The 144,179-nt window shown below is 40.2% G+C and overlaps 4 protein-coding genes and 3 long non-coding RNA genes across 10 annotated transcripts; 5 read left to right on the forward strand and 2 right to left on the reverse strand.

Annotated features, from left to right (window-relative positions):
• The first annotated feature begins 31,402 nt into the window (after positions 1–31,402).
• Positions 31,403–36,653, forward strand: LOC121975456 (caffeoylshikimate esterase-like). 2 transcript variants are annotated; one of them, XM_042527117.1, is made up of 8 exons: positions 31,404–31,751; positions 31,922–31,951; positions 32,480–32,609; positions 32,689–32,835; positions 32,911–33,041; positions 34,811–34,948; positions 35,677–35,775; positions 36,254–36,653. In XM_042527117.1, the coding sequence occupies exons 1-8, from the start codon at positions 31,482–31,484 to the stop codon at positions 36,470–36,472; spliced, it is 1,164 nt and encodes a 387-aa protein (XP_042383051.1). In that variant the 5' UTR covers positions 31,404–31,481; the 3' UTR covers positions 36,473–36,653. The 2 variants fall into 2 exon arrangements, with proteins under 2 accessions (XP_042383054.1, XP_042383051.1); XM_042527120.1 differs by lacking the exon at positions 31,922–31,951 and having other exon boundaries at positions 31,403–31,751.
• Positions 36,654–36,988: 335 nt separating this feature from the next.
• Positions 36,989–41,392, reverse strand: LOC121975457 (IST1-like protein). 2 transcript variants are annotated; one of them, XM_042527121.1, is made up of 6 exons: positions 41,195–41,392; positions 40,363–40,495; positions 40,163–40,266; positions 39,011–39,182; positions 38,797–38,937; positions 36,989–37,557 (listed from the first exon to the last, which is right to left on the reverse strand). In XM_042527121.1, exons 1-6 carry the CDS (start codon positions 41,242–41,244, stop codon positions 37,189–37,191), a joined length of 969 nt encoding a protein of 322 aa, XP_042383055.1. In that variant the 5' UTR covers positions 41,245–41,392; the 3' UTR covers positions 36,989–37,188. The 2 variants fall into 2 exon arrangements, with proteins under 2 accessions (XP_042383055.1, XP_042383056.1); XM_042527122.1 differs by having other exon boundaries at positions 40,363–40,534; positions 41,195–41,353.
• Positions 41,393–63,111: 21,719 nt separating this feature from the next.
• On the forward strand, positions 63,112–70,917 carry LOC121977712. The gene is made up of 3 exons (XR_006111011.1): positions 63,112–63,146; positions 63,219–63,319; positions 70,858–70,917. It is a non-coding gene; the product is annotated as an uncharacterized LOC121977712 (long non-coding RNA).
• A 5,566-nt stretch (positions 70,918–76,483) lies between these two features.
• Positions 76,484–78,334, forward strand: LOC121975458 (protein WHAT'S THIS FACTOR 9, mitochondrial-like). Of its 2 annotated transcripts, XR_006110326.1 has the most exons (2): positions 76,484–78,075; positions 78,172–78,334. XR_006110326.1 is itself a non-coding variant. In XM_042527123.1 (1 exon), the coding sequence occupies exon 1, from the start codon at positions 76,616–76,618 to the stop codon at positions 77,960–77,962; it is 1,347 nt and encodes a 448-aa protein (XP_042383057.1). In that variant the 5' UTR covers positions 76,485–76,615; the 3' UTR covers positions 77,963–78,090. The 2 variants fall into 2 exon arrangements, 1 of the variants encoding a protein (XP_042383057.1); XM_042527123.1 differs by lacking the exon at positions 78,172–78,334 and having other exon boundaries at positions 76,485–78,090.
• Positions 78,323–81,885, reverse strand: LOC121975459 (eukaryotic translation initiation factor NCBP-like). The gene is made up of 6 exons (XM_042527124.1): positions 81,583–81,885; positions 80,960–81,055; positions 80,758–80,862; positions 80,536–80,613; positions 78,697–78,816; positions 78,323–78,615 (listed from the first exon to the last, which is right to left on the reverse strand). Exons 1-6 carry the CDS (start codon positions 81,730–81,732, stop codon positions 78,484–78,486), a joined length of 681 nt encoding a protein of 226 aa, XP_042383058.1. The 5' UTR covers positions 81,733–81,885; the 3' UTR covers positions 78,323–78,483.
• Positions 79,356–80,312, forward strand: LOC121975460. Its single transcript, XR_006110327.1, has 3 exons — positions 79,356–79,487; positions 80,020–80,098; positions 80,182–80,312. It is a non-coding gene; the product is annotated as an uncharacterized LOC121975460 (long non-coding RNA).
• Positions 81,886–121,674: 39,789 nt separating the features above from the next.
• LOC121975461 lies at positions 121,675–123,463 on the forward strand. Its single transcript, XR_006110328.1, has 4 exons — positions 121,675–122,132; positions 122,215–122,306; positions 122,475–122,546; positions 122,976–123,463. It is a non-coding gene; the product is annotated as an uncharacterized LOC121975461 (long non-coding RNA).
• The last annotated feature ends 20,716 nt before the right edge of the window (positions 123,464–144,179 follow it).

Raw genomic sequence — 144,179 nt, forward strand, 5'->3', positions numbered from 1 at the left:
TGATCCTCCTTCATCATCGGACTCGGAGGAGGATGAGGATGTAGGGATTTCTTTCTCCTTCTTCTTTTCTTTCTTCCTCCTTCCATCTTTGCTCTTTTCTCCTGCAACTAAAGCAATACCTTTCTCTTTTTGACCCTTGTTAGCAAGCTCATAAAGTTCCATTTCACAAAAGAATTCATCTAACTTAACAATTGAGAGGTCCTTGGAGACCTTGTAGGCATCTACCATAGATGACCACAAGGCATTCCTTGGAAAAGCTTTGAGAGCGTACCTTACGAGATCGTGATTTTCTACGCGTTCATCCACGGAATGAAGACCATTGATGATCTCCTTGAACCTTCCGTGTAGTTCACTTACCGTTTCGCTCTCCTTCATGGTGAGATTTTGTAGTTGGTTTAGGAACAAGTCTCTCTTGGCGATCCGAGAGTCTCGAGTTCCTTCTTGGAGCTCAATGAGCTTGTTCCACAAATCCTTTGCACTCACGAATGGACCTACCTTGACAAGCTGATCTTTGGCTATTCCACATTGTAGTGTGACCACCGCCTTGGCATCGGCTTGTCCTTTGCGAGTTTGCTCGGCGGACCACCTCGACGATTCTAGTTCCTTACCTTCTTCGTCCTTCGGAGGTGTGAATCCTTCCTTGACCGAGAACCACATGGAGATATCGGTCTTGAGATAATACTCCATACGGCTCTTCCAATATTGGAAGTCCGCTCCGTCGAAGTAGGGTGGGCGATTGGTACTAAAACCTTCCTTCATAGCCATCTTCTTGCTCTTTAGGGTGTTAATCCGGATGAAGAGCGCCTTGCTCTGATACCACTTGTTAGGATCTTCGGATGGCTAGAGAGGGGGGGTGTGAATAGCCTCCACTAAAAACTCAATCAATTCCTCACAAAAGCTTGTTAGCACAGCGGAAATAAACAAGAATAAAACTGATGCAAGGAAAGAAGCACAACTCACAGCTTACACAAGTATGTATGAGGTTCGGGGATAACTTGCCCCTACTCCTCGGCGTGTCCGTAAGGTGAACGATCCCTTGATCGTTCGGTAGATCACACCCCGGACAAATTCCGGCTAAATGTTTCTCCTTCTCGGTGGAGGAACCTCTCCACAAAGATCACAAAATAGATTTGAAAGTGAAGCACAATTACTTACAGAGTTCAGTGGCTAAAGGATTGAACAGATGAACTTACAGCCACGAAGCAAAAATGCAAAGACAGAAGGAATCAGCCAAGAGCTCAACAACACACACAGCCTCTTGATCGACAGAGATTTTTTCCAGAACCTTGGCAAACCTCTCTTCTTCCTTCTTCTTATCCTGCTTTCTCACTGTCCCGAATCACTGTCACCTGTGTCGAATCGCTGCAACCAACTCAGGCGTCGCCAATCACTCTTCCTTCTCATCTGGTTCTCTGAACTCACACCAATACCATCCATGGTCTTCACTGGTGTCTCTGAGCTCGAACCAATGAGAAAGAGTCCAACTGATCGCGGCCAGTGAACGTTGAAGCCCGAATTGCATCACTTGCAGTGAAATACAGCATAAAGGGTGCTCGTTCTTATTCTTCTGATGGAGCTTCATTTGAAATTAACCAATGGCACGATACCTGCAACCTGCAACTTAAAAATCTCACAGCAAATGATTTGATCAGGTGAATCAGAAGTGAATCAGAAATATCAGAGAAGCAGCAGACACAAACGACATGTTGTGGATCGGTTAACAGACCGATCCATAGCTCTCTGGACCAATCAGGAGGAGTCCTGATCGGTCCGGGAAGAGTCTGATCGGTCTGTGGACCGATCAGCCTATGGGTGGATCGGTCCACAGACCGATCCCCCCTAGCGTTTTGAGTCCCAGCGCATCCCAGCGCTTCTTTCTGATCGGTCTGTAGACTGATCAAATAACCCACAGAATGCTTCTGTGTGGTTACTGATCGGTCCACAAACCGATCAGATAACCCACAGAAACTTTCTGTGTGGTTCCTGATCGGTCACGAGACCGATCAGGTGACTTAAGTATCACTGGATCGGTCTATGGACCGATCCAGACAACCAGAGTTTCACTGGATCGGTCAACAGACCGATCCATAGCTCTCTGTGTTAGTTTTAGAGCCTCCCAGCCCTAAACCCTAACATCTTCCTGGTCCAGAGAACGAGCTACCAAGCCCTCTCTGACCTAGTCCTGAGAACGAGCTGCCGAACCCTCTCCGACTTGTCCGGTCCAGAGAACGGCTACTGAGCGGTCACCAGACCGATCAGTCAACCAGCGTCTCACTGGATCGGTCACCAGGCCGATCCAGGTTTAGAGCTCCCAGCCCTAAACCCTACCTGGTCCAGAGAACGAGCTACCGAGCCCTCTCTGACCTAGTCCGGAGAACGAGCTGCCGAGCCCTCTCCGACTTCGTCTGGTCCAGAGAACGAGCTACCGAGCCCTCTCTGACCTAGTCCGGAGAACGAGCTGCCGAGCCCTCTCCGACTTCGTCTGGTCCAGAGAACGAGCTACCGAGCCCTCTCTGACCTTGCGTGCCAAGTATTCGTACTTGGACTTTTCCTCTCCTCATGATCAACCTTGATCATCAATCAGTCTGAGTTTAATTAATGTCTGATACAAACTTAAATCAGTGTCAACATCAAAACAACAGCCAGGTCAGACTGTATCAACAACTAGAGCCCCCGATCATATGATTTAGAGTATCCCCTCTACGAGGTAAACAAATCAATAAAATCATTCAATCATACATGAGATTTAAGCACAACACACCATTCACACATAAGATCAAATGAATACTGTAGGACCGTTAGATTCGATAGAGGGGGGTGAATATCGATTCGAAAATATCGAGTATAAGCGCAGCGGAAAAGTAAAGTAGACACAGGGTTTTTTTACTTCGTTCGGAGCCTGTGACGACTCCTACTCGAAGGCCCGTACTCCTTGAGTACTTTCGTTGGGCAATTCACTAGCAATTCGGATAATTACAATTTAAGTACAAAAAGATGCTAATGACAAGAAAAACAAAGCTGTACCGACAGACAAGGAATTTAAAAGAGCGGGAACGTGTCGTCGGAGCTTTGTGAGCGTCGTTGGAGCGCAGAGCAGCAGAGCGAGTAATCTCAGAGTTCTCAGATGTGAAAGTTGATTTTGAAGCTCCTGCCTGGGGCTTCTTTTATATGTTGTTCCGGGCACCTAGATTCCTTCCGGGCGCCTGGAATGTGACGTAGCTGCTCAAACCGAGATGCTCCACGTGGCGACGACTTGGCATGGATATAATTTGCTTTCCGAGCGCCCGGATCCCTTCCGAGCGCCCGGACCACCTTGTTCCAGAAAACTCCCTTTTCCTGCAAAACAAAGTTAGTCCGAGGCAATATATATCCTGCAAAACAGATTGTTAGCACATTTTATAATAGTATGAATTAGTACAAATAGTATGACTTAGATTCCGTCTTTCTGAGACCGGAATCTAGTCACGATCTCGACTTAGACATCCGAAATGGATCTAAGCCGGATCGACGCCTAATGTTCCCTTCCCGGGAACGCGTCCTCGCAGTCACTCCCCTCCAGTGACTTACCTCACTTACCTGCCAGACGTCCGGTCAGCCCTTCGACCCGTCTGGACTTCTTGCCAGCTATCCGGTCAGCCCGTCGACCTAGCTGGACTTCTTGCCAAGCGTCCGGTCAGCCCGTCGACCCGCTTGGACTTCTCGCCAGCTATCCGGTCAGCCCCGTCGACCTAGCTGGACTTCATGCTAGACATCCGATCAGCCCGTCGACCTGTCTGGACTTCTCCTGAACACTCGATCAAAGTGTCAGATAACAACAAAACTAACTTAACCTATTTGTCATTCATCAAAACCTAGGTTAGACCGTTAGTGCTACCCACACCAACAAATACAAGGCATAAGCAATGTCATATGGAAAGGAAATTGGCAAATCCAAAGAGTATACATCAATTTCACATCACAACTACTCCCTTAATTTTAGAACAATGAGATCTACTCCATGACAGGAAGAAATGAATTTAAATACATTGAAATTAAAAGCTTAAAACACAATCTAAAGAGAGAAGAGAGAAAAGCTTATCCTAGTCGTCGAGGTATTCGGATCTAATCCTAAGCTTTTGGAGTCAAAGGAGATGATAGAAACAGCTTCAGATCCTCGATTGGAGCACAAAGAGGACGTAGATTGTTAGAGTGTATACTAAAAGCCTAGCTTTTGGTATAAACATTTATCTAGAAATAAGAATCACATTGGTCAAATGTCTACATTTATGATAAATGTAGTTGTTTAATTAATTTATATTGTAGATAACATGGTGTGTGGTGTCACACACATAGGATCATGTTATCAGTACCTTATAAATTATAAACAGTAACTCACGGCCATAATGGAAAGGAACAAACCATTGGAAGGTCGTAGTGTAATTAGGTATTAGTTTATCTTAACTATATAATTACACTAGTACACTTAGAGTGTATTGAGTAGGACCATTAGAGGTCGTTTCTTTTATACTGACTTTATAAAGAAACAAATACCTCAGTTATTATGGAAGTGTGTGCTCTTAATCCTAATATAATAACAAGCACATATATTTGATATTTATTTCTTTAATTTATCAATGGGTGAGATTTAGTTCGATGAATCAATAAGCCCGATAAGTTGGGAAATGATATCACTTATAGTGTGTATTGTTGATTATAGAAGGAAACTGTGTCCTAGTGATCTAGGTTGAGAGTGTCCTCAAGAGGAGCTCATAAGGATTGTCATGTTAAACCCTGTAGGTGGACTTAGTCCGACATGACGATAAGGTTGAGTGGTACTACTCTTGGACTAAGATATTAATTAAATGAGTTGTCAGTAACTCGCTTAATTAGTGGACATTTGACATCTTAAACACAGGGAGACTAACACACTCATAATAAGAAGGAGCCCAAAATGTAATTTGGGATTGGTGCGGTAGTTCAATAATAGTTCTTTAGTGGAATGAATTATTATTGATGGAATTAAGTTGTGTGTTCGGGGCGAACACGGGAAGCTTAATTTCATCGGGAGACCAAAACCAATTCCTCCTCTCGGTCCCTATCGTAGCCTCTTGTATATAGAGATTTATACCCACCACATACCCACCTTCTTACCCAACCAATAGGGGTCGGCCAAGCTAAGCTTGAAGCTCAAGCTTAGGGTCGGCCAAGCCTAAAGGTTGGCCTTAAGGTGGCCGGCCAATAGCTTGGAGCCCAAGTTTAGGTGGCCGGCCACATCATATAAGGATTTTTTATTAAAATTATTTCTTATGTGGATATCATAGTTTTAAAAGAGAGTTTAAAAATTAAATCTTTCCTTTTAAAGCTTTCTACAAAAGATTAAGAAAAGATTTGAAATCTTTCCTTATTTGTAGATTGAAAGGAGATTTTATTTTTAAGAAAAACTTTCCTTTTTAACCATGATAATAATTTAAAAGAGAAGTTTAAAAATTAAATATTCTCTTTTATTAGTTTCTACAAAAGATTAAGAAAAGATTTGATATCTTTCCTTATTTGTAGATTGAAAAGAGATTTTAATTTTAAAGATAACTTTCCTTTTGGAAATTATCCACATGTTTAGAAGAAGAATTTTAATTTATAAAATTTCCTTTTTATTAACCAATCATGAAGGGATAAAATTATTGGAGAAATTTTATAAATTTCTAGAAACAAATTAGGAAGTTTTAATTCTTGTGTGAATTAAATTTTCCTTGTTTTGGGGAATTAGAAGTGGCGGCCATTATTATTAAAAGAAAATTGTTTTTTAATTAAAATAATTTTTCTTTTTTATGACAAAAGAATTAAGGAATTTTTTATTAAAATTTCCTTATTTGTCAAGACCAAGGATTATAAAAGAGGGGGTAGAGGTGCCTTCACGGGTGATCAACTCTATTATTCTTCTCCTCTCTTTTCCTCCTTGGTGGCCGGCCCTAGCTTCTTCCTCTTCTCTTCTTCTTATGGCCGGTGGCAACCTCTCTTGGAGCTCTTGATGGTGGCCGGTTCTAGCTAGGAGAAGAAGGAGAGAAAGGTGGTTTTGTTTCTTGCATCCCTTGGAGCTTGGTGGTGGTGGTCGGACCTCTACTTCTCTTGGAGAATTGTGGTGGCCGAAACTTGCAAGGAAGAAGAAGGTGCTTGGTGGTTCTCATCTCGGAAGATCGTTGCCCACACAATGTCCGAGGTTAGAAGAGGAATACGGTAGAAGATCAAGAGGTCTTTCTAAAAGGTATAACTAGTAATTTTTCTTTCCGCATCATGCTAGTTATTTATGGAAATAATACCAAATACAAGAGGCTTATGATTCTAGTATTTCGAATATATTTTTCGAAGTTGTGTTCTTTTGTTTTATTTTTCCTTGTGATTTGATTGTTCTTTTCGGTTAACCTAAAGTTATTTTAGGAAATTAAATATTAGATTTCTATAAAAGGTTTTGTCTAGTCGGTGGTGGTTGCTCCCATATCCAAGAAGGTCATGTGCCTCGCCACGTCAGTACTGGGAACCAATTATGGACATTAATATTTAATGGAATTAATAACTTAAGGTGATTTGGGTCGAACGTGTTAAGTTCCGCAGGAGATCCAAGTCAAAACCTAAAAGAACAAATAGATTAAGTTTTGGATCAAACGTGTTAAGTTCCGCAGGCGATCCAAAATTTAATTTAAAAGAACACATGGTAGCTAGGAAAAGGTTCAGACCTTTGTACAAAATTTTTGTACAGTGGAACCTCTAGGCTTTCCGAGTAGCAACCAACAATTGGTATCAGAGCTAGGGTTTTGCCTCTGTGTATTTGGTATTAGTTTAATTATGCACATGTCATACATAATTTAGGCAGGATAATAGTAGGATGTGCTAACTTTGTGGATGCAGGATCCAACTATTATGGCTTATAGTTATTATGTGTGTGATTGGACCCTTGGACATGTCAAGGGCATTTTATTGTATGTACATGATTGTATTATAAAATACAGCAGGAGCTGTATTTAGTTTTATTAGGATTTTATTTTTGATCTAGATACATGTACATTCCTTTTATGGAATATAGGATCAAAATGTAAAATTCTATTTATGTCGCAGATCGAATCTTGTAAAGCGTGGAACCTTCTGAGGACCAGAGGCGCAGCGGAACTAGGAGCAAGATGGATGCGACAGCTAGACCCGGTGGCGGTGGCCAAATATGGCAGCAGCTTGGGATGACAACACACGGAGGACAACTAGAGAAAAAAGTCATAATAGTTGAAAATTAGATTTTCTATTTATTGCTTTTATATTGTGTTGTGTGTGCATGTTAGTTTACATATTTAGTAGGCTAGCATAGTTAAAATTCCTCATTTATAAATAACTAAGTGAGAGAGGGATTTTTAAGTAAATCCCATGGTCTCCATTACTGGTTTGTAAGTGATGCAAACAAGCTTGCGCGTTGGCTCTGAGTGCCTTCCTCCATAACGGATGAGCTTGTTTGTGGATCACTAGAACAAACTTCCATTTTTGGATGACTATAGGAAGTTAATTAAGAGCGTCTGATCTTCCCCAACGGAAGGGGCATAATCTTATTAATGGACTTAGTGTCAAGTAATGGTATACACTAAGACACATTTAATAGTATCCTCCCCATCGGAGTCACTGTTATTATTTGTGTGACCAAATGATACCAACTATTAATTTTATTTGTCAAAAAGTTAGGTTGACAAGATAATAAAATTAATGGGTTAAAACCCTCCTTTTACAAATGTTGAATTTGTATACGTCCACACTAACGTGGCATGCAAAATTCACTGTGTTTGAGGTGTTGGTGAATTTAAATAATATTGTTTGAGGAATCAATATTTTTTAAAAATTCAAAAGTTTTTGACCAAATATTTGATCAAAGACAGATCAACTATTAATTTTATTCATCATAAAGTAAAGTTGACAAGATAATAAAATTAATGGATAAAATCTCCTCTTTAATTTTGTATACGTCCACACTAACGTGTCATACAAAATTCATGGGGATTTTTAAGGAGTTGATCTTGACCAAATATTTTTTGTGATTCTTAGGATTTAAATATTTGTCAATTCCCTAGTAGTCATACTATAGAAAAGACTTAGTAGTCCCAATTGTAATGATTGGAAATAGGACTTGGACATTAAGGTAGACTGTCTTCTAAGAACTAAGAACAATTTAGGTGTATTTAATTCATTAGTTGAAACATGTCTAGTGGTGTTATCTACAAGAACCTGGAGTGTAGATACAAGATTCCATTAATCATGTCTGCAATACATTGCAGGGTTCCAGGAAACCAGACAACTAAATAAAAGGTAAATCACCGTCCACATTGGCAGTACTGTAAAAGTGGTAGCTGTTGCAGTGGGAGATGTTTATCCTTTGATAAGAATAAAATATAGATTTTAAGTAATTGTCTTTACGTACCAAGTTTAGAAAGAACCTGATTTCAGTTTCTAAACTATTATAGATATTGTGTCTATTTTGATAACAAAGTTGTTATCAAGAAAAATAGGGAAGTTATCTATTCTGGTATGATGGTTGACAATTTATAATCCAATAACTCCCACGATGCAACAAATGGAAATTAGTAACACATCTTCTAATTTTAAGAGAAAGCAACCTTCGGAAATGAACCAATTATATCTTTGGCATCTAAAGCTAGGTTATACTTGAGTAGGATTCATTGGTAGCTGATGAACTTTTGGGTTCATTGGTAGTGGGAATCTTTCCAACCTAAGAGTCTTACTTGGAAGGAAAATAACCAAGAAGCTTTTAAGTCCAAGGGGTATGGAGTCAAAGATATGTTGAAAACGGTTCATTCTGATTTGTGTGATCCTATGACTATCCAGACAAGAGGTAGTATTGAATATTTTGTCTATTTTATAGACAACTATTCAAGATACAAATAAATTTACTTAATGTACCGCAAGACTAAGTACTTTGATTAGTTCAAAGAGTACAAGGTTGATGCGGAGAAATGTTAAAGTAAAAAGTCACTATGGAAGATCGTAGTGGCAAGTACCTCTTGAGAGATTTTAGGAGTCACTTATCAGAAGTTGGATTTCAATCCCAACTAACTGCATCTGGTACACCCCAACAGAATGGTGTAGTAGAAAGAAGGTAAAGGACTCTTATGGAATAATTAGATAGATGATGAGTTATTCAGAAAATTACCAAATTAGTTTTAAGGATAAACTCTGAAAACGAAAGTGAACATAGTACCTTCCAAGTTAGAACTCTCTACTCATATAGAATTGCTGAATAGGTGAAAACATATTTTGAAGCATATTCGGATTCGGGTAATCCAGCACATATGTTAAAGAGAGACAATGATAAGTTGGATAGAAGTTCACTTGTTTGTAAGTTATCCTAGATAAACAAAAATAGGTTTATAGTCTTAAAAATCATAAGTTCATTATTAGCATCAATGACTGATTTTTTAGAAAAGGACTATATAATGAACCACGTGCTCATAACTAAATTTGTTCTTAAGGAAATAATAAAGGACATGTCTAACCTAGTACCAACTGTACAAGATGAGATACCACAAGAAAACTGCAACACGTATCACAAATGATACACAATTGCAGTAAGTGCCTTGTCGTAGTGGGAGGGTTGTTAGGCAACCTAAAAAGATTCATGTTTTGGGAGAGTTTTTGGACTCGATCCCTGGGGGACATGAACCTGATCTCCGGTCATATGATGAAGCACTCCAAGATAAAGATGCAGCATCTTGGCAAAGAGTAATGAATAATAGAATTAGAATATATGTATTCTAATAAAATCTGGAAGCTTGTAGAATCACCAAATGTTGTAAAAGTCGTTGGGTGTAAAAAGGTCTATAATAGGAAAAGAGGGATAGACAGGAAGGTAGTAACTTTCAAAGCAAGACTTAATGAAAAAGGAAACTTTTTCACTGGTAGTCATGCTTAAGTCTATTCGGATTCTTTTATCTATTTGGCAAGTGGATGTCAAGACAGCATTCCTTAATGGAAGTCTTGAAAAAGCATCCATATAAAGTAACCAGAAGGGTTCATTACAAAGGGCTAAGAGCATCTTGTGTGCAAGCTCAATCAGTCTATGGACTGAGGCAAAGCTTCAAGGTCTTGGAACATCTGGTTTATCAAAGTAATCCAGATCTATGGATTTAGTAACCGGATAAGTCTTGTGTATACAAAAGGTGTGATGGAAGCGTGGTGGTATTTCTTGTACTATACGTAGATAACATTTTTGGTAGTTGGAAACAATATCAAAATGTTGTCAGAAGTAAGGGTATGGTTGTTCAAACAATTCGATATAAAGGACTTGGGAGAATGTATATATTCTTAAGATCAAAGTAATAAGTGATCGCAAGAAAAGAATATTTTACTTATCCCAAGCTTCATATATCAAAAAAATCCTTGCTCGTTTTAAGCATGCAAAACTCCAAGAAAAGTTTCTTACCTTTTCAGGATGGAGTAACTTTATCTAAAGAAATGTCTCTGTAGACATCAAAGGAGATAAAGGAAATAAAGGCAGTTCTTTATGCTTCGGCTGTCGGAAGCCTAATGTATGCTATGCACGAGATCAAGAATCTGTTTTGCCAAGGGCATAGTTAGCAGATATCAAAGTAACCCTGGACAAGGACAGTGGATTGCAGTAAAGCATATATTGAAGTACCTTAGAGGCACTAGAGAATATATGCTAGCTTACAAGGCAGTTAATTTGGTCCCTGTGGGTTGCATGGATTTTGACTTCCAATCGGATAGGGACAATAATAAGTCAACCTCGGGGTTTTGTGTTTACTTTAGGAGGTAAAGTCATAACTATGGAAGAGTGATAAGCATAGGTGTTTTTCTGGACTCCACCATAGAAGCTTAGTATATGGCAAGCCTCTGAGGAAACCATAAAAGCTGAATGACTTAATTACCTCAAGATAGACTTAGATATGATTTCTAGTTTGTCCAAAGATTATTACAATTTATTGTAATAATAATGGTGCAGTAACAAACTCGAAGAAACCATGAGTCTATAAGGCGCAAGTACTACCCAATACGAGAAATCGTATAAACGAGGAGAAGTTGTTGCCGCCTAGAATGCATCAGATGATGACCTATAGATCTTTTCACTAAGGTCCTTAAGGCGAGAGCTTTTGATGGACATGTTGAAGGGTTGAGAATCAGATGTATGGCAGCAGATATGGCAGCTTAGTCTTTTAGTATAAGTCGGAGATTGTTAGAGTGTATACTAAAAGCCTAGCTTTTGGTATAAACATTTATCTAGAAATAAGAATCACATTGGTCAAATGTCTACATTTACGATAACATGGTGTGTGGTGTCACACACAGAGGATCATGTTATCAGTACCTTATAAATTATAAACAGTAACTCACGACCATAATGGAAAGGAACAAACCATTGGAAGGTCGTAGTGTAATTAGGTATTAGTTTATCTTAACTATATAATTACACTAGTACACTTAGAGTGTATTGAGTAGGACCATTAGAGGTCGTTTCTTTTATACTGACTTTATAAAGAAACAAATACCTCAGTTATTATGGAAGTGTGTGCTCTTAATCCTAATATAATAACAAGCACATATATTTGATATTTATTTCTTTAATTTATCAATGGGTGAGATTTAGTTCGATGAATCAATAAGCCCGATAAGTTGGGAAATGATATCACTTATAGTGTGTGTTGTTGATTATAGAAGGAAACTGTGTCCTAGTGATCTAGGTTGAGAATGTCCCCAAGAGGAGCTCATAAGGATTGTCATGTTAAACCCTGCAGGTGGACTTAGTCCGACATGACGATAAGGTTGAGTGGTACTACTCTTGGACTAAGATATTAATTAAATGAGTTGTCAGTAACTCGCTTAATTAGTGGATATTTGACATCTTAAACACAGGGAGACTAACACACTCATAATAAGAAGGAGCCCAAAATGTAATTTGGGATTGGTGCGGTAGTTCAATAATAGTTCTTTAGTGGAATGAATTATTATTGATGGAATTAAGTTGTGTGTTCGGGGCGAACACGGGAAGCTTAATTTCATCGGGAGACCAAAACCAATTCCTCCTCTCGGTCCCTATCGTAGCCTCTTGTATATAGAGATTTATACCCACCACATACCCACCTTCTTACCCAACCAATAGGGGTCGGCCAAGCTAAGCTTGAAGCTCAAGCTTAGGGCCGGCCAAGCCTAAAGGTTGGCCTTAAGGTGGCCGGCCACATCATATTAAAAAGGATTTTTTATTAAAATTATTTCTTATGTGGATATCATAGTTTTAAAAGAGAGTTTAAAAATTAAATCTTTCCTTTTAAAGCTTTCTACAAAAGATTAAGAAAAGATTTGAAATCTTTCCTTATTTGTAGATTGAAAGGAGATTTTATTTTTAAGAAAAACTTTCCTTTTCGACCATAATAATAATTTAAAAGAGAAGTTTAAAAATTAAATATTCTCTTTTATTAGTTTCTACAAAAGATTAAGAAAAGATTTGATATCTTTCCTTATTTGTAGATTGAAAAGAGATTTTAATTTTTAGAGATAACTTTCCTTTTGGAAATTATCCACATGTTTAGAAGAAGAATTTTAATTTATAAAATTTCCTTTTTATTAACCAATCATGAAGGGATAAAAATTATTGGAGAAATTTTTATAAATTTCTAGAAACAAATTAGGAAGTTTTAATTCTTGTGTGAATTAAATTTTCCTTGTTTTGGGGAATTAGAAGTGGCCGGCCATTATTATTAAAAGAAGAAAATTGTTTTTTAAAATAATTTTTCTTTTTTATGACAAAAGAATTAAGGAATTTTTTATTAAAATTTCCTTATTTGTCAAGACCAAGGATTATAAAAGAGGGGGTAGAGGTGCCTTCACGGGTGATCAACTCTATTATTCTTCTCCTCTCTTTTCCTCCTTGGTGGCCGGCCCTAGCTTCTTCCTCTTCTCTTCTTCTTATGGCCGGCGGCAACCTCTCTTGGAGCTCTTGATGGTGGCCGGTTCTAGCTAGGAGAAGAAGGAGAGAAAGGTGGTTTTGTTTCTTGCATCCCTTGGAGCTTGGTGGTGGTGGCCGGACCTCTACTTCTCTTGGAGAATTGTGGTGGCCGAAACTTGCAAGGAAGAAGAAGGTGCTTGGTGGTTCTCATCTCGGAAGATCGTTGCCCACACAACGTCCGAAGTTAGAAGAGGAATACGGTAGAAGATCAAGAGGTCTTTCTAAAAGGTATAACTAGTAATTTTTCTTTCCGCATCATGCTAGTTATTTATGGAAATAATACCAAATACAAGAGGCTTACGATTCTAGTATTTCGAATAAGTTTTTCGAAGTTGTGTTCTTTTGTTTTATTTTTCCTTGTGATTTGATTGTTCTTTTCGGTTAACCTAAAGTTATTTTAGGAAATTAAATATTAGATTTCTATAAAAGGTTTTGTCTAGTCGGTGGTGGTTGCTCCCATATCCAAGAAGGTCATGTGCCTCGCCACGTCAGTACTGGGAACCAATTATGGACATTAATATTTAATGGAATTAATAACTTAAGGTGATTTGGGTCGAACGTGTTAAGTTCCGCAGGAGATCCAAGTCAAAACCTAAAAGAACAAATAGATTAAGTTTTGGATCAAACGTGTTAAGTTCCGCAGGCGATCCAAAATTTAATTTAAAAGAACACATGGTAGCTAGGAAAAGGTTCAGACCTTTGTACAAAATTTCTGTACAGTGGAACCTCTAGGCTTTCCGAGTAGCAACCAACAATTGGTATCAGAGCTAGGGTTTTGCCTCTGTGTATTTGGTATTAGTTTAATTATGCACATGTCATACATAATTTAGGCAGGATAATAGTAGGATGTGCTAACTTTGTGGATGCAGGATCCAACTATTATGGCTTATAGTTATTATGTGTGTGATTGGACCCTTGGACATGTCAAGGGCATTTTATTGTATGTACATGATTGTATTATAAAATACAGCAGGAGTTGTATTTAGTTTTATTAGGATTTTATTTTTGATCTAGATACATGTACATTCCTTTTATGGAATATAGGATCAAAATGTAAAATTCTATTTATGTCGCGGATCGAATCTTGCAAAGCGTGGAACCTTCTGAGGACCAGAGGCGCAGCGGAACTAGGAGCAAGATGGATGCGACAGCTAGACCCGGTGGCAGTGGCCAAATATGGCAGCAGCTTGGGATGACAACACACGGAGGACAACTAGAGATAAAAGTCATAATAGTTGAAAATTAGATTTTCTATTTATTGCTTTTATATTGTGTTGTGTGTGCATGTTAGTTTACATATTTAGTAGGCTAGCATAGTTAAAATTCCTCATTTATAAATAACTAAGTGAGAGAGGGATTTTTAAGTAAATCCCATGGTCTCCATTACTGGTTTGTAAGTGATGCAAACAAGCTTGCGCGTTGGCTCTGAGTGCCTTCCTCCATAACGGATGAGCTTGTTTGTGGATCACTAGAACAAACTTCCATTTTTGGATGACTATAGGAAGTTAATTAAGAGCGATGATCACGGAAAGGGCATAATCTTATTAATGGACTTAGTGTCAAGTAATGGTATACACTTAGACACATTTAATAGTATCCTCCCCATCGGAGTCACTGCTATTATTTGTGTGACCAAATGATACCAACTATTAATTTTATTTGTCAAAAAGTTAGGTTGACAAGATAATAAAATTAATGGGTTAAAACCCTCCTTTTACAAATGTTGAATTTGTATACGTCCACACTAACGTGGCATGCAAAATTCACTGTGTTTGAGGTGTTGGTGAATTTAAATAATATTGTTTGAGGAATCAATATTTTTTAAAAATTCAAAAGTTTTTGATCAAATATTTGATCAAAGACAGATCAACTATTAATTTTATTCGTCATAAAGTAAAGTTGACAAGATAATAAAATTAATGGATAAAATCTCCTCTTTGATTTTGTATACGTCCACACTAACGTGGCATAAAAAATTCATGGGGATTTTTAAGGAGTTGATCTTGACCAAATATTTTTTGTGATTCTTAGGATTTAAATATTTGTCAATTCCCTAGTAGTCATACTATAGAAAAGACTTAGTAGTCCCAATTGTAATGATTGGAAATAGGACTTGGACATTAAGGTAGACTGTCTTCTAAGAACTAAGAACAATTTAGGTGTATTTAATTCATTAGTTGAAACATGTCTAGTGGTGTTATCTACCAGAACCTGGAGTGTAGATACAAGATTCCATTAATCATGTCTGCAATACATTGCAGGGTTCCAGGAAACCCGACAACTAAATGAAAGGTAAATCACCGTCCACATGGGCACTACTGTAAAAGTGGTAGCTATTGCAGTGGGAGATGTTTATCCTTTGATAAGAATAAAATATAAATTTTAAGTAATTGTCTTTACGTTCCAAGTTTAGAAAGAACCTGATTTCAGTTTCTAAACTATTATAGATATTGTGTCTATTTTGATAACAAAGTTGTTATCAAGAAAAATAGGGAAGTTATCTATTCTGGTATGATGGTTGACAATTTATAATCCAATAACTCCCACGATGCAACAAATGGAAATTAGTAACACATCTTCTAATTTTAAGAGAAAGCAACCTTCGGAAATGAACCAATTATATCTTTGGCATCTAAAGCTAGGTTATACTTGAGTAGGATTCATTGGTAGCTGATGAACTTTTGGGTTCATTGGTAGTGGGAATCTTTCCAACCTAAGAGTCTTACTTGGAAGGAAAATAACCAAGAAGCTTTTAAGTCCAAGGGGTATGGAGTCAAAGATATGTTGAAAACGGTTCATTCTGATTTGTGTGATCCTATGACTATCCAGACAAGAGGTAGTATTGAATATTTTGTCTATTTTATAGACAACTATTCAAGATACAAATAAATTTACTTAATGTACCGCAAGACTAAGTACTTTGATTAGTTCAAAGAGTACAAGGTTGATGCGGAGAAATGTTAAAGTAAAAAGTCACTATGGAAGATCGTAGTGGCAAGTACCTCTTGAGAGATTTTAGGAGTCACTTATCAGAAGTTGGATTTCAATCCCAACTAACTGCATCTGGTACACCCCGACAGAATGGTGTAGTAGAAAGAAGGTAAAGGACTCTTATGGAATAATTAGATAGATGATGAGTTATTCAGAAAATTACCAAATTAGTTTTAAGGATAAACTCTGAAAACGAAAGTGAACATAGTACCTTCCAAGTTAGAACTCTCTACTCATATAGAATTGCTGAATAAGTGAAAACATATTTTGAAGCATATTCGGATTCGGGTAATCCAGCACATATGTTAAAGAGAGATAATGATAAGTTGGATAGAAGTTCACTTGTTTGTAAGTTATCCTAGATAAACAAAAGTAGGTTTATAGTCTTAAAAATCAGAAGGTCATTGTTAGCATCAATGACTGATTTTTTAGAAAAGGACTATATAATGAATCACGTGCTCATAACTAAATTTGTTCTTAAGGAAATAATAAAGGACATGTCTAACCTAGTACCAACTGTACAAGATGAGATACCACAAGAAAACTGCAACACGTATCACAAATGATACACAATTGCAGTAAGTGCCTTGTCGTAGTGGAAGGGTTGTTAGGCAACCTAAAAAGATTCATGTTTTGGGAGAGTTTTTGGACTCGATCCCTGGAGGACATGAACCTGATCTCCGGTCATATGATGAAGCACTCCAAGATAAAGATGCTGCATCTTGGCAAAGAGTAATGAATAATAGAATTAGAATATATGTATTCTAATAAAATCTGGAAGCTTGTAGAATCACCAAATGGTGTAAAAGCCGTTGGGTGTAAAAAGGTCTATAATAGGAAAAGAGGGATAGACAGGAAGGTAGTAACTTTCAAAGCAAGACTTAATGAAAAAGGAAACTTTTTCACTGGTAGTCATGCTTAAGTCTATTCGGATTCTTTTATCTATTTGGCAAGTGGATGTCAAGACAGCATTCCTTAATGGAAGTCTTGAAAAAGCATCCATATAAAGCAACCAGAAGGGTTCATTACAAAGGGCTAAGAGCATCTTGTGTGCAAGCTCAATCAGTCTATGGACTGAGGCAAAGCTTCAAGGTCTTGGAACATCCGGTTTATCAAAGTAATCCAGATCTATGGATTTAGTAACCGGATAAGTCTTGTGTATACAAAAGGTGTGATGGAAGCGTGGTGGTATTTCTTGTACTATACGTAGATAACATTTTTGGTAGTTGGAAACAATATCAAAATGTTGTCAGAAGTAAGGGTATGGTTGTTCAAACAATTCGATATAAAGGACTTGGGAGAATGTATATATTCTTAAGATCAAAGTAATAAGTGATCGCAAGAAAAGAATATTTTACTTATCCCAAGCTTCATATATCAGAAAAATCCTTGCTCGTTTTAAGCATGCAAAACTCCAAGAAAGGTTTCTTACCTTTTCAGGATGGAGTAACTTTATCTAAAGAAATGTCTCTGTAGACATCAAAGGAGATAAAGGAAATAAAGGCAGTTCTTTATGCTTCGGCTGTCGGAAGCCTAATGTATGCTATGCACGAGATCAAGAATTTGTTTTGCCAAGGGCATAGTTAGCAGATATCAAAGTAACCCTGGACAAGGACAGTGGATTGCAGTAAAGCATATATTGAAGTACCTTAGAGGCACTAGAGAATATATGCTAGCTTACAAGGCAATTAATTTGGTCCCTGTGGGTTGCATGGATTTTGACTTCCAATCGGATAGGGACAATAATAAGTCAACCTCGGGGTTTTGTGTTTACTTTAGGAGGTAAAGTCATAACTATGGAAGAGTGATAAGCATAGGTGTTTTTCTGGACTCCACCATAGAAGCTTAGTATATGGCAAGCCTATGAGGAAACCATAAAAGCTGAATGACTTAATTACCTCAAGATAGACTTAGATATGATTTCTAGTTTGTCCAAAGATTATTACAATTTATTGTAATAATAATGGTGCAGTAACAAACTCGAAGAAACCATGAGTCTATAAGGCGCAAGTACTACCCAATACGAGAAATCGTATAAACGAGGAGAAGTTGTTGCCGCCTAGAATGCATCAGATGATGACCTATAGATCTTTTCACTAAGGTCCTTAAGGCGAGAGCTTTTGATGGACATGTTGAAGGGTTGGGAATCAGATGTATGGCAGCAGATATGGCAGCTTAGTCTTTTAGTATAAGTGGGAGATTGTTAGAGTGTATACTAAAAGCCTCGCTTTTGGTATAAACATTTATCTAGAAATAAGAATCACATTGGTCAAATGTCTACATTTATGATAACATGGTGTGTGGTGTCACACACAGAGGATTATGTTATCAGTACCTTATAAATTATAAACAGTAACTCACGACCATAATGGAAAGGAACAAACCATTGGAAGGTCGTAGTGTAATTAGGTATTAGTTTATCTTAACTATATAATTACACTAGTACACTTAGAGTGTATTGAGTAGGACCATTAGAGGTCGTTTCTTTTATACTGACTTTATAAAGAAACAAATACCTCAGTTATTATGGAAGTGTGTGCTCTTAATCCTAATATAATAACAAGCACATATATTTGATATTTATTTCTTTAATTTATCAATGGGTGAGATTTAGTTCGATGAATCAATAAGCCCGATAAGTTGGGAAATGATATCACTTATAGTGTGTATTGTTGATTATAGAAGGAAACTGTGTCCTAGTGATCTAGGTTGAGAATGTCCTCAAGAGGAGCTCATAAGGATTGTCATGTTAAACCCTGCAGGTGGACTTAGTCCGACATGACGATAAGGTTGAGTGGTACTACTCTTGGACTAAGATATTAATTAAATGAGTTGTCAGTAACTCGCTTAATTAGTGGGCATTTGACATCTTAAACACAGGGAGACTAACACACTCATAATAAGAAGGAGCCCAAAATGTAATTTGGGATTGGTGCGGTAGTTCAATAATAGTTCTTTAGTGGAATGAATTATTATTGATGGAATTAAGTTGTGTGTTCTGGGCTAACACGGAAAGCTTAATTGCATCGGGAGACCAAAACCAATTCCTCCTCTCGGTCCCTATCGTAGCCTCTTGTATATAGAGATTTATACCCACCACATACCCACTTCTTACCCAACCAAAGGGGCCGGCCAAGCTAGCTTGGAGGCCAAGCTAGGGCCGGCCATAATTTGGTTCATGGGTGAATCATGTGAGCCCATGTGTGGCCGTCCACATCATAAAAAGATTTTTTTAAAAATTATTTCTTATGTGGATATCATAGTTTTAAAAGAGAGTTTAAAATTTAAATCTTTCCTTTTATAACTTTCTACAAAAGATTAAGAAAAGATTTGAAATCTTTCCTTATTTGTAGATTGAAAGGAGATTTTATTTTAAGAAAAACTTTCCTTTTAACCATGATAATAATTTAAAAGAGAAGTTTAAAATTAAATATTCTCTTTTATTAGTTTCTATAAAAGATTAAGAAAAGATTTGATATCTTTCCTTATTTGTAGATTGAAAAGAGATTTTAATTTTAGAGATAACTTTCCTTTTTGGAAATTATCCACATGTTTAGAAGAAGAATTTTAATTTATAAAATTTCCTTTTTATTACCAATCATGAAGGAAAAATTATTGGAGAAATTTTTATAAATTTCTAGAAACAAATTAGGAAGTTTTAATTCTTGTGTGAATTAAATTTTCCTTGTTTGGGATTAGAAGTGGTCGGCCATTATTATTAAAAGAAGAAAATTGTTTTTTAATTAAAATAATTTTTCTTTTTTATGACAAAAGAATTAAGGAATTTTTTATTAAAATTTCCTTATTTGTCAAGACCAAGGATTATAAAAGAGGGGGTAGAGGTGCCTTCACGGGTAATCAACTCTATTATTCTTCTCCTCTCTTTTCCTCCTTGGTGGCCGGCCCTAGCTTCTTCCTCTTCTCTTCTTCTTATGGCCGGTGGCAACCTCTCTTGGAGCTCTTGATGGTGGCCGGTTCTAGCTAGGAGAAGAAGGAGAGAAAGGTGGTTTTGTTTCTTGCATCCCTTGGAGCTTGGTGGTGGTGGCCGGACCTCTACTTCTCTTGGAGAATTGTGGTGGCCGAAACTTGCAAGGAAGAAGAAGGTGCTTGGTGGTTCTCATCTCGGAAGATCGTTGCCCACACAATGTCCGAGGTTAGAAGAGGAATACGGTAGAAGATCAAGAGGTCTTTCTAAAAGGTATAACTAGTAATTTTTCTTTCCGCATCATGCTAGTTATTTATGGAAATAATACCAAATACAAGAGGCTTACGATTCTAGTATTTCGAATATATTTTTCGAAGTTGTGTTCTTTTGTTTTATTTTTCCTTGTGATTTGATTGTTCTTTTCGGTTAACCTAAAGTTATTTTAGGAAATTAAATATTAGATTTCTATAAAAGGTTTTGTCTAGTCGGTGGTGGTTGCTCCCATATCCAAGAAGGTCATGTGCCTCGCCACGTCAGTACTGGGAACCAATTATGGACATTAATATTTAATGGAATTAATAACTTAAGGTGATTTGGGTCGAACGTGTTAAGTTCCGCAGGAGATCCAAGTCAAAACCTAAAAGAACAAATAGATTAAGTTTTGGATCAAACGTGTTAAGTTCCGCAGGCGATCCAAAATTTAATTTAAAAGAACACATGGTAGCTAGGAAAAGGTTCAGACCTTTGTACAAAATTTCTGTACAGTGGAACCTCTAGGCTTTCCGAGTAGCAACCAACATAGATCTAAACCAAGATTGGTCTCCCAAGAGGGAGAACCTTCCTCCTTTGAAAAGGGGAAGAACTCCCCTTTTATATAGCTTGGGAAGGCTCTGTTGAGATGACACAGTCATGCCAATTGGCACGACCAGAGTGTGAAGCCGCTCTACTAGAATGACACAGCCGTGCTAATTGGCATGACCATATCCTGGATGGGCTCTGGTTGAGTGACACGGTCGTGCCTTTCGGCACAACCCACCCTTGGTTTGCCTCTGAAAGTTTGGCACGATCGTGTGAAACCACACGACCCTAGCTTGATTGTGCTCTAGTGGAGTGGCACAGTCATGTGAAACCACACGACTGAAGCTTGGCTCTTCTCTGGTTGAGTGGCACGACCGTGCCCTTTGGCATGACCATCTTTGCTTGCCCACGAGTAAAGAGCCATGACTGTGTGAAACCACACGGGCGGGCTCTGCTCTTCTTCTTTTGTCTCTCCGAAGCACGTTTCAACACCGTTTTCGCACCAAAAATATATCCTATCAACAGAACCCCAAACAAGAGCAAATCTCTGATAAACAGAATAATTATTCTGAAAATATGATAGTAAAAATATATAGAATATATGCAAATAAAGTAAGTGAATGTGTGTTAAAATATGTATAAAAATATATATAATTTATGCACATCATTGTGCTTGCATTTAATAAGCACAACTACTTCCATTTCGAACTTGCTTATCGTTTCTTCACATAATGTATAGATGTGCAGTGATAAAATATTATCAACTTCATTCCCAAAGACAAAAGATGGTCAATTATACGTAAAAATGTTTGTTTCATTATTACTAACATTTTAACTTAAATACATAATCATCAAACTCTCAAATACTTAGTAGCAAAATAAGTACAAAAGAAGAGTACACATAACATATTTTCCAATTTGTATACACCATTTAATCTCGAAATAACAACCTAATTATCATATTACTTGCTAACCATTATATTACACATATCACATTTAATATAATATTACATTGACACAAGAAGAAGAATCAAAAGAAAAATTGAAACAAAAAGTAATGCATATATAAAACCAAAATAACAACAAACTAGTTGGTCCCTAGTCAATAGTGTGTGCTTGATGGTCTTGCTCTATAACCCACCTATGCTAGATTCCATCACCCAATCTGTTACTATGTATTGTTCTGGCACATGCGTATGATCATTTAGAGGACAAGCTTGCGAGCTACATGTTGCCTCATATTGTGACTGTTGGATGCCTGAGTTTGGGAGGTAGTTAAGTCGCTACCAATTTTAGCTGACTAATGTACATTATCAGGTCAATTATTTGCATGGTATTCATCCTACCAAAAGAAACACTTTTAATGTTTAAGTCCTGTTGGGCATAGATAGTAATATTTCCCAAGACTGGTTGAGAAATCACCAGCTTCGTGTAAGATCATAACCTCATTCCCACATTCGCACATAAGTGGTGTCTTTGACTCCATAATACCTACATAGACACCATTGATAATTGAAAAATTAGTTACAAATTGCTATACCATGATTAACATTGTTCTCTTGTAAAAGATCATTTGCACAAATAAGTACAAACGGGTGATTTATCTTATCAGTAAAAGTTAAAAAATCTTAACCATATATCATTTGCACAAAACAATGGTGTAAAAAAGATATCATAAATACCTATGAAACATAATGCAAGAAAGTTAAAACAGACATTATTTGTACAAAATAATAGTGTAAAAACATGTTTATTAATCAAACATATGCTATTAATACCTATGAAAAAAAATTCAAGTTTAAAATTTGAGAAATCAAACATAATGCAAGAAAGTTCGTTCCTATCTATAGATGGATTGTGTGAATAAAATGTAGGTATTCTTGTGTGAATAACTAGTTAAAAAAAAAATTCGATCGATAATTATTTTGAGCTTTTTCTGTCAACATGAATACATTGAACAATAACAATAGAAACCATAAGATAAAATATTCTCATGGTTAAGTTGCAGATGGCTTCTGCGATGAAACTTACGAGCTACAGAGGATGCGTGTAAAGATTGCGCACTATCTACAGATGAGGATATTAAGTCGCACCTCTTCGATTGATCCAAGGTGGTCGGGAGTCACCGTCTGAAATACTTTCGCACCTCTTCGATGGACTCAAGGTGGTCGAGAATCATCATCAGAAATACTTTTCGCACCTCTTTGATTGACCCAAGGTGGTCAGTTGTTAGAGGAAACTAGGGGTTTTATTTGTATTTTTTTATCACTTCGCTAACCTTTTTTATGCGATCGATTTATTTTTTTTATTTCAACTTTATCTATTTAATCAGAATCAAAGAAACTAATAATTTCATTTGGTTTGATTAGTTTTTTTTACATTTTAAAATTATTTCTAAAGACTAGGATATTTTAATCATATAATTAATAACTCCTACTTTTATCCTTACCATAAAAATCATACTGATTCTGTCGGAAAACTGAGAAGACGAACTTATCGAAATGACATGTCTGGAAGGTTGATCGCATCCCCATGACCCGGCTGATGAGCTGTCTCCTGTATTGACCAAGTCATCCGATGTCTTCGGGTCAACCACACCTGCAACCAGTGACCGGGTTGCCCCGATCCCTGGTACCTCGATACTCGAGGTGGGTCCTGCGCACAGATAAGCATCCACATAGTAACATGACAATAAAATAAATGCAAAATGAATACGACGACATACCCTGGCCCTGGGGGCGCCCTCGGATGGATGGATGTGAGTTAGCTGAGGAGCCGGATCTGCGAGCGGCGACATGGAATCTGATGCAGCCGGAGTCCAAAGAGACGGCACATAGACCGGATATGATAGCGGCTCGTAGGCCGTCGCACGGCACGCAGGCCGTATAATGTCACTAACTAAACGGCTCGATGGCCGGAACACAACACGCAAAGCATAATACAAACCATGGAGGCCGGCGGTGAAGGTGGCATCAGAAGGCGGTAACGGCCACTAGAAGCGAGGCCGCTGAACTGGGCAGCAGCGGCTGGAAGTGGCGTCAAGGATGGCGGCAGCAACTGGCAAGGTCGACAACGCTCACAAGGAGGCCAACGCCCGCTGGACTAACACACGGATGAGAGCCCTCGTGCCTGAGGGCGAGGGGCTGCTAGTAATGGGCATGACAGGCATCGGAGGCAGCGCGGGTACCGTCTGTGTACGCTTCTGCCGTGATGGTCGGGCACGAGGAAACCCCTACCGGAGGGGGCTTCCGGCGAGAAGATAAGAGGCTAGGCAGCTAGGGCCACGATGAGGCTTCAAGCGAGGGAAGAAGAAAGGCGTCACTGTAGCGACAACGAGAGGAGGTAGCGCGACCGCGTGTGCTCTGCTGGTGTCGGCAGCGTGAATGAAGAGCAGCCCTCGTCCATAGGAGATGATGAGCAAGCGACGTCGGCACTGGTGGATCGACGGCGTCGACCACGTCGGCGCTGAGAAGGAGGAGCAGCGAGAGCAGAAGTCCCTCGGTGTCGGCGGCGGACCACCCAAGCACGAACCGGCGTCGTCGGCGCTGGACAGTAAACCTGTGTGCCCAAGCTGGCGGCGGAGAAACCAGCACCCCCTTCTCGGGTGAACAGTGGCCGCCTTTTCAATACAAACCCTTAACCTCCCAAAAGACAAAACTATCCCTCTCCCTTTTCCTAATCACTCCTCTGCCATTAGCTATATCTGCATCACAAGCCTCCCCTTCAAGTCTAGTCGAAGGAGGCGCGAGTCCGACTGACTAGACAATCTGTCACCAAAACTGAATAGCTCATGATAACCGAGTCAAATCACTGAACCCATCGTCACGCAAGCGATCACTATACTAATGTTGCCGTATGAGATGGTAATGGTGTTGAGAGAACCACGAGAAATCATACCGAGTTAACAACCGAACGGAAATGCGTCAGGCGGGCGACGAGTAAATCGATCGAGTGACACGCGACATGCCGAGCAGACCAAGCGGACGAGCGATGCCAAGTGTGCAATCAAGAAGATGCCAATTAGGCGAACCGAGTAATCGAGAGAGCGTCGCAAGAGATACAGTAGCCATGCCAAGCGAACTACGAGAGGGTCCAAGTCGACAACCGGACCGATGCTGATCTAATGGCAACACGTTAAGTGCGCAACATGTAAAATAATAGCCGACTGAGCGACACATGGGGTGTCGAGCACACGACCGCGAAGAAGATCGGAGAGATGTCGATCGGGCTGCCGTAAAATGCGACCGAGCGACCTGTAAATGTCAGGTGGCCATAAAATTCTGACCTAGCGAGCGAGCGAACGTCAAGTGAGCGCGCGGACAAATGCTGAGCGAGAGGCAAAGCAGCGCTGGGCAGGAGTGCAGCCCGAAAACTAAGCGGGAGTATAGCTCATGAAATCAAATGCGCACAGAAACGAAAGTCATGAGCCGGACGGGCGCGTCGTACGTGAACTGAACTGGAATGTAGCTCGTGAATCGAAGGCGCGTGGAAGCGAAAGTCGTGAGCCGAATGGGCGCATAGCCTATGAGATATTCTGGTCCGAAACCAGTAGAGATACCCTTTGTCCGCGACCATCGGAGATAGCTCGACCCAATCTGGGGAGATAAGATGCTCTTATAATCTAGTCTATAACTAGTGAGAAGCGTTCGACCCCGAACGTGGGAGACAAGAAATACGATGTGCTACTAAGCTGGCTCAAGGCCAGTGATAATCGCTCGACCTCGAACAGGGGAGATGAAATAACTGATAAGCTGGTCCAAGACTAGTGGCGATCGCTCGACCCCGAACGGGGGAGATAAGAAATATGATGCGCTGATAAGCTCGACCCCGAACGAGGGAGAAGGAATAGCTGATGAACTGGTCCGAGACCAGTGATGATTGCTCGACCCCAAAACGGGAGAGATAGATGCTCTGATAAACTTGACCCCGAACGGGGGAGAAAGAATAGCCGATGAACTAGTCCGAGACCAGTGATGATCACTCGACCCCAAAACGGGAGAGATAGATGCTCTGATAAACTCGACCCGAACGGGGGAGAAAGAATAGCCGATGAACTAGCCCGAGACCAGTGATGATCGCTCGACCCCAAAACGGGAGAGATAGATGCTCTGATAAACTCGACCCCGAACGGGGGAGAAAGAATAGCCGATGAACTAGTTCGAGACCAGTGATGATCGCTCGACCCCGAAACGGGGTAGATAGATCTGATAAGCTCGTCCCCGAATGGAGGAGATGAAATAACTGAAGTTGGTCCGAGACCAGTAATAATCGCTCGACCCCGAACGGAGGAGATAAAATATCTGATAAGCTCGTCCCCGAATGGGGGAGATGAAATAACTGAAGTTGGTCCGAGACCAGTGAAGACCGCTCGACCCTGAACGGGGAAGATAGATGTCACTCGACCCCGAACGGGGGAGATAGAATATCCGAAGCTGGTCCGAGACCAGTGAAGACCGCTCGACCCCGAACGGGGGAGATAGATGTCACTCGATCCCAAACGGGGGAGATAGAATATCCAAAGATGGTCCGAGACCAGTGAAGACCGCTCGACCCCGAACGGGGGAGCTAGAAGATCCGATAAGCTGGTCCATGAAGTGGACTTCAAGCCGGGGTTTTTATAGTCTCCGGTTAGACTCTGGAGTTTAACGTCGCCGCTCGACGGTCTTCAAGCCGGGGTTTTTATAGTCGCCGATTCGACTCTAGAGTTTAACGTCGCCGCTTCGACGGTCTTCAAGCCGGGATTTTTATAGTCGCCGGTTCGACTCTAGAGTTTAACGTCGCCGCTCGACGGTCTTCAAGCCGGGATTTTTATAGTCGTCGGTTCAACTCTAGAGTTTAACGTCGCCGCTTGACGGTCTTCAAGCCGGGGTTTTTGTAGTCGCCGGTTCGACTCTAGAGTTTAACGTCGCCGCTCGACGGTCTTCAAGCCGGGGTTTTTATAGTCGCCGGTTCGACTCTAGAGTTTAACGTCGCCACTTGACGGTCTTCAACAATGAGCTTGCAACTCAGATAATATACGCCCGATAGATCGGCACGAGGTCTTCGACATCGAGCCGATGGCTCGGATAATATACGCCCGGCCGATCGGCACGGGGTCTTCGACATCGAGTCGATGTCTCGAATAATATATGCCCGGCCGATCGGTACGGGGTCTTCGACATCGAGTCGATGGCTCGGAAAATATACGCCCGGCCGACCGGCACGGGGTCTTCGACATCAAGTCGATGGCTCGGATAATATACGCCCGGCCGATCGGCATGTGGTCTTCGACATCGAGCCGGTGGCTCGGATAATATACGCCCGGCCGATAGGCACGGGGTCTTCGACATCGAGCCGGTGGCTCGGATAATTTACGCCCCGCCGATCGGCACGGGGTCTTCGACATTGAGCCGGTGGTTCGGATAATATAGGCCCGGTCGATCGGCACGGGGACTTCGACATCGAGTCGGCGGCTCGGATAATGTACGCCCGACCGATCGGCACGGGGACTTCGACATCGAGCCGGCGGCTCAGATAATGTACGCTCGGTCGATCGGCACGGAGTCTTCAACATCGAGCCGATGGCTCGGATAATATACGCCCGGCCGATCGGCACAGGGTCTTCGACATCGAGCCGATGGCTCGGATAATATACGCCCGACCGATCGGCAGGGGGTCTTCAACATCGAGCCGATGGCTCGGATAGTATACGCCCGGCCGACCGGCACAAGGTCTTCGACATCGAGCCGATGGCTCGGATAGTATACGCCCGGCCGACCGGCACAAGGTCTTCGACATCGAGCCGATGGCTCGGATAATATACGCCCGGCCGATCGGCATGGGGTCTTCGACATCGAGCCGGTGGCTCGGATAATATACGCCCGGCCGATAGGCACGGGGTCTTCAACATCGAGCCGGTGGCTCGGATAATTTACGCCCCGCTGATCGGCACGGGGTCTTCGACATTGAGCCGGTGGTTCGGATAATATACGCCCGGCCCGGCCGATCTGCACGGGGACTTCGACATCGAGCCTGCGGCTCAGATAATGTATGCCCGGCCGATCGGCACGGGGTCTTCGACATCGAGCCGGTGGCTCGGATAATATATGCCCGACCGATTGGCACGGGGTCTTCGACATTGAGCCGGTGGCTCGGATAATATATGCCCGGCCGATCGACACGGGGACTTCGACATCAAGCCGGTGGCTCAGATAATGTACGCCCGGCCGATCGGCATGGGGACTTCGACATCGAGCCGGTGGCTCGGATAATATACGCCCGGCCGATCGGCACGGGGTCTTCGACATCGAGCCGGTGGCTCGGATAATTTACGCCCGGCCGATCGGCACGGGGTCTTCGACATCGAGCCGGTGGCTCGGATAATATACGCCTGCCCGATCGACACGGGGAGCCTTTGGCATCGAGCCAGTGGCTCGGATATGATGGAAACCCGGCCGATCGACACGGAGGCCTTTGGCATCGAGCCGGTGGCTCAGATATGATGGAAACCCGCCGGATCGACACGGGGGCCTTTGGCATCGAGCCGATGGCTCGGATATGATGGAAACCCGGCCGATCGGCACGGGGGCCTTTGGCATCGAGCCGGTGGCTCGGATATGATGGAACCCTGCCGATCGGCACGGGAGTCCTCGCTCGAGAAACTATGATAAATTCTATGATTGAAAGAAAATACAGCTGAAAAACTAACCTGCCGACCAGCAGAGGATCTGATTCAATTTCTCGACTCCCGAATACCCGTGGAGTAAGGATATGATATACTCGTCGAAACCCCTCAAAGTCATGAGGATGGCGGAACTTTCCAAGTCGTCCGTCTTCACATTCCAGACCAGGTGCGTTCCCACAGACGACACCAATTTGATCATGTCGGGAAGCTGAGAAGACAAACCTGTCGGAATGACGTGTCTGGAAGGTTGACCGCATCCCCATGACCCGGCTGATGAGCTGTCTCCTGTGTTGACCAAGTCGTCCGATGTCTTCAGGTCAACCACACCTGCAACCAGTGACCGGGTTGCCCCGATCCTTTGTGTTGGAGCAATCCCAATGGTTCGTGGGACCATGTGTTTTAGTGTTTGGGCAAAGGGTTTAAGTTAGGTTTACCCTTGTTATTTGATATGTGTACTTCAGTTGTGCAGGACTGCAGGTGACACATGTGACTCAGGTTGACAGCTTCGGGTCCGGTGAAGGATGGAGCATCCGAGGGACCATGGACAAGGCAGCAAGGACAATGGCCGAGGGAAGCGACTTCGAGGCATACTCGAAGGATGACATTGGAGACAAGCCGCGGGCTTGGATGCATCCGAGGGATGAGAGCCAAAGGAAGTAGGCTTGAAGGCAAGAGGTCAAGGCTGCAAAGAATAGTCAAATGAGTCGTAAGGGTACGAGTGCATGAGAGATTGTACTCGGAGTAAAATCCTAATTTTAGGGTTTTACTGTAGCGGCACTGTAGCAGTTACTGTAACCAGTCGACTGATGCACTGTAGCAGATAGCCGTTGAGAGAGCCGTTGGGCTGGCATCAGTCGACTGGTGCAAGGACTAGTCGACTGGTAACGGGCAAATCAGGTTCTGATTTGTTCCAAGCTCTATAAGAAGGAGCTTGGTATGGCCGGCCAAGGTAACGAAATTAGACTTGGTTAAAACCTAATTAGTAGTCACAAAAGTGCTCAAGGTTTCCCTTGTGTCCAAGAGGTCTTGGTGAGTTTGTGGTGAGGTTTCTCCACCCACAAGGAGGTTTGAGCTAGCCGGAGTTTCCGGGGACTAATCCACCGACGGATTGAGGGATCGTCCACCTTACGGACAGCCGTGGAGTAGGAGCATCATCTCCGAACCACGTTACATCGAACGTGTTAGCGGTTTGGTTTGCATTTCCTTTCTTTGTCTTGTATTTAGTTTAGCTTGTTTGTTTTTATTTGTATTCCGCTGCGCAAGCTAACAATAGTGTAGGAAGCTAACGATTTGGGGGTGTCGTCTATCCAACCCCCCTTCAAGCCTGCCACCGATCATCCAACACCTGGTACCTCGATGCTCGAGGTGGGTCCCGCGCACAGATAAGCATCCACATAGTAACAGGACAATAAAATAAATGCAAAATGAATACGACGACGTACCCTTGCCCCGGGGGGGCGCCCTAGGATGGATGGATGTGAGTCAGCTAAGGAACCAGATCTGCGAGCGGCGACATGGAATCTGATGCAGCCGGAGTCCAAAGAGACGGCACATAGGCCGGATATGATAGCGGCTCGTAGGCCGTCGCACGGCACGCAGGCCGTATAATGTCACTAACTAAACGGCTCGATGGCCGGAACACAACACGCAGAGCATAATACAAACCATGGAGGCCGGCAGTGAAGGTGGCATCAGAAGGCGATAACGGCCACTAGAAGCGAGGCCGCTAAACTGGGCAGCAGCGGCTGGAAGTGGCGTCAAGGATGGCGGCAGCGACTAGCAAGGGCGACAACGCTCACAGGGATGCCAACGCCCGCTGGACTAACACACGGATGAGAGCCCTCATGCCTGAGGGCGAGGGGCTGCTAGTAATGGGCATGACAGGCATCGGAGGTAGCGCAGGTACCGTCTGTGTACGCTTCTGCCGTGATGGTCGGGCACGAGGAAACCCCTACCGGAGGGGGCTTCCGGCGAGAAGATAAGAGGCGAGGCAGCTAGGGCCACGATGAGGCTTCTAGCGAGGGAAGAAGAAAGGCGTCAATGTAGCGACAGCGAGAGGAGGTAGCGTGACCGCGTGTCCTCTGCTGGTGTCGGCAGCGTGAATGAAGAGCATCCCTCGTCCAGAGGAGATGATGAGCAAGCGGCGTCGGCACTGGTGGATCGACGACGTCGACCACGTCGGCGCTGAGAAGGTGAAGCGGCAAGAGCAGAAGTCCCTCTGTGTTGGCGGTGGACCACCCAAGCACGAACCGGCGTCGTCGGCGCTGGACAGTAAACTTGCGTGCCCGGGCTGGCGGCGGAGAAACCAGCACCCCCTTCTCGGGTGAACAGTGGTCGCCTTTTCAATACAAACCCTTAACCTCCCAAAAGACAAAATTACCCCTCTCTTTTTTCCTAATCACTCCTCTACCATTAGCTATATCCGCATCACATACCAAATAAAAATAATTTTATTATACTTTACTAAAGATTCTCATTAAAACATTACTATCACTCAAATTTATAATCCATCAGTGATCCTATCACACAAATCTAATGCTACCTTTGAGTCCAAATTCTCATGAATTTATTTTTAGGTTCTGTCTCAAAAAATGTCTTATTTTAATGGAGATATTTTTTTATTTTTTAAACTTATAATTTTTTTATATATTTTTAATATGGGACTTTGATTATATTCTTAATATAGTCCGTCTTAAAGTAAAATATAGATAAATAAATTATGAGAATATTTTATCTAGTATAATAATATTAAATATAGATAAATAAATTATGAGAATATTTTATCTAGCATAATAATATTTTACCCGAGAAAAATCAGACATCTAACCAAAATTAATCTTAAGATGTATCAATAATAGCGTCCGTAAGGGCTCAAAGTTCAAAGTCAAAGTTGGATGGACCATCTACACAAGAAGAAAAGAGAGCAACAAAATCATTCCTAGTTTTAGGGGTGCATTTTGATAATTGTGAAATATAGGAGGTGTTTTTAAAATGTTTTTGCCTGGTTGACCACGTGCCTCGCATGATCTGTCGCGCTCGACTAAGTAAACGGACATGACCAAGCTCGCTGGTGTTCCTGCCGCGGTGCGTTTCGCCTCCCAATTCCACACCCACCTCGCTCTCCAATGACGATCTGCGCGGCCGCTATCAGATTGACCGTTGGCCACCGCCCGCTTGAGGGACGGGTTCATGGCCGAGCCGTCGCTCCCTCGTTGGGCTGGCAACCGAGTAGGTCGGAAGCCATCGTCGTCGCGGCGGCGAGGAAACCCATCGAAGGAGTCGGCGAAGAACTCAACGCTGCCGCTGCGCAGAACATGGACTTCGCCCCCGCCCGCCGTCGCGTCCGAGATGCCTTCGCCGATGTCCAGGGCCGCCTCGACCATTTCTTGTTCAAGGTGCCCCTTCGCATAAGATCCTCCTGATCCCCACCGAGCCTTTGCTTTGGTGTAGATGGAATCAGAAATATTTTGGCCTTTCTATTCTTTTCTTCACTTTTCATGGGGATCTTAGTCAGTGATTTGATGTATTATGTTTTTTGTTTGTTTGTTTGTTTGTTTGCCTTCAGATGGCTCCAACTGGAATCCAAATGGAGGAGGTGAGTATTTTTATTTAGTTACTAGCTTGCCAAGATTCCAACATTTTCGCCTACTTATCTGGAGCTTGAGCAAGATTCTATTTTTTTTTCTTGCTTTTCTTCAGAAGACTTTCACTAGTCTCGTTTACTGTATGGATGTCTTTGCTTGTACGTACCTGGTAAACTTTAGATTGTGCCCGACTTATCTCATTAGCCGTCCTTTGGTTTCTTCTGAAAAGTTTGAGTTGGAATCTTATCTTCAACATCATCAGTATCATTTAGAATCTTATTACTGACATAATGCATCTAAGGTATTACCGGAATCATCTAGAGTTCCCCTGAATTCTCTGGTTTCTATAAGGACCATTTGTATGAAATTTCTAAAGAAGTCCATTCACTTGTTTTAAAATCAGATCTGATTCAGTGGATCATGCTAAAAAATTATATCCAAAGCTACTGCCTTTTGTTTTAAGTGATTATGACCTTAATGCTTGAAGAATATGCAATGTAGAGATTAATGCATTTTACTCTTGCTGCATTGTGCACCAGAGGTATGACATAAATTCCAAAGGAGTGGAGATATTCTGCAAGAGCTGGTTGCCGAAACCAGGTAGTGCTTGCAAGGCTGCCCTCTTCTTTTGCCATGGCTACGGTGACACATGCACATTCTTTTTTGAAGGTCGCAAATGTTTGCAACTGTAACTGTAACATTTCAAAAGTGTTTCTCTTGACTAGTATTCCGAAGAAATTTTTTTCAGGTATTGCAAAGAGGATTGCGGATGCAGGCTATGCAGTCTTTGCCATGGACTATCCTGGCTTTGGCCTCTCGCAAGGCCTGCATGGATATATTCCCAGTTTTGATGGATTGGTTGACCAAGTCATTGAACAATATGCCATCATCAGAGGTCGATATAGTAGATAGGTTTTGATATGTAGAATCAATAATTTAATCGTGGTGCTACTATTTTGGTAATGTTCAGCTATGAATCGGGTAAAAGAACTGAATCACTTCCTATTGGGCCAATCAATGGGTGGTGCTGTTGCTCTTAAAGTCCACTTAAAGCAACCGGATGCATGGGATGGGGTTCTTCTTGTGGCCCCTATGTGTAAAGTAAGATCATTTGTTCATCAAAATAACCACTAAAATTTATGAGTTCATTTAAGCATTCAATAACTGTCAATAATTCACCATGTATTGCTAGTTTATGTCATCTTCTCATCTCATTGTGACAACAAATTCAAATGGTGTATGCAGAGATTGGGAATCACATAGTTTTTGTGATTTCAAAGATGCTTATATTATATATTAATATTTGAGTGGATGCTACCACTTTAGTTCCATATTCAAAGGGAAAAAGGAACTGATTTGGAGAGTGAACTGAAAGATTCTTAACCTTTACCTGACAAATAAGAACCTCCTGAAGAAAACAATGAAACTTAAAGGTATTATTTCAATAGATTGGTTGAGTAAAGCTTGGTGCTTGTTCATATGTGAGTATTTGTCTAAAAAAAAAAAGGCGGCAAATGAGAGTATGTATCTGGGCATTCCAAAAAGATGTCTAGTATTGTGTTAAATTTGCTATCCTATTTTGTGTAGAATATGCCATATTGCTAAATAATAGCTTTATTATTTGTTACAGCATATCATATGATTCATATCCCATAAAGGTTGTACTACCCTTTAGAACTTGAGAAAAAGTACCTAAATTTACTACAGGTGACAAAGCTAAGTTTTTTGTTTGATGCAACAAGAGATTAGAGAGGTTACAGCTGCAACACAGCTGAATTTTTTTTTTATGAGATTTAGTAAAACCCACAACATAATATTATCATGCATTTTGAATTTATTTATAAGCTTTATAATTGTTTGTTTTTTCTTTTAACTTGTATTAAAAGTTGAAAGTGCAGGAATGAGAAATTGACTAATGCTCTAAACATTCTTTGTTAAAAACTCTGGCATTCTTAGAGATGCTCGGTGGATGAATTAGTTGAAGCAATAAAAAGGGATTTGCATTAATGCTATTGATTAGTAGGTTGATTATATAAGACTCTTGTTAACAATTGGATAATTTGGCTCATGTTCAAGTAATGATCTCAGGTCCTCAAAAATTATGATTAGCATCATCATTGGGATTGAAGGTACTAGCTAGTGGAGCTGGTAAAACCATAGGTGGTATTACAAGATTTTGAGATAAAATCCTCCGTCATCGTCTACTTGGTTGTGTTTGAACCCTTTGTTTCTTCTAAAAAAGTGTATATATGAAAGGAAAAAAGGAGAAAATCAATGTGCTTTTGATAAACATAGCATAAGATCCTGTTCTATTGACTGCATTCAGATAACTACGAGAAGATAGTTAGTTAGATATCTTAATCAACAGTCCCTATCTGCCTACACAAGCATCTCAATTATCGAAGCCATTTTCTGCCACAACGTACTGCTTATTGTATTAACAAGATTAACTATTATATGTCTAATATTACTATTTCAAACTCAAAATGCATCTCCTGCTATTTGCTCAAGAGGGTTAGCAGCCTTGCTGGAATCCTCCTGTGGGAATCAGATTGAATCTGAGCATGAATTTTCGAAATTTGTTTTTTTTTTCTTAGTAAATTTTCTTAATATTATTTTAAAAGTTTGAACATGGCATTTTGCATGTGGCAATTGTAACCAAATAAATATGATGCTTGATTGCAATATGGGATTATTATTATTTTTTCATATCTTCTCAAACAAATGTTGAAATGCTGAATAGCTGATCTTTATTTGGACTCTTGGTTTTAGTCTTGTGTGCAGTGAAACAATCCAATATAATTCCTTGTACTATCTTGATCTTTCCCGTGTCAATCTCTCAATTCAATCTTAACTGTTGAAGTGGTAAGATTGCAGAAGAAGTGACACCACCAGGACCAGTTTTAAAGGCATTAAGTCTCATGTCATACATTCTACCTGAGGCAAAGTTGTTCCCCCAGAAAGATCTAGGAGATCTAGCATTCAGAGATCCCATGAAAAGAAACACGGTTAGACTTGTACATTTATTATTCAGCATGTGATCTATAATATGAAGGGGAGCCTTGGCGCAACGGTAAAGTTGTTGCTTTGTGACTAAAAGGTCACGGGTTCAAATCCTGGAAATAGCCTCTTGCAAAAAGCAAGGTAAGGCTGCGTACAATGGATCCTTTCCCGAGACCCCGCATAGCTGGAACTTCGTGCACCGGGCTGCCCTTTCTTTATGTGATCTATAATATTTTAATTGAACACTTAATTTTAGATGTCTTGTCTGGTCATTGGAGTATTGTTTGTTCTTGTTCTCTTGTTTATTGAATTTGTTTTCTGTTTTATATCATTTGATCTCGATCTCAATTCTGGTGGCTTTCTGTGAAAAAAGAAATAAAATTTGTTTTTCATGTTTTCATTAAGGGGATTTGAACAACATCTGAGTGTTTTTGATTATCGTATATAATGATTTCCATATCAAGTGATTGTGAAAAATCTAAATGCTCATTTACTAAATTAATTAGATTGTTGGATATAGCAAATTAGACACCTTTTTTCCTGAATCTTTTTTTTTTGTTTGATAATGTTGTCTCTCAACTTTTTTCTAATGTATCTGATTTTGTTAATTTGCTACATCTCTCTCCTGAGAAATTTTCTGACCTAGAAAACCAGTGTGTATGGTTGCCAGATTTTCTTTACTTTGTACTATTTCTCTTAAAAATTGTTTGCCTTGAGACAAATGATTTTTCAGGCAGAATTCAATGTGATTTCATATTGTGACCAAATGCGGCTAAGAACAGCTGTTGAGCTAATAAAGGCTACACATGACATCGAATCACAACTGGACAAGGTAATTTTTTTTTTTTTACTTTTCCTTCAAGATTTCTTTTACTTTAATATTCGTCACAAACATATTCCTTGACTGAACTTGCAAGATTCTGCATTTGTAGAGAAAAAGAGAAAAGCTTGTAAATTATATAGAATGCTCACCAGGCTTGATTGTTGAAACTTCCCAAGTATCTAATGTAGTTTCCCTGTCGATTATAAACTAACTCGCACTTTCTAAGTCATCCATGCTACCCAATAATGTTTATTTAGAGACTAGGAAACTAATGCATTTACTGTTTTTCTCTATCAATGTCAGTGTGTCACTAAACAACCCGTGTCACTCAATACTGTTCTTCTTTTCACTTGATACAATTTTCTAAATTGTCGACTTGTTTCTGGTATTATACTTGCCTTTAGCATGTCTGACACAGGACTAGACTAAGTGAATCATGATTACATGCAAAAACAAGTTTCTAAACTGACCCCAGCAAATGTCTCAGGTTTGTTCACCATTGCTCATTCTCCATGGGGCTGCGGACAAAGTTACAGACCCAAAAGTTAGCAAGTTCCTCTACAGCAAAGCTAGCACAAAAGATAAAACCCTAAAGCTTTACGAAGAAGGCTATCATGCCATCCTAGAAGGAGAGCCAGACGAAAGAATCGCAAGTGTTATTCAGGACATTATATCATGGCTAGACTCTCACTCTGCAATGATTTAATTCATTGTTTCTTGGCACTTGCAAATTCTCCATGTTCTATCTTTTTCTGCTTTTCAATAGATTTGATGACTTAATTTGTCGTTAGAGTTGTCGATGGGCAGTGGCCATTCTGTTTACACATGGCTGTGGTACCCGGTTTGACATGCTTGTGATTGAATTAAAGGGCTTGTTTTGCTTTTCACCATCTGAGTAGGTTTTCTCTACTGTCTCCTTTTCCCCCTCTCTATTCTACCATATATGAGGAATCGAAATAATTCCTTTATTGAAGATATTCATCCTAGATTCTGATACAATCATTCTACTAGAATGGCAGTGTGTATTAGGAACAAAACTAAATACTTCTTACCTATCTATATTTTAGAAATTCTGAGATCGATACTGAGATGAGCTTGTGCTATGATTGTCATCAGCAAGATCATTTCATCTTTATAACCACATCGATCAGTGCCTATCTATTCATACACATCAAAGTTCACCTAGATAGATTTAGCCACAATTTAATCATCAGCAAGTAGATCACCGGGAAAGCCACATTATAATACAGCATTGCAATATCACTACACTCACAATAGTAAGAAGATCTTGAGACATGGCCATCTCTCTCATGTCTAATTTATCAATGAAAGCAATATAAACATCACTCCATTCAGGCAAGCACATTCACATGTAGGAATAGTCCTGTAAACAACAGCCGCATCATGGCTTAAATTGCTGGATTAGCATGGCAATTTGGCCTTTACAAGCTCAGCTGCTGCCCGTGCAGCTGCAGATGCACGCTCGGCGGAAGCAATTGCAGCTCGAGCTCTCTCCAGGATATCGGATGAGCTTTGAGTGGATTGTGATTTTTCATTTATCGATAGCGCTTCAATTTGACTATTTGCAACATCCACCGTCACAGCATCTGCTGAAGAGACTTTGCTCGTTTGAGTGGGGAGGTTGGGTGTGTTAGTGACCTGACGGGTCAGGGACTGGGTCAGTCGATCATTTTGGTCCTCTAGGGCAGTGGATGTGGGAACTCCTTCCTTCGGCGAAGTAACAGATGATCTCTCAATCAATCCTTGTGAATTTGTAGGATTCAGACCACCCTGCATGTAATATATTGTCAGATACCAAATAATGTTGATCTCCTTCTTCCCTAAAGAAAGACCATAACTTAGAAGAAAAGCATATGCATGAGTAGCATTTACTGCCTGCTTTCTAATTTCATGTCAGAAACAAAAAAATCATCAATTTGATCTAATGATTATATGCCGAAGGAAATCATATGCTTCACTACTATCAATGTTGTAAATTGATTGAGAATTAACGACTGATGGTTGTGTCATGATATGTATTACTCGTGTCCCCTCGGATGGATCTAGTGGTTAGTGCATGAGGTGTTGCCACCATGAGGTCTGGGGTTCGAAACTCAGCAAAGCCGAGGTAAATGTCTCCCTTATGTGCTAGTCAATATTTCAAAAGTTAGTAGCCGTCCGTGATTTACCTCTTCCGTGTTGGCCCTGGGACGGGTTGGCGGAGGCGCTGGGGGCGAGCGTATTCGCCTTTTTTGCCACCATGATATGTAGTACTCGCAATTTGATACATGGTTTAAAACTGTGATACATGGGATGCATAACTAGTAGCTGAAGTTGAAATACTAACTTAAAAAAACAAAATCATGTCAGGAAAAGAGTAAGGATGCTCTACAAGAGGCATCAAAGATCAAAATAATTTTTGGAGGTAAAAATAAAAGTCAGTTGCTGGAAAATAGATTATTTTCCACTATTTGCCTGTGAAACTAAAGGAGCCCCAGAATTCAATAACTACTGGATGAGAGGTGGTAGCTCACACAGGGAGGGACCTCATTGGAGTTCACTGAGGATTGCTAAAGGAGATGGAACGAGGCTCACAAAGGGGGAGGAGGGAACTCACCGAGAGGGCTCTTTCACATTTCCAGTAATCAACAAAATATTTTCCGTTGACCAAAATTTGATACAAGTGAAAGTCATTTTCTCCTAAAAGAAAAAAAAACATTTTTGTTTCGAACTCAAATATTTTCCATTAACTAATAATTTTACACTATGCCATATATTGGAAACCGAGAAAACAATTTTCATAGATCAGAATTTTATGCACAACAAATGGACCCTACACCACAACTACTGTAAGTCTTAAGTTGAAAAGGCAATTAATCTATATAGACAACAAGCTGTGGAATTCATGGAACTTATATACTGCGAATCCATGTGGAGTCATATGGTTAGTAATAGCCAAGTCTTAATGATCTCAGGAGAAGATTTATAATAAAATGATGAAGAGATCATAAAGCTAAAATTATACTTTACCAGTAAGTCTTCATGTTTTTTACTAAGCTCTGCTTCAGTGCTTGATGAATCCCAATCAAGATTGTACTCTTGAGCGATCACTTTCAAAACCTTAATCTTCAGCTCGGCAGGCGGGGCTTTCACTGAAAGTTTCTCAATTATCTGAAAGAGTTACCGCAGAAAGGTAACTATAAGATGCAAAAGAAGAAAATAGAAGATCGACGGAGTTCCTTACCGTGCGATTAACATTGCTTTCCGGCCGCAACTCAGATGCTGCTGCAACAAACTCCTTTCCATATTTTGTAGAAAATAAGTTCCTTAAGTGTAATAATTCTGGCAAATCAGAACATCTGGGTGAAGCAAAAATGATAGTGGCCACAGCCTCTTGCAATTCTATTGGGCAATCCCTGTTACGGTCATGTAAAAATTATATGTCAAAGATTGTCTATCGTGAATAGAATAACAATGCAATGAACATTAAATGAGTTTGAACAAGTTCAAATGGGTGTTCATCAAAGACAGTTGCCATGTATTTCTGGTCATCATGAACCTACAATTCCTGCAAATCTATTCCAGTAATTGTACATCTTAGGTTTGAAATAAAAAACCGCTTCCCTAGATCTCTTTATGCATGTGCATTACTTTATAAAAACGTGAGGGTAAGTAGAGAAATTGCTTAACAGATAAACCAAGAAAGACAGCCTACCCATGACATATTGAGCTGCTAACATGCAAGCTTTTCTTCTAAGTTCTTTCCAAAGAACTGTTACATTCTTTAACTCGATGCAAATTGCAATCTAAGTTGTAGGCTGAAATGGTAAAAATTTACCTAGATCGAACTGCGCTTCAGTAGTTCAGTTGCTCTTAGATAGGGTTCAGCTAGGTTCTATATAAATTGACTAAGAAACAATTGCTCTTGCTCCCCCCAAAAGATCCTTAGCAAGTAATAAAGGCCCACCAAGTTCACCACCAGTCAAAAAGTAGTTTGACTATATTGACCGTCTGCTTGGTTGATAGCATAAGTTGCAACAGCCATTGAACATATGTGCGAAAAGCTTTTGTTGGTACTAACTACAGTGTGAATCTTTGACTTGCATAATAACCTCAGTCGCATATCACAGCAAACCATTAGGAAATAATGTGTAACAACGAATAACTAAATACAAATAGCAAGTGAACCATTTCATGCCATTCTTGATTCTTGATCTTTGATATCGGAAGCTTAGGCAATAGAAAATTCTATATTTAAATTGAAAATGTTGACCAAGATATGTGCAATCAATATGAGGACAATAGCTATAATGCCTAGGAAAATAAAGATGACTGATAGAAAGAAGCAACAGTAAAACATGGTGCATCATAATTTAAGTACAATATAACTAAGTACCTTTGTGCTTCAAGAATTGGAACCCGCGCAAGGACAAATTCACAAAATAGTTCTATGATCTCATAAGCAGCCAGTATATTTTGTTCCCGGATAATATACTCCACCTAAAAATATCCATATATCAACAGACAAAATAAAACAGATTTTCCAACAAAATGAAAAATAACAAAGTAATTCAGCTTATGTAATTATGCACTTACTCTAATTCGCGCTATGGCTTCCTGACCGGTCTGAATATATTGAGCGATCTCTTTATGCATTTGTTTGAGCTGCAACTCTCTTTTATTTCGAAGCAATTTTATACGTGAAATAGCCAAATTCAAGCAAGTTTTGCTGCACCAAGTCACATGCTCCAATGATAAAGAGGCATGTCTAATAATGTTAATCCTTGATTAATACAGTTTTCTATTTATTAACAAAGAAAATCCACACACACACAAATTAGGATTTCTTTTAGAATGTTTCCAAAACAAAGAAAATGTCTTCTAAGCTACTATGAACCAGATATTAAGTATGATGTAGGATCCAGAATGATAAGCTTTGACATTTATTTGAGCTGGAGAATTATTATTCGAATTTCATTCTCCCATCTAGCAGTTTTTCAAGCATCCTAGAGTAAGGTTCTGTCATTCACTTACCAAACAACTGAAGCCCACAAAAATCTCGGCAAAATTGGATTTTGGTAGCATTTCTTCCTAAATGATTTATAATGGTAGCCCGCTACTTCTAAGTGCAAATTTCATCCGAGACAATTCATAAATATTGACTATAAAATTCATGGCTATAAAACAGATCAACTCACTGCCTTGCAGCTGATCACCCATCCGACATTTAAAGGGGTTTACTTAATTAACGAAATGATGAAAAATCGCAACAAATCATTCCATTTTTCCGGATCGACAGTGCAATCAGATCATAAAAACTGCGTTTCCTGGTGATGAGTGGATGATGGGAAATATCAAATTGCTCCAACAAAGCACATAGAAATCTATATAAAAAAGACACAGATTATAAGATCCAAGTAAAACGAACCATCTGGTGCCCAAGGAGGCCCGGTTGAAGAGGGAATTCAAGGTCGACATCAAAACCAGGAAGGTCTCCAAATCTCCGAACCCTCGCGATCGATCGGATCCAGCACGTCGAAAGGGAAAAGTCGCGGTGGCTTTCCAATTCCCTCTTGCGCGGAACAGGCGTTATTCACTAAACCGATACCGGTTTGCGACTCGGGTCGGCGCGTATATCACCCCTAACGGACGCTACCCAATAATATATTTATATAAATTATCACAATCGGACAAAAATAAAAAAAATAAAAAAAAACAGGCTTCCCATTTTGACTTTTTGTAAACGAGTATTTCTCCCTTATAAAATAACATAATTAATTATTATTATTATTATCCTGTCTTAATTTAATCATGTGCATTATAATAGTTTCGTAACTAATATAACTATAATCGTTATTTTTATAATAGTAACATTTTTGTAACTGTTATCATATTAAAATATTTCGAATAAAAAGACTAAAATTTTGGAAGTTTTTAAAAACACTTTAAATGATATTTTTTAATTTAAGACAGGATTGTTACGAATTATATCTAGAAACACATATAGGGTATTAAAGTATTTTAGTTGCATTATAGAAAAAATCCTAGATTAACGGTTCACGAGTAGTTCTTTCACGACTGAATTAGATGGACATATGGTAGCTAGAATCAATTTGATCAGATAATTTTATCGATAGAATTTAATTTCTACTGATAAATACCGATAGAAATTAAAATTCCATAGGTAAAGTTATCAAAAATAAAGTCTATCGGTATATTTAATTATAAAATTTTTGTTTCTTTCGATATTTTATGATGGAAATTATGATTGTATTGGTAATTCGTAAATGACAACCTATTCCGTAACATTAATTATCGATAGAATAATAAATTTCGTTAGAAATTAGCAACAGAGACATAAACTCCTTTAGTAATCTATTATTGGAAATTGCTTTAATAATGATATTTATCAACGGAATTAAGATTTCCGTGGATAGATATCAACGGAATTATAATTTTCGTCGGTAAATTATCAAAATTTTATATCGATAATTACCATAAAATCATATTTTTCGCCAGTAATTCTAAAAAAAAAATTATAAAAATTTTTTATATTCAAAATTTACCACATTTACATTTTTCTTATCAATGCAAACTATCACAAACAATAGCAATATAAACACGATTCATACACAAACTAATCCAATAAACAATCTCATACAAACCATCACAATTCATGCACAAACTAATTACAATCCATATAAACATTCAAAATAAATACAAATAATGACACTCAAACACAAACAAACTAATCTCATAAACATTCATGAAAGTCAACAACATACTATCCAAATATCAATAATAAAATATCCAAATCTAATTGATATATATATATATAAAAAATCAAAGTCATCTATACCATGATAGAAATCCACTATAAACACATCCAAAAACAATTCTATAAGGTAGTACTATGAAATCCTTCCGAAAAAAAAATACGATAGATTATGATCAAAATGATACGATATAAATGTAATATATGTATAACTAAAAAATTATAATGTATAACTAATTTTACATGTAAAAAAATATATGGATCATATTTTTGATATCTTATGCTCATGATGATGAATATATTAATCATAGGAACAAAATATTTCTAAGAAAATATAGTACAATTAGAAATAACCATATTATAATATCAAAACCTTAGAATAACTAAGTTGTAGTTGAATAGATCTCAAAATGAGATAAATCAGCATCAACAGGGTTTTGTGGGTCTAGAGTCTCCTATGACTCAGGTTCATTCAGCAATGAATGCTCGCTTCTCGGCCAAGGCAGCATCATCTCTCGTCGCCCGAGCTGTCATCATCTGCTCCACTATGGACAGTCGATCCCTCAGTTCTTAATTTTCTTATCTTAACAATTGCACTTCAGTAGAAGAAACATAACTAGGACAACCCCTAGGAGTCCTTAAACGATCATAGACCACTTTGGTCTAGGAGCCAATGTCATAAAGGGTGGAGTTCTTTATCCTTCCACCATTAACATCATAATATATGTCATTTATGGCCTAGGTTGATAGAGGTTGTGACCCCCCTCTACTAGTGGTTGTGATGACTATGCCACTCTATTTGTCATTTATTCATGTGCGAAGAAAAGTATATGATTAATATAGACAACTACTAAAGTTAAACATTGTTAACGGTTGCATGTAATACATTTAATATTCTTACGTCTATGGCCCAAGATCGAAGATCGACGAATGTGTCATCACTTTTCTTGTGAGTCTTGTTAAATATCTCTTAACAATTGGGAGATCTCTGTAGAGTATGTTCAAGCATACAAAAAAAAAAAATAGAATCAAATTTATAAAAATTCGATAATAAATTAAAATTTGCTTATATAACTTTAAATTAAACTCACCAAATCGATGACATGTTATACAATAGACTTGGATTCGAAAGTATGTCGAACGGGCTCTGTATTTCAGTTTGATCGAGCAACTGTAGAATTTGTCCTCCACCTATCTCTAGCCTAGGTGGCAGTCCATGTTGGAGCAATCCCAATGGTCCGTGCGATCATGTGTTTTGGTGTTTGGGCAAAGAGTTTAAGTTAGGTTCATCATTATATTTGATATGTGTATTTGAGTTGTGCAGGTTTGCAGGATACACATATGACTCAGGTTGATGGCTTCGGGTCTGGTGAAGGATGGAGCATCCGAGGGACCATGGACAAGGCATTAAGGATAAGGGCCAAGGGAAGCGACTTCGAGCCATACGCGAAGGATGACATTGGGACAAGATGCGGGCTTGGGTTTATCCGAGGGATGAGAGCCAAAGGAAGTAGACTTGAAGGCAAGAGGTCAAAGCTGCAACGAAGAGTTAAGCGAGTCGTAAGGGTAAGGGTCAGAGTGCTGAGAGATTGTAGGGTACTAGTCGACTGGTGGTTTCATCAGTCGACTGGTGTAGTCGATTGGGCAATCGACTGGAAGCGAACAAAATGCTTCTGTTCGCTCGGTCAGTGTGGAGTAGTCGACTGATACCTTTATCAGTTGACTGGTATCGAGCCATTGGGATATAACGGTCGAATCTCCACAGAGGGCAGTCGACTGGTAAGCGGAGTTTTCTAAACCGTGGCCTATTAACCAAGGCTTTGGAGCTTGGTTAAGGCTGACGAAATTGGACTTGGTTAAAGTCTAATTAGTAGTCTACTAGTGCTCAAGGTTTCCCTTGTGTCCAAGTGATCCATGGTTAGTGTTGTGGTGAGGTTTCTCCACCCACAAGGAGGTTTGAGCTAGCAACCACGTAAACGAGCTTGTTAGCGGTTTGTGCTTTTCTTTATTGTCTTTGCTTTGTATTTGCTTGTATTCCGCTGCGCAAGCTAACAAGTGTAGGAAGAGCTATCGATTTAGGGGTGTCGTCCATCCAACCCCCCTTCTAGTCGACCGCAAGATCCCCCAACAAGTGATATCAGAGCGAGGTCGCTCTCCATTAGACTAACCACCAAGGAAGCAAAGATGACCGACTTGATAGATCCGGCAAAGTTCTAAGGAGGAAGCTTATGGGACATCACCTTTTGGATGTTGAAAATGAAGAACTTCTTCAAGACGGATTGAGACATAATGATGGTCGTCGAGGAATCATTTGAAGTCACAAGAGACAAGAAAGGAAAGAGACTTTGACCACGACATTGGACGGAAGAGCAAACCACACGATCGGAGGTAAATTCAAAGGTAATATCAATTTTGATTGAACTTTTGCCTTCTAATGTGATAAGTCATATAGGTGAATACAAGAATGCCCACGAGTTGTGGAGCAAGGTAAAGATGGTTCTAGGAGAAGAACTCATGCTTGCACAAGAAGAAAGAAAATCCAAAGAAAAGGAATAAGTGGCTCAAGTAGAGGAGGAGCAACTGGAAGTCGATTCATGCTCAACATCCGAGGAGGAGAAGGATGAAGAAAGGTCATCTACAAGTGTGGATGAGGAAGATGAGGCATCATCTACATCTTCAAGGATTGAAGAAGAATCCAAGACAAGTGAAGAGGATGAAGAAGAGGTCTTGGAATTGGTCAACCTAGCAAGCACCTCCACCGAAGTGAAGTCAAAAGACCACATAATTTGCTTCGGGTGCAATGAGAAGGGAACTACAAGAGTAGGTATCCAATGGGTAAGAAGAAGGTAAATTCTAAACTCATTCAAGTTAATTTAAAAACTAACAAGGGTTGTAGGAATGAAGAAGCCTAAAGGAAGAGAATATGCATTAGATGCTTCACGTGTGGGGAGAAGGGCCACTACCACACCAAATGTCCTAAGAAGAGGGAGATCAAGAAGCTTGCACATTTAAAGAAGTGGGAGAAGAAGAAGAGGAGCTCGAGTCGAGAGGGGGCTTCAAGGGTAAGGGAGGTATACCCTAACTTAAAGTATAATTCAAATTTAAATTCTTATGTTCCCATGCATGCTAGAAATAATTGTTATTATTTACCCATGCATAACTTTGGTTTCAAATATCATGATAGGAGTAGGATAAATGTTGATCATAACCCTAAAAAACCCATTCATAATAACTCTAGAAATGGTAGACCTAAGGAGACCCAAGACATTAATTCCAAGAAGGGGAGACATGTGCCTAGAAAAATGGGTAGGTCTAGGAATGTCCATAGTGGACATGTTGATTCTAGGTTTAGGAACCTAGAAAGGGAAAATCAAGCTTTGAAGGCAAAGTTTGATAGTTTAGAGAAAACCCTAGCTAGATTCATGGTTGGATCTAATGGGTTAAGTATGGTGTTAGGTAGCCAAAGACCCAACAATGATAGATTGAGTTTAGGATACAGATCTAATGTCTTCAATGCTAAGGGAAAATCTTATGCTAGGGTTGTATATGACTATAGGAAGGAGAAGTCAATAAATGACAAGGTAAAGTCATTTCATCGTAAGAATAAATTAACCAAAGACAAGGTGTCCAAGGTTAAGAAGGTTAGGTTTGTAGGCCAAGTGTCATCAGAGGTGCACCGATGTGGCCTAGCAATTATAGATAAGTCACCTAGGGAGGTGGCTAAGGTTAAGAGTTCTAGGAGGAGCTCAAAGAGTCAAGTTATGACCCATGGCAAATGGATCTCAAGTGGGTTTTACTTGGGAGTGTAAATTGGATCATGAAATGTGTTAAAAGGTTTGGAGATGGATTTGAGTCTCAACCTTAGGGAATTGGCACACATGGGTTGTGTTTCATGTAAGGAAATATGATATTAGGGTCATATTGCATGATAATTAGTTTTGAATTTATAGATGTCATATCAACCAATACTAGGGATGCATTGTGGGTTAGTATAAGCAAATACATCAAGAGGAAGCCAAAACTAGGACTTTAGATCAAGGTTCAATTGAACCATTTAGCTAGTTTTGGATTTTATGTCAATCTTGGGATCAATGATAGATATATTTTGTAATATATTTTTCCCAAGTAGACATGGGTAAAACAGACCTCTCTACAAAATTTGGAGATTTTTGAATGTCTATGGAATTATTAGTGCATTTTTGAAATCGAGTCAGAAATATAGGATAGGCTGGAATTTGGGTGTCAATCGACTAGTATAGTTACCAGTCGACTGGTAACAGTATATTTCGAACACAGAATGGTTCTGTGTGTTGAATTCAATAGGAACAGCCGACTAATACTTGTGGCAATCGACTGATACCAACCTGAAACTATGTTTAGCACTGGATTTTGACCGGGTCAGCTCGTATATGTGTATGAGATCCTAGGGGGATAAATACACGAGTTTAGGGTTAGTTTGGATGATAAGTTTTCGATAATTGAGATATTGTTGGAAAGCTTTTTGGATATTAGGCAAAGGGGGAGAAGTAAGGTTTAGTTAGGAAAACCTTGAGTGTCTTTGCGTAGGGGGAGCCTTGTGATAGGTTATTAAATAACCCTGTGTGTAGGGGAGTCTTGTGATAGGTTCCAATGCATGCTTGCATTTTCTATTCGGCGGTATAAGTCCAAATGTGTAGCATTGGCAACGTAAGTCCATTCGACGGTGTAAGTCCAGGTGTGTAACCTTGGCAACGTAAGTTCATTTGGCGGTGTAAGTCCAAATGTATAGCCTTAACAACATAAGTCCATTCGGCAGTGTAAATCCAAGTGTGTAGCCTTGGCAACATAAGTCCATTCGACGATGCAAGTCCAAGTGTGTATCCTTGGTATTATAAGTCCATTGTTTTTAGCATATTGTTTTGCTATTATGTTTTTCCTAACTTAAACATATTGCCAAACATCAAAAAGGGAGATATTGTTGGAGTAATCCTAACGGACCATGCGACCATGTGTTTTGGAACCATTTTGCTTAAACAACCTGTTTCTTCTTCTTCTTGCCTTTCGACTTAGAAGTAGAACCATTTTCAGCATAGTGAATCTGAGAACTGTGACGAAATATACCTTCTGATGCCTGTAATTCTGTCAAAAGTTTCGCCAACGTATACTTCCTTTTGTTCATGTTATAGTTCAGGCGAAACTGCTCAAAATTTCTGGATAGCGTTTAGAGAATAATATCGACTTGGGTTTCCCCATTGATTTCACCTTCAAGGACTTGTATTTCGTTCAGATAAGACATCATCTTGAGGATATGATCCATTACGGGTGTCCCCTCTGACATGGTGGCTGTCATTAACTTTCTCATTGCCTCTTGCCTAGCAGTCCGACTCTGGTGTCCAAAGAGTTCTTTGAAATTGTTCATTATATCATAAGCAGTTGGTAAATCTTGATGCTGATGTTGCAATACATTTGACATTGAAGGCAAAATGTAACACCGCGCCATCTCATCTGCTTTTACCCATTTTTTATGATACTCAATCTCCTCTGGGGGTAAAATCACTGTTAGGTGTATCTGGGCATACTTCTGACAGTACAAACTTATAGCTTTCAGCAGTTAAGACAATGTCCAGGTTTTTTTTCCAATCTATATAGTTGGAACTAGTAAGTCTATTCTCTTTCAGTATAATGGCCAGTGGGTTGAAAGTCATCATAAGAATCACAAAATAAACTTTGGTCAAGACTCTAAATTTAGAATAATATTGTTTCCTCAAACAATACTATTTTAAATTAACCAACACCTCAAAACACCGTGAATTTTGCATGCCACGTTTGTGTGGACGTATACAAATTCAACATTTGTAAGAGGAGGGTTTACCCATTAATTTTATTATCTTGTCACCCTAACTTTATGACAAATAAAATTAATAGTTGGTTTTCCTTTGGTCACACAAAACAATAACAGTGACTCCGTTGGAGAGGATACTATTGAATGCGTCTAAGTGTATACCATTACTTGATACTTAGTCCATTAAATAGGATTGTGCCCCTTCAGTTGGAGAAGATCATACACTCCTAAATAATTTCCTATAACCATCTATAAAGGAAGTTTGATCTAGTGATCCGCAACAAACTCATCCATTGTGGAGGGAGGCACTCAGAGCCAATACGCAAACTTGTTGTATCACTTACAAACTAGTAATGGAGACCGTGGAATTTATTTAAAAATCCCTCTCCCACTTAGTTATTTAAGGTGAGGAATTTTAACCTATGCTAGCATACATCACATGCACACACACATCACAGTAAATAAAAAAAAAATATGGAAATTAATTTTCTAACTATTATGGCTTCTTCTATTACTGTCATTCGCGTGCTGCCAACCCTCAGGTTCATGTCGTCGGGTCCATCGAGCTTCCCTTTTCCGCTGCGCCTCTGGTCCTGTGATAGCACCACGCCTCGTAAGGATACGATTCACGACAAAAATAGAATTTTTACATATATCGATCCTATATTCACAAAGGAATGTACATGTAATCTAGATCGAAAAATAAAATTCTAAAAACCTAGGACTAATACAGCTCCTGCTGTATTAATTATATACAATCATGCACACACAAAATAATACCCTTGACATGTCCAAGGGTCCAATCACACACAATATCTATATGTCATAATAGTTGGAGCGTACAACCACAGAGTTAGCATATCCTACTACTATCCTGCCTAAATTATGTATGACATGTGCATAATCTATTTGAAAACCAAAACACATATAGGTAAACCTTAGCTCTGATACCAATTGTTGGTTAGTCCTAGGAAGATCATACCAGTTCCACTGTATAAAAATTTTGTACAAGTGTCGAACCTTTCCTAATAACCTATTGTGTTCTTTAGAAGTTAAATTAGAAATCGCAAACGGAACTTTACATTATTGATTCCAAATTTAACTTATCTGTTCTTAATGGTTGAGACTTGGATCGCAAGCAGAACTTAATACTATTGATCCAAATATACCTACGTTATAAATTTAATTAAATATTAATTTCCAAAATTGCCTTCCAGGACTGCATGGCGAGGCACTAGTCCTTCTTGGGTATGAGATCATCCACCACCGCCTAGACAAAGCCTTTTAAGGAAAAACTAATATTTAATTTCCTTATATAACTCTAGGTTTAACCAAAAGGAACAATCGAATCACAAATTCGAAAAATAAAAAACACAAACTCGAATAACAAATTCGAAAAACTAAAATCTATTGTCTCTTGTGTTTGGAATTCATACAAAGAAAAATAACTAGCATGATGTGAAAACAATTACTAGTTATACCTTTTCCTTGTATGCTAATAACCTCGAGATCTTCTGCCGTATTCCTCGCCTCGCCTTGGACGTCGTGTGGGCGACGATCCTCCAAGATGAACACCACCCAAGAGCCTTCTTCCTCCTTCTCTAGAATTTGGCCACCACCACCACCAAGGAACCAAGAGAGCAAGGGGAAAGGGAATGGAGAGAGGGCCGACCACAATAGAGAGCACCAACAAGAGAATAAGAATTGATGTACCATGAGACCTCTCCTCCCATTCTTTTATATTACTTGCCCAAGGCAAATAAGGAAAAACTTTTTACAAAAAATAAAATATTTCTCTTATTTTTCCTTTTCCCTTTTAATTTTTTCTTTTATCCTTTAATTGATTGATTCAATCATTGATTAGATGATTGATTGGCCGACCCCTTGCTTGGGCACCAAGTAAGGGTGGCCAACCCCTTAAAAGAAGGAAAAATTATCTTGTAAAAATTTTATAAGCAAAGAAGTAAAACTCTTTATAAAATTTTACAAGTTCTCTTTAAATTTCCTAAAGCGGATGTTAAAAAAGGAAAGTTTTAAAAATTAAAACCAAGTTTTAAAATTTAAAACTTCTCTTCTAAAATTTCTTTTTTTTAACATGGTTACAAAAAAGAATAAGTTTTAAATTTAAAACTCTCTTTTAAAAAACCATGAGGATGGTTAAATAAGGAAAGTTTTAAAAACTTTTAAAACTCTCTTTTAAACCATGTGGCCTAATTCAAATAAGGAAAGTTTTATAATTTTAAAATCTCTCTTTTTAAAACTTGTAGATATCTACAAAGAGAAGATTTTAAAAATTCAAAACACCCCTCCTAGTTTGAATTATGTGGCCAGCACCCTTCAAATTGTTTGTGGTCGGCCACCTCAAGGAGATTATGGCCGACCCCTTTGGCTTGGTCACCAAGTCATGGGCCAACCCCTTCTTGGACACCAAGATGGGCTTTTCATGAGCTGATTTAAGACTTTATTGAGGCTACGACAGGGACCTAAAGGAAAAATTGGTTTTGGCCTTCCGATGAGCTTGAGTATCCCGTGTTCGCCCTGAACACACAACTCAAGTTCATCAACAATAACTCATTCCACTAGAGAGTTATTATTGCACTACCGCACCAATCCCAAATTATATTATGGGCTTCTTCTTATCATGAGTGTGTTAGTCTCCCTGTGTTTAAGATATCGAATGCCCATTAATTTAATTGAGTTACTAACAACTCACTTTAATTAATGTCTTAGTCCAAGAGTAGTATCACTCAACCTCATTGTCATGTCGGACTAAGTCCACCTGCAGGGTTTAACATGACAATTCTTATGAGCTCCTCTTGGGGACATTCTCAACCTAGATTACTAGGACACAGTTTCCGTCTATAATCAACAACACACACTATAAGTAATATTATTTCCCAACTTATCGGGCCTATTGATTTATCGAGCTAAATCTTACCCTTTGATAAGTTAAAGAAATAAATACTAAATATATATGCTTGTTATTATATTAGGATTAAGAGCACACACTTCCATAATAACTAAGGTCTAGTTCTTTTATTAAGTCAGTATAAAAAGAACTTACCTAAAATGGTCATACTCAATATACTTAGAGTGTACTAGTGTAATTTATTAGTCAAGATAAACTAATACATAATTACACTACGACTATTCCAATGGTTTGTTCCTTTCCATCTTAGTCGTGAGCTACTGTTTATAATTTATAAAGATCTGATAACATAATGTAAAATACCGGAAAATAGGCGAATATTAATAAGGGATTTTTCTGGAATTTTTGGAAATTTTTCAGGAATTTTTCGGAGCTCGTACGAACGAGTTAACGGGGATGAAAACGGGGCCAGGGAAAAGCCTGTTTGGGCGACCCATTTAAGCGAGGAAATGTTTATAATTTCATTTCCTTTTTCTTTTAATTTCTTTATTTGTTTTCTTTTTTCTTTCCCCGCCGAAGCCCGCGTGCCATTCTTCTCCTTGTGCGTTTTCTCTTCTTCTCTCGAGCCCTAACCGACGCCGCACGGTTTCGCCGCCGCACACGATCCGCCGGCCGCCGTTGAGCCCTGCCGAAGCCGCTGTGCCCTCTCTTTTCTTCTTCCCGAGACCTCGCCGGCCACTAGGTTTAACCTAGCGCCATCGCCCCTCTCCGATTCTCTGTGCCGGCGACCGAGCCTCCCTTCCTCCCCACGGCAGAGCACCATTTCTTCCTTTATTGTGCCGTGTCTGGTTTAAATTTGGCCGAGACTTCTTCTGTGCCCTAGACCTATTCACAGCCGGTTCCTTTCTTCGCCACCAGAAGCCGACAGAGAGGAAGAAGTGTATCAAGTTGGTAAGGCATCATGTTTCATTTGATGATTTAGATATTATGTGATCAATTCATATTTTTCCTCTTGCTCACCAGAGACATTTGGTGGTTGAAGTAATTTGGTTGTGGAGTCTAGTCTTCTCCCGGTATCAACCATCTGTGGTTGAGAATCAAACAGAAGGGAAGAATTATAAGAGGTGAGGTTCTATGCACTGGGGTATTCGGTTGGTGGATTTAGGTTTTAATGTGGACAAGTTAATCGATGGCCAGTTAAGGTTGATTAATAATTAGGGTTTTCTTAATTGAGTTAAGAGTTTGATTTAGTTATTTGATACAGGTTGAGTAACTAAATTTTATGTGTTTAATTAGGTAGGTTAATGATTATGACTTAGGGTTTTGCCCTAAATTATGTTGGGAATTTTATTTAGCAATTCATTTGAATTTTTAGCTAAATAAAATATCTGTGTATTGGTATCACAGGACTTTGACGCGAGACGAGTATCTCGACGTCCGGATTTGGACGGATCGGACCTTTCTATTTTCGGAGGCGGGTACTTTGACTTATGCCTTTTGATATGCATAATAAAGTGTTTAACATATAGCAAGAATTGTGTTTTCCATTTTATTCGGTTGGTCACTACATGATCTGTTATATGTTGTTTGTTTATTTATTTTGCACTGCATGTTATTATTTATCTGACCATACATGTTTTCGGTAGTGACCCAACCATGTGATACATCATGTTCTGGACCTAGGGTTTTATATGATACCCTATCTGTTTGTGTACCTTCCATTTGATACATTGACTTGTGGTACACCTTGTATTTATGTATGGATCTTGCTATGCTATTCATGAGATTGCCATGCTTAGTGTCATGTATCATGTTTGCATGCTGTGCGATTGTTGGCTCCGCTATGGTTGAGCCCATCGCCAGTTATGTACTGCGCACACCACCACCACCCATGGGTTAGTGGTATATCGACAGTGTGTGGCGGTTCTGTTTGGCTCCGTTAGTGCGAGGACTCGGCGTGGTAGGCCGTGATCGATTCCTTCTGTTTAGCTCGGCATTTAGTGTAGCAGTAGTAGCCGAGATGGTGGACTTTGTTTGGCTCCGTTGGTCGACTCATGGGTTGGTGGCCGGCAGAGATATCCTCCCGTCATTGTGTCCGGGAGATGAGAGCATTGAGCTCCCCATTTATGAGTTGGGGCGGAGGGAGTACTCAAGCGACATTAGTCCACTCGATCCTTTGTCGGGCGATGATGTCCGAGTCTGCAGTCACCATATCATTTATTGCATTTATTGTTTGTGATTGTTGCACTTATATCTGCATTTGTATGAATGCATTTGATTGACATGCATACATGATTTTCTCCGATCTGACGACTGTTACCTTTGTACCTTGATTCCGGTTAGTACGATTCTCGATTTCATTTCAATTGCATTTATTCCTTCTCGTATTCGGGAGACTAGTGTTATCTGTTATTTGTTTTATTATGTATATTAGTTGTACTGCTGAGTGTTGGACTCACCGCCTCCATTGTTGATATTTTCGGGTTGAAGCCATTCGCTGGCCCCCCATCTGCACGTGGAGCTAGTTCTCTACTAGATCGTTATTTGTTTTATTTTGGCCTTTTTCTTTATCAGACTTTGATTTAGTATTGTCTTTGGATTTTTTTTTTCCTATTGATATTGTATGGAGTGATACCTTTTGTTGGATTTTTGATATGATATTGGATTTCATTCTACTACGTGTCTGCCTGGACGGCAGAAGAGGTGAGTTCGTTGGATTTGAGCTTTACGAGTGTAGTGGAGTAGGGTGGATTTCGAGTCAAAGTCCTATTGTTATTGTTTACTATTATTAACTGCGTGGTTGTGACAGCCAGAGGCTGAATATCTTTATAAACTGCGTGGTGTTTGTTTTTTTTTATTTTTGTTATCATTCTAGCCGCCTGTGGCTGATGTATATGTGAGATGTAGAAAGTTTCATATTGTCCGCCGTACAGGGGAGATGCTGCCGAAATTTCTTCGGACAGAGACTCCTCTGGGGCGTGACAAATTTAGTGGTATCAGAGCAGGTATACGATACTTGCTGTGTGTTCTGGATTTATACGATCTTTGTTTTCGTATTATGGATACTTTGAATAATCTGATATCAGTTTAGGGTGCCAAAGTTTGGCGATATTTATTTGATTTCCGTGTGTTGGATTTTGGGTTTATCGATACCAATTCATGGTATCAGGGGTGATACCTGCGTTTGGTATTTTGGACATTTTATACTAGCCCTAGTTGCGAGACAGATTAGTCCGGGCGTTATTTTCGATTTCCGTTTTTTCGTTTCGATTATGTTATGGACTTCGTTTTGGATTTATATGGATTTCGGTGTTTGTTTTTCTCGTATAGAATTCGAGGTCAATTTGAACATCTCCAGACAACAATTAGGTATGATGTCATTTTGGTAATTGTTTATACCGTAGTAATATCTATAATATAATTTAACGATATGAGGCAATCTCGCGTATTCTTTGCGAGGCGTGGTCTTGGGCGAGCACGTGCGAGAATCGGGATCTCTGGATATACGGAGATGCCTCACAGGCCGAGCACATCGGTTCGGGGCAGACTCGGCATCTGCAGTCTGGCGGGCCTTGAGACTCAGATAGCTCCCTTAGAGGTGCCTACCTCACCTGCACCGATATCCACTGCTCTTGTATTTCCGGTACCACGAGGAATACCATTAGCATATCCGACACCGGCTCCAGCTCGGTCTATCGCGTACTCGGCACCACCGCCACAGGGCCTACAGTGTACCCGGCATCGCGGCGCTGTGCCCCTAGTACCTATCGTGTACCCAGCGGCTCCGGCATTAGGGATACCGGTTGCTTCACATCCGGTACCACTGCCTGTCATCATCTAGCCGCGGCTACCTATGTTCACCCTACAATGCCACCGACAGCATATACTCCCAGAAACATAGTCCTCCGGTTTATGCACAGTACCACAGCACCGGCTCAGTGTTTAGCTTGATTCAAGCCACACTTCCGGCATTGCACGAGCGAGATTCGATGTTGGCGAGAATCGATGAAGAGTCGATTCACACTTTTGGAGAGAGAGATCCGAGTGTGGCCTTGTCTTGGATTGAGACTATGGGCGGACTTTCTTTTATATTGCTTGCTCGAGTGGGAGAAAGCTGGCTGCTTTTCACTTACGGGATGCGGCCGATACTTGGTGGCTTACCCAGCGTTCTATCATCGGTGAGCGAACATCACTTGGGCATTCGAGAGGCCTTTGAGAGCCGTTTCTTTCCACGAGCTTATCGGATGGCTCGCCGGATTTCACGAGTTTGCGGCAGAATAATCGGACGGTGATCGAGTATAATGCAGAGTTTGATGATTGGTTTTTCGAGCTAGTTGTTGAGGGCAGTTCACGTATGCAGCAGTTCGTTCGGGCTGGATGGGCATCTGCAACTAAGACTTGTCGGTCTTGGTATCACATCTTATGCGGAGATGTTGGACGAGCCCTCATTATTGAGTCATCTCAGAGAGAGTTTTCGGATAGGAAAAGCGTAGTCGGACATCGGGCGAGCCGGCGACCTCGAGACTACACCACAGGAGCGAGGCGTAGTCGATCGGATCGAGTACATCGGGGTATCACGTAAACCTCGAAATCGGGGCGGTCTTCTTGGGGCGTTCCGATCTTCTCGTGAGCAGGAAACAACCCGCGACATCTGTTTTAGATGTGGATCCGAGATCATGCCACTTCACTGTTCTGCAGGACGATCGATTGCTTTCATTGCAACCGCACAGGCACCGAGCCAAGATTGTCCGCAGAGGACTCGGCATATGACTTCTGGAGGGTCTGATCATGGAGGACAGTCCGGTCAGTCCGGAACTTATCGAGGAGGGCGACGAGACCAACCTTTACATGGTCAGCAGCAGAGTGCTTCACCTGCAGCAGCGGCATTTGGTATGCTTGGACAGGAGTACTCTAGTGCTTCCATAACACCTCAGAGTTCTGTTCCGGGACTTTATTATCCGGCGCAGGGGCAGGCTATCCGACATGGGGGCTTGTCGACCGTCATCGGTCGGCCGGTGCCCGTGCCCATTCAGCATAGACGGGTCCGAATGTTCATTCCCTTCACCGCCCAGGCAACCACCGGGGCCGCCGCATCGAGCGGCAGTGTTACCTCCTCCTTCTCCGCCAGATACTGGGCGTGTTCATGCGGTGACCAGAGAGGATGCGCAGTGAGCCGACGGATCCGTTTTCCGCGGTATGATTTCTATTTATGCCTTATCTGCAGATATCTTGATAGATCTTGGTAGCTCGCATTCATTTATATCTCGCACTTTTATGTGGGAGGTTGGTAGATTACCCACTTGATCCAGTGATTGACCGTCTCCCTACCGTCCGGTGATTCATTGGGCGTCACCAGGAGGTCGAGGTTGCCGTTAGATTTTGGCAACCTAATACTTACGATGGATCTTTTAGTATTAGAAATGGTCGATTTTGATATTATTCTTGGCATGGGTTGTTTTCGGCATATCATGCCACGATTGATTGCCGACGAGGGTGGTCACATTTCGGCCTCGAACCAACCTCGTGGGATTTCAGCATCGAGGCGACTTATCGATCATTTGTCTGAGCTCGAGGTTCTTGTCACATGGCCGCTGTCGGGTTTCATTATCTTTGATCGATCGAGGGCGGCGATTCAGCGACTCTCGACGTTCTGTAGTCCGGAGTAGCGGATGTATTTCAGGAGCTGCGGTTTGCCTCCCGAAGGCCGGTGGGTTCGCTATTGAGTTGATTCGGGAACATTGCATCAGCTCCTTATCGTATGGCACGTTGAGCAGGAAGGTTCAACTCCAGGAGCTTTTGGATAGGGGATTCATTCGCCCTAGTGTTTCTCCATGGGGTTCTCCTGTGTTGTTTGTTAAGAAAAAGGGCGGCACCATGAGGTTATGTATTGACTACGGACAGTGAATCGTGACCGTTAGAAATAAATATCCCTTACCACGGATCGAGGATTTGTTTGATCAGCTCAGAGGTACATCAGTGTATTCTAAGATTGATCTGCGATCCGGATATCATCAGCTGAGAGTCAGAGACTCAGATATTCAGAAGACAGCTTTTCGTACTCGATATGGTCATTATGAGTTTTTGGTAATGCCATTTGGGCTTACCAATGCTCCAGCGGTGTTTATGGACTTGATGAACCGCATATTTCTGGAGTATTTGGATCAGTTTGTTATCGTTTTCATTGATGACATATTGGTCTACTCGCATTCCGAGGAGGAGCATGCACAGCATCTTCGCACAGATTTGGAGATTCTTAGACGACATCAGCTGTACGCGAAGTTCAGCAAGTGTGCATTCTGGTTATCCTCAGTCGGTTTTCTGGGACACGTGGTTTCTGTTAGAGTGTATACTAAAAGACTAGCTTTTGGTATAAATATTTATCTAGAAATAAGAATCACATTGGTCAAATGTCTACATTTATGATAAATGTAGTTGTTCAATTAATTTATATTGTAGATAACATGGTGTGTGGTGTCACACACAGAGGATCATGTTATCAGTACCTTATAAATTATAAACAGTAGCTCACGACCATAATGGAAAGGAACAAACCATTGAAAGGTCGTAGTGTAATTAGGTATTAGTTTATCTTAACTATATAATTACACTAGTACACTTAGAGTGTATTGAGTAGGACCATTAGAGGTCGTTTCTTTTATACTGACTTTATAAAGAAAAAAGACCTCAGTTATTATGGAAGTGTGTGCTCTTAATCCTAATATAATAACAAGCACATATATTTGATATTTATTTCTTTAATTTATCAATGGGTGAGATTTAGTTCGATGAATCAATAAGCCCGATAAGTTGGGAAATGATATCACTTATAGTGTGTGTTGTTGATTATAGAAGGAAACTGTGTCCTAGTGATCTAGGTTGAGAATGTCCCCAAGAGGAGCTCATAAGGATTGTCATGTTAAACCCTGCAGGTGGACTTAGTCCGACATAACGATGAAGTTGAGTGGTACTACTCTTGGAGCTAGATATTAATTAAGTGAGTTGTCAGTAACTTACTTAATTAGTGGACATTTGTTATCTTAAACACAGGGAGACTAACACACTCATGATAAGAAGGAGCCCAAAATGTAATTTGGGATTGGTGCGGTAGTTCAATAATAGTTCTCTAGTGGAATGAATTATTATTGATAAAATTAAGTTGTGTGTTCGGGGCGAGCACGGGATGCTAATTTTATCGGGAGACCAAACCAATTCCTCCTCTCGGTCCCTATCGTAGCCTCTAGTATATAGAGATTTATACCCACATACTCACCTTCTTACCCATCCAATGGGGCCGGCCAAGCTAGCTTGGAACCCAAGCTAGGGCCGGCCAAGACAAAGTGGATGAGCCATGAAGGTGGCCAAAAGCTTGGGTCCCAAGCTTGGGTGGCCGACCACTAGAATATTAAAAGGATTTTATTAAAATTATTTCTTATGTGGATATCATGATTTTAAAAGAGAGTTAAAAAATTAAAATTTCCTTTTATAACTTTCTACAAAGATTAAGAGAAGAGATTAATCTCTTTCCTTATTTGTAGTTTAAAAGGATGGTTTTAATTTTGGTAAAACTTTCCTTATTTGTAAATCATCTACATGATTAAAGAGAGTTTAAAATTTGAAATCTTTCCTTATTTGTTGATTAAAGGAGGATTTTAAATTTTAAGAAAACTTTCCTTTTAAACATGTTCATGATTTAAAGAGAGTTTAAAAATTAAATATTCTCTTTTATAAGTTTCTACAAAGATTAAGAAAAGATTTGATATCTTTCCTTATTTGTAGATTGAAAGAGATTTTAATTTTTAGAGATAACTTTCTTTTATCCACATGTTTAAAAGAAAGATTTTAATTTATTAAATTTCCTTTTTATAAACCAATCATGAAGGGATAAAATTATTGGAGAAATTTTTATAAATTTCCGGAAACAAATTAGGAAGTTTTAATTCTTGTTTAATTAAAACTCACCTTGATTTGAGGAAATAAGTGGCCGGCCATGTTTTAGTGAAAAGAAAAATTATTTTAATTAAAATAAATTTTTCCTTTTCATGGCAAAAGAATTAAGGAAGTTTTTATTAAAATTTCCTTATTTGCCAAGACCAAGGATTATAAAAGAGGAGGTAGAGGAGCCTTCATGGGTGAACAACCTCTATTATTTTCTCCCTCTTTTCTTCCTTGGTGTGGCCGGCCTCCTTCCTTTCTCTTCTCTCCATCTTGTGGCCGGACCTCTCTTCCTCCTTGAAGATCAAGTGGTGGCCGGATTTTAGCTTGGAGAAGAAGGAGAGAAAGCTTACATCCCTTGGAGCTTGATTGGTGGAAAAAGATCTTCATCTCTTGGAAGCATAGTGCTTGGCCGAAACTTGAAGAAAGGAGAAGAAGGTGCTTTGGTGGTTTCTCATATCGGAAGATCGTTGCCCACACAACGTCCGAGGTTAGAAGAGGAATACGGTAGAAGATCAAGAGGTCTTTCTAAAAGGTATAACTAGTAATTTTTCTTTCCGCATCATACTAGTTATTTTTGGAAATAATACCAAATACAAAAGGCATGCGATTCTAGTATTTCGAATATGTTTTTCGATGTTGTGTTCTTTTGTTTTTTTTTCCTTGTGATTTGATTGTTCTTTTCGGTTAACCTAAAGTTATTTTAGGAAATTAAATATTAGCTTTCCATAAAAGGTTTTGTCTAGTCGGTGGTGGTTGCTCCCATATCCAAGAAGGCCATGTGCCTCGCCACGTCAGTACTGGGAACCAATTATGGAAATTAATATTTAATGGAATTAATAACTTAAGGTGATTTGGGTCGAACGTGTTAAGTTCCGCAGGAGACCCAAGTCAAAACCTAAAAGAACGAATAGATTAAGTTTTGGATCAAACGTGTTAAGTTCCGCAGGCGATCCAAAATTTAATTTAAAAGAACACATGGTAGCTAGGAAAAGGTTCAGACCTTTGTACAAAATTTTTGTACAGTGGAACCTCTAGGCTTTCCGAGTAGCAACCAACAGTTTCTAGTAGAGGTATTTCAGTGGATTCTCAGAAGATCGAGGCTGTCACCAGTTGGGAGCAGCCGAAGTCAGTTCAGGAGATCCGCAGTTTTCTGGGATTGGCCGGATATTACCGACGTTTTGTCTAGGGTTTCTCGCGTATTGCTATGCCGCTGACACGCCTTACCAGGAAAGGCATGAAGTTTACGTGGACCGAGGATTACGAGACCAGCTTTCAGGAGCTGAAGCGGAGATTAGTGTCGGCTCCAGTTTTGGTTTTACCTTCTGGAGAGGATGGGTTTGTACTTTACACCGACGCATCTCTTCAGGGTTTGGGCGCTGTTCTGATGCAGCACGGCAGAGTAGTCTCTTATGCTTCTCGTCAGTTGAAGGAGCATGAGAAGAACTATCCAGTTCATGACCTAGAGTTAGCCGCCATCATTTTTGCTCTGAAGCTATGACGACATCATTTATACGGTATCACATTTGAGATTCTCACTGATCATAAGAGTCTCAAATATATTTTCACTCAGAAGGAGCTTAATCTCCGACAGAGGAGATGGATGGAGTTCCTGAAGGACTACGATTGTACCATTAGCTACCACCCAGGGAAAGCTAATGTGGTTGCCGATGCACTCAGCAGGAAGTCCAGAGGGACTTTGGCTTGCCACCGGACTTCAGTCACAGACTTGATTCAGAGTTTTTCCGAGTTAGACCTTGAGGAGCAGGGATCTACAGAGCAGGGTATTCTGGTTACCATGGTTGCTCAGTCGTCGATCAGGACGAAGATCCGAGAGGCTCAGGCTGGTGATCAGCATTGTCAGTTCATTGGCAGTCAGATAACTTTCGGGCAGCAGACCGAGTTTACACGAGACGAGGAGGGTGTTATATACTTCCGAAGCAGATTATGCGTACCTCAGCCTCATCCGGTCTTACAGGAGCTACTTCAGGAGGCTCACCGTTCTCGATTTGCGATCCATCCAGGCGGAACCCGTATGTATCGAGATTTGAGACGTTCCTATTGGTGGAATGGTATGAAGAAAGACATCGCGGATTTCGTAGCTAGATGTCTTGTCTGTCAGCAGGTGAAGGCTGAGCATCAGAGACCTGCAGGATTACTTCAGCGGATTCCTATTCCTGAGTGGAAGTGGGATCACATTACCATGGACTTTGTGGTAGGGTTGCCGAGGACACGACGAGGCCATGACGCGATTTGGGTAATCGTTGATCGATTAACCAAATCCGCGCATTTCTTAGCGATCTGGAGGACTGATCCCCTGGATCGATTGGCAGATCTGTATTGTCGGGAGATCATCAGACTACATGGTGTTCCATTGAGTATCATTTCGGATAGAGATCCACGGTTTACGTCTCGTTTCTGGCAGAGTCTGCAGCAGGCTTTGGGCACATAGCTACGTTTCAGTACAGCCTTCCATTAGAGCGGACTATTCAGACTCTTGAGGACTTGCTGAGATCATGTGTTATGGATTTTGGAGGCAGTTGGGAGGACCATCTGCCATTAGTAGAGTTTGCTTACAACAACAGCTTTCATTCGGCTATCCAGATGGCACCGTTTGAGGCGTTGTATGGTAGACCTTGTCGGACACCCGTCCTTTGGGATGAGGTTGGAGAGGCTCAGTTGTTGGGACCTCAGAGAGTTCAGCAGGATGCAGAGTTGGTCCGTACTATCAGACGGAGGATGTCAGAGGCGCAGGATCGTCAGAAGAGTTACGCTGATCGGAGACCCAGACCACTAGAGTTCTCTGTTGGTGACCATGTATTTCTGCGAGTTTCACCCACGAAAGGGGTGAAGAGATTTGGCATCAGAGGTAAGCTAGCTCCGCGGTATATTGGTCCTTTCGAGATCTTGGAGAGGATCGGAGCAGTAGCTTACCGACTGGCATTACCACCGTCCCTGGCAGGCGTCCACGATGTATTCCACGTATCTATGCTGCGGAGATACGTGCCCGACCCGACGCATGTGCTGGCAGATATTCCAGTTCCAGTTCAGCCTGACATTACTTATGAGGAGATTCCGGTACGGATTCTGGACCGGAAAGAGCGTCAGTTGCGGAACAAGACTATCCGGCTGGTTAAAGTCGGATGGCAGCATCATTCAGACGAGGAGGCTACTTGGGAGCTTGAGGATACGATCCGAGCTCGATATCCCCATCTTTTCACTTGAGGTATGTGATTTGTTTACCGTTCAGCATTTATACTTTAAATCTGTTGTTAGTACTTGCTGATGGTAGATAACGAAATTTGGGGACCAAATTTTTATTAGTGGGGGAGAATGTAAAATACCGTAAAATAGGCGAATATTAATAAGGGATTTTTCTGGAATTTTTGGAAATTTTTCAGGAATTTTTCGGAGCTCGTACGAACGAGTTAACGGGGATGAAAACGGGGCCAGGGAAAAGCCTGTTTGGGCGACCCATTTAAGCGAGGAAATGTTTATAATTTCATTTCCTTTTTCTTTTAATTTCTTTATTTGTTTTCTTTTTTCTTTCCCCGCCGAAGCCCGCGTGCCATTCTTCTCCTTGTGCGTTTTCTCTTCTTCTCTCGAGCCCTAACCGACGCCACACGGTTTCGTCGCCGCACACGATCCGCCGGCCGCCGTTGAGCCCTGCCGAAGCCGCTGTGCCCTCTTGCGCCGCTGCCCTCTCTGGATCGAAGCAGCGCCGGCCACCGCGACTCCCTCTTTTCTTCTTCCCGAGACCTCGCCGGCCACTAGGTTTAACCTAGCGCCATCGCCCCTCTCCGATTCTCTGTGCCGGCGACCGAGCCTCCCTTCCTCCCCACGGCAGAGCACCATTTCTTCCTTTATTGTGCCGTGTCTGGTTTAAATTTGGCCGAGACTTCTTCTGTGCCCTAGACCTATTCATAGCCGGTTCCTTTCTTCGCCACCAGAAGCCGACAGAGAGGAAGAAGTGTATCAAGTTGGTAAGGCATCATGTTTCATTTGATGATTTAGATATTATGTGATCAATTCATATTTTTCCTCTTGCTCACCAGAGACATTTGGTGGTTGAAGTAATTTGGTTGTGGAGTCTAGTCTTCTCCCGGTATCAACCATCTGTGGTTGAGAATCAAACAGAAGGGAAGAATTATAAGAGGTGAGGTTCTATGCACTGGGGTATTCGGTTGGTGGATTTAGGTTTTAATGTGGACAAGTTAATCGATGGCCAGTTAAGGTTGATTAATAATTAGGGTTTTCTTAATTGAGTTAAGAGTTTGATTTAGTTATTTGATACAGGTTGAGTAACTAAATTTTATGTGTTTAATTAGGTAGGTTAATGATTATGACTTAGGGTTTTGCCCTAAATTATGTTGGGAATTTTATTTAGCAATTCATTTGAATTTTTAGCTAAATAAAATATCTGTGTATTGGTTGTTAGGACCAAAAGTAGCTAGAAGGGGGGGTGAATAGCTTGTCGCGTTCGCTCGGTGCGCTTCGTTGCTTGTCGTTGCTTGTTTCTTCTTGGATGTGCAGCGGAAAATACAGAAACAAACACAAGACGCTAACATTAGGATTTTACTTGGTATCCACCTCACAAGAGGTGACTAATCCAAGGATCCACACCAACGCACACACCCTCCACTATGAATAACACTCCTTTATGGTAACTACCAAAGGCGGAGAAGCCCTACAACACTCTCAATACAAGAAGAAGAAAGGGAAATACAAGTTAAGCAAAAGCTTACAAGATGTGTAGTAAAAACCCTAACCCTAACTTCTTCCTCTTGCAATAGATCCGCCTCTTGACTTGGAAAGCCTCCAAGAACCTTCAAGAACTGGCGATCACGTGCTTGTAGAGAGCTGTGGAGGAGCTGGAATGAATCTGAGAAGTGCTCGTGAAGAGATGCCGAAGACCACGCTCGCCTGCGGCTTTAAACCCGACGCAACGGTCGGATCCCGATCGATTCAATCGGGGAGGCTTTGGATCGATCCACGGATCGATCCAGAGCGCCTCTGTGCTCTGGAAACGCGCCTCGATCGATCCACGGATCGATCCAGCGCTTATCGCGCGAAGCATCATCGTCCCGATCGATCGGCTGATCGATCGGGACCTCTGGATCGATCCACGGATCGATCCAGAAGCTTTCTGTTCGCTGGGAAGAATCTGGATCGATCCACATCCTGGATCGATCCACGGATCGATCCAGCACTTGGTTTTTGCCCAAAACCAAGTCCCAAACCTCCCTAACCAACATCCGGTCAACCTTGACCTGTTGGTACATCATGCCTCGCATCTGGTCACTCCCTTGACCTGCCAGGACTCCCCACCAAGTGTCCGGTCAATCCCTTTGACCCACTTGGACTTTTACTCGTCGTGCCAAGTATCCGGTCACTCCATTGACCTACTTGGACTTCTACCAGATGTCTGGTCAACCTTGACCCATCTGGACTTCCTTCCTTGCCAAGTATCCAGTCAATCCCTTTGACCTACTTGGACCTCCCAACACCAGATGTCCGATCATCCTTGATCCATCTGGATTTCCTTCCTTGACCCACCTGACTTTTACCTAGCTTCACTCACTGGGGTTTCATCCGCCTAGCTTCACTCACTAGGACTTTCCACTGCCCGACTTCACTCACTGGGACTTTCGCCTAGCTTCACTCACTAGGACTTTCACCTAGCTTCACTCACCAGGATTTTACAGCTGCCTAACTTCACTCACTAGGACTTTTAACTGCCTAACTTGCAGTTAGGACTTCCCGAGTCAAGTATCCGGTCAATCCTTGGACCTACTTGACTCTTCTTCACATCAATCTTGTCAAACCCTAACCAAGACTCAGCTTGGTTAACTAGGTCACCCTTGACCGAGGGATATTGCACCAACAATCTCCCCTTTTTGATGTTTGACAATACCACAAAAACACTTACAATCCCACATGTAAGTTAGGCTAATCCTATAGCCTCCTTCTTCATGCCACTAGGTAATGAACCCATAAATTAAGCTTTTCATTCTCCCCCTAAGAGGGCAAACTCCCTCTAGGTAATGAAAACCTAACTTACTTCCTTTCATTCTCCCCCTATTGGCACACATCAATCCCTACAAAAAAAACATCAACCTATGCTCCAATTTTGGGCACACTTCAACAACTCCATTTGTTGAAGACTCTCCCCCTGAAGAGTTGCTCATCGTGATCACAATTTCACTCATTGTGATCAACTCAATATTGAAGGTCCCATACCCTTCATTATCTTTAATTTCTCCCTCAATGTTGACAAATACCCAACCTTGAGCATTTTCAACCACTTGAGTTGCCACTTGAAATGATGAGGATATCCACTCCCCATTTATCCCCATTTCAAGTTTAAATGCTCAACCTTGAGCAAGTTCACAGCAGAAGGTTAACCACCTTCCAAGGTTCATGAAAAATAATTTTCATGTCTTTACAGAGTCCCTCCCCCTAAAGACATGGTGGTAACTTCTGTCATTGCACCAACAATGACTTGGAATCCCTAAACCTTTAGGAAACCCAGATTTAGAAGTTTTGAGGTTCAAATGTTCAAAATTTGAAACAAACCTCAACCTAAACTTCAACTTAGCCTTCCTTTACCATTCCATCCTTGTTTTCAACACGAAAACACCCTTTTTATGTATACAAATGTATTTTAAGGGTTTGGAATGGTTACCTAGACTAAAATAGGTTCAAAGTGCTGAAATCAGCTTTCCCAGCCAACAACAACTTGGATCGATTGGAGTTGGGTTCCAATCGATTGAACCTTTACGAATCGATCCACCGATCGATTCAGACTCTGAATCGATCGGTGATCGATCCAAGCCTCCGATTGGATTGCCCGAATCGATCCATGGATCGATTCGGCACTCAATCGATCCATGGATCGATCGAGCTCGATAGTTGCTGAAATTCCATTTCAGTCAAGAAACCCTAGAAAATTCTACAAAATCCAAAATTGTGAAAATTTGTGTAGACATTATTTAGGGCGTATATTATCATGGAAAAATAATTTTCTATGAAAATACATCATATTTTCAAAGATTGACTCAAACTTGAAAACTTGCAAAAACTTTAGCGTTTTCTTCAAGTTTGTGTCTAACTATTCAATGGTGATTACTATCAAAAGATAGCCTTCACCAAGGTTTTCCAAAAACATTTTAAAAACATTTTCAAAACCAATATCTCATCATGTTCCTTGGGCATAATGCACATGACTTGTACATTAGCTTTCCCAATGATGGGAAAACACATAACTATGTGTTTTGATGAACCTAAAACTCAAAAGAATGCACTAAATCAACATCTTGAGTTTTGTTCATCATCCTAACATCTCACTTGTATCTAATGTGCACTAAAACACATACAAGTCATCTTATAGGTCTTTGTGAGATGTAGAGATTGGTTTTGCCCTAATCTAGGGATCATGCATACTATCTAGGCATTTTGGAGATATTAAACACCCACCTAGGATGTCACTTGTTAATAAGTGTTGATAAATGCCTTTTGTCCTTGATTACAAGGAATTAAACTTATGCATGATAATGTTATGGCATACATCAAAATAAAATAACTTTCAAAAGAAAATATCCTATAATTACATGATGTATGAATGTCATGACATGGTATTTTTGGATTTTTCATAATAAAACATGAACGCAAAAATAGACATGATGTCATGACACATGATGGGCAAACAATCATGGCAAGATTTAGCATAAATAAAATATACCTAGATTAACTATCTAAGTATCCTTAAAACCTTAGCTAAACTTACAACTTAAACCTAGATTGCCCTAAAGTGCTTCAAGAAACTGTCAAAGCCTAAATTGGCATTTCTAATTCCCTTGATTAATTTATGCCAGTCGAAATTAAGCATATCCTCAAATGTTGGCATATTTCATTTTTCCACAAGAGTAGCACTTCAACATAAGGCTTCAATTTCCTTTAATTTTCTAAGAACATACCAAAATCCCAACTTGGTATTTCTCTAGGTTTTCCCAATTTATGCCTTTTTAAGATTAAAATCAAATTTTCACCACTAGGCACATTTTACTCTTTCAAAGAGTAAATAATAGTTCCATTTCATTTTCAAAGGTTAACAAAAACCTTGAAAATGCTCCTTGAGTGTCAATTTCCTCAAAGTTGGGTTAACTACCCTTCTAATTGGAGTTGACACTCTCTCACCCATTTATGGGGTAGAGAAGATGCTCCTAGGAACCCAACACCTATTGGTGCTCCTTGGATGCTCTAGGTACTCACTAGGGATAACTTCCCTAGATACCTTCCTAGTGACCTTGTTGGGCTTCTTAGAAGCCTTGGTCACATTTTCTAGGTCAACCCTAGGGATAGCCTCCCTTGTGACCTTGTTAGTGACTTTCTTAGACTTCTTAGAAGTCTTAGTCACTTTGGTTGCAAAAATACTCTTAGGGATGACTTCCCTAGTATCCTTGACTTGACCACTAAACCTAGGGTTTGTTCCATAACTATATGGAACCCTATAATAACTAGGCACATCCTTCTTAGCCTTTGGTTTGTATCCCAAACCTCTATGGCTATTTGATGGCTTTGACTTTCCTAGCCCTAGGTTTTGCTCATTTTGCCCTTTTAGGATATTTTCCATCCTTTTTAGGGTCTTTTTCATTTTATCAAGTCTTGATCTCAAGACTTGATTTTCTATCATTAAATCCTTAGAATTTGGTTTTTCATTAAGTCCATGAGCATTTTGGTTTCTAGGCTTGTATCTAAAATCCTTAGAGTTATTGCCTAGACTTTTATCTACATTCCTAACCCTAGGAGTGATAGTCTTAGCATGTAGGGCCACATGCTTTTCCTTAAAGCCCTCATGCTTTCTATTCTTATGGTAAATTGCATTAAAATGATAAAAGTTAGACCTATCATGCTTTTTACCATAATGTAAAGGAGTAGGCTCAATAAATGTTACCTTCTTCTTTACCTTGGAGGCTCCCCCTTGACTAGTGCCTCCTTGAGCCTTGACCCTCTTCTTCCCCTTGGGGCATTGACTACGATAATGCCCCTTTTGATTGCAAGAGAAGCATATAATATGCTCCTTGCTCTTCTTTGTGTTTGGGATGGTCTCCTTGGGCTTCACCTTGCCCTTTTGTGCCACTTGGCCCTTCTTCTTGGCTAATTTAGGGCACTTGCTCTTGTAGTGCCCATGTTCCCTACATTCAAAGCATATAATATGATTTTTATTATTAATTGAAATATTTATACCTTTGCTTGTAGGGGTGGCATCTTTTTCTTTGGATCCGGAGGTAGAAGCTTCCTCTTGATCGGACCTTGATTCTCCTCCATTTGATTTTTCTTGACTTGTGGAGGTAGAAGCTTCTTCCTCCTCTTCTTCTCTTGACCCGGATGTAGAGGCTTCTCCTTCTTCTTGATCCGGTGTCACCAAGGATTGCTCCCCCTCAATCCTAGAGGTGGAGGCTTCATCATCTTGAATATGAAACAAGGAGTATGCTCCCTCCTTGTTCCCTTCGTTGCATTCCCTTGAGGATGAAGCTTCTTGGATTTCCTCTTCTTCGGAGGTTGAGCATCTCTCAACCTCGGAATCCTCCTCTTGGTCTTGCTCCAAAGAGTCTCCCTCTCTGGATTCTTCTTGATCTCGTACAGTGGAGGGGATCTCTTCATGAAGCTTGGCCAATTTGCTCCAAAGCTCCTTGGCATCTTCGAATTCTCCAACTTGAGCCAAGATGTGGCTAGGCAATAAGTTGACCAAAAGCTTGGTCACTTTGTCATTTGCCTCGCCCCTTTGAATTTGCTCCGAGCTCCATCTGCTTTTCTTTAGAAGCTTGCCCTTGGAGTTCGTTGGAGCTTTGAAGCCTTCCATTAGAGCAAACCATTGCTCTATCTCCATCATAAGAAAGTTTTCGATTCTTGATCTCCAAGAATCAAAACTTGTAGAAGTGTATGGTGGAGCCACCCTTGTGTCAAATCCAAGTCCATCTTGGAATTGCATCTTGAAGTTGAGCTTGATGAAGTCTTGAACTTGAAGAATTTGCTCCAACTTCTTCACCCTCTAGCTTTTCTTGATATGCTTGACCCTTCCGGCGATGATTCCGGTGAAGAGCGGCCTCGCTCTGATACCACTTGTTAGGACCAAAAGTAGCTAGAGGGGGGGGGTGAATAGCTTGTCGCATTCGCTCGGTGCGCTTCGTTGCTTGTAGTTGCTTGTTTCTTCTTGGATGTGCAGCGGAAAATACAGAAACAAACACAAGACGCTAACACTAGGATTTTACTTGGTATCCACCTCACAAGAGGTGACTAATCCAAGGATCCACACCAACGCACACACCCTCCACTATGAATAACACTCCTTTATGGTAACTACCAAAGGCGGAGAAGCCCTACAACACTCTCAATACAAGAAGAAGAAAGGGAAATACAAGTTAAGCAAAAGCTTACAAGATGTGCAGTAAAAACCCTAACCCTAACTTCTTCCTCTTGCAATAGATTCGCCTCTTGACTTGGAAAGCCTCCAAGAACCTTCAAGAACTGGCGATCACGTGCTTGTAGAGAGCTGTGGAGGAGCTGGAATGAATCTGAGAAGAGCTCGTGAAGAGATGCCGAAGACCACGCTCGCCTGCGGCTTTAAACCCGACGCAACGGTCGGATCCCGATCGATTCAAATGTTCCGAATCGATCGGGGAGGCTTTGGATCGATCCACGGATCGATCCAGAGCGCCTCTGTGCTCTGGAAACGCGCCTCGATTGATCCACGGATCGATCCAGTGCTTATCGCGCGAAGCAGCATCGTCCCGATCGATCGGCTGATCGATCGGGACCTCTGGATCGATCCACGGATCGATCCAGAAGCTTTCTGTTCGCTGGGAAGAATCTGGATCGATCCACTGATCGATCCACATCCTGGATCGATCCACGGATCGATCCAGCACTTGGTTTTTGCCCAAAACCAAGTCCCAAACCTCCCTAACCAACATCCGGTCAACCTTGACCTGTTGGTACATCATGCCTCGCATCTGGTCACTCCCTTGACCTGCCAGGACTCCCCACCAAGTGTCCGGTCAATCCCTTTGACCCACTTGGACTTTTACTCGTCGTGCCAAGTATCCGGTCACTCCATTGACCTACTTGGACTTCTACCAGATGTCTGGTTAACCTTGACCCATCTGGACTTCCTTCCTTGCCAAGTATCCAGTCAATCCCTTTGACCTACTTGGACCTCCCAACACCAGATGTCCAATCATCCTTGATCCATCTGGATTTCCTTCCTTGCCTGGCTTCACTCACCAGGACTTTTACCTAGCTTCACTCACTAGGGTTTTCCATCTGCCTAGCTTCACTCACTAGGACTTTCACCTGGCTTCACTCACCAGGATTTCCTTCTGCCTAGCTTCACTCACTAGGACTTTCACCTGGCTTCACTCACCAGGATTTCCTTCTGCCTAGCTTCACTCACTAGGACTTTCACCTGGCTTCACTCACCAGGATTTCCTTCTGCCTAGCTTCACTCACTAGGACTTCCTTCTGCCTAACTTGCCAGTTAGGACTTCCCAGTCAAGTATCCAGTCAACCTTGACCTACTTGACTCTTCTTCAATCAAGATCTTATTGTCAAACATCTAAACCCTAACCAAGACTCAGCTTGGTTAACCAGGTCACCCTTGACCTGAGGTATATTGCACCAACATTGGTATCACAGGACCTTGACGCGAGACGAGTATCTCGACGTCCGGATTTGGACGGATCGGACCTTTCTATTTTCGGAGCGGGTACTTTGACTTATGTCTTTTGATATGCATAATAAAGTGTTTAACATATAGCAAGAATTGTGTTTTCCATTTTATTCGGTTGGTCACTACATGATCTGTTACATGTTGTTTGTTTATTTATTTTGCACTGCATGTTATTATTTATCTGACCATACATGTTTTCGGTAGTGACCCAACCATGTGATACATCATGTTCTGAACCTAGGGTTTTATATGATACCCTATCTGTTTGTGTACCTTCCATTTGATACATTGACTTGTGGTACACCTTGTATTTATGTATGGATCTTGCTATGCTATTCATGAGATTGCCATGCTTAGTGTCATGCATCATGTTTGCATCTGTGCGTTGTTGGCTCGCTATGGTTGAGCCCATCGCCATTTACATACTTCGCACACCACCACCACCCATGGGTTAGTGGTATATCGACATGTGTGTGGCGGTTCTGGCTCCGTTGGTCCGAGGACTCGGCGTGGTAGCCGGCAGTCTTCCGCTCTGTTTGACTCCGCTGGCATTTAGTGTAGCGTAGTCAGATGGTGGACTTTGTTTGGCTCCGTTGGTCGACTCATAGCCGGCAGAGATATCCTCCCGTCATTGTGTCGGGAGATGAGAGCATTGAGCTCCCCATTTATGAGTTGGGGCGGAGGGAGTACTCAAGATTCCACTCGATCCACCGTCGAGCGGTGATGTCCGAGTCTGCAGTCACCATATCATTTATTGCATTTTATTGTTTGTGATTGTTGCACTTATATCTGCATTTGTATGGATGCATTTGATTGACATGCATCAGGATTATGATTTTCTGACGACCTGTTACCTTTGTACCTTGATTCCGGTTAGTACAGTTATCTCCTGATTTCATTTCAGTTGCATTTATTCCTTCTCGTATTCAGGAGACTGTACGCATGATTAGTGTTATCTGTTATTTGTTTTATTATGTATATTAGTTGTACCTGCTGAGTGTTGGACTCACCCCCGCCTCCATTGTTGATATTTTCAGGTTGAGGCTGTCCGGAGCAGTTCCAGTCGCTGGCCCCCCATCTGCACGTGGAGCTAGTTCTCTACTAGATCATTATTTGTTTTATTTTGGCCTTTTTCTTTATCAGACTTTGATTTAGTATTGTCTTTGGATTTTTTTTTCCTATTGATATTGTATGGAGTGATACCTTTTGTTGGATTTTTGATATGATATTGGATTTCATTCTACTACGTGCCTGCCTAGACGGCAGAAGAGGTGAGTTCGTTGGATTTGAGCTTTACGAGTGTAGTGGAGTAGGGTGGATTTCGAGTCAGAGTCCTATTGTTATTGTTTACTATTATTAACTGCGTGGTTGTGACAGCCAGAGACTGAATATCTTTATAAAATGCGTGGTGTTTGTTTTTTTTATTTTTGTTATCATTCCAGCCGCCTGTGGCTGATGTATATGTGAGATGTAGAAAGTTTCATATTGTCCGCCGTACAAGGGAGATGCTGCCGAAATTTCTTCGGACAAAGACTCCTCTGGGGCGTGACAATTTTAGTGGAAAAATTTCCAAAAATTCCAGAAAAATCCCTTATTAATATTCGCCTATTTTTCGGTATTTTACACATAATCTTCTGTGTGTGACATCACACACTATGTTATCTACAATATAAATTAATTGAACAACTACACTTAACAAATAAATGTAGACATTTGACCAATGTGATTCTTTTATTTCAAAAATAAATATTTACAAAAGCTAGACTTTTAATATACATACTAACAGTGAGATCAACTCACAAACTCACGACCAACGTGAGTTGCTTCTCATGTTGACAACAGAGCAATATGAATTGCTTCTCATGTTGACAACTGAGCAACATGATTTTCTTCTCATGTTGAATTGCTTCTCATGTTGACAACCAAGCCACATGAATTGCTTCTCACGTTGAGTTATTTCTCATGGCAACTCAAAGCAACACGTTGCTTACCACAACGTGTGATGTTTGACACACCGACAACTCAACAACCGGCTGCGCATAGAGGAAAGCAATTCGGAAGCAAGTGTTCACATTGGAGTATTCACTGCAGGGAGCAACTTCTTGGTCGGCGGCGTTGGCGTCCACCCTCGGTGAATTCTTCTTGGGCGGCACTTCTTGTTGGCATAGGCACACACGAAGGAGGGAGATAAAAGAGAAAGTAAAACCTGATCGTATTAGGTTTTTTCTAATTCTCCATATTGGTTCAATAAGTAAATCTGATTCAATGATCAATCAGACTTACTCTCTCTCTCGATCTGAGAATCTAATTCTTAAACTTATTTTAAGTCTCTCAATTAAATTCATAGTACATGTGACCCAATAGGTTCCCGATTATGTTGGTCGTCTATAATTAACCGTTAATTATGAATCAATCATGAGTAGCGTCTAGTAGTACATCATGATTCTCAATTGATTGAAAAATTAAATGGTTGATTCCAAAACAACTTCTAAACCTTTCAGCAACTATAGTTAGTCATACCTCGTTCATTTTAGTCGTCTTACACCCATTTAGTTAAGGATATGGTCTATGTATTAGTCCCCACTAGGCTAACTATGTCACACCTAACCATGTGATTCAAAGTACTCGTACATATGTCGAAGAGTACAATACTCTTGACATGTGATGCTTTGACCAAAGACTAAATACCTCAAATGACCATAAGGTATACATCTCCTTGTAAGAAGTGGTGAATCCTTTATTAGCTATCCAAACACCTTCTGATACTTCGACTTATACCTAATCATCTTGGGTCCACACTTCCACGGAGATGTTTGCTTAAGATGTATGACTAAGGTGACTTGAATACCTCAAGTCGAAGGAAACTTGCACTCGAGCTGCAATGAGATATTTATTGACATATCTATATATGTAGAGAATCATATGAAATCTCATAGCAGGTCATTCCAATGAACTAGTTACCTGCACTAACATCCATGTTTAACTCTCAACATCCCAATATCTCCAACTAGTGAGGAACAATTGCTTGGTTAGACTAAGGAGTATAACCCGTGCTAGTCTCACAGAATCGATGATGTCCGGACTCATCAATTCATCGACTAGGGATTATTTCAATACATTCATAATTACACGTGTAAAGATGCTCACAAGTTATAATCCAATCATAACTTCTCTCACACTATGAATCGTATTGCGAATATTCAATAAATGAGTTTAAAATCCAATCATACACATAGGGAATGTGTATTCAAATAGTAAAATTCATTTATCCAATAAATGATACAATATCTAAGATGATTACTTTAGGGCATCTCTTAAATATAACAAATGCTTACACAGACGAAGCAGTTTAAAGATATCATATCTACTGTTAGCTAATAAACAAATAGATCTTCACAAGGGAAGTTTAAAAGGGTGAAACTTACCTATCTTATACTGGACTCAACTGTTAAATGTTATCACATATCCTATTCTCATTCATATGGGGGATTGTTGTATATCTGTGAATGTACAAGAGATGAAAAGGAAAGAGACTCTATTGTGAATGAGACTTTAGTCTCATATTGAGAGTTTCAAAGTATATTGGTTAGTTTATATTGATTCACAAACATTAATGTTATGAACAAATACATGGGGAAAGGGTCTCTTTCACTCGTGGGCCTGTAGGGGGTGCAAATTTAGAGCCCTGATTGCATTGAACTAAATTGACTCATGTGTGAGTACGACTTACTCGCATAGATTGCTGGACAGGTCGGGGTAAAATTTATTCAAGTGAATGAACTAATATTTTATCACCTAAATCTTTTTGATTGTTGCTCAAATATAATAGACACATTTATCGATGATTAATGAAGAATCTATACTTGTCGATTTGAAACAGTAACTATTGATGATTGAGTGGTTGGAGACAATTAAATGGTCATTATCGATCATTTAATGCAACGGAGGAATGGAGCTCGTATAAGAGGAAACCATAACCTTGAGAGTAGACAAATGTAATAGGTAAAATAAACGGCTCCACCTTCGTCCCCCCGTCTTTCTTCTTCTGCCGATTCATTTCGATTGATAGTCTTCTAGTAATAACAATCAAGTACTTTCTTAGTTCGATACAAACAATTTGTGCTAGATTATGATCGTGGTTTCTCTATTATATCGTGGGAAACAGATATCCGTCGTGACCTCTCAGCACTGTCAAAGGAGACAAATCTATTTTAAGGAAACTGTGTCAAATGCAATCTTTCTTTCCTGACTCGGCCAATGTAGCTTGGCAAAGATAGCTCAACACTCTGCAACTTAGCGACTCGACTTCCACTCGGGATCAGCACTCGGCCAACTCAAACTCGGCAACTTGACACTTGGCCAACTTGGCACTTGGGTGACTCAACCAACTCAAACTCGGTACTCAATCAACTCGGTACTTAGATGACTCAATAGTTCAGCCAACTTAGACTCAAGGACTCAAACTCAACCATACAAGATAATTCAACAATCATCCAAGTAATTCATCATTCGCTATTTAACCGTTTGTTATCTACTTTCACTCAATAGATAAATTAAAAATAAATTTCGATTTTAATTTAATAATTTACCATCTGACAATAAAAACATTTTTTACCGGCTAGCTAGCTCTAGCCATGAAGATGAGCTACAATGGCTGCCAAGTGCTGCACAGAGGATGGAGCGAGAACTGCAGCATCCAACGCTCCCTGCAGTGGATCAATGCCGAGGTCAGAACACCGATTCATAAAAAATGGATCATGATGGTCTACTTATAATTATGATTAATCACGATTAGTGATGGTAACGAAACAAATTTGAGCTTGATTTACCAATCTCAGAATCTGTCCCATCAGAACAAAAAATAAACCCGAATTCAGATCCATCCCATCTATTTTGCAATCCTCCCTATCCTGAACTCGTTCAAAAACCTACGGATTCAGAGTAGGTTGGACCCACAAATCTGCTAAACTTTAAATATATTATTATTATTATTATTATACACGGATAGATTCATTGAAACCCGTAATTCGTCTCGAACCGACTTCTAAATCCGATCAACAGGTCTAAACCCGTCTCGTAACCCTTTTGACTGGGTTTAAATCCGTCCCGAACAAGACGGGTTTAATACGTGACCGTATTTAAATCCGACTCATTGTCATCCCTAATCACAATCCAGTCACAATTGAATACGATCCCTTTCTAGATCCATCACCCTCTAGGTTATAATTTAAATCGAGATAGATGATCGGAGGTCAAGGCCGTCGATGATGGGCAAGCGACAAGGCTACCGGGATAATTCGACACATTTCCCGATCCAAATTATAATCTGAAATGACGATGAACTGAGAGAGAGATCGTAACTAATTATGATTAGATCATGAGTATAATTCGATCGCAATTTCAAATAATTCATCCCTGATTATTTTTTTTTATGGACTAGAAGATCTGTTGTTATCAATATCATTCTTTATTAGTGACCATCTTAATAATCACAGTACTAATGACTAGGAATTATGTATGATTTTTTTAATTTGTCTTGACCTAAGATAAATTGACATGGACTAAGATGAGCGCCTAATGCGTAAATATATATTCTCTCTCTGTTGGATTCGTTCGTTTATGCATTATGATTAAGATTCGTGCGGAAATCCCATCCAACGGCTGCAGATTCTTCTCAATGCGACTTCACCGCAGCAAGCGTCGACTCAAATCGACTTCATAGCGATGCTCGGCGGCGGCATCGAAACCCTCGGTGTCCATCGTCGTCGGCAGCAGCCATGGTGGAGATGGACGCCGCAACGGTGGCTGGAGAAGGTGCGGCTCAAGTGGGTGAAGAATCGCGGCCTCGACCACATCATCGACCGCGACACCGACATCAAGGCGGCCTGCCTCCTCAAGGATGCGATCGCCGCCACCCCTACTGGCCTCCTCCCCGCTCGCTCCGTCGCCCCCTTCCAGAAAAATCTTGGTCTTACCATCCCCGTCCTCCGCTTCCTCCGCCGCTACCCCACCCTCTTCAGCGAGCAGCCCCACCCTCGCTTCCCCTCCCTCCCCGTGTTCTCCCTCGCCCCAGCAGCCCTCCTCCTCCACCGCCGCGAGCAGGCTGCATTCGAATCCACCCTCCCCGACGACGCTGCGCACCGCGTCGCCCGCCTTCTGATGATGGCCCGCTCCCGCGCTCTTCCAGTAGCCGCCCTCGCTTCCCTCCGCTACGACCTCGGCCTTCCCCCGAACTTCTCATCCGCCCTCCCTGCCGCTCGCCCTGACCTCTTCAGCCTCTCTCGCCGCCACTCCGACGGTGCCCCTGTCCTCTCCCTCACTGACTGGCCAGAACACCTCGCCGTTTCCGCCCTCCAACTCCGCCATCGCGATGCCCTCTCTCAACCCTCCTACCACGACCTCAAAAAGCCCTCGACTTCTTCCGCCGCGCCGCTCGCCTTCCCCATGAAATTCCCCCGGAGCTACGGCTACATGAACAAGGTCAAGGCTTGGATGGGGGACTTCCATCGTCTCCCGTACGTGTCTCCCTACCAGGACGCCTCTGGACTCGATCCCGAAAGCGACCTCATGGAGAAGCATGTGGTCGGCGTCCTCCACGAACTCCTCAGCCTCACCATCCACAAGAAGACCAAGCGCAACTACCTGCGCAGCCTCCAAGAGGAGCTCGGCCTGCCTTACAGGTTCACTCGGGTCTTTACCCGTTACCCGGGGATCTTCTATCTGTCCCTCAAGTGCAAGACCTCTACGGTGGTTCTTCGGGAGGGCTACGACAGGGGTAAGCTGGTGGTGCCGCACCCTCTTGCACTTGTTCGGAGCAAGTTCTACTATGTCATGCGAACGGGGCTACTGTATCGAGGAAAGGGAACTTCCAAACTAGTACTGGAGGAGGAGGATTTGTTGGGGGAAGGAAATTCCAAGGAGGGGCAAACTGATCAGATTGCCATTGATACTGAGCAGCAGTACAGTGATTCCGACGAAGATGATGTCAATGCCGATAACAACAGTGAAGAATACTATGAATTGGATGTGGATGATGAGGATTCAGATGATGTTGGGTCGGATGAGGCGTGATTCTTTTGCCCCTTGAGACTTCTCAATGTCTACACCCTTGCCAAGTTTTAAGGTGACCTCCTGTATTTCCTTTGTATCCTGCATCAGAGAAGAATAATACGCTCGGCCTTTAAGTAAGATTTTAGATCTCCAGTAGTGTTTTCCCTTTACATGTTCCTCAACTATACCTTTCATCATTTGATGCTTCTCTTGAATTATACTCCTATCAGGTATTCAAATCGAGTTGAAGAAGGCAGCCTTTTATCATTGAGCTCCTGTTGTATAATTATCGATGCATGCATTTTCTCTACTACTAAATTTGTGAGGATCCCATAATTATCATTTACTAGCAGCAGCTGATAAATACTTAACAACCCACAGTTTGAATTGTAACGGAGTATTTAAACGTCAGCTAGTAAGACTACAAACCAAACAGTTCAAAATAGCATCGTTAGTTGAAGTATTTTTTGAGATTGAAAGAGAAATGTTCGACCGTTTTGCGAGGCAGTAATTAGCAAACTTTGGGGCACTGATGGCCATGTCTATCCTCTCAACCAAGTGTTACGATATGAAGAGTTGTCCCGTAGTGAAGCGTCGTGGGGCTTGTACTCCATCAAGTAGGTCTGGGGCAGTTTTAAGTGTCGTTTGATGGAGTCCCTCAGAGCCATCACAGCCTAGACACACAAAGTATATGTCATCCACTGAATTAAATTCTAACCAAGAAGTGCCGAGCCAATATGGTGAAGAAATAAAACCTTTTGGTCAGATGCATTGCGATTCCAAACACTTAAGATGTCCTCGTTGAAACGAATGCTTAGCACAACACCGCAAACATTGTCCCCGAATTCTAGTTGGTCGCCGATCAATGACAATACCTATGGACCCGAGCCAACAAAAAAAACATTAAAAAATCTTAACATCTTCAATAACTGGTGAAAAGAAAATCTTTCTAACATATCAATGAATGGGAAAAGGAAGACAGCAGAATTAAGAAATAAGTCACTACTAATATCTAACATCTTTAACTATTGTTCAAGAGTTCAAGAAGGAAAATTCAGAAACTTCATGAAACAAGGAGAAATATCCAGGTTCTGGAAATTCTGACTAGCTGGGACTAGACATTTTGTCAAAACAGGTAAAGCATGGAGATACAACGAAATTATTTTTATAGGTCTAGGGCCAACTACATCCTATTTCAGAGTTTTTTTTAATGTTTTTTTTTCATTTTTTAACATGATATATCAATTTCTCTTTTGGTAGGGCCATAGATTAAAAAGCCTACTTTCAATTACGAGGTTTATTCAAATATGAAACACAACACTATAAATTTTGGCTCTATCATATTATGAACCTATTTCCAATTAAGAGGGTTTATTCAAATAACACTACTTCAATGCCTTCGGTGTCTCTAACACTACTTCAAATAACATCTTTAACTATGCTTCAAGAGTTCAAGAAGGAAAATTCAGAAACTTCATGAAACAAGGAGAAATATCCAGGTGCTGGAAATTCTGACTCGCTGGGACTAGACATTTTGTCAAAACAGGTAAAGCATGGAGATACAACGAAATTATTTTGTATTATTATTATTTTGTTCATAGGTCTAGTGCCAATTACATCCTATTTCAGAGTTTTTTTAATGCTTTTTTTTTCATTTTTAACATGATATATCAATTTTACTTTTGGTAGGGCCATAGCTAAAAAGCCTACTTCCAATTCCGAGGTTTATTCGAATATGAAATCAAATCCAAGAAACACAATACTATAAATTTTGGCTCTATCACATTATGAACCTACTTCCAATTAAGAGGGTTTATTCAAATAACACTACTTCAATGCCTTCAGTGTCTCTAACATCATATTCGCTAATTTTGATTTTGAATGAAGAACTTAAGATAATTTTCACAAAAAAGGAAAAAGTACCATAACAGTTGAGTATCTTGAAAATGTAGTTGAGCAAAGATAACTGAGGTGACCTATTGGAACTAATTGCCATTCTAATGCAGTTCATCATGATGCTATCATATCTTCTAAACTAGGTTAAAAATTTCATAAAATTGCTATTTATTTCTATGCAGACATTGAAAAACTGGTGGCAAACGTTTTCCTAAAAAGGGAATGTGCAGACTGAAGGTTTTGACAACAGTATCAATGATGGTAATGGAAGCTACTCAAACTAAATTTTTGCATAAGAAACCACGAAGTCAAATTATTTAATGCTGGTTTAATTTCCCCAGCAGATTAAACGATTTCAGCAACCTGGGGATTATCGTGCAATGGATGGTACCATGATAGTTAACACCAAAAAGAGGGGTCTTGACACTACTAAACAAACATCAGCATATACTCATACAGCATAGATGGATCTTGTAATAGCAGTATTCACCAAGATGAGGTGCTTTTCATTCTTGTATTGGACAACTAAGTTTAAGCAATGTAAGACAATTACAAAATAATGCATCGATTAGAACAAGCTGAGAGAACAATCAGTAACAAACTGAGATAACTATGATTAGAAAAATACGGCTTCTGAATCAATCAGAGGAAAACTAAATAGTATTGAATTTATAAAATGAATGTTTTCTTTCCCTTACCAAATCTTCCCAAAAACGACCTGAAACGACCTTTTTGAATCTCAATATCCACTTACCACCATTACAGTTTGCAGAATCCTGGTCAAAACAAGTTTCTTATAATATGATCTTAAAGAAAATGAAATTTGTATGTTTGAATTCTTGAATTCTCTCATACATCTTTGAATTTAACAAAATGAAAAATTACCTTCTAAATAAAAAAATGGAAATAATATGATGTACCTCCCATAGAGGCCTAATGCCTTCTCTGAAAAGATGGATATCAGTTGGGCATGGCAGTGAGGAAGGACGTGCTATATGGCAATAGCAGACCCAGAAACCTTCAACCTAGAAATAAATCATGTAGCAAACTATTTAGAATAATGTAGCATTTAATCAATAAAGAAAGTGCAATCACGATACAATCTTCTAAGGAGGAACATACCGTACTGAATTCTACAATTTTTTTGATGTTATCCTCATATGATGTTTGGGATCGTAATCCAGGGGTTCGTCGAGTATACCAGAACACAAACTTATGCTGCAAGTGATCACAAAAATCCTCAGCGTCTATGAAAAAAATATGAAATTGGATAAAATTTCCCAAATAATCCATGACACTTGGGAGTTTCACATCAAAATAAATGCCAATACCACAGTTTTTTAGTTTTCAGTATTGCAAATAATTTACATGCTAGATCATGCAGCCACAATTGTTTCCTAAAATCAGTTACCACTTTCTCGCTTTCAATCACCAAATCCATATTACATGAGTTAATAGGTTATAGCCATGAAAGTATTGACTTATTTAGGGTTTCTAAAATTCGAGGAATCTGGGGGGATACCTGAACCAAAGCAACTCATATAAACGCTATTGCCTGATGCTAAGTAAATAGACAAGAAATTCCAACTTCAGATTAACCTCCTCGAAGTGAGAAGGCAGCTACGCGATCGAGATCTAGTTGATTTCTCTATTCCGCGAACCAATCAAATCGAACACCAGAATATAACAAGATGAACTAAAATCAAACCCATAACGGAAAAAAGATGTTGAGGAAGAGAAGGAACCTTCAAGGGATGAAGGCCGGCTTTGGCCTCTCGAGAATAGCGCTCCTGTTCGACCGCATCGTCCTCCGTCACTGCGGCCGCTCCGGTGGCGTCAGGGGGAGGGATCGGCGCAGCGGAACCCTTGGTCTCCGCTTCCTCTGCCAGCTCCATCGTTCCTTTCTCGTTAACACCTTCCTCTCGAAAAGAATAGTCGGAGCTATCTATTAAACAGTAGATATGACAGCCGGAAAGTGGAAGCGGATCGAAGAGAAGTCGACGGAAAAGGAAGCTCGGCAAGAGCTTCGGCGAGAAGGGTTTTCCCTTGCCGAACGGAAATATTTATCAACGCAGATTTTTTTTTTTGAAAAAAAAAATATTTTATTTATTTATTTTATTTGACACCAGATATCTAATGGCCGGTAAAAAAGTTTTTTCAGATATATATAAATTAGAAAGCACATGAAAGTCGATCTAGACGGTCAGTATTTACCTATTTTTCACCAGCAAAAATGTCATACACATGAAGATTCGAATTTTAGATCTAACACCTAGGCCTAAAAGGCTAAAACCATTATCCGGTGCAGATTTTTGCGTTTTCCGTGAACTACAAGATTAGTTATTAGTGGGATGCGTTAATATCACGTTGGCCCCTACACTTTTATAGTTTCTCAAATTGCTCCTGGCCGACTAGTTACATATTAATTTCTTTTATTATTTTGATAACACATTATATATAAAATTTCATAACAACTATAATAAATGATCCTGCGGTAAGAACAGGGGACCCCCTTTGAGGGAAGTGAACGTCACATGGAGGTCAAAGGTCAAATGGCTGATCGGAAAAGGGGGACCAACCGGCCGAACGGGGTCTAAGCGGAAGCAAAGGCAACCCGACGAAGAGTCGGGTCTCCGACGCTCATGGTGAATAGAGTCGCCTGGCCGAGCGGGTAGCCCGCTCGGCCGAGGCTTAAAGCATCGATACTGTAAAGGAACAGTTTGAGCCAAGCACCCGGTCAGACCGATACCTACGTCCGGTCGGATCGATGCTTGTCGAGCGGATGGATACTCGGCTCGGGGAAAAAGAAGACAAAGGCAGAGGGAACATCTTTTTCTGACAGCGGGCATGTTCGACGACCAGGCCATACGCAGAATCGTACAACGGAAGGTTCTGCTGTCCCATCGGAGAGGTGATTAGACTGTAGCAGTATGGTGTCAGGCATGTTCCTCTGACAAGCTCATACTACGGTATGGGAAACGACACATGTACACCTCGATAAGTGTGCACAAGCCTCCCCACAGCTCTATATAAGAGCCCTCATACTTAGATGAAGGTACGCGATCACGCATTCTCGCATCTTCGGAGCCACTTCATAATTTCCTCTTGCCTGACTTGAGCGTCGGAGGGTCGTCGCCGGGAACCCCTTCCCGGCCCGATTTCTTTGCAGGTTCGCCGGAGATCCCTACGATCGGCCGAAGATCCACGTCATCAGTTCGGAGAGCGCCACATGCCCAGCGTCCGTTGATTCAGCGTTCGGACAGGATCAATAAACATATGTTAATATAATGGGCCACAAAGACGGTAATATTAGGCAATAATTAATCTATTTATTTTTAAAAATATATATGAGGTAAAAATTAAAAAGTTACATTTACTTTATTTAAAATTATTATAATATAAAATAATTTGAGTAGTTTTTGATAAAATTACTACTAACGTGAACTCCATTGTTTCCTCCCCTCAATCACCGTCACCTCTCGCTCTTCACTATCTTACCGCCTTTCAAATCCCCCTCCCCCTAGTCTTTCTTCCTCGCAATCATTCAACCACATCAATCCATCAACGGATTAATCATCTCAATTCATCTGCTTAATCTCTCCAATCTTTTATATAACGTAGAATTAATATTCCGGTGGTCATGATCAAGATGGTAGTGATTGCCTTCCTCCTCGTCGCCATGCTCGTGGTCGCAAAGTCACCAGCCGCTGAAGCCAGCTACTTCCTCGACTACTACAGCCACTATGCCAACTACAAGGTTAGCGATGCAGTGATCTCTTTTAGCCCTTATACACCGTGAAGGTCAAAAGTTTTGTTGACCTATCAGTCAAAGTCAAAATGAGTCAAACTTGATCCAAGGGAAGGGTAACTCCAATCGGAGGAGACTCAGATCCAATCGACTCAGTCTTGGACCCCATCTTAGTCTCAGTTTTGGACCCCATTTCAGTCTCAAAGGTAGATCTGCTATCTTAGCAGCCCCCCTAGTGTCGACCCACCCCAATTCAGTCTCAAACTCTCTCTCGGTCTCAGTCTCTGACTTCGTCTCAGTCTCTGACTTCGTCTCAGTCTCTGACTCCGTCTCAGTCTTAGACTTCGTCTCAGTTTTAGACTTCGTCTCAATCTCATACTTTGTCTCAATCTCAAACTCACTCTCAATCTCAGACTTTGTCTTAGTCTCATGCTCTCTCTCGGTCTTGGACTCCCCCTCAGTCTCAAACTCTCTCTCCATCTGAAACCACACATCAGTCACGACAACGTATGCCATCTCAATCTGCCTTGTCACCCCAAGCGACACATTCACCTCAACTCTAGTCGCTAACATTCTCCCTTTCAAGTGAATCTATATATCATCTCTCTCAAGGTTGCTCCATACTCATGTCGCTTTCTCTATCCTTAAAATAGGTTTACACTTTGTGCGGACTTAGTAACTTTGAATATTCCCATACGCATGACATCCTCAGAATGGTAGGGCAGTTACAAGATTGTCAAACTCAGTCCCCTAGATACATCTCTAGTTGATGTGTGGCATTATATGAATGGGGAGACAACCAATGACGGTTAGATTTGGTCTCCTTTTTAGCCCCTACAATGATGATATTCCAATTGACATAGAGATGCTTTTGGAAAGATCATATAAGCACTTGTAAAAATGAAGGAAGGGGACTCTACGCCAGGTTTGATCCTTGAACTTCTTCTTCTTTGTGGTTTCTACTTATTATTTGGAAGAAAACTCTAATTGAGCATCAGAGTGGCCACGGGATCCGTCCCATGACCAGTCTAACATTTCCTATAAGTGTGTTCTAGGTTCTTCCACCCCCTTCACCGACAATCATTGATGTGTGAGCACGTCAGCTCATTTGTTTATTGGTGGCTTGACCATCCACGATATTTTGGTCGGAACAAATTGGCGTTGTCTATGGAAAATCTGAGATAAGACACTTAACACTAAAAAAACCATTGACAAACGTGACTCCGATGCGAAAAAAAACCATGGTAGAGAGACGGTCATCACTTAAGAGAATGTTAATAAAATGATTTCCAAGACACTATAAGGATTCTTGCAGCAATACCCTTTTACACAAGCCTTGATGGTGGGGAGACTCCTTCCTTTACCTAGAGTGCTACCTTAAGTAGGGCAAACACCCTCGTCGTTCATAGGGATCCAACCGTCTGTAGCCCCTATTAATGGAGGTGGTGCATGTTGGTCCCTTAGAGACCGACAAGAGAGGGTGAATTGTCCTACAAAGTAAATTAGCACTATATTTTTCTTTCTACTTGGTAAAGACAAACACACATTAGTTACTAAAGAATAATAACATGATAAGTAAGAGAAGACTCCAAGTTTACTTGGTTCACAATCAAGAATGTTGCTAATCCAAGGCAATTAAAACTCCAATAGAAAGTTCTCCTTTTAAGAAAATGGAGAAGCCTCTTACAGCAGTTCAAGCACAGAAGTTCGAAACATGAATGAATATAGAGTGTGTTGTGTTGAACTACTGAGACCAAGGCTATATTTATAGTCCACTGGTTGAAACTGATTGTTGCTGATGTGGCACGGTCTGGGAGCTTGGAAGTGGTCCGAGTGCCTAGAAGGCGTTCGGGCACTTGGATGGAGATAAAGTTTTATTCGCGTCTTAAATGCTCAGCCAAGATAAGGTTTTCCTGGTCCAAGCACCTGGACCAGGTCCGGGTGCCCCTGCTCTGGGTGCCCAAACTCCGAGCGCCTAGAATTGCTCTGGGCGCCCGGACTCCAGTCAACTCTAAGTTGACTTTATGTCTGGATCTTCCACTCCGGCTCCGCTCGCTTGGATGATTTCGTCCATCCGAAATAGGGCTCACCTGAACCCATTTTTTGATCTTCTTGAGCAACCTTTCGCTTTGGCTTCTGGTCCCTCGAAAATGTTGTGTGCCTCCTTCTCATCCGTCAGTATACTATTCCGCAGCACTTCATCTCTCGAATGTACCGAGCCAGTCGACTCTCTCCTCGTGTCATCCTTCTCACTGGCTGTCTCTTTTGCTCGACTTTCTATGCTCCTAAATTCCTGCACACTTAGACACAAGACATCAAAAGACAATAGGACCTAACTTTAACTTGGTTGATCACATCAAAACTACCATGGAGAACTTACAATCTCTCCCTTTTTGATGTTAGCAATCCAAGTTAAGTTAGGGTAACACAAAAAATAAATAAAGTAACGAGTATAAATTGTTGAGATATGTCTGATGTGATGTGTGCTAAAATACGTTTCATAAACATGCGCAGTAAAAAATAAAATAATAATAATTCCTAAATTATTACATCACACGCATCATATGCATACAAGGATATAACATGTCAAACATGATTGCATAATTAAATTTTTATGGAAAGTAAATTTACGCTAGGTGTACCTTACGGATGACCTGTAACGAAAAGGACATAAACCATAGCGATGTTGTCGAGCCTCACCTCTATTTGTATCCACGCCGAGCTCCTCAAGATAACTCCTTGAGTACAAGCCTCTCCTTCGGAAGTTACTAGCTACGAGTGAAGAAGAGGGATCAAGAGGAAGAGGAAGAGATTTCTTCCTTGTGGTGGTCATGGCAACAAGGGGAAGGGCTTCCCCTTGTTGCCGGCGGCAAAGAGAGAGGGGTGAGGGAGAGGAGAAGAGAAATTGGGTTAAGATTTTCTAAAAATCTTACAAATCAATTAATAATCTCATGTGTATAATTTCTTCTCAATCATATCAATATATAGCCTGTTGGGATCTTAGATGGCTAGGGGGGGGGGGGGGGGAATAGCCTCTTAAAAACTTAAACACAAATTTCTACAAAGAAACTTGTTAGCACAGCGGAATTAGGAAACTAAAACAAAGAGGAAACAAGCACACTAACACACGGATTTATGAGGTTCGGGGATAACTTGCCCCTACTCCTCGGCGTGTCCGTAAGGTGAACGAATCCTTGATCTTCGGTAGATCACACCCCGGATGACACCGGCTAATGAAGCTCTCCTTCTCGGTGGAGAAACCTCTCCACAAAGTCTTCGAACAGATTTAAAATGAAGCACACAAGACTTACAGATCACAGTGGCTCAAAGAAAATCGAAGTAAGCTTACAGCCACGAAGATGATGAAGACAGAGTCCAAGAACACAGCAAGCTCTCAACTGAAAACCACAGCTTTTTACTTGCTACTCGTTATATGCTTCTCTCCAGCATACACTGCTTCTTATGTCTCTGCATTCGATCAGCCTGCACCGGATCGCTGCCAACCTGCAACGAATCCCTACTGCAAGCTACGACGTCACCAATCGCTTCTCTTCCTCTTCTGATTCTCTGAGCTCACACCAATAGAACCACGGTCTTCACTGGTGCCTCTGAGCTCGAACCAATCACCAGGAGTTAAGCCAATCGCCGCCTGATCACTGCCAGAAACACAGCCAATCGCAACCTGTAGCCGTTGCTGCTTCAAATGCATTTGACGCAGAGAAAGCAGTGGAAAGATCCTTTGTCTCATTCCTTTGATGAGGCTTAATTTGAAACTAAGCACTGATATGGTACCTGCAACCTGTATCTCCAAAAGACTCACAGCAGAAGGTTAAACAGAGATGGGCAAAAAGAAGTGCGAATCAGAAAATATCAGAGAAAGCGCATGCACAATGAACTTAACTGTGGATCGGTCAGCAGACCGATCACAGACCCTTGGACCGATCAGACAACAGCCTGATCGGTCTAAGGATGGTCCGATCGATCGTGGCGACCGATCAGATTGGATGTGGATCGGTCCATAGACCGATCCACCACCCTTTCTTCTGCGGCATTTTCTCCCGATCGGTCTCCAGACAGTACTCAGTGTGCTACTGAGTGTTTCTGATCGGTCTATAGGCCGATCAGATTACACTCGTGATCTTCTTCGTTTCTGATCGGTCACCGGACCGATCAGAGAATTTAGTCTTACTAGATCGGTGCGGACCGATCGGTGATCAGTATCCTTGGATCGGTGCATTGACCGATCCAGCCTATGTTATACTAGGATTGGTCGAGAACGAGCTCAAGCCCTCTCGACCTAATCGGTCCGAGAGCGAGCTACGAGCCCTCTCGGCCTGGTCGGTTCGAGAATGAGCTCCGAGCCCTCTGCGCTAGTGCGGTCCGGAGGCGAGCTCAGAGCCCTCTCGACCTGGTCCGGAGAACGAGCTACCGAGCCCTCTCCGGCCTTCGGAGAATGAGCTACCGAGCCCTCTGCGGCTAGTCCCGAGGAACGAGCTACCGAGCCCTCTCCGACTTCGTCCGGTCCAGAGAACGAGCTACCGAGCCCTCTCCGACCTAGTCCGGAGAACGAGCTACCGAGCCCTCTCCGACTTCGCGTGCCAAGTTTCCAACTTGGACTTTTCCCTTCCACTTGATCAACCTTGATCATTAATCAAACCGAGTTTAATTAACATCTGATACAAACTTAAATCCGTGTCAACATCAAAACAACAGCCAGGTCAGACTGTATCAACAATCTCCCCCTTTTTGTTGTTTGACAACACGATTTAAGTTTAGATCAGAAATGTTCTTATTTTCATAAATTTAGGGGAATCAAGATCCTCCCCCTAAGATGGATACACCACTAAGTCAATAACGAGAATCAAGATCCTTCCCATTATCTTTTCCCCTAAAATCAAGCCTTCATACATCTCTAAACTTAGGTATCCTCTCTCCCTTTGTCAAACACCGAAAAGGTGAAAATGAGGTGACAAAACCCAAAAGGCTCCCCCTTAACCCATACTGTCTTTTTCTTAATGCACCTAGAGTTCCCTCTAAGTGTATTATATGATAGTAAGAAAGAGATAAGATACAATCAAGTCATGGCATAGGAACAGCATATTAATATGAGCTGAAGCATAAGAAAAAGCAAGAAATAGACAAATGAATAGCAAAAATATATGAGTAGCATAAGTATCCAGGTCAGACAAAGATATCCAACAAATAACATCCAAAACACAGACAGGCAAGGTAACACACAGAATGTATCAATCAATATCCTCAACAGGAGGAACCTCATCATCGTCTGCGGGAGGCACGTAGCCCTGAGGCGGCATGCTGGAGCTCGAAGGTGGATGACCCGAGAAATGCTGCGGAGGTGGGTAGTTGGCCATCCAGCCCAGAAGCAGCTGCTGCGTCACCAACTGCTGACTGCGTAAGTCATCGTAGCGCTGGTCGATCCGAACACGCAGTCCATGGAGCTCAGCAGAAAGCAGCTCATCGTGCTGATCGAAGCGGCTCTCTAGCTCAGCGATCTGCCAGCGCAGATCAAGATCGGCCTCATCAGCAGCAGGAGGAGGAGCAGCAACCTGTCGAGGAAGTGCCCGTGGTAACTCTCCCAGACCTCTCCCATCCTTCCATCGAACAGTCTCATTCTGTCCCAAGATACCGGACTTGGAAAATGCCCGTTTCCCAAGTCTGCAATCCTGTTTGACCATCTTCACTATCCTATCCTTAGAGACATCAATCTGAAGGGTCTCGAGCCAATCTGTGATTATATGCCCATAAGGCATATAAACAGTGGAGCTGCTAGGCTGAGTATATGAGATGATCGAAGAATAGATGCTCGACATGATATCAAAATCGAGACGCCGACGCAAACCATAAAGCATCAGGCAGTGGTATGGTCGGATCTCTGCTAGAGGTTTGGATGTGATTGGAAGAAAACAGTTTGTGACTATCTTGAAAAGAATATAGTCAGGAGGAGATAGTCTCAGAGCTGCAAAAGTAGGAAACTCGACATCCAACTCATCCAGTCCATCCGGTCTAGGATGTCCAAAGAAATACTCATAGATAGTGTCAGGTGATACATCAAGTGGAGGAGGTAATTGTTCTGGTAAATTAGGATAAATGGAAAAAGGATCTCCTGAACACATTCGGCAACCTAGATACCCAAAGAATTCTACGATGGAGAAATCGATAGTTCTCTTAGCGACTCTGATTTTATAAGTACCATCACTGGTCTGATGAAGATTGTTGTAGAATTCAGATACTAGGTCACAGTTGATGTCCCTTTCTAGGTAGACTAACGAGTCAAGTTTATAATATCCCAGGGTTTCGGATATAGAGGGACAAAACTCATCCATGTATTTTCGATCCACAGATCGACATGGGAGTAGCTTGAATGTCCTCTGTTGAAACGCTTGTTCAAACTGTCGGTTCGGGAATCTCGAAGAAGAGGAAGGTTGAGGTCGGGAGGGTGCCTGGGACTTGGATTTCTCAGCAGATGACTTAGACGTACCCTCACCGGCTGATTTCTTCCTAAATAGGTCAAAAATGGGACATGGTCGGGGCAAATGGGAGTCCACGAGAGCCACAGAGTCGAGAACCGAGACAACACACAGAGATACACTGTGAAAAGAAACTAAAATGCCAAAAATGAACAGATTTCGGGGAGAAAGTAAGTTACCTGGGCGCCATTTGAGGCTTTCGGAGAAGATGGAGAGAAGAGTCGGGACTGAGGAGTGGTTCGGCTAGGGTTTTCGGCGTGAAATGAGAGGACGAAGGATTGGGGGAAGTTAAAGAGGGTGATCAGGTCATAAGATAGGACGGCTGTCCGATCAGGAGAAATCCTGACCGATCAGGGAACGTCCTGATCGGTCAGGGAGTGTCCTGATCGGTCGTGGAGACCGATCAGGGAACCTCCTGATCGGTCCCCGGACCGATCAGATATGGATTATAGAGGTCGCGTGCCAGAGCCTCCTGATCGGTCGTGGAGACCGATCAGGGAACCTCCTGATCGGTCCCCGGACCGATCAGAGGTCGATCAGTGATACGTGCCAGAGGTGGAACTCTCCTGATCGGTCGTAGTGACCGATCAGATATCATCCTGATCGGTCCCTAGACCGATCAGTGTCTGATAATCAGTGATTTCAGTCTCTGAAATTCGTATCGAAGGCTCTGAAACTTGGTTCAACAGCTTCCAAGTTCAGAGCCTAGGATCTGAAGAGCCCACAGATTATATTCAGTGATACCAATGAATATTTCCTAATGATGAGCTCTAATGATTTGGAATTATTTAGGGCTCGAAAGTTTCAGACACTTCATAACAAATGTGTTGAATCTCAAAGTTTCAAAATCAGAGAAGTTTGTTTTGTTTGTTTGCTGAAACTATGATCTATAGTGAACCAAGGTAATAAATCTGACTCAGGCTATCGGTTCAAAATATATCCTTGCTATGAGTAGTTACAAGTTTGTCAAAATATGTCAAAATTTCTTCACCAACTTGTCCTATTTTCAATCAAAATCAGGAAGGTATCAATCAAGGGTATCAATCAACACATCAACAAGGTTAGATGATTTCTAGACACAGGTCCAACCAAGATTCCTTGGTTGGAATATATGAGTAAGATCTAGGAGCCAAATACACATGAATTATGTAACGGCCTTCCCCATACTCAATTTATGTCTCTTCAACCTAATTATTCAAGGGATGCATGATACATTTTGAATAATTTGGTTGATCCTAGCATCTCACCCCATTTCTAGCAAACAAAAATATTTTGTTAAACCTTATAGTTTGTGTGAAATGTTCCCAAGTTGCCCAAATTAATTTCCCAATTTCCCTTGTTATTTTAATGGTCCTTATTGATCATGATGTGGTCAAAGTGACTTATTGAGCCAAACACATTCCCAATTCCCTCCTTAAATGACTAAATTCATTTTCCGGAAGGGGTTTGGTGAAAATATCGGCTAGGTTTGACTTTGACTCAACATATGTGAGTGCAATGTCTCCCCTAGCTACGTGATCTCTAATGAAGTGGTGACGCACTTCAATGTGTTTGGTCCTAGAATGATGAACTGGATTTTTCGTTAGATTTATTGTGCTAATGTTGTCACACAACACTTGCACTCCCTTGTACGAAAGTCCATAATCTTCTAGAGTGTGAATCATCCACAACAATTGTGATACACTATCTCCCATGGCAATATATTCAGCCTCGGTCGTGGAGAGAGCAACACAATATTGCTTCCGACTTGACCAACTAACCAATGATGATCCTAAGAATTGGCAACCCCCACTAGTACTTTTCCGATCCAATTTGCACCCAGCATAATCGGAGTCGGTATAACCTATCAAGTCAAAAGACTCAGTACGAGGGTACCAAAGACCTACTCTAATTGTGCCATTGAGATATCTTAGAATTCTCTTAACTGCAGTTAAATGAGATTCCTTGGCACAAACTTGATATCTAGCGCACATGCCCACAGCAAACAGTATGTCCGGTCGACTAGCTGTGAGATATAGAAGACTACCGATCATGCTTCTATATTGCGTTAGATCAACTGGTTTCCCACTCTCATCATTGTCAAGACGAGTGTTTGTCGCCATTGGAGTGGATACTTCCTTAGAGTCACTCATTTTGAATTTTTTGAGCATCTCTTGAGTGTATTTCGTCTGATGGACATAAATTCCATCTCGAGTTTGTTTGATTTCAAGTCCAAGGAAGAATGTCAATTCTCCTACTAGACTCATCTCAAACTCACTTTCCATGTGAGTGATAAATTCATTCAAATAGCCCTTGTTATTTGAGCCACAAATTATGTCATCGACATACACTTGGGCTACAAAAATGTTTTCACCATCTCTACGCAGAAATAGTGTTGGGTCTATTTGGCCTCTTACAAAACCCTTTTCTAGTAAATATGTTGACAACCTTTCGTACCAAGCTCGTGGTGCTTGTTTAAGCCCATAAAGTGCTTTCTTGAGCTTGTACACATGGTTTGGAGCTTCGGTATTCACAAACCCCGGTGGTTGTTCAACATAGACTTCTTCTTTAATAAAGCCATTTAAGAAGGCAGATTTAACATCCATTTGATAGAGCTTGAAACCTCTATGTGCAGCAAAAGCTAGCATCAAACGAATGGACTCTAATCGGGCCACGGGAGCATAAGTCTCATCATAATCGAGACCTTCGACTTGACTATAGCCCTTGGCTACAAGTCTTGCCTTGTTTCTTACAACTTCTCCCTTTTGATTTAACTTATTTTTGAAGACTCATTTAGTTCCAATAATGGTGGTCTTCTTAGGTCTAGGAACTAAGTCCCACACTTGGCTCCTTTCAAATTGACCTAACTCATCTTGCATAGCTATGATCCAATCAGGATCGCGCAATGCCTCATCAACTAATTTTGGTTCAATCTCTGAAATCAATGCGACTTCATTAGACTCATTTCTAAAGAACGACCTAGTCCTAACCCCTTGTTGGATGTCTCCCACAATTTGGTCTTGGGGATGACTAGTGGCTATCCTAGATTGTCTTGGTGTTGGTGGTGCCTCATGAATGGTCTCACTAGGCACAGGCAAGGACTCAATATCAGGCAAAGGATCAGATTGAGTTCTTTATTGCCTTTGCTCATCGTCATCAGAGTCAACCTCGACTCTTTCTTCATTTTGATCATTCAAACTTAGCCTTCTAAGTTTAAATTGAATATCTCCTACATCCCTTGATTGATCATTTAAGTTAGGGATTTCTTCAAAAGCTACATCAGAGGACTCTTCAATCAGTTTAGTCCTATTGTTGTAGACTCGATAGGCTTTGCTGGTGAGCGAGTACCCAACCAGTATCCCTTCATCAGCCTTGGCCGAAAATTTTCCAAGATGGTCCTTGGTGTTCAAAATAAACACCTTACAACCAAACACCCTAAGATGTTTAATTGTAGGGGGTTTTCCAAACCAAAGTTCATGGGGAGTCTTTCCTAAAAACCTATGTATCAGGATTCGGTTTTGCACATAGCAAGCTTCAGCCCATAAGTAACTCGGTAGTGAGTACTCATTGAGCATACTTCGTGCAGCCTCTTGTAAGACTCGGTTCTTTCTCTCCACAACTCCATTTTGCTGTGGGGTCCTTGGAGTAGAGAACTCATGCCTATATCCCTTTTCTTGACAGAATTCTAAAAACCTATGATTTTGAAATTCCCCACCATGATCACTCCTAATGGTTTTAATTGTTGTTGATTTTTCATTTTCAGTTCTTCTACAAAAGGAAATAAAAATATCTATGGTTTGATCCTTAGTTTTCAAAAAGAAGGTCCATGTATACCTAGTAAAGTCATCAATAATCACTAAACAGTATCTACTTCCATTTAATGAAATAATACTACTGCAATCAAACAAATTCATATGTAATAAGTCTAAGGCAGTAGTTGTACTTACAGCGCTTTTACCTTTATGAGGCGCTTTAGTTTGCTTACCCTTCTGACATGCATCACACAATTTGGTTTTTTGGTACTTGATGCTTGGTAAGCCTCGCACTAACCCTTTGTTGACCAGCTTCCGGATATTCTTCATGTTCACATGAGCCAACCTCTTATGCCAAAGCCACGATTCTTCTTCTTTTGACATGAAACACTTAGCAAGAGCATTAGTAGCACTTTTAAAAGAAACTTGATAAATGTTATCTACCCTTGTGCCTACTAGTACCATGTCAATGTGTTTGACCAGACATTGACTTGAATGAAACTCAATTGTGTAACCCGTATCACACAATTGACTGACACTTAGGAGATTAAAAGGCATCCCCTTGACTAGAAGGACATTCTTGATTTGGAGATATTCGGATATATGAATGTCTCTAACTCCTATAACCTTAAGACTACCATTGTTACCAAATGACACATTACCTCTATTTTTGTTTTGAATGGTAGAAAATAGTGACTTGTCCCCGGTCATGTGCTTGGAGCATCCACTATCAACAAACCAAGTTGATAGACGCTCCCCCTTTACCAATGCCTACAAGACACGAAAGATAGATGTTTTAGGTACCCAAATCTTGGGACCTAATGCATCTACAATGAAAGACTTAGGCACCCATGCCTTTGTTACCTTCTTCCTAGTCTCATGAACCCTAGAAACATGCGATCTATGAAATTGGGTTCTTGACACTAAAGAAATAAAGCTAGACTCCTTAGGTTGGTATCCTAATCCAGCCTTGTTGTAGACCGCCCTTTGGGCATTTAGAATCATGTCTAGGGTCTTAGAGCTAGTTGAGAATTTTCAAGCATTTTCTTGAGTTTCTCAACCTCACCCTTCAAGGCCTTGTTCTCATCCTCAAGGACCTCTAGATGTAGGTCATCAACCTCATCTTCCCTAAGGGCCCTCAAGTTTTCTACTTCTTCTTTTAATGATTTATTTTTTGTTTTTGATTTTTTAAGCAAGGTAGACAAATGTGTAATAGTCTTATAGCATTTTTCTAAGTGAGAAGAGGTTACCTCTTCATCATCCGAAGATGATGAAGCCACGGCTGAAGTGCTTGAGTCATCACTCTCGGACTCGGACTCCTCCCTTGCCATGAGTGCCAATTGCCGAGTACTCTTCTCCTTCTTCTCTTCCTCCTCTGATGAGCTTGAGGAAGATTCATCCCAAGTGGCCTTGAGAGCTTTCTTCTTCTTGGCTCTTTTCTCCTTCTTTTTTAGCTTTGGACACTCGCTCCGATAGTGTCCTTTCTTGCTACACTCATAGCAAGTAACGTTAGACTTATCAATATTTTGATCTACAGTTTTACCTTTGTATCTCCTGCTTCTTCTCATGATCCTCCTCACAAAATTTGCCATCTCGCTTGATGATGATCCACCTTCATCATCGGACTCGGAGGAGGATGAAGATAAAGGAATCTCTTTCTTCTTCTTCTTTTCTTTCTTTCTTCTCCCATCCTTGCTCTTTTCTCCTGCAACCAAAGATATACCTTTCTCCTTTTGACCTTTGTTAGCAAGTTCATGAAGTTCCATTTCACAAAAGAATTCATCTAACTTTACAATTGAAAGATCCTTAGAGACCTTGTAGGCATCTACCATAGATGACCACAAGGCACTCCTCGGAAAGGCTTTTAGAGCGTACCTTACAAGATCGCGATTCTCCACGCGTTCATCCACGGAATGGAGACCATTGATGATCTCTTTGAACCTCCCATGTAGTTGACTTACCGTTTCATTTTCCTTCATGGTGAGATTTTGTATTTGATTCAAGAATAGGTCCCTCTTGGCTATCCGAGAATCTCGAGTTCCTTCTTGGAGCTCGATAAGCTTGTTCGATAAATCTTTTGCACTCGAGAATGGACCTACCTTGACGAGTTGGTCCTTGGCAATCCCACATTGTAAGGTGACCACCGCCTTGGCATCGGCTTGCCCTTTACGAGTTTGTTCAGTAGACCACCTTGATGAATCGAGTTCCTTACCTTCCTCGTCCTTCGGTGGTGTGAATCCTTCCTTGACCGAGAACCACATGGAGATATCAGTCTTGAGGTAATACTCCATGCGGCTCTTCCAATACTGGAAATCTGCTCCATCGAAGAAGGGTGGTCTGTTGGTGCTAAATCCTTCCTTCATGGCCATCTTCTTGCTCCTTAGGATGTTAGTCCAGATGAAGAGCACCAGGCTCTGATACCACTTGTTGGGATCTTAGATGGCTAGAGGGGGGGTGAATAGCCTCTTAAAAACTTAAACACAAATTTCTACAAAGAAACTTGTTAGCACAGCGAAATTAAGAAACTAAAACAAAGAGGAAACAAGCACACTAACACACGGATTTACGAGGTTCGGGGATAACTTGCCCCTACTCCTCGGCGTGTCCGTAAGGTGGACGAGTCCTTGATCTTCGGTAGATCACACCCCGGATGACTCCGGCTAATGAAGCTCTCCTTCTCGGTGGAGAAACCTCTCCACAAAGTCTTCGAACAGATTTAAAATGAAGCACACAAGACTTACAGATCACAGTGGCTCAAAGAAAATCGAAGTAAGCTCACAGCCACGAAGATGATGAAGACAGAGTCCAAGAACACAGCAAGCTCTCAACCGAAAACCACAGCTTTTTACTTGCTACTCGTTCTATGCTTCTATCCAGCATACACTGCTTCTTATGTCTCTGCATTCGATCAGCCTGCACCGGATCGCTGCCAACCTGCACCGAATCCCTGCTGCAAGCTACGGCGTCGCCAATCGCTTCTCTTCCTCTTCTGATTCTCTGAGCTCACACCAATAGAACCACGGTCTTCACTGGTGCCTCTGAGCTCGAACCAATCACCAGGAGTTAAGCCAATCGCTGCCTGATCACTGCCAGAAACACAGCCAATCGCAACCTGTAGCCGTTGCTGCTTCAAATGCATTTGACGCAGAGAAAGCAGTGGAAAGATCCTTTGTCTCATTCCTTTGATGAGGCTTAATTTGAAACTAAGCACTGATATGGTACCTGCAACCTGTATCTCCAAAAGACTCACAGCAGAAGGTTAAACAGATATGGGCAAAAAGAAGTGCGAATCAGAAAATATCAGAGAAAGCGCATGCACAACGATCTTAACTGTGGATCGGTCAGCAGACCGATCACAGATCCTTGGACCGATCAGACAACAGCCTGATCGGTCTAAGGATGGTCTGATCGGTCGTGGCGACCGATCAGATTGGATGTGGATCGGTCCATAGACCGATCCACCACCCTTTTTCTTCTGCGGCATTTTCTCCTGATCGGTCTACAGACCGATCAGATTGCACTCAGTGTGCTACTGAGTGTTTCCTGATCGGTCTGCTACTGAGTGTTTCCTGATCGGTCACCAGACCGATCAGAGAATTTAGTCTTACTAGATCGGTCTGCGGACCGATCAGTGATCCAAAGTATCACTAGATCGGTCTGTTGACCGATCCAACGCCTATGTGATATTAGGATTGGTCCGAGAACGAGCTACCGAGCCCTCTCTGACCTAATCTGGTCTATAGAACGAGCTACCGAGCCCTCTCTGACCTAGTCCGGTTCAGAGAACGAGCTCCCGAGCCCTCTCTGACCTAGTCTGGTCCAGAGAACGAGCTACCGATCCCTCTCTGACCTAGTCCGGAGAACGAGCTACCGAGCCCTCTCCGACTTTGTCAGGTCCAGAGAATGAGCTACCGAGCCCTCTCTGACCTAGTCCGGAGAACGAGCTACCGAGCCCTCTCTGACTTCGTCCGGTCCAGAGAACGAGCTACCGAGCCCTCTCCGACCTAGTCCGGAGAACGAGCTACCGAGCCCTCTCCGACTTCGCGTGCCAAGTTTCCAACTTGGACTTTTCCCTTCCACTTGATCAACCTTGATCATTAATCAAACCGAGTTTAATTAACATCTGATATAAACTTAAATCCGTGTCAACATCAAAACAACAGCCAGGTCAGACTGTATCAACATAGCCCTCATTAATGAGTTGGATTAGAAAGCCCAAATCTAACCCATTATCCCTTAACAAAAAATTAGCTCATTAACCCCTTGGTTTGGTTCACAACTAAACCAAGTTAATTCATGACTAATTCATGATTAAACCAAATATGATTCGACTCTTTCATAAGAGATGTGGCACATCCACGCTTCCATTACGATAAATATTTTCATATTTGTCTTATGTATGGTCCAACCAAATATTTATCTCTTGATCTAAGAATTTTATTCTTTAACTTGCTTTACGTCTTTTAGAGATCTGTTAGTGCATGAGACCCAATAGGTTCTCGATTTATCTTGATCATCCATAATTAACTACTTAATTATAGAACAATCATGAGTAGTATCTAGTGGTACATCATGATCCCCAATTAGTCGAAAAATCATAGTTGATCTTAGAATTAATTATAAACCCTTTAGCAGCTACAGTGAGTCGTGACTCGTTCCTTTCACTCGTCTTATATCCACTTGGTTCAAGATATGGTCTATGTGTCTTGTCCCCACTAGGCTGACTACGTCACACCTAACTCAAGTAATACTTCCTCGTTCTGCGGATTCAAATTACTCGTACATGTGTACAAGAGTGTCGCACTCTTAGCATGTGATGCTTTGGCCAAAGACTTTGAGTAATAATCCTAACGAGTGGTCATAGGATATATATCTCCTCACAAGGAGTGTTGAATCCTCTATGGACTATTCAAACACCTTCGGACACTTCAACTTATATCCAATTATCCCGGGTCCACACCTCAATAAGACGCTTACTTAAGATCTCAAAGTATAAGTCTCCATTGTTGATACAGTCTGACCTGGCTGTTGTTTTGATGTTGACACTGATTTAAGTTTGTATCAGATATTAATTAAACTCAGACTGATTGATGATCGAGGTTGATCATAAGGAGAGGAAAAGTCCAAGTACGGATACTTGGCACGCAAAGTTAGAGAGGGCTCGGTAGCTCGTTCTCTGGACCGGACGAAGTCGGAGAGGGCTCGGCAGCTCGTTCTCCGGACTAGGTCAGAGAGGGCTCGGTAGCTCACCCTTCTGACCAAAGGGCGGCGCTCGATCTCACTACTCCGAGAGGCTTTAGTTATACTATAACAGCGGAGAGTACGGATATTTGGCACGAGAAGTCGGAGAGGGCTCGGCAGCTCGTTCTCCAGACTAGGTCAGAGAGGGCTCGGTAGCTCGTTCTCTGGACCGAACGAAGTCGGAGAGGGCTCGGCAGCTCGTTCTCCAGACTAGGTCAGAGAGGGCTCGGTAGCTCATTCTCTGGACCAAGCGTAGGGTTTAGGGCTGAGAGGCTCTAAAACTAACACAGGGACGTTGGATCGATCATCCAGCGATACTCTGGTTGTCCGGATCGGTCGGCAGACCGATCACTGATTAGTCACTGATCGGTCTCGTGACCGATCGGTGACAACATAGAAAGTTTCGTGGGTTATCCGATCGGTGCGTGAACGATCAGAACCACGTAAAGTTTCGGTTATCGATCGATGCGTGGACCAACGCTACCACCGTAAGCATTACGTGGGTTATCCGATCGGTCTGGTGACATCGAAGAAGCGATCGAAACGCCGGGACTCAAAGCGAGAGGGGATCGTGGACCGATCCACATAGACTGATCGGTCCACGATCGATCGAGACTCTTCCGGACCGATCGGATGAGTCTGATCGGTTCGAGCTATGGATCGATGCTGACCGATCCACAGCGATGTCGTTTGTATTCTGCTGTCTTTCTGCAATGATTTCTCTGAACTAACGATCTGCTGTGAGCTTTTTGAGTTACAGGTTGCAGGTATCATGGCGATGCTTGAATTCAAATTAAGGTCTATCAGAGGAATAAGACAAAATGGTTTTTCTACTGAGTTTGGCTGCAAATGGTGCATTTGAAGCATCAATGGATACTGGCGATCTGGGTATGCTCTGGCTGCAATCAGCTTGACTCCTTGGCATTGGTTCGAGCTCAGAAGATACTAGTGAAGACCATGGATGGTATTGGTGTGAGTTCAGAGGACCAGATGAAGAGGAGGAGTGATTACCGACGCCTGAGTTGATTGCAGTGATTCGATACAGATTGCAGTGATTCTATGCAGCTTGCAGTGATTCGATGCAGGAAAACGCAGTGAAGAAAGCAGAGAAATAAGAAGGAGGAAGAAGAGAGGTTGGAGTAATGTTTTCGTATTGCAAACTCTCTGTCGTCGATTAAGTAAGAGTGCCGTGTGGAGCTCTTCGCTGAGGATCCGCTTCTTTAAGCTCTATTTTCATTGTGGCTGCAAGTTAATTGTGCATTCATAGTAGCCACCAAACTCTGTAAGTCTTGTGCTTCATTTAAATCCTTTTGAGACTTTGTGGAGAGGTTTCTCCACCGAGAAGGAGAAATACTTAGCCGGAATCTGTCCGGGAGTTGATCTACCGAAAGATCAAGGGACCGTCCACCTTACGGACACGCCGAGGAGTAGGGGCAAGTTATCCCCGAACCTCGTACATCATTGTGTTAGTGGTGTTTTGTTTTCTTCCTTGTATTAGTTTGTTTTTGCTTATTCCCGTTGTGCTAACAAAGTTCTGGAAGAAAATTTGAGTAAGTTTGCGAAGAGGCTATTCACACCCCCCTCTCTAGCCATCCGAAGGTCCTAACATCCATGACTAAGGTGACTTGAATACCTCAAGTTGAAGGAAATTGTACTCGTGCTGTAATAAGAACTTCACAAACATATCTATATATATGCAGAGAACCATATGATGTCTTACAACGAATCACTCTAATAAACTAGTTACCATAACCAGCATCCACATTTAACTCTCGGCATCCCAATGTCTCCAGCCAGTGAGAAAATAGCTACTTGGCTAAACTGAGTATAACATGTGCTAGTCTTATAGAATTGATGATATTTGAATGCATCAATTCGACGACTAGGAAAATTTTAATATATTCATAATTGCACATATAGAGATAATCACTAGTTGTGATTTAATCACAAATTCTCTCATGCTATGAATTATATTACGGACATTTAGTAAATGAGTTTAAGCTAATCAAACATATAATATGCACTCAAATAGTAAATCTATACTTATCAAATAAATAGGAAAAAATTGTAAGGTGATTGTCTTAGGACATCCCTCAAATTCTAATACTCTCACTTGGCATAAAGCCAATTGCCACAGTGTCCTAAATCGTAAGTATAGACGTGACTCTCAAACTTGCTTTGTGGTGAGCCTTTGTCAAAGGATCTGCTAGATTCCTTTCAGTGAAAATTTTCTCGAGTTGTATTTCTTTCCTACTAATAATCTCCCTGATTAGATGATAACGGTGAAGCACATGTTTTAATCGCTGATAAAACCTCGGTTCCTTTGCTTGCGTAATGGCTCCAGTGTTGTCGCAATGAACAGGTAATGCTTTAACAATGGATGGAACCACTCTAAGTTCAGTAATGAACTTCTTGATCCAAACCGCTTCCTTTACTACTTCCGAAGTTGCTATGTATTCTGCCTCACAGGTAGAATCTGCAACAGTGTCTTGCTTGAAACTTTTCCAACTAACTACGTAACTACGCCTCCATTTAATATGAATATGAATATAGATTAGGACTTGGAGTCATCCTTGTCCGTCTGGAAACTAGCATCTGTATATCTACATATGGTCATATCACCATCTCCATAAAATAAGAACATATCCTTAGTTCTTCTTAAGTACTTAAGGATCATCTTGGGAGTCACCCAATGATCCATTCTTGATCAGATTGGTATCTACTCGTAACACTCAGAGCATATGATATATTAGGTCTTGTATATAACATAGCATACATGATAGATCCTATTGTAGACGCATAAGGTATCTTATCCATGTAAATCCTCTAGTCTTCTGTACGTGGGCACATAGACTTCGAAAGTTGAATTCCATGCATCATAGGTATGAAACCTTGCTTGGATTCAAACATGCTAAATCATTTTCACACTCTGTCCATATATGTCGACTGTGAAAGACCAATCAAACTTTAACTGACTGTAGAACTGGCACATTGTTTCCTATAAGTAAAATGTCATCAACATATAATATAAGGAATACGACTACACTCTCACTAACCTTTTGATACACACAAGGTTCATCTGGATTTTGTGAGAAATCAAACTGTTTGATCGCCTCATCAAAACGGATATTCCAACTCCTGGATGCTTGCTTTAATCTATAAATGGATCGTTGAAGCTTGCATACTTTATTCTTGTTGACAGAGGTGAAGCCTTCGGGTTGTGTCATGTATACATTCTCGAGCAGATTTCTATTTAGGAAAGTTGTTTTCACATCTATCTACCATATCTCATAATCATGATGAGTTGATATGGCCAGGAGTATCCGAATAGATTTAAGCATTACCACAGGTGAGAAAGTTTCATCATAGTCAATGCCTTACCTTTGACGATAGCCTTTCGCCACCAACCTTGCCTTGTAGGTAATAATATTACCATTCATATCGGTTTTCTTCTTGAAAACTCATTTGCACCCTATAGGCGTAATGTCTTTAGTTGAGTCCACCAAGTTCCAAACTTGGTTTTCATACATGAAATTTATTTCTGACTTCATAACTGTAAGTCACTTGTCCATTTCTAGACTATTCAGAGCCTCTTAGTAATCAGTAGGTTCCTTATCCTCAATGAGTAACACATCATTTGATTCTCTTATAAGAGATCCATATCTCTCAAGAATATTACGTGCCCTACCTAATCTACGAGGAGGTTGTGTCATAATCGGTTGTGGTTCTTGACTAGGCATCTCATTAGTGTTTATTAGAGTCTCTTGAACTTCATCAAGTTCAACCATACACCACTTGCTTCCTGTGAGAGAAATTCTTTCTCTAGGAAGATAACATGCCTTGAAACAAACACTTTTTGTTCTAAGAGGTGATAGAATTGGTAACCCTTAGTTTCCTTAGGCTATCTAATAAATAAACACTTATCAGACTTGACGTCTAACATGTCTGATATAGTCCTGTTCATATAAGCAGGACATCCCTATATATTCAAATAAGATATGAGGGATTTCTTACAAGTCTATACCTCATATGGAGTAGTTGAGATTGCCTTCGTCGAGACCCTGTTTAGCTGTCATAAGTGCATAACACCAAAAAATCTTGGGAAGATTTGCACGATCCATCATTGATCTAACCATGTCTAACAAGGTTCGAATACACCTTTTCGATATACCATTATATTGTGGCATCTAAGGTGGAGTCCATTAAGACAATATACCATTGTTCCTTAAATAATATAGAAACTCTTGGCTTAAATATTCACCACCTCGATTGGATCGAAGTATCTTAATATTTTTACCAAGTTGTTTCTCTGCTTCACTTCTGAATTCTCTAAACTTTTCAAAGACTTTGGACTTGTGTTTCATTAGATACACATACCCATAACGAGAGTGATCATCAATAAAAGTAATGAAGTAGCTATAATCTCCTAATGCATGAGTTGTCATTGGTCCAAATATATCGGTATGTATGAGCCCAAGTAACTCATCAACTCGTTTCCCTTTTGAGAAAAAGGTAACTTTGTCATCTTGCTTTTTAAACATGAATCACATGTATCAAATGTATCTAATTCAAATAATTCAATAACTGCAATCTTTTACAATTCGGACATGCGTTTCTTGCTTATATGGCCAAGGCGACAATGCGACGAGTAAGAGGTTATTGATTATATATTCTAGCACGTTTATTGCTCTTTTCAATATTGAGCACATAACTAGATATATCTAAAATGTAGATTCCATTTCATAATGTTTCAATGGCATAAATAACAACAATTGTTACTAAAAGTTAAATGGAAACCTTTTCTATTTAAGCAAGAAATAGAAACAATGTTCTTTATTAATGTTGGAACAAAATAACAATTATCTAGTTCTAAGACAAGTCCACTAGAAAGCTTTAAAAAGTATGTTCCAATGGCGACTGCAGCAACCTTTGTTCCATTCTCAACTCGCAGACTTGTTTCTCCCTTGACGAGTCTTCTGCTATTTCTTAGTCCATGTATGTCATTACATATATGTGAGCCACACCCAGTATCCAATATCCAAGTGTCTGAGAAAATAGCATGACAATCAATAATGAAAATACCTGAAGAGGATGGGGCATCAGATGCCTTATTCTTCTTCACGGACTCAAGATAGATCTTATAGTTTCTTCGCCAGTGTCCCATCTTGCCACAATGATGGCATGGGCTCTTTTGTGCTGGTTCTACTATCTTGGCCTTTTTACTCTTCCCTTTAGCCTGATGTTTTAGTTTAGTCTTAGAACCTTTCTTGGAGGAGTCTACTAACATCACAATTTTCTGTTCACTCTTAACAGAGGGTTCCACAGTCTTGAGCATATTTATCATCTCAGGGATAGTCGATTCCAAATTGTTCATCTGATAGTTCATCACAAATTGTGAATGACTTTTCGATAAACTATGTAGAATTAAGTCAATACTTAACTCATGATCCATCGTAAAACTGAGTGATGCTAAACACTCTATGTAGTTGTTCATCTTTAATACGTATTGTACTGTAGATGAACTCTCCTACATTTTTTAGCAAAAGAGAAGCTTAGAGACCTCGAACCTTTCGGATCTAACTTGCTCATCAAATAGCTCACGAAGATGATACACAATATCATAAGCATCCAAATGCTCATGTTGTTTATGTAATTCAAGAGTCATAGTTGCAAGCATGATGCAACTAGCAAGTACAGAATCATCCTTATGTTTCTGAAGGGCCAACAGTTGGTCCGTAGTTGCATCAGCATCAAGACTGGTGGGAAGAGGTTGATCAAGGGCATAAGCTAACTTCTCAACTTTGAGAATAATTCTAAAATTTTGAAACCGGTCTAAGAAGTTCGGCCCAGTCAGTTTGTTCGAGTCTAAAATTGAACGCAGAGTAACAAAAGTCATAATTAAATGATTAACCTAAAAAAACAAAAACCAGAATGTATAAGAGATATGATTTTATTTATGTAAACAATTTACATAAAAGTCTGCTTATTTATCAAATTCAAATACCCTTATTTTAAATTCGGGAGATGGTAGGTTTTCTCCAAGTGGATTGATATCCACCATAGATAAGAATAACCTTGACTTTGGCCAACAAGTCATTCTTAGCTATAGCGATAGATAACATATTTACCGATTGCATATCACTTATATGCAACTATCACATTATGCTAGCAACTAATTGATCTTCGCATAAACATCGAGTTGTTAATACATTAACAAGTATACATCAAATGCACATCACCTAACTTCACCTCTATCCACATTGATCATGACTTTGACACAACAAATCAACGCTTCAAGTTTAAAACCAACCCGTTAATCATGGGATTGCATTTCTATGGTTTGAACATGTTTAATTTCAAGTTGAGCTTGACTTTAGCCAATAACTCAAACAAGAACTTAAACTCTGATTCTTACCATATTAACAAAAGATGTAGATTTTAATATTGAGTAAGGGATTTAGGTCTCATCTACATCATGCAAAATTCTATCTACATGACATTACACGCATGACATAAATGATGACATGGCATATCACACGCATGACATAAATGATGACATGACACATCATACGCATGACATAGCATGACGCATCATACATATGGTAAGATCTAATCACATCACATGTATGACAAAATCTAATCATGTCATAATGAATACATCTACATCGCATACAATATGATATATTCATGTCATAAATTTATATATGTTATAATTCTATTTTGGAAATAAATATATGTAATAAATATGATTTTAATAAATTAAGATTTATCTAATCAAATAAGCAAATCAATTTCTAAATTTAATTAACATATCTCATCTAGAATATTTTTATCAATCAAGAATCTTTAATTATGTTGTAAATAAATTTCTAAATTAATTTCTTAATCATTTAGGAAATAAATAATTAATATTTCTTAATTTATTACAAAATAATTCAAATCTAAATTTTTTGTGATTTTTTAAATCTTTTCAAATTTGATATTTCCTAACAATTTAGGAAATTTTCCAAAAATAGAATATTTTAATAAATCTAAAAATTCTAGAAAATATTAATTCTATAATTTAATTTAGAATATCTCAAATCTAAATTTTTTTATGATTTTTTAAATCTTTCCAAATTTACTATTTCCTAACAATTTAGCAAAATTTTTAAAAATAAAATATTTTAATAAATCTGAAAATTCTAGAAAAGATTAATTCTATAATTTAATTTAGAATATCTCGAATTTTTTTTTAAATTTAGAATCTTTCCATATTTGGTATTACATAACAAATTAAGAAATTTTCTAAAAATAGAATATTTCTTAGAAAATTTTAGAAATGATAATTTCTAAATTAACAGAATATTTCTAAATTTAATTTTCTGAAATTATATTAGAAACTTTCCCAAAATAGAATTTCCTAACAATTTAGGAAACTTTCCAAAAATAGAAAAATCTTAATAATTCTAGAAAATTTTTAAATTTAATTACAATACAAATTATGAACTGTAAAATAATTTTATGATCATGTCGAAGCACGATCTAGCTCTGATACCACTATTGGGATATGCTGGATTCGATATGTGGTAAAACACGTTTCGCAAACATGCATAGCGAAAAATAAAACAATAATAATTCCTAAATTATTACATCACACACACCACATGTATACAAGTATACAACATGTCAAACATAATCGCATAATTAAATTTTTACAGAAAGTAAATTTACGCTAGGTGTAACTTACGAATGACCTGTAACAAGAAGGGCATCAACCGTAGTGACGTTGTCGAACCTCGCCTCTATTTGTATCCACGCCGAGCTCCTCAAGACAACTCCTTAAGTACAAACCTCTCCTTCGGAAGCTACTAGCCACAAGCGAAGAAGAGGGATCAAAAGGAAGAGAAAGAGCGAAGCACATAAGGAAGAGATTTCTTCCTTGTGGTGGTCACGGCAACAAGGGGAAGGGCTTCCCCTTGTTGGCGGCAACAAAGAGAGAGGGGAGAGGGAGAGGAGAAGAGAAATTGAATTAAGATTTTCCAAAAACCTTACAAGTCAATTAATGATCTCATGTGTATAATTTCTTCTCAACCATATCAATATATAGCCCTCATTAATGAGTTGGATTAGAAAGTCCAAATCTAATCTATTATCTCTTAACCAAAAATTAGCCCATTAACCCCTTGGTTTGGTTCACAACTAAACCAAGTTGGTTCATGACTAATTCATGATTAAACTAAATATGGCCCAACTCTTCCATAAAGATGTGGCACATCCGTGCTTCCATTGCGACAAATATTTTCATATTTGTCTTATATATGGTACAACCAAATATTTATCTCTTGATATAAGAATTCTATTCTTTAACTTGTTTTATGTCTTTTAGAGATTCGTTAGTACATATGACTCAATAGGTTTCCGATTTATCTTGGTCGTCCATGATTAATTACTTAATTATAGAACGATCATGAGTGACACATAGTGGTACATCATGATCCCCAATTAGTCAAAAAATCATAGTTGATCTTATTGGCGATCTTATATATGGCCGGCTAGAAGGGGGTTGGATAGACGGTGCCCCTAAATGATCGCTTCCTACGTATTCATTAGTTGCACAACGGAATAATACAAGAATAAATACGAATATGAATACAAATATAAACAAGAAAGCTAATCTAAAGACAATAAGGAAATGCAAACCGCTAACACATTTGTTTATGTGGTCAGAGATAACTTTCTCCTACTCTACGACTGCCCGTAAGGTGGACGATCCCTCAATCCGCCGGTGGATTAGTCCTCGGCAAACTCCGGCTAGCTCAAGCCTCCTTGTGGGTGGAGAAACCTCACCACAACACTCACCAAGACCTTTTGGATTACAAGGAACTCTTGAGCACTTGTTGACTACTAATTAGAGTTAACCACCGCTAATTTTGTCAACCTTAACCACAAAGAACCCTTTTACAACTCTCGTCCCTATCCCTTAGCTCTGGTATACTTCCACCGAGTCTAGGTTCGACGGGGATGATATTGAAAGCCTGAAATCTAACTATGAATTTTCATTCGACTACCAAGTTGCTATTCCTTCTGCGTACAATTGGCCACATGAACTACCCGTGGGTTTTTTGTATTTTTTTAAGGACCAATTTATCGCTGACCTATGGTTCCCTATTTATCCGTTCTTCTCCGCTATTTGCAAATATTGCCATATTTCCCTTAACCAGTTAGTGCCAAACTCCTTTAGGATTCTGTGCAGGGTCATTGTCTTGTTCCGCCTGCATGACATTCCTTTGACTCCTCGGTTCTTCCATTATTTTTATTACCCTAAATTGTCTGTGTTGGTGCGGTTAGCACTGACGGTCTAACTCAGTTTTTTATGAATGAAAAAGTAGGTTAAGTTAGTTATTTGAACCCCAGGTTGTTTTGATGTGATCAAACAAGTTAAGTTAGGTCCTATTATGTTTTTACCTTGTGTCTAAGTGTGCAGGAACATAGGAGCATAGGAAGTTGAGCGGAAGACGCAGCTAGCGAGAAGGGCGGCACGTGAGAGAGCTAACGGGTTAGATGCGTATGAGGGATAAGGCGCTGTGGAAGAGTACACCGGCGGACGAGAAGGAAGCGTGCGGTGTTTCTGAGGGATGAGAAGCCGGAGCGGAAGATTACTCAAGGAGCAAGAGACGCAGCCAGCGAGAAGGTCAGCACAAGGAAGAGCCGACGGGCTTGGTGCGTCTGAGGGAAGAAAAGCTACGGATGAGTATGCTAGTGGACGAGAAGGAAGCACACGACGATTCCGAGGGACGAGAAGCCGGAGCGGAAGCCTGCTTGAGAAGGCCGAAATTGGGTTCGGGTGAGCCTTATTTCGATTGTCTGAAATCACCCAAACAAGAGGAGCCGAAGATGGAGGCCCGGAGAAAAAGTTAATAAAATGTTGACTTTTTCATTCGAGGCTCCCGGACCAGTCCGGGGCACCCGGAACAGTTCAGGGCGCCCGGAACTGTTCGGGGTGCACGGACCAATCCGGGCGCCCGGAGCGATTCCGGGTGCCCGAAACCTGACTTTCGACTAGATCATGTTTGACCGTGATCTATTATGAAGGCAATAAAGTTTTATCCCCTTCCAGGCGCCCTGACTAAGGCTATAAATACAGCCTTGGTCCAGAAGTTTTTTAATTCAACAAGCAATTAGCAATACAACACTTGTGCGCTTCCATTTTAGTTTAGCTTCTCTTTTCTGTGCTTTCACTGCTGTAAGAGACTTCTCTACCTAAAGGAGATACTTAGTATGATTCATTCCTTGGATTAACAACCTCCCCAGTTGTAACCAAGTCAAATCTATGAGCCTCATCTTTTTAGTTTCGTTCTTTATTTAATTTATGCAAGTGTTACTTTAAAAGTCTGAGAAGGGTTGTGTTTTAATTTGTGCAGGGATATTCAACCCCCCTTCTAGCCAGCCCAACCACGAGGGCCTACAAGTTTCATAGTGATCTAACACTTTGACGAAGTGTGTGGGAGAAGCCCAGCTAGGTCGACGGGCTGAACTGATAACTGACACAAAGTCCAGACTAATCAACAGGCTGACCGGATGTCTAGCATGAAGCTCAACTAAGTCGATGGACTGACCTGATAGCTAGCACGAAGTCCAGACTGGTCGACGGGCTGACCGGATGTCTGGCACAAAGTCCAGCTAGGTCGACGGGCTGACCTGATAGCTGGCATGAAGTCCAAACAGGTCGATGAGCTGACTGAATGTCTGGCAGGTAAGTTAAGGTAAGTCACTAGAGGGGAGTGACTTGGTGAGGGCGCATTCCCCGTTTGAGGGAACAGTAGGCGTCGATCCAACTTAGAACCATTTCAGAAATCTAAGTTTAGATCGTGACTAGATTCCGATCTCAGTGAGACGGAATCTAATTACTACTCTTTTATTATATTTGTGCTAACTTTTATTTTGTAGGGTAGTATAACTTTTATTGTATCTCAGACTAACATTTTCTTGCAGGAGAAGGACTTTCTGGAAGATGGTGGTCCGAGCGCCCGGAACCCTTCCGAGCGCTCGGAGTTGGTCCGAGTGCCTGGAATCAGTTCGGGCGCCCGGAAGGTAAAAACTCTATCCAGTTGCAACGAGGAGCGTGCTGATTGGCCGGACCTACGTCACAGTCCGGGCACCCGAAAGGGATCCGAGTGCTCGGAGCATGCCTATAAAAGTAGGCCTCCACGGAGCATCAAAAACAACAACTTCTGCTAACAACTACTCTGTTACGCTCTGCTCCTGCGACTCTGCGAAGCTTCTCCGACAACCTGCGGCTCAAGTTTTTTTTATATCGTTGTCGGTATTTTCTCTCTAAACTTCTTATATTTACATTTGTAATCTGATTTTCCAAACTATTAGTGATTGTCTAACGAAAGCACTCTACGAGTGCAGGTCTTGGAGTAGAAATCGACGAAGTCTTCAAACCAAGTAAAAACAATCTGTGTTAGCATTGTGTTTTGCTTTCATTTTTTTGCTGCGTACTCTTGAATGAATTTTAAATTGCTATTCACCACCCCCCCTCCTCTAGCGACTTTCACGATCTAACAAGTGGTATCAGAGCAAGTACCGCTCTGAATTGGTGCAACCACCAATCAAGCAAAGGGGGTTTTTAAGAAAAATTAGATATCGTTTTTGCTTAAAAAATATTCTTACGCCTTTCATTGTTTCCCTCCAAAAGTATTTTTGAAATTTTCATTTTCATTTTTTCATCGTTAGCTAGTGTTGACAAAATATCGCGTTTAACAAAATTTGTAATTAATATTTTATTATTTTTTTAAAAAAAATATTTTTTTCGCGCATATTTCTTTATCTCCCACATTGTTTACCCCAAGACAAAGTCTTGGAAATTGTTTCTTGTCTATTTCTTTGCAAATATACCAATGTCTATTCAAGAAGGACGGAGCATCCACGAACCACCACCATATGATCAAGAAGATTTCAACTACTGGAGGTGAGGAATGGAATGGTTCTTAGGAAGTCTAAATTTTGATAATTTGCTGATATTGAGAAAACCTTCTCGGGACTCAGAACTGAACAAAAATATAAGTAAACTTATTTGTAATATTTTACCTAACAATGTCTTATGCAGACTAGAAAAGTACAGGAATGCACATGAGCTTTGGACCCAGTTGATTAGGCTACACGAGGAATCGTTAGAGCTGGAGGATTAAGTCAAAATCAAATTTGGACTCGAGTCAAATCCAATCAAAAAGCCTATTGAATTAGAAGTTGCACTCAATGTTAGTAATATTTACCAAAATACCCTTCTAGTAGTAGTTTAAAAAATATACATGTTAATTTGGATATTTCTGAAAATATACATGAAAATAATGTATTTGACAATACATACAAAAATACCCCTAGGATATTATCTAATTAATTTAGAAAATTAAAAAAATATGAAAATAATTAATAACCCTAAAATTTCAAATGATAACCAAATCAATTTGAATGATTATCTAGATTTTGATCAAGTCAATCAAGACTTTGATCAAATTGATATCAACCGTGACTTGGTCAAAGAAAGCATTGACCAAATCAATTTAGACACATTAATTAATTCAAAAATAATTAATTCAAACATTAAAATAAAGTTGAATTCAAAAAATAATGAAATAGATTTAGATTAAATCAATAAATACCTTAATAAAATATTTGACCAATCTAATTAATTCAAAATTAAAAACTTAAATTTAAATTACAAATCTTTTTAAAAAATCAATAATTTAGGGGAGGCTTTAGAATAGCTGACACCTCTAAAAATAATCTACCCAGCAGGGCAATTAGGATTAATTTAAAGGGACAAAATTTTAACTTGACCTACGGTACGGGTGAAGTTTTGGATAATAGTAGGTTAGGGAAAATCAGTCTATACATGTCTAGGAAGATATGGCTTCGACCTGGTGCATTTAGCTAAGTGGAACTAACTGAAGCTACTCATTACAGATCTTAACTAGTTATACCAAGGTTTTGTACTAAGTTCAGTTGAAAGGACTATTTGGAAAATCTCGAAGACATGGTTACTCTAATGATGTCTAGGTGACTCACCATAGCCCAGACGTTTATCCAAAGAATGTCTATTTGTTGAGCCCAAAGCTAAACATGAATTTAACACAAAGTTAAACCAAACTCTGAAAATTGAACTTAACTTCATCTCACAAAAATTATAGGTTTCACTGACTGAAAACATAGATCTAGTGAGATGACTAAGGACTTCAAATCACGAATAGAATCGAATCAAATCAAATTAAAATTAAATTAAATTAAATTAAATCAAATCAAATCAAATCAAATTAAACTAAATTAAGTTAAAATTAAATTTAAAAAAATATATTATTATTTTAAAAAAGAATTTTAAAAATTATTTAAACTTAAAACTTAAAACTTTCTTAAAATTATTTTAACTTAAAATTTTCTAAAAAAAATTATTTTAACATAAAATTTTCATAAAATTATTTTAACTTAAAATTTTCCAAAATATTATTTTAAATAAAAATTGTTTTAATCTCAAAATTATTTCAAAAATTAATTTAACTTTAAAATTATTTTATTAACTTAACTTAAAAATTAATCTAACTTACAAATTTTTTAAAATATTATTTTAACTTAAAAATTATTATAAAAAATCATTATAACTTAAAAATTATTTTAACTTTCAAATTATTTTAAAAATTATTTTAATTTAAAAATTATTTTTTAAAAAAATATATCTTAAAAATATATCTCAAAAATATTATTTTAAAAATTAACTGAAAAATATATTTTTAAAATTAGTTTAACTTAAAAACTATCTTAAAAATAATTTTTCAAAACTAAAGCTAAAATTAAAAATTAAATTTAAAATTAACTTAAGTAAAAAATTTAAATTAAATTTTAATTTTAATTAAATTAAACTAATTAAATTAAATTAAACTAAATAAATTATGTGAAATTTAAAACTCAAATTAAAAAATAAAACTTAAAACTTAAATTAAGTTAAAAATAAAACTTTAAACTTAAAATAAAACTTTAAATTAAAATTAAACTTTAAAGTTAAATTAAAATTAATTCTAATCTATATTACTTAACTTAAATTTCAACTTAATTTAATAACTTAAAATTAACAACTTATTTAATCTAAATCTACTTAACTCTTAACCTTAATTAAAAAAAAAAACCTATCCTACTTATCTCCTAACTTATTTAACAGATTAATTAATCTATTAATACTCTTAATCAAAATCATGTTAAAAATTATTTTTATAAAATCTTTTTAAAATTATTTTAAAAATAATTTTAAAAATTATTTCAAAAATCCTTTAAAATCATTTTAAAAACTCTTTTAAAAATTCTTTAAAAATAATTATTTAAATCAAGATTCAATTAACCTAAACTTTAAGCTTAATTAAACAAAAAATAATAATAATTAAAATTATTTAGTCTAACCTTATTTAAGAATTTAGTTGACTTGATCAGTATCTTAATTTAACCTAATTAAAATATTAACTCTAAGTCTTTTTTAAATCAAATTTGACTATACATTAAAACATAAATTTAAAATTAACTTAAAAAAATTAACTTAATCTAAAAATTTAAGTTAAAATTAAAAACTAACTTAATCAAATTAATTTAAAATTCAACTTAAATTAAACTTAAACTTAAAATTAAAACTAAAACTTAAATTAAAACATAAACTTAAAATTAAAACTAAAACTTAAAAACTTAAAAACTTAAATTAAAACATAAACTTAAACTTAAAATCAAAACTTAAAATTAAACTTAAAATTAAAACATAAACTTAAAACCATAACTTAAAACTTACCACTTAAACTTAATCAAATATAAATTCAAAATATTTGAAGTATTTAAAAATATTTCAAAGAACATTAAATAAAATTCTTTTATCAATCATTTTTAAAAAAATCAATTAAAATTAACTCAAACCTTAAGTGTTTAATCTTAATTTAATAATTTATTTGATAAACATGAATTTAATCATTCTGATCAATTAATTAATCTAATACTAATTATCAACTAAATTTGAGTACTTTTAAATATTTCCTATTAATCTGAATATAATTACAAATTACTGGTTAACTCAAATTAAGATTAAATTAATCAAACTTAAATGAACAATTATGCCAAGTATACATAGATAATTATAATAAACTTTATAAGCATAAGTGTTACTAAATCCCCTAAACCACTTAGAAAAATGTGTTAAGACTTTGAAATTTAATATACCCAAACCTTAGTGTTAACTTAATGAGGAGAGATAAATTAAGGGGAAGTAATAAATTAAGGGGGAGTATCGAATTTACGGGGAGTATCAAATTCAGGGAGAGATCAAAGTTTTTTTTACTTAAAAAATTATTTCCTTAAGTTTTTTATTAAAAAATTCTTAGATTTTTTCCTGTTACGCCCCAAAAGAGTCCTTGCCCGGCAAACGGACATCATCTCCTCTATAACTATGACAATATGATTCATAAATACATACACAAACTATATACATCAGCCCACACGGCTAGAATATACACAACCACGCAGTTATATACTCAGCCCACTCAGTTGGAACAAAACAATCACAACCACACTATTATATATATTAAACAGCCCACACGGTTGCACTAAAAACACAGCAGAAAACGAAAGAAAAGCCCACACAGACCAAATAGATACAATGCATGCCGACACAGCTTAAACACAAATACAACACCAAAAATGATAAAATAGCCACATGGCTAAACACCAATACAACGCCAATACAATAATGAATATATATATATAAGATAAACAAGAGTGAAGTACAATCATCTTCTGATGTGAAGTAGGACCGACAGACAGGATACTCCAAGCGACTTTACAATCATCTATTTGTTACCTGAAAGCATAAAGATACAAACGGGGTGGTGAGTGCGGGTCACTCAGCGGGTAATAGACAAGATAGTGCATGGTTTATATAAAATAAACATAGAGATCAAAATATACAATCTCAGTAGGGAATAAAGAACATGATCATACTGACATAATCAGTCCATCTAACATAATCGACATAATAATCATACATAATCATAACTGGCATACCAACTGCACAAACCACAACTGACATAATGATAAATACATACCTAATCTGGAATCGACACATGGTTCCATGATCAATAAAATCACTGATTCAGTAACAGATCTACTCGTAACACCTGTGCAATATATACGACAACATATACATGTATAGCAAATGACATGTATGAAGCATGACAACCATATGCAACAATCATATCTCAAACAAGTGCAACATATCACAATCACATGTAACTAGTGTCTAATATGCATGTATGCAGATATAACTCCACAGATGCACCGCGCATCATGTGCAAATGTGCATGCATGCCACATGGTCACCCTGCTCCACCTCTCCAGACACCACGACCCCTGTATAGCCGAGAGGCTTGGGTCCGTGACAAACCGTACTAGCCTCCAGTACATGCATCGCTATGAGCGGCCGAGGTGAACGGTTCACTAAGTAGTTATCTAACTACATAGCATCAGGGTCCCTAACTACTCACATCACTAACCCCCTGACTATTGAACCCTCTAGACCCACTACTCCAGAGTGATCGAGGTGGACAGAACACTGAGCGGCCTGATGAGCAGAACAGGACTAGCTCCACTCCTAACTGCCACTCTCCCACAGTGGCCGAATGAGCAATTATAAATGACTGACGACTATCTTACACCACAAGGGAGACAATGGTCGTCAACATGCAATGAATGATGAACATGATAAATAATCATGATACTGACATGATCATCATCGATGCAACATCCCCAATCCACATAAACACCTCCAGTATAAAGATCCAGCTAACACCTATATGTATAGGTAAATCCAACTGGTGTCGACTAAACAAGTACAATAAGTAGAAACACCAGACACGTACATACCATACATGTACGCATTCTACAACGTAGATATAATCAACATGATACCTCCAATATCACAACCAGACACATACATAGAACCATGTAGGTATAATCAACCCGTAACCTCCAATAACCACACCGATCATGTGTACACACACCACATGCAAATGGATAGTTAATCATGAGACTCCTATAACACATACCAATCATGTATACAATCAATAAAGATATGCATAATCAGTATATTATCCCAAATCAATCAGACATTCTTATGATACACACTCTACATGTGTATATACAACAGAGCTCAAGTATCAAGAAATGAGACTGTATAGAATATAACTAGATTACCTTAAAGATCAAGCAGGAAAGCAGCAATCGTAAATAATTTAAGGTAAAGCAGCCTAATCATCTAGTAATAACCATGCTCTAAGTTCAAAAGAACTAATAGAAGTCAAGAAAGAACTACCCGCCTCGAAATGTCTCGTGTCTAACAAAACCCCCACACGTCACGTGGCTCGTCAACGATCAAGGTCCTGTGTCACATATATAATTTTATGTAATTATATGTATACACTACAAATAGATAAATCTCCTAAAAATAAATAACCAACTCTAAAGTAATAGCTAACCATGGCTACTACTCCTTTCCCTTGGTAAGACTAGATTAAATTTCAACCTAGTTTAACCCATCCAAGAACTAAATTACCATTAGATCCTTAATCATCATTCAACCTTTCATTATTACCTAAAACAATGCAACCCTAAACATCCTAATAATCAATTCTAGATTAGGTTTACTCACTGTAAACCTCCAGTAACCTAAGCCGAACCATTCTCATTAATTCTATTATCAATATGGGTTAAATAAATACATTCAATCACTACTAATAAATCTAAGCAAGAACAAAACCCTACACCCATTAGAAAACCTAATTTAGCAACCTACTAATGGGAATAACAGAGATACCTCATTAGAAATCACTTACCTTGAGATTTGGCAGCAATTCAGTAGCTTACAACCCCACAGTCCGCTACCCGAAAACTACAAAAGAACACCCACACACAAATTCTTCCAAGAATCAGTCCAGAACCTAATTGTACAACAATGAATTACTAAAACACTAACCAATAGGACAACACTTACCTCAATAGACCCCCACTTCTTCACCCGAAACCTTAACAGCCGCAAGAAATGAAGAGGCAGTGATCGGCACAAGGGAAGTCCACTAGTATGCTGATCCGATGCCTCCCTCTAGTCTAGATCAGAAAGAACATCACAAAGGGGACTAATTAGGCAAGATCTTTGAATCTATATGATTCCAAACAAAGCTTACCTAGATTGGTCGCCCCCAGATGATGTCACCTGCTTCGATCCAACTGGTGAGGAGATACAGATCACTCTCCAGTAAACAGATCGAGGAGGTCGATCGGCTGGGGACGACACGAGTCAAATCCCCCGCGATGCCCTAGAGTTGAATCCTCGTCGATCGCACACAAGAAATGACCAAGGAGGCAATCGCTCCGCCGAAGATAGCCTGGACAACGTCAGTACCCTCAAGATCCAGCGACTTTAATCCGGCGACGCAGTGAGAACGAGATCATCGGGGAAGAACTCGCCCTCCGTCGACGTCGGGTCGTCCGCATGAGAGAGAAAGGGGAAGAAGAACACCCACACACAAATTCTTCTAAGAATCAGTCCAGAACCTAATTGTACAACAATGAATTACTAAAACACTAACCAATAGGACTACACTTACCTCAATAGACCCCCCACTTCTTCACCTGAAACCTTAACAGCCGCAAGAAATGAAGAGGCAGTGATCGGCACAAGGGAAGTCCACCAGTATGATGATCCGATGCCTCCCTCTAGTCTAGATCAGAAAGAACATCACAAAGGGGACTAATTAGGCAAGATCTTTGAATCTATATGATTCCAAACAAAGCTTACCTAGATTGGTCTCCCCCAGATGATGTCACCCGCTTCGATCCAGCTGGTGAGGAGATACAGATCACTCTCCAGTAAACAGGTCGAGGAGGTCGATCGGCTGGGGACGACACGAGTCAAATCCCCCGCGATACCCTAGAGCCGAATCCCCGTCGATCGCACGCAAGAAATGACCAAGGAGGCGATCGCTCCGCCAAAGATAGCTTGGACAACGTCAGTACCCTCAAGATCCAGCGACTTTAATCCGGCGACACAGTGAGAACGAGATCATCGGGGAAGAACTCGCCCTCCGTCGACATCGGGTCGTCCACACGAGAGAGAAAGGGGAAGAAGAGAGGAATGGGTCGGTTATAGCTAGCTCCCGCGCGCACCCCCCTTCAACGCTCAAATATCAGCTCCACACCGGTGACGGCTAGAGAAAGAGGGAAGATCAGCGATCATGTGGAACCCAAGACACGGTGAACAAAGAAGAGGAAATCGAGCGGAGAGAAGAGAAGATTTTGTGTTTTAAAGCTAGGGCGCTATAGCTTAATTTCAAACTTAGGTTAGCTTAATTAAAGTATAAGTTCGCTCCCTAATCAACTCTCACCTAATGGTTATTTCAAATATGCCTCCTCTGTAATCCAAATTCATCCCCTTAAACATGTCGTACGGATTCCGTTTAATTCCAGGAAAATTTCTAAAAAATTTAGAAAAATCCAATAAGGTTATTTCTCGAATAACCTTATTTTTTAATTTGTGATATCTTACATTTTCCTTATCAAATTTCTCTTTAAAATCTCTTTTGAAAATCCTACCTCAATTTTAAAAAAAACTTTGAAAATCTTACGTTAAATGTTAATGTCAGGTTCAAGAGGAGGATTATTTAAATTATTTTCTCTTCTTTGAAAATATTTTTAAAAAATTATTTTTGGAAAGTATTTTTCAAAATACTTTAGCAAAATTGTTTTAATTTTTCAAACTTATTTTGAATAAATGTTTTAAAAAATTACTTTAACTTTACAAACTTATTTTTGAAAAGTGGCTTTCAAAAACTTATTTCTGAAAATGACTTTCAAAAACTTATTTTTGAAAAGGACATATGTTTGAAAATTGGTTTAATTTTTACAAGCTTATGTTTGAAAATTCATTTAATTTTACAAAACTTATTTTTGAAAGATACTCTGAAAATTACCTCAATTTTGCAAACCTATTTTTTACAAAGTTAATAGGTTTTTGCCTTAGTATTTATGATAAAAGTTAGCTATTTAAAAACTTGGCAATTTTGAAAAGATAAAGGATGTTGAAAACTATTTCGGATCTTTTTAACAACTTTTTCGAACTTTCCTTTAACTTATTTTTTTTAAAGTTAACTCCCCCAGGTCAACCTGAATATTTTGTGTTATCATAATTTTATTTCAAACTTTTTCTGTTGTCAACCTGAAAATTGTCTATGCTTGTTTTTTTTATGAATGTCAAAGGGGAGGGTTAGGTGGTTTAAGTTAGTTAGCAACAAAATATCAAACATAAAACAAGGCTAACTTAAAAACCATGTCTTATACTTACTTATGTTTTGCATAATTTTTACTAACTTAACACAGGTTGTCATTGCATCAAAAAGGGGGAGATTGTTGGTGCGGTTAGCACTGACGGTCTAACTCAGGTTTTGATGAATGACAAAATAGGTTAAGTTAGTTTCATAGTAATCTAACACTTTGACGAAGTGTGAAGGAGAAGCCCAACTAGGTCGACGGGCCGACCTGATAGCTGGCACGAAGTCCAGACTGGTCGACGGGCTGACCAGATATCTGGCATGAAGCCCAGCTAGGTCGACGGGCTGACCTAATAGCTGGCATGAAGTCTAGACTGGTCGACGGGCTGACCGGATGTCTGGCACGAAGTTAAGTTAGGTCGACGGGCTGACCTGATAGCTGGCACAAAGTCTAGACGGGTCGACGGACTGACTGGATGTCTAGCAGGTAAGTTAAGGTAAGTCATTGGAGGGGAGTGACTCCCCCGTTTGAGGGAGCAGTAGACGTCGATCCAACTTAGAATCATTTCGAAAATCTAAGTTGAGATTATGACTAGATTCCAGTCTCGGTGAGATGAAATCTAATTACTACTCTTTTATTATTTTTATGCTAGTTTTTATTTTGCAGGGTAGTATAACTTTTATTTTACCTCGGATTAACATTTTCTTGCAGGAGAATGACTTTTTGGAAGATGGTGCCCAGGCACTCGGAAGGGATCCAGGTGCCCAGAGCATGCCTATAAAAGTAGGCCTCCACGGATCATCAAAAACAACAACTTCTGCTAACAACTGCTCTATTGCGCTCTTCTCCTGCAACGCTGCAACTCTACGAAGCTTCTCCGACAACCTGCGGCTCAAGTTTTTTTTGTATTATTGTCAGTATTTTCTCTCTAAAGTTCTTGCACTTACATTTGTAATATGATTTTACGAACTATCAGTGATTGCCCAACGAAAGCACTCGACGAGTGCTAACCCTGGAGTAAGAGTCGACGAAGGCTCCGAACCAACTAAAAATAATCTGTGTTAGCATTGTGTTTTGCTTTCATTTTTCTGCTGCGTATTCTTGAACGAATTTTAAATCACTATTCACTCCCTCTAGCGACTTTCACTATCCAACAGTCCGAGCCGGGGACCTTCTTGTTCTAAGTCCGAGTGGGCTCGGTATTTTTTTATAAGATGTCATCCTCCAATAAGCATTGGAGGGACTACTACTTTTTTCTCCAGTTTCCTGAGCCGCTAGACTTCTTGACCAGCTGGATGATAGAGGTGACAAATCCCCCATCGCTCGAGAAGTACAAAAACCAATCAGACTTTTCCAAGTAGCTTCCAGTTTAGCCGGTCAGAAATATCACATTCACTGATTAATGTTGGAGGGCGTCCTTTACGTGTTCGGCTTGAGCCCGATCTGCACACGGCTTCTATCTAGCCTAGGTATGCTCTTTCTTCCCTTCATATTTGAATCTAACTAATTTTGCTTTCTTTTTTGCAGCTCACATCATGTTAAGGGCGCATCTGGATGGTAAGAGCAAACTCACGAATACCAAGATCAATGATGCGGCGATGGCTGAACTAGAGAGTTGAGGTCTACGGCTGATCGGCTCCCACGAGGATCCGCTTGGCAAGACCAAAGGAGCAGAAGTGTCGGTCGACGAGGGAGGAAGAAGCCAAACTGTGGCTAGTGGGGAGGCTGCTACAGCGAATCTTCCTCCCAAACGGCCCTCGATGCTGCCGATCGCGTTAGCTTCTGAGTCGACCACTTCCTGCGAACCCTTGAGACAGCGCAGGAGGCGTCGCGCAGAAACGTCCTCCCGTTCTGCCACTTCTGCCCGGTAGACACCAGTCCAAGCTAGCTCACGACTATCTTCTGAGCAGGGTGAGACATCCATGCCTATTCTTCCATAGCAAGGAGCCGTGACGCCCCACACCTCACTGTCATACGACCGGACATCGTCATTATCCGAGCTGCCACTGGGGGCAATATGCGCACCACCAGTCACCTTCATGTCACCTCTATAAAATATGGTACCCAAATAATAATTAAATAATAAGGTTATTTGACAAATAATCTTATTAGATTTTTCAAGAATTTTTAGAAATTTTCTGGGATTTAAACGGAGGTCGTATGCCATATTTTAAGGGGATAAATCAATTGATCTTAGAAGAAGCCTGTCTGGAATACCCATTAAATTGAGAGTTGATTAAGGAATTAACTTAGCATTTAATTAAACTAACCTAAGTTTTAATTAACCTAGGTTTATAAGTCGATTCCTTCTCCTATTCTTTCTCCCGAATTTCCCTTCGCCCGATCCCTTCTTCCCCGATTCCCTTCTTATCTTCCTCACACGCTGTCTCTCTCCCGATTGCTCATCGTCGAGGACCATCAAGCTTCGACGACAATGAGTCTTCCGATCGTCGATGCTAGCCGCTCTATCTCGCCTCCCTCACCGTGCGCCAACCACCTTAGTCTTCCGAACGCCGATGCTTGCCGCTCTTTCTCGTCTCCCTCACCGTGCGCCGACCACCTTCCCTTTTCCCCTAGCATCGATTCGGCTGATCCCTCGCGCTCTCCCTTCTCTCAGCATCGTCTCTGCCTGACATCGCCGGCGCCTGACATCGCACCACTCACCGCCCATTGCCGATGCAGGCCTAGCAGTGGTACTCATCCCGATCCCCTCCCTCTCCCTCTCCCTCTCGCGACGCTGTGCCCTAGCAGTGATCTTGGAGGTAAGCGGTTAGATCTGGTTGTGGATTTGAGTGTTCGATCTTCTTTATAGTGTTGATTTGGATAATGGTTTTTGGGAGGCAGTAATTGTGTTTTGGTTCCAACCACCACAGCTCCGTTGGGGATCACTTTCTTCGTCGGATCTGTGATCAACACCGGCGATTGAAGAGGAATAGGTAATGAGTATTGATCTTGTTGTTGGATTTTAGGTGGTGAATAGATTGTTTGGTTGCTTTCTTGTTCTTCTTTCTTGGTCCGATCAGTGATGATTTAGGGTTCTTTGATTTGGAGGGCAGCACCTATATCTAGCTCCAATCATTGTTGTGACACCATTCTCTTATCAGATCTAAGGGGAGAGTCTTACTTCTATTGTTGTGGCGATTGGATATCCTCGTCAAGTGGTGAATCGGATTTGGGTAAGTTGTGTAGGTAATTTCGTATATGAACTATATTTGATTCTTAGTTGTGAAATGGTTAGAGTGTCCTAATTCTATTTAGTTGTAATTTGTTGCTTGAGTGGATTTGGGTTTGTGTGTGATTATCATGTGGATGGATTATTATTGAGATGAAGGTTTATGGTTGATTTAGAGCAGTACATGATTGTTAATAGAATCATTAGATTGATATCATGATTAGTGGTGATGGGTTGGATGAATATAGTTTCTTGTGTGACAGTATTAAATGAATTATAATTAAGAGATTCATGGTTGAGAGTAATCAAAGTTAATCATTAATTAGGATAATTAATGATCATTCGATTAGAGTTTTTCCTAGTTAGTTTGGGTTTGAGTTTTGCTAGTTGTTGCATACATAATTAGTTAAACTATACATCATGTGATTTGCAGGATGTTGATTTGAAACGAGCATCTCGACGTGAGATTATTTAGCACGATCGACATATCAAGGCGGGTACTTCTTGCTTTATCTCTTTAGTACATTGATCTTAGTGCATGAGCTATATTTTTGGATAGTTCCTGTATTTATTTTGACTCCACTCGTATTTTTCCTGTGCTTGATACTTATCCACTCAATCTTTGAGAAACTCGTTTCTATATCTATACAGTCTCTCGTTGCTATCTATGATATTTAGCAAATACCGGATACCAAATACCAGTTACCAGATACTAGATAGTAGATATTGGATATATGGATACTGGATACCATGTTTACTTGCTTTGAATGTTGTATGTTTACATACCTTATTAAGGATGTTGGCTTCATGTAGCATACCTGTTTTCTGTTTATATATATATGATGACTGTTGCATTTTATGCATCATGTCATTGCATGCATGCCGGCGACCATGTCTCCCTTATAGTTGAGAGGGTCGTTGGTCAGGGTCGTACACTCGACCACTCATGGGTAGTGGTAGCTGGAGCGTGTCGCTTGTCCTGTCGTGCTCCCACTCGCTTACTCATGGGTAGTGATAGCTGGAATTGCGAGCAGCAGGGACCCCTGTCGTAGACGTAGCTAGTTAGCTACTATGCAACTATCCCCTCGGCCACTCGAGAGTAGTGGTAGATGAAGTAGTGTATAGTCTGTCACTGACCCGACCTCTCGACCATACAGGGGTCATGGTGTAGAGGGGTGAGCGGGAGTGTCATCCGTGCATACGTGGTTATATTATTTATGTTATTGTTGCTTACTTATGTTGTTATTACTTATTTATGCGGTTGTTGTTTACTTATGCTACTATTGCTTACTTATGTTGCTATTGCTTATTTATGTTGTTGTTGCTTACTTATGTTACTATTGCTTATTTATGCTGTTGTTGCTTACTTATGATGATATGCTCATATAGGTTGAGATATATACTTGAGGTATGGATTTAGACACTGGTTTACTTATTGGTAATATGTATATACCTTACATGTTACCCATGTAGTTATGAGTAATACTGTAGCAGGTCTTTGCTACACCTGACCTTCTATTACTAACCTTGAATATGGTTTCAGGTATGGACACTTATTATGATATCATTGTTGTATCTGCTATTTTCCCTACGAGACTGTATATCTTGTATCTCTAGTTCTTTATTATGTTTATGCACTATCTGTCTATTACCCGTTGAGTCTTAGTACTCACCACCCGAAAACTGGTTTATTTCGCCAGGTAGCAGGTAAAGGATTTATGCAGTCGCTTGGAGGTCCTGTTCACCAGTCCCACATCACATTCAAGGATGATCTTCTGGTTTTGATTTCTTACGCTATTTTGTTTTGGATTTGTGATCTTGGCATTGTAATAGTTTGATGTGGACTTGAAGTTATGTCTTGTGGTATCTTGTATTTAGTTTGGTGATGTTGTGTCAAGTCGAGCTGACTCGCAGTTAGTTGTTTTGTTCGTTTCATGTTCATTATTTTGTGATTTTTGCTATGTTGGTTTTTAGTACAGTCGAGTGAGTTGTTTAATGTATATATATAACTGCGTGGTTGTGTTTTATTTTGTTCCAATTGTGTGAGTTGAATATATAACTGCGTGGTTGTGTATATATTTCAATCGTATGTCGCTAGAGTATTTTATAAAAATGTGGAACCGCCACATCAGCGGCCCCCCTAGAGCCGGTCCCACGGATATGGAGGGAGGTAAATGCAGGTACACAGGTGGAAAGTGCATAGCGGAGACGTTAACCCCAGGCAGTGACACCCCGGGGATCGACCCCTGGACCTTTCAGCCACAGAACCATGCACTCCCCATCTGTGCTACGCCCTGGGGACTGTCGCTAGAGTATTTTATATGTATATTTCAGATTGTCACCGGTACAGGGAGATGTTGCCAGATTTTTGCCTGGTAGGGATTCCTCTGAGGGTGTGACAATTTATTGGTATCAAAGCCACAGGTTTACGAGGCCTATTTTTCGTGATTTATTTTCTCGATGTGACTTTTCGAGTTTTGGGACCAGACAACGACAGGAATCTCCAAGCTATAGGAAGTATGTTGTATATTGTTATCATACACTTCTATTGTTACTTGACTAGTTGTTTATACCATGTATGACTTGTGTTGTGTCAGTCATTAATTAGATCCATCAAACACTGCTAGAGATTAGTGATTACAGTCTCAGGAGATTTCTTTTACCATACCACAAGTATTATTAGTTTATGTTATCACTAGTTTGGTAGTGAATAGTATATGCTAATATCATGTTGGCTTAGTCAGTAGAGTATCAATTTACTCGTGTTGGTTCGGTCAGTAGAGGACCGATTTATTTTTAGCAGTTTGGTCAGTAGATGACCAATTTACTCTTATAGCTTCGGTTCGTAGAGGACCGATTTAACTTTGTGGACTTGGTCAGTAGAAGACTGATCCATTCTTGTTGGTGTAGTTAGTAGAGTATTGAGTTACTTTTATTAGTTCAGTTAGTAGAAGACTGACTTACTCTATTTCATGAAGATTATGATCTTTAGATTATTTGTGTTTGGTTAGATAACCTAGAAGACATATTTGAGTACACGACTTGTACATACGTAGAAAGAACTGAATTTGCCACATACCATTGTTGGCTTGACTAGTCTGTAAAGGATCGATGTATCATATTCTATGGGGATTTTGACCATGGATTGTATGTACCTGGTTGAGTAACTTAGAAGGTACATTTAGTTAGATGACTCCAATGGTGTGGAAAAGTGTAATTCTACCTGCTTAACACTTACGGGATATAACCGTTACTTGGTTGTATAACTTGGTGAGTACATTCAGATATATGACTTGTACTGGTAAAGAAAAGTTGAAGTTAGCTGCTATCATTTGCATGACCAGACACCACGTGAAGGAAGAAGCAGATGATGATTTTTGGAGGTCCACACATCATTTGATTATTATTATTAAGGTATTTTGAGAGAGACTGCCTCCCTACCTCTTTTGGTAGCATAACGATTTATAAGGAGATGACCAATCGATTCGCCTAATGTTGTTCCATGGGGGATCCTGACTCATGGACCAATCGCGGATATCCTCGATGGTACTTAGGGATTTATAACCCACAGTGATACCAAGGTAGTGTTAGATAATAAACACCTAGGAAGTTCCACCGTCATTGAGTGGAAATATCAGATAATGATTTTCGAGTAGCAGAGTGTAAGGTCGATAATTAAGGAATTTATTTATAGAAATTTTCTAAGAATTTTTATAAATTTTTCAAGGTTTAAAATGAACCGGTATTGTATATTTAAGGGGGTAGAACAATTAATATTGATGGAGGCCTAGATAATACCCCATTAAGCTGAGAGTTGATTGGGTTAATTACCCAAAGTTGCGTGATATAAGATCTGCACGAATCTTTCTTTCCATGCCCTAAAAATCGTCGACACCACACCACTCCACACCCCAAAAATTGTCGCCCCTCTTCTCACCATCTCCGCTAAACCGATGGAGCATCTTCAATCAGGCGCCACACCTCGCAGCCGACTTCTGCGAAGGGTGCCACGATCGGACGAGGATCGCTGTCGGCACGGAAGCATTTCACTAAGGCCTTTGGAGACGACGTGAGGAGGGGAAAAGCAAGGGAAAGGCAAGTTCATTTACTTATGATAGTGTGTGATCTATGAGGTAAGGGATAGGAATCTAGGAGATGTTGAAGTGCTTATCTATGAGGTCTGATTGATTGAGTGGAACACGATTCGGTTTTATCCCATGAGGTTCTTGATTCAACTCGAGGTTTCTGTGATATTCTTGATTTGGTGGGTGTTCTCCTTGAGGTTTTTGCTTTTGATTTGTGATCTCCGTGATGTTCTTGTCAGATAGTGGCTTCAATCGAGTTTCCGCAAGGGTTTGGGGCTTTTGATTGAATTCGATGTTGCTTTGTTTCATGTTCTACGATACTGATATGCTGCGGATTTGGGTGTTTCAGTGCTAATCTGATTTCATCTTGCAGGTGGTTCCCTTGTAGATATGGATGGGTGTTCTTCGTTAGGCTAGCAGCGAGTTTTGGGGTTGTCGATTTCTTCGGCACAAGGCTATGTGGTTTCATCTAGGGTTTTGAAGTTGCTGGAGGTTGTATGATGGATTTCTTTGTTCCTTTGCTAGTCTCTTTTTGACTCACCGGAACGGATTTAGGTGTTTCAAGTTGATTTCTAATTTTCACATTGTTTATTGGTAAATTTCTGCATTGGAGAGGTTCTCATTGAGTTCTAGAATATGCTTTTAATATGTGATGTGGTGATGTTTTTCTGGAATCTTGAATAGATGTTGGATTTTCTGAGTTTGTTCTTGATGAACATCTAGATGATGGTGTTGGATTTCTACAATTGTAATGATATATGCTTTGACGATGGAGTGGGAGTTTGAACAAGTTTTGAGTTTCCGCATTTGTGTTGATGAACGATCTGGAGAAGGGTTGATTTTGAAACGAGTGTGGAGTTTTCGGCATTTATGTTGATGAACAATTGGATGATATTGTGGGTTTGTGAGCAGGTGTTAGGATTTGGTTTTGGTGTTTTTATTTGTTGACCACAGGATTCATTGAGATGGTCGTGACTTGTGGATGGGTCTGATGTGTGTAGTGCCAATTCGATGGGAGTTTTGTTCCTTGTGTTGTTCGGATTCTTTTATGAGGAATAGCTATCAAGACAATAAGATGGATTGTGGTGTTTTCTAAGTTTCTTTCAAGTAACTGTGTTTCCATGGATTGGTCATGAAGTTTAATGCAGTTTTGCTTCTTGTGTGGCTTTGGTTTTTGGTTTCTATTGGATAGGTAGAATGATTGTGAGTTTGGTTTGGTACTCCTATGCTTCAGTGAAGGTAACCAAGTGCTGGTTTTAGAATTAAATTTAAATATTTACAAGTTGCTGAATTTGATTTGATCTGTCTGTTGTGTAAAGAATGCCTCTATTGACTACTTTTAAGGTAGGCACATTATTAGAATGAATATACTGTGCTATGCATATAAGAATAATGTGGATTGATTATGTTTTCTTATGTAGTTATTGTTAGGGATCGGACGGCCGGCTTGAAGGGGGGTTGGATAGACGGCACCCCCAAATAAGCGCTTCCTACGTATTTGTTAGCACAGCGGAATACAAACAATACAAATACAAATACAAATACGAAAGCTAAAGACTAAGAATGAGAAAGACAAGCAAACCAATTGACACGATCGTTTAACGTGGTTCGGAGATTAGGGCTCCTACTCCACGGCTGTCCGTAAGGTGGACGATCCCGATCCTTCGGTGGATTACTCCCCGGCAAACTCCGGCTAGCTCACGTAGCTCCTTGTGGGTGGAGAAACCTCACCACAACCCTCACAAGAACTCTTTTGACGCTAGGGCACAAGTAGACTACTAATAGAGATTAACCACCTCTATTTCGTCAACTCAAACCAAGCTCCCAAGCTTTGGTTTTATAGGCCACGGGTTGGAAAACCCCGCCTACCAGTCGACTGCTAAAACATGCAGTCGACTGCCCTCTGGAAAACTCTATCTACCAGTCGACTGGTGACATGCCAGTCGATTGTTCTCGGTGGAATTTCGACCGCTACATCCCAACAACTCGATACTAGTCGACTGCTCTACATTAGCCGAGCGAATAGAAACATTCTCCTAGTCGACTGATGAAAGTACTAGTTGACTGGTACCCCGAGTACAATCTCTCAACATTCGAACCCTCATCCTTACGACTCACTTGACTCTTCCCCGCAACCTTGACTTCTTGCCTTCAAGCTTACTTCCTTTGTCTCTTATCCCTCGGATGCATTCAAGTCAGCGGCTTGTCCCAATGCCATCATTCGCGTATGCCTCGAAGTAGTTTCCCTCGGCTCTTGTTCTTGTTGCCTTATCAACGGTCCCTCAGATGCTCTATCCTTCAACGGACCCGAAGCCATCAAGCTGAGTCATATGTGTATCCTGCAAACCTGCACAACTCAAATACACATATCAAATACAAGGATGAACCTAACTTAAACCCTTTGCCCAAACACTAAAACACATGGTCCCACGGACCATTGGGATTGCTCCAACAATCTCCCCTTTTTGGTGTTTGGCAATACGCTTAAGTTAGGGAAAACATATAGCAAATAAACATGCTAAAACAAATGGACTTACGTTGCCAAGGTTACACACTTAGGGAATACTTACTAGCAAATACACATGCTATACAAATGGACTTACGTTGCCAAGGCTACACACTTGGACTTACACCGCTGAATGGACTTACGATGCCAAGGCTACACACTTGGACTTACAACGCCGAATGGACTTACGTTGCCAAGGCTACACACTTGGCAACCGCCAAACAATGCACAGGGCTTTTAAGAACCTATCCTAAGGCTCCCCTACACCTAAGCTCGAGATAGATGGATCATGCTTTGGAACCTATCCCAAGGCTCCCCCTACACCTACGCTCCCCATGAGCTAGGATTTTTACAACGGGCTTTTTAAGAACCTATCCCAAGGCTCCCCCTACGCAAAGGCACGTTCAGGTTTTCCCAACTAAACCTTACTTCTCCCCCTTCGCCTAACATCCAAAAAGTTCTCCAACAATATCCCAATTATTGAAAACTTGTTATCCAAATGACCCTAAACTCATGTATGTATCACCCATGGATCCCATACATCTATATGAGCTGACCCGGTCAAAATCCAGTGCTGAAAACACTTTCAGACTGGTATCAGTCGACTGCCCCCATGAAAACGAGCTTACAGAGACATTCTGTGCTCGTGAACAGTGTTACCAGTCGACTGGTAACTGTACCAGTCGACTGGTACACTATTCATGAAAAAATCAGCCTTTTCTGGCCAACTTCAGAAATGCGCCAGAAATTCCACAGACCTCCAAAAATCTCCAAATTTTGTGGAGAGGTCTATTATATCAATATCTACTTGGGAAAAATATATATAAAAATATATCTATCACCAATCCCAAGATTGACACAAAACACAAAACTAGCTAAAAAGTTCAATTGAACCTTGACCTAAAGTCCTAGTTTTGGCTTCCTTTTGATGTATTTGCCCATACCAACCCACAATGCATCCCTAGCATTGGTTTATATGGCATCTATACATCCAAAACCAATTATCATGCTATATGACCCCAAATGTCATATTTCTTGCATGAAACACAATCCATGTGTGCCAAATCCCTAGGTTTGAGACTCAAATCCGTCTCTAAACCATTTGGCACACTCCATGGCTCCTCTAGACCCCTAAGTAGAACCCACCTGAGATCCATTGGCCATGGGTCCCAAATTGACTCTTTGAGCTCCCCCTAGAGCTCTTAACCTTAGCCACCTCCTTAGGTGACTCATCTATTATGACCAAACCACAATGATGTCCCTTAGAAGATCTCCTTATCTTCTTGACCTTGGACATATCATCCTTGCCATAATCATATGCAACCCTAGCATATTTCTTTTTATTGGCCTTGGATGACTCTCCCTTGCCCTTATCATGTGCCACCCTAGCACATGGTCTCCTTTTAACCTTGGAGGGATTAGATCGGTATCCCAAACCCGATCTATCATTGTTGGGTCTTTGGCTACCCAACATCATCCTTAATTCCTTAGATCCAACATTGAATCTCTTAAGGAATTGTTCTAACTTATCAAGCTTTCCCCTTAAAGCTTGATTCTCCTTCTCTAGGTTTCTAACCCTAGAGTTAATTTGTCCAAATTGGACATTCCTAGACCTACCCTTTCTAGGCATATGTCTCCCCTTCTTAGGATTAATGCCTTGGGTCTCCTTAGGTCTACTATTTCTTTGTTTATCATGCATTGGTCTTCTAGGGTTTTGATCTACAATTACCCTACTCCTATCATGATATCTAAATCCAAAATTTTTCATTGCTACATAATGATAATCATTATTTCTCCTAGCATGCATGGGAAGATAAGAATTTGAATTTGAATTACACTTCAAATTAGGGTATACCTCCCTTACCCTTGAAGCTCCCCCTTGACTTGAGCTCCTCTTCTTCTTCTCCCACTTCTTTAGATGCTCCAACTTCTTGAACTCTCCCTTCCTTGAGCATCTTGTGTGGTAGTGTCCAAGTTCTCCACACGTGAAGCATCTAATGTGCTTCTTCTCCTTCTTCTTCCTACAACTCAAATTAGATTCTAAAGGAATTGAATTGAGTTTAGGAGATACCTTCTTCTTACTCATTGGACACCTACTCTTGTAGTGTCCCTTCTCATTACATCCGAAGCAAATTATGTTGTTCTTTGACTTCACTTCGATGGAGGTGCTTGCTATGTTTACTTCCAAGACTTCATCTTCTTCACTTGTCTTGGAATTTTCTTCAATTCTTGAGGATGTAGATGATACCTCATCTTCCTTCTCCTCCTCGGATATTGAGTGTGACTCAACTTCCGTTTGCTCCACCTCCTCTTCTTGAGTTACTAAACCCAACTCCTTGGGCTCCACATCCGATTGGTCCTTCTTCTCCTCTTGGACCACTTCATCACTTTCTTCGGATTTTTCTTCTTCTTCTTGTGTAGGCAAAAATTCCTCCCATGGAAATTTCTTCACTTTACTCCACAATTCATGGGCGTTCTCATATTTACCTACACCACTTATCGCATTAGGAGGCAATAAATCAATTAAAATTGCTATTACCTTTGAGTTTGCCTCCGACCGTGAGGTTTGCTCCTCCGTCCAATGTCGTGTTCGGAGCTTCTTTCCCTTCTTGTCTCTTGGGACTTCGAACGGGTACTTGATCACCATCATTGTATCCCAATCCGTGTCGAAGAAGACTTCCATCTTCATCATCCAAAATGTGATGTCCCCAAGGCTTCCTCCTTCAAACTTTGGCGGTTCTATCAAGCCGGTCATCTTGTGCTTCCTTGGCGGTTAGTCCAACGGAGAGCGTCCTCGCTCTGATACCACTTGTTAGGGATCGGACGGCCGGCTTGAAGGGGGGTTGGATAGACGGCACCCCCAAATAAGCGCTTCCTACGTATTTGTTAGCACAGCGGAATACAAACAATACAAATACAAATACAAATACGAAAGCTAAAGACTAAGAATGAGAAAGACAAGCAAACCAATTGACACGATCGTTTAACGTGGTTCGGAGATTAGGGCTCCTACTCCACGGCTGTCCGTAAGGTGGACGATCCCGATCCTTCGGTGGATTACTCCCCGGCAAACTCCGGCTAGCTCACGTAGCTCCTTGTGGGTGGAGAAACCTCACCACAACCCTCACAAGAACTCTTTTGACGCTAGGGCACAAGTAGACTACTAATAGAGATTAACCACCTCTATTTCGTCAACTCAAACCAAGCTCCCAAGCTTTGGTTTTATAGGCCACGGGTTAGAAAACCCCGCCTACCAGTCGACTGCTAAAACATGCAGTCGACTGCCCTCTGTGGAAATTCGACCGTTACATCCCAACGGCTCGATTCCACACATTCTGTTCGCTGCCAGTCGACTGCCCCAGTCGACTGCACCAGTCGACTGCTAAAACATGCAGTCGACTGCTACAGTACTGCTACAGTAGTGCTACAGTACTACTACAGTAGCGCTACAGTACTGCTACAGTAAAACCCTAAAAACTAGGATTTTACTCCGAGTACAATCTCTCGTGCACTCGTACCCTCACCCTTATGACTCACTTGATTCTTCCTTTGCAGCTTTGACCTTTTGCCTTCAAGCCTACTTCCTTTGGCTCTCGTCCCTCGGATGCATTCAAGCCCGCGGCTCGTACCCAATGCCATCCTTCGCGTATGCCTCGAAGTCGCTTCCCTCGGCCCTTGTCCTCGCTGCCTTGTCCACGGTCCCTCTGATGCTCCATCCTTCACCGGACCCGAAGCCATCAACCTGAGTCATATGTGTATCCTGCAAACCTGCACAACTCAAATACACATATCAAATACAAGGGTGAACCTAACTTAAACCCTTTGCCCAAACACCAAAACACATGGTCCCGCGGACCATTGGGATTGCTCCAACAGTTATTTAGATAGGTATGAGCATATGTGGTAACAATACGGGATGGGTGCTTCGGGATGAGCTCCGGGGAGGGCCCCTCCAAAGATGACTGATACTGTAATTTATGACTGATACTGAAATTTATGATTGATACTGTAACTTACGTTAGCTTTGGCTATATGACTGTATGTTCTCTAGAAGGTACCTCTAGGGGCATGAGACTGATTGACTGGCTCAAATGGTGGTTACCATAGTGTGTCATATCCACCCTTATCAGCTGTGTAAACTCTTTCATCTATTGTTCTTTACTCTATACTGTAATTTAGTTTATGATCTATGCCTATTAGCTACTATTCCTATTTTATTTTATGGGTCTCATATCTTCATATTAAGATGTACTTGCTGGGTTCCGTAAACTCATGATGCTTACGTTACAGGTGAGGGAGATCCATCCCCAAATATGATGGAAGGCATACAGACGGAATAGACGAGGAGGCGGAATGGATGTATGACACACTGTCCTGATATCTTAGGTGTGTTGTGAAGGCTTGAATCTTATGTGCCCTTTTTATTGTATGAGGAGTTGTATTGGTGCTTCCTTGTTACTTTTGTTAACCACTAGATTGAGATGTTACTGGTTATGTTAGGTATGGTGGTTCAATATGATGGGTTTGTAATTCTGGTACTTTTACAATAAATGTTTAGAGTGATGTCCTTTGATTGGTCATGGTTCTATAAATAAAAAAGAGGAAAGTCTAGGGATGTTTCATAGAGCGTCGATTGACAGTTATTTCAACCAACTATTTAGTGATAGGGCTCCTCTGCCATTATGTGTGTGGCTTGTCACTAGAGGTTACTAAACCTCTGGAGCAATCTTAGTATGTGTTACAAGACAATGGTTAGTCATTTCAGTTAACAGTGTCTCTATAAGTAGCTCAAGACCTTGACCACATGATCAGTTACTAAAGGTCTTGAAGTCTATATATTATATCAGGATGTTCGATATTTTATCAACATTTGTTGGAAGATATTTACGGGTATGATTATGAGATTTGAGGTGATATTCTCTAATGGGTAGATTTTCAATAGAAGGTTGGGTGATCCTTTGGACTTTGCATTGTTATTTCCTTTACTATGGATATTTGAGTATCTGGAGGATGAGATTAGACATACTCTTTGGATATTTTTGGATAAGATTAGTGGAGTTTTGTATACTCATATCTCATGGATTGACCGTATCTTTACCATTTGGAGAGTTGGTCACTAGGAAAATTATCAGGTTTGATTGATGTTGAGGATGGTTTGAGATTGATGGATATTACTAGATCAGGTGTGGTGATATATTATTTGTTGATGATCTATTCGTGGATGTTTGACTTGGTGATCTATTATTTGGTGATTTTAGTTGATGATCAGATTATAGACTTATTGTCAGTGATCTTACTTTTGAGTATGTCTATTGTACAAATGCTGAGTCCTTGATATTGTCATTGAGGCTTACAGTGCTTTAGATATTTCCATGAACTCGATGAATTTGGTATTCTTAGGGTATTTGGATCAGTTGATATAGTCTTTAGTGACAATATTGTGATTTATGCTCAATCCGAGGTGGATCACAAACGCTATCTTCGCATAGTTCTAAAGATGCTTCGACGAGAACATCTCTAACTGTAGTTTAGCAAATGCGTATGATGGGCTATCTTCTGTGGTATTTTTGGGGACACATTATTTCCAACAGGAGCATATCAGTGGATCCACAGAAGATATAGGTTGTTACCAGTTGGGAGTAGTCATATCCTATACAAGAGATTCACAGTTTTCTTAGTCTGACTGGATATTACCGGAGATTGGTTGAGAATTTCTCAAGCATTATTATGTTGTTAACTGGATTATCTAGTAAGGGTATAGAACTTTCCTCGACAGATGCTTACGAGACTAGTTTCAAGAGTTGAAACGAAAAGCTGATAACTGCACTCGTCTTAGTGTTACTTTCTTGTGTAGATGGATTTGTACTCTACACAGATGTATCGTATCTGGGGTTTGGTGCAGTTCTGATGTAGCATGAGTAGAGTAGTCTTATGCCAGTAAACAGAATTCTCGTGTAACAGGAATGAGATTCTTTATTTCTGTGGGAGGTTATGTGTGTTCCTGAGTCACTTCTTATCCGGGAGGAGTTACTGCAGGAAACACCTCGATATGGATTTGTGATACATTCGGGTGACACCCGATGTATAGAGTCTTGAAACGTTCTGATAGGTCGAACGATATGAAGAAAGATATCGTGGATTTTGTGGATTGATGTCTAGTATGTCAAAAAGTGGAGGCTGAATATCAGAGATTAGTAGGATTATTTCAGTAGATTCAAATACCAGAATGGAAATGGGAGCAATGATATAATGGACTTTGTTGTGGGATTACCCAGGACATCGAAAGGATATGATACGATTTGGGTAATCGTTGGTTTGTTGATTATCTTTGTTCACTTTCTACCGATCCATAGGGCGGACTCTTTGGATCGCTTAGCAGGGTTATACTGTAGAGAGATTACCAGACTTTATGGTATACCTCTGAGTATTGTATCGGATTTGTTGGGTTTTTCGGGCCGCGAAAACCGCTTTTTTGCGTCGCGGAAACCCCGAAACTCCCTAGCCAACGGATCCGTGTGAAGAATATAGTACAAAAATTTTACATGTACGAGTTTACTAACTAGATCTACTCTTAGATCTATATGTTTAGAAAATTACCCTTGATGCGTGCCCTTTTCGAATCCCGCTCGTCCAAGGAAGTGCCGGATCTCAAGATTGTCAACGTAGACAATCCTCTAGAAGTATCCACACGAACAAGATGTGTTCTCTAACACACAAGGATGGAGAAGAGAACACCACAAGTGTGCTAGCACTTCTTGATGCTCTCGGATGGGATTGGAAGAAGAAGAAAGGAAAAGAAGAGAACACACTCCTCTAAAAAAATCTCTATGTGACTTTCACTAACCGTTCTTCTTGGATTAGACTCACTCTCCTTTCTTCTCCCTTGCTTGAAACCCACGACCAAGAGAAGAGAAGGAGCAAAAAGAGAGCTTGAGGAAGAAGATGATGTGAATGTGAGTGAATGAAAAATTCATTCTCATTCAAAACCAAAAAAAAGGTAACCCCCATTCTCATTAAATGTGGCCATTAAAGAGAATAGATTTGTAACCCCCATGAGGCGACTCACTTTGATGATATGGCACATCATCATTAGTCCTCCTAATGCCAAATCACTAATGATGTGGCAAATAGTCAAGTCAAACTTGAATCTTCCTCTTCCTCTCAAATCAAGTCAAACTTGACTTAATCTCTCTCATGGTTGATCTAATCCAACCATTTAATTCAAGTCAATTTAATATAATGAATCTAATTCATTTAATTAAATTGATTCAATGAGTCATAATCTAAATTAGACTCATTGAACACATGAATCAACTTGAGTCCAACTCAATTAGCCCAATTAGGATTACTCTTAATCCAATTTGATTCATCACATGAATCTAATCCTCTTGGTTCATCATATGAACCTAATCTCCATCCACTTGTTCTTTGTGTGTGACCCAATAGGTTCTTGTAACATTGGCAATGCCCCTAAACCCATTTAGGACCATAAGTAATGAGCGGTATCTAGCAATACATCATTACTACCCAAGTTACAAGAATGTTGAGATCCAACATCACCTTGTGACTACTAATTGTGACTCCTCACAAAATATGACAAGTGTCCTTCTATCCTAGACATCTAGATTGATCAATGTGAGGCATAGACCGTGTCATCCTCTGATCAATCTAAATCCTGAACTCCAAGTAAACTCACTAAATCAAATGAGCTCAATATCTCATATTGACTCATTTGGGCATGACCATGCACTTCGTGGTCTCACTCTATCAAGAATACCGATGTCTCTCCCGTCATATAGGAGGGATAGATCTCATCTACATCACTCACATCCCTCCGCATAATTTGTTACATACCCAGTAATCGCCTTTATAGTCCACCCAGTTACGGGTGACGTTTGACGAAACCAAAGTACATAACTCCTTATGTAGGGAACCATGGTGACTTCAGGTCTAAGGACTAGTAGTCATACTAATAGCCACATGAGAAAGTATATGATACTCATATAACGATCCATGATACTTTCTCATGGCGGGTCATTCAGTATACATTCTCCAATGCATACCCATGTGTCAACTTGATATCTCCATATCCATGACTTGTGAGATCGAGTCATCGAGTTGACCTACATGCTAGTTTTATTACATTAACATTGTCCCTGAATGTTAATACTCGACTAGGAATGATTAAGAGTAGTGTTCCCTATATCAACTCACTATCGGTTCAACTAACCGATTGATATAGGTGAGAACCTTCTACTCAAGGACATTATTATACTTAGTTTATTTGACACAAATACAAGTAAGTATAATAACAAAAACAAATACCTTTTATTTATATAGAATATGATACAACAAGTCCATAATACAATCATCAAATGATTGGCTCTAGGGCTCTAGCTAACAATCTCCCACTAGCACTAGTGTCAATCAGTGTAGGCTCTAAGCCCCAATGACCTAGTGTGACCATCATGCTTTCTCTGTGCCAAAGCCTTGGTCAAGGGATCTACGATGTTAGCCTCTGTGGGTACTCTGCAAATCTTCACATCTCCTCTCTCGATAATCTCTCGAATGAGATGGAAGCACCGTAGTATGTGTTTGGTCCGCTGGTGTGAGCGAGGTTCCTTCGCCTGTGCTATAGCTCCATTGTTGTCACAATAGAGTTCAATGGGGTCAGCGATACTGGGAACCACCCCAAGTTCAGTGATGAACTTGCGGATCCAAACTGCCTCCTTTGCTGCCTCTGATATAGCCGTAGAATCAGCTACTGTGTCCTGCTTTGAACTCTTCCAGCTCACGGCACCACCATTTATGCAAAATATGAACCCTGACTGCGATCGATAATCATCCTGGTCGGTCTGGAAGCTAGCATCACTGTAACCCTTTACAGCTAGCTCATCATTGCCTCCATATATCAAGAAATATTCTTTAGTCATTCTTAAGTACTTAAGAATATTCTTGACCGCTATCCAGTGACTTTCACCTGGATCTGACTGGTATCTGCTCGTCATGCTCAAAGCATACGAGACATCAGGTCGAGTACATAGCATGTCGTACATGATAGATCCTATGGCTGAGGCATAAGGGATCTGATCCATGCGGTCTCTCTCCTCTCTAGAAGAGGGAGCTTGAATCTTCGAAAGACTCACGCCATGTGACATCGGCAGAAATCCCTTTTCTTGGAGTTCTGCATGGCAAACCGAATGAGTACCTTGTCAATATATGTACTCTGACTTAGGCTAAGCAATCTCTTAGATCTATCTCTATAGATCTGTATCCCTAGAATGCGGGATGCCTCACCTAAGTCCTTTATTGAGAAGCAACTCCCTAGCCAGGTCTTGACAGACTGAAGCATAGGGATGTCCTTCCCAATGAGTAGTATGTCATCCACATACAATATGAGGAAGACAACTATATCCCCTACAACCTTCTTGTAGACACAAGGCTCATCTTCGTTCTTGATGAAACCAAACTGTTTGATTTCATCATCGAATCGAAGATTCTAGCTCCGAGAAGCTTGCATTAGTCCATAAATGGACCTATGCAGCTTGCATACTCTGCTAGTATGCTGTGGATCTACAAAACCCTCAGGTTGTGTCATGTACACATCCTCGAGCAGGTTTCCATTCAGAAACGCGGTTTTGACATCCATCTGCCATATCTCATAGTCATGGTAGGCTGCAATAGCAAGCATGATCCGAATGGACTTAAACATCGCTACTAGAGAAAAGGTTTCATCATAGTCAATATCATGAATCTGCTTGAAACCTTTAGCTACCAAGCGACCCTTATAGATAAGTCCAGCCATGTCAGTCTTTCGCTTAAAGACCCACTTACACCCTATGGGTTTTACCCCTTCAAGTGGATCAACAAAAGTCCATACTTGGTTGGTGTACATGGAATCCATTTCGGATCTCATGGCTTCTAGCCATTTCTCGAAATCTGATCTCATCACAGCTTCTTGATAGGTGGTAGGCTCTGTTGGTTGCTACTCAGAAAACCTATAGGTTCCACTGTACAAAAATTTTGTACAAAGGTCTGAACCTTTTCCTAGCTACCATGTGTTCTTTTAAATTAAATTTTGGATCGCCTGCGGAACTTAACACGTTTGATCCAAAACTTAATCTATTTGTTCTTTTAGGTTTTGACTTGGATCTCCTGCGGAACTTAACACGTTCGACCCAAGTCTCCTTAAGTTATTAATTGCATTAAATATTAATTTCCATAAAAGGTTCCCAGTACTGACGTGGCGAGGCACATGGCCTTCTTGGATATGGGAGCAACCACCACCGACTAGACAAAACCTTTAATAGAAAGCTAATATTTAATTTCCTAAAATAACTTTAGGTTAACCAAAGAGAACAATCAAATCACAAGGAAAAGAAAGAAACAAAAGAACACAACTTGAAAAAACATATTCGAAATTCTAGAGCGTAAGCCTCTTGTATTTGGTATTATTTCCATAAATAACTAGCATGATGCGGAAATAAAATTTACTAGTTATACCTTGTAGAAAAACCTCTTGATCTTCTACCGTGATTCCTCTTCTAACCTCGGACGTTGTGTGGGCAGCGATCTTCCGAGATGAGAAACCACCAATCACCTTCTTCTCCTCCTAGCTAGGTTCGGCCAACAAAGAGGAAGCTTCACCAAGGAAGAAAACAAAGTACTAACCAAGCTCCAAGAGATGCTAGCTTTCTCTCCTTCTTCTTCTTCTTCTCCGAGTAGTATCCGGCCACCTCCAAGTAGGATTCGGCCACCACAAGAGGAAGAGAGAGAGAGGTTGGCCACCACAAAGGAACAAAAGAGGGAGAGGAATAATAGATGTTGTGTCTTTTGAAGGCACCCTCACCCTTCTTTTATATTCCTTGGCCTAGGCAAATTAGGAAATTTAATTACAATAAAATTTCCTTAATTTCCTTGACATGATTTAATTGAGAAAATTAAATAAAATTTCCCAATTTAATCTCTAATGGCTGGCCACTTCTAGAGGAAATAAATTAGACAAGTTTTAATCAACAAATTAAAACTTCCTAATTTGTTTCCGGAAATTTTAAAATAAAATTTCTCTTTAAAAATCTCTTCATGGTTGATAAAGGAAATTTCTATAATTTTAATTTTATCAACATGTGGATAATTTTTAAAGAGAAAATAAAATAACTCATCAATCTACAAATAAGGAAAGAGATCTAATCTCTTTCTTTAATCTTTTGTAGATCTTTTACAAGAGAGATATTTTAATTTTAATTCTCTTTAAAAAATTATTTCTTCCACATAATAAAAACTAAAATTAAAATCCCTTTTTAATTTAATTTGGCCGGCCCCACTAGCTTGGTTTCAAGCTAGGGTCGGCCACCCAATATACCTAGGCCGGCCCTAGCTTGGTTCCCAAGCTAGCTTGGCCGGCCCCTTATTAGTGGGTTTAGAAGGTGGGTATAGGTGGATATTAAACTTCTACAAATAAGAGGCTACGATAGGGACCGAGAGGAGGAATTGGTTTTGGTCTCCCGATAAAATTAAGCATCCCGTGTTCGCCCAACACACAACTTAATTTTATCAATGATAATTCATTCCACTAGAGAATTATCATTGAACTCTGCACCAATCCCAAATTATATTTTGGGCTCCTTCTTATTATGAGTGTGTTAGTCTCCACGTGTTTAAGATATCAAATGTCCACTAATTAAGTGAGTTACTGACAACTCATTTAATTAATATCTAAGTCCAAGAGTAGTACCACTCAACCTTATTATCATGTCGGACTAAGTCCACCTGCAGGGTTTAACATGACAATCTTTATGAGCTCCTCTTGAGGACATTATCAACCTAGTATCTCTAGGACACAGTTTCCTTCTAAAATCAACAACACACACTATAAGTGATATCATTTCCTAACTTATCGGGCTTATTGATTCATCGAACTAAATCTCACCCATTGATAAATTAAAGAAATAAATATCAAATATATGTGCTTGTTATTATATTAGGATTAAGAGCACACACTTCCATAATAACTGAGGTCTTTGTTTCTTTATAAAGACAGTATAAAAGAAACGACCTCTAATGGTCCTACTCAATACACTCTAAGTGTACTAGTGTAATTATATAGTTAAGATAAACTAATACCTAATTACACTACGACCTTCCAATGGTTTGTTCCTTTCCATTATGGTCGTGAGCTACTGTTTATAATTTATAAGGTACTGATAACATGATCCTCTGTGTGTGACACCACACACCATGTTATCTACAATATAAATTAATTGAACAACTTCATTTATCATAAATGTAGACATTTGACCAATGTGATTCTTATTTCTAGATAAATGTTTATACCAAAAGCTAGGCTTTTAGTATACACTCTAACAATCTCCCACTTATACTAAAAGACTAAGCTGCCATATCTGCTGCCATACATCTGATTCCCAACCCTTCAACATGTCCATCTAAAGCTCTCGCCTTAAGGGCCTTAGTGAAAAGATCTATAGGTCATCATCTGATGCATTCTAGGCAGCAACAACTTCTCCTCGTTTATACGATTTCTCGTATTGGGTGGTACTTGCGCTCTATTGTGTTTACTTGCCTTTATAGACTTATGGTTTCTTCGAGTTTGCTACTGCACCAATATTATTACAATAAATTGTAATAATCTTTGGACAAACCAGAAATCATATCTAAGTCTATCTTGAGGTTATTGAGTCATTCAGCTTTTATGGCTACCTCAGAGGCTTGCCATATACTAAACTTCTATGGTGGAGTCCAGAAAAACACCTATGCTTATCACTCTTCCATAGTTATGACTTTACCTCCTAAAGTAAACACAAAACCCCGAGGTTGACTTATTATTGTCCCTATCCGATTTGAAGTCAAAATCCATGCAACCCACAAGGACCAAATTAACTGCCTTGTAAGCTAGCATATAATCTCTAGTGCATCTAAGGTACTTCAATATATGCTTTACTGCAGTCCACTGTCCTTGTCCAGAGTTACTTTGATATCTGCCAACTATGCCCTTGGCAAAACAGATTTCTTATCTCGTGCATAGCATTCATTAGGCTTCCGACAGCCGAAGCATAAAGAACTGCCTTTATTTCCTTTATCTCCTTTAATATCTACAGAGACATATCTTTAGATAAAGTTACTCCATCCTGAAAAGGTAAGAAACCTTTCTTGGAGTTTTGCATGCTTTAAAACGAGCAAGGATTTTTCCGATGTATGAAGCTTGGGATAAGCAAAATATTCTTTTCTTGCGATCCCTTATTACTTTGATCTCAAGAATATATACATTCTCCCAAGTCCTTTATATCTAATTGTTTGGACAACCATACCCTTACTTCTGACAACATTTTGATATTATTTCCAACTACCAAAAATGTTATCTATGTATAGTACAAGAAATACCACCACGCTTCCATCACACCTTTTGTATACACAAGACTTATCCGGTTACTAAATAAATCCATAGGTCTGAATTACTTTGATAAACCGGATGTTCCAAGACCTTGAAGCTTTGCCTCAGTCCATAGACAAGATGCTCTTAGCCCTTTGCAATGAACCCTTCTGGTTGCTTTATATGGATGCTTTCTTCAAGACTTCCATTAAGGAATGCTGTCTTGACATCCACTTGCCAAATAGATAAAAGAATCCGGATAGACTTAAGCATGGCTACCAGTGAAAAAAGTTTCCTTTTTCATCAAGCCTTGCTTTGAAGGTTTCAACCTTCCTGTCTATCCCTCTTTTCCTATTATAGACCTTTTACACCCAAAGGATTTTACACCACTTGGTGGTTCTACAAGCTTCCAGATTTTATTAGAATACATATATTCTAATTCTATTATTCATTACTCTTTGCCAAGATGCTGCATTTTTATCTTGGAGTGCTTTGTCATATGTCCGGAGATCAGGTTTATGTCCTTCAGGGATCGAGTCCAAAAACTCTCCCAAAACATGAACCTATTTAGGTTGCCTAACAACCCTCCCACTATGACAAGACACTTTATGCAATTGTGTATCATTTGTGATACGCGTTGCAGTTTTCTTGTGGTATCTCATCTTGTACAGTTGGTACTAGGTTAGACATGTCCTTTATTATTTCCTTAAGAACAAATTTACTTATGAGCACGTGGTTCATTATATAGTCCTTTTCTAAAAATCAGTCATTGATGCTAACAATGACCTTCTGATTTTTAAGACTATAAACCTACTTTTGTTTATCTAGGATAACTTACAAACAAGTGAACTCCTATCCAACTTATCATTGTCTCTCTTTAACATATGTGCTGGATTACCCGAATCCGAATATGCTTCAAAATAGGTTTTCACCTATTCAGCAATTCTATATGAGTAGAGAGTTCTAACTTGGAAGGTACTATGTTCACTTTCGTTTTCAGAGTTTATCCTTAAAACAAATTTGGTAATTTTCTGAATAACTCATCATCTATCTAATTATTCCATAAGAGTCCTTTACCTTCTTTCTACTACACCATTCTGTTGGGGTGTACCAGATGCAGTTAGTTGGGATTGAAATCCAACTTCTGATAAGTAACTCCTAAAATCTCTCAAGAGGTACTTGCCACTACGATCTTCCATAATGACTTTTTACTTTAACATTTCTCCGCATCAACCTTGTACTCTTTGAACTAATCAAAGTACTTAGTCTTGCGGTACATTAAGTAAATTTATTTGTATCTTGAATAGTTGTCTATTAAATAGACAAAATATTCAATACTACCTCTTGTCTGGATAGTCATAGGATCACACAAATCAGAATGAACCGTTTTCAACATATCTTTGACTCCATACCCCTTGGACTTAAAAGCTTCTTGGTTATTTTCCTTCCAAGTAAGACTCGTAGGTTGGAAAGATTTCCACTACCAATGAACCCAAAAGTTCATCAGCTACCAATGAATCCTACTCAAGTATAACCCAGCTTTAGATGCCAAAGATATAATTGGTTCATTTCCGAAGGTTGCTTTCTTTTAAAATTAGAAGATGTGTTACTAATTTCCATTTGTTGCATCGTGGGAGTTATTGGATTATAAATTGTCAA

Source organism: Zingiber officinale, chromosome 4B, assembly GCF_018446385.1.
Source record: "Zingiber officinale cultivar Zhangliang chromosome 4B, Zo_v1.1, whole genome shotgun sequence".
Classification (NCBI taxonomy): domain Eukaryota; kingdom Viridiplantae; phylum Streptophyta; class Magnoliopsida; order Zingiberales; family Zingiberaceae; genus Zingiber; species Zingiber officinale.

What these genes read in the sequence shown, in the direction of transcription:
- LOC121975457 (XM_042527121.1), bottom strand. Translation starts at nt 41,244, where the DNA reads ATGTCGACCTTGAATTCCCTCTTCAACCGGGCCTCCTTGGGCACCAGA. An exon ending in CCAATTCTTGAAGCACAAAG is followed by an intron (nt 39,183 to 40,162) that starts GTACTTAGTTAT and finishes TGACCGTAACAG; the next exon opens with GGATTGCCCAATAGAATTGC. An exon ending in AAAAACATGAAGACTTACTG is followed by an intron (nt 37,558 to 38,796) that starts GTAAAGTATAAT and finishes TATTACATGCAG; the next exon opens with GGTGGTCTGAATCCTACAAA.
- LOC121975459 (XM_042527124.1), bottom strand. Translation starts at nt 81,732, where the DNA reads ATGGAGCTGGCAGAGGAAGCGGAGACCAAGGGTTCCGCTGCGCCGATC. An exon ending in AAATTGTAGAATTCAGTACG is followed by an intron (nt 80,863 to 80,959) that starts GTATGTTCCTCC and finishes ATTTATTTCTAG; the next exon opens with GTTGAAGGTTTCTGGGTCTG. An exon ending in GTCGTTTTTGGGAAGATTTG is followed by an intron (nt 78,817 to 80,535) that starts GTAAGGGAAAGA and finishes TCGGGTCCATAG; the next exon opens with GTATTGTCATTGATCGGCGA.
- LOC121975456 (XM_042527117.1), top strand. Translation starts at nt 31,482, where the DNA reads ATGACGATCTGCGCGGCCGCTATCAGATTGACCGTTGGCCACCGCCCG. An exon ending in ATCCCATGAAAAGAAACACG is followed by an intron (nt 34,949 to 35,676) that starts GTTAGACTTGTA and finishes ATGATTTTTCAG; the next exon opens with GCAGAATTCAATGTGATTTC. An exon ending in TCGAATCACAACTGGACAAG is followed by an intron (nt 35,776 to 36,253) that starts GTAATTTTTTTT and finishes CAAATGTCTCAG; the next exon opens with GTTTGTTCACCATTGCTCAT.
- LOC121975458 (XM_042527123.1), top strand. Translation starts at nt 76,616, where the DNA reads ATGCTCGGCGGCGGCATCGAAACCCTCGGTGTCCATCGTCGTCGGCAG.